This window comes from Urocampus carinirostris, chromosome 4 (assembly GCF_059441175.1).
Source record: "Urocampus carinirostris isolate Australia breed hairy pipefish chromosome 4, RoL_Ucar_1.0, whole genome shotgun sequence".
Lineage (NCBI taxonomy): Eukaryota > Metazoa > Chordata > Actinopteri > Syngnathiformes > Syngnathidae > Urocampus > Urocampus carinirostris.
This window is the reverse complement of record NC_142352.1, coordinates 51154395-51298573: the sequence shown is the minus strand read 5'-3', so window position 1 is coordinate 51298573 and position 144179 is coordinate 51154395. Positions and strand designations below refer to the sequence as shown.

The window sequence follows — 144179 nt, the reverse complement described above, 5'->3', positions numbered from 1 at the left end:
CCAAGATTAGCTCTCTACCTCCCGAGCCACTGCCGCCCCACAGTTCAATGTTGAAAAGGTTTTGTCCCAATCTATGGTATTACGGTTAGTCTCACTCAATTTTCAACAAATTATTATATTTTTTATTTAATATTTAATTAACTTTCCCCTTTACATTTCCCTTTCTTTCTTGTATGCTCTTTGTCTCACTTTTGCTTAATATTTACTTTCCTTTCACCGCTCTTTCTACTTTCTTTTACCTACTCTTCTTTTTCTGTATTTTTTCCAATTCACTCAATTTGATTTTTCCTAGTCTTTCCAGTACTTAATTTTCCAATTTTGAACTGAAAACAGGAATATTTTATCTTTTTCTGTATCATTTTATCTTTTTCGGTATTATTCTAGCATTATCTTGATTTAACGCATCTAAAACCACTCACTCATATTTTCCTAAACTTCTCACTCTTTAATTTATTGATTTTCAATTAAAAAAAAAATAATTGGGGACCGAAAAAAATATATCTCCGGAGCCGTCTGTGGCCCGTGCTCCCTATGTTGCGCAACTTCCGTGTTGAACACCAATTTCTCAAAAAGTTAATTTTTTTGACTCCTTACGATATGTTCTATCAGTTCCTCCTAAAACATCACTTTTTTAAACGGTCTCTGCTATTTTTACAAGTGTTTTTCACCATTTTGGGAGCACACCGTTTTTTCTAAACGCAAGTGACGTAAAACAAGTAAGACAATGGAAAAAAACGTTTATAGGAAAGTAGACATAAAACCATTCACAGGACAACAAACAAGACATACACAGGGCCCAGACAAACAAATTTCTAATTAAATTTTAACCAGATTTAGTGATTGTTTTCCCTCCAAATTTTTTAAATCCGTGTTTAAATTGAAATTTGCACACTAGCTTAACTTTTTCTCTACTGAAGCCACGTGGTTTATTTTAATCGTTTTTTTATTTTTAAACAATTTCAATAGGGGACACCACCGTTTGCGGAGTTTTCAGATTCTTCAACAGAAGACTCACCGTTTGCGTATCTTAACTGCTTCAGATTCTTACACTATTTCAACAGAAGACTTCACCGTTTGCGTATCTTAACTGTTTTAGAAATGTTTATCTTTGGGCTAGTAAGCAGACTCTCTGGTGTACTTAGCTAAGTTTATGTGGGGCCGATTGCTGCCTGGGGCGGATTGCGCCTTGTCTCGCTTACTAGCGCTCCTATCATCATTTTTTTTTTAATTTTAAAATGGCTTCTTCTTAATATTATTAATATCATTCAAATTTTATATTAAAAAATGCACTTTACCTGAATATGTATGTCAGCCTGGTTCGAATAGAGGTTGTCAGAGCTGACGGCCACCATTGTTTCTGGCCACGTGAAAGACCCAAATTTCAGGCCGCATGTTCGTCTGCAATCTGCGACAATCTGCTCAGCAAAAGCAACTATTTCCGGTTTCGGCAGCAAAATGTCGGAGTTTATGAAGATATAAATCCATTGCTGACCATAGTATTCAGATAAAGGCATTTAAATAGAGTTTAAAACTACTGCGCATGTAGTGAGATTGACCCGGCAGCCATCTTGTCTGGCGAGCTGGATCGCTCTCACCACATCCGGTTCCAGTAAGCGTATTTATTTAAAAGTCACGCATGCGCAGTGAATACAATGGAGTCGCGCATGTGTATTACATTATATACGATGGAAAAACATTGAAAACGTATTACAAACAATGGAAATAGACTGAAAACATGGATCTTTGAAACGTGACTATATGTCTGAGTGTGTGATGATTACTTGTATATTTACAAAAAAGAAAAACAGGTTAAACAATTTCATAGCATAGGAATCTGAGAAATACACAACTAAAAGTAGTTTGCTTTACACCAACTCTTAAAGAAAACCTGAGACCTGATTGGCCAGACTTGGAGAAGATCAGGAACAACAACCAACATGCACACGATTTTATGTTTTTGCATATATATATATATATATATATATATATATATATATACATATGTGTGTGTGTATTTTGAACAGACATTTCTAACATATAACCCACAGGCTGGACCTGACCCGTTGGATGATTTAATCTGGTGATCCATTCATTTATGAGTATGTCAAAAAAGAAGCGAGTCTCTCGGTCAATTCTATCAAGTCAGGTCAAGTCAAGTCATGTTTATTTGTGACACCCTTCATCACAAGAAGTCTCAAAGTGCTGCACACCCCACAAAACTAGATTTTTGGGGTTGCCATTCTTTTACTTGTCCAGAACAGAAAGTCTGGATCCGGCCCCAAAGCCAAATCGAGTTTGACATCCCTGCTTTAGAGCTTCCACTCTGCCCGTTGCTTTTTTTCCCCACGACTTATGTTTAAAGTGACAGCGTGTTTGCTTTCAGTCGATATTGTGTAATTGTGTGTGAGTTGAACAGCTCGATGACGGAGCAAGAATATTGAGAATGTTTTCAGCTAGTGGCACAACAGGTTTGACTCCTACAGCAAGGTGAGATGACAAAACAACTATCATATTACAGACGGTACTGCAGCAAACCATGTCACCGTTTTTTCTGAACTCTAGAAGGCATGTTGCCTAAAAAAATAAAACAAATATTGATTAGAGCTAACCATAAAATGCCACATGAGTACATTCATATTGATAGTAGTGCTGTCAGAGGTTATAACTAAGTAAAGAGTAAAAACATTGCTGAAGCTGCTAAAGCTCTCTTCCAAAACGTACAGCTTTAACTAAGAAAAGTTAAAGCTGATATTGATTAAATTAATTGTGTGTGTGTGTGTGTGTGTAAATGTATACCATTTAAATTAATTATGAGTGGTGCTGATTGTTCAACAATTTTGCAAAGGTGACACCCTAGATCAGGGGTCGGGAACTTTTTTAATTCAAAGAGCCATACGAGCAAAATATATTAATTTTATTTTGGGAAAGATCCACACCATATATTATGGGACAAATTTACTAAAATGCTAAACCCGCGCCCCAGGCAAAAGCTTAGTCCTCAGCACATTTATTTTTGATGATTTGATAAAAAATTATGAAAAGAGAATAATGCCAGAGCCCGTGTCCCAAAATCAAAAAATAATACTGCTTTAAACTTGTCTCTTTATGGCAATTACTCAAGATCGGTTAAACTCATTTTGACCCTTTTTTTCATGCATATTTGTTTCAAAACCAGATGCAAGCAGATATTTTGTAAAAACGTCACAACATTCTTCAAACAGGGAGCCTTATTCAGATTCAGCTTTAGATTCAGATATACTTTAATGTAATTCGTGTACATGTGTATACAGAACGAAATGTCGATACATCTGACCCGCACAGTTTCCTTGAGCGTCAGCCGGGATAGATAAGATTAACCATGTCTTCGTCAGGATTTTAGCGCAGCAGTTCGTCATCTAGCGGTTCGATGTTACTTCCAGTTCTAAAGGGTCCAGTTTATTGTCCAGAGAGCGAACGTTGGAGAGAAAAATGGATGGGAGAGGCGTTTCGAAGGGTTTAGCCTTTAGCCTAGCGGTTAGCCCGGCCCGACAACCTCGCTTCCTCCTCCGGTCACACCGCTCTCTTGCCACTCTGCTTCGCTGCTTTGTAGGCTGCTGGGTCTTGGTGACGTAGCAGTCCATGGCTAAATAAACACTCCCGAGTGGTCGTAGCACGGAGCGCTTGATGTCTGGATGATCGCATATCCAGCAAAAAAACTGCGATCGTATATTAATCTGCAGTTTGAGTTGACTTTGTGCGCCGTCAAAACTGAGTCGAAGACTGGGTTTTATGGCCGAAGTGTAAAAAAACTGTAGCAAGCCGATGTAGCCGCAGCCGAACAGGGGCGCCGCCATCAGTTTTGTTATGCAATATGTTGCAGTTTCTGATGTGCTTACCTTTGGCGCAGACGGCGTAGGGCGAGAGATGGGAGGGAGTGTTTGCACTTTTTGCATAGGTCCACCCATCCCTCCCGCTCACCCAATCAAATAACTTTAAATTATCTTCCAGTGTTTTGGCGTATTTACAGTTTGTTCTGTGGATTTCATCATAAAGTATCTGAACACTGAACACAGATTAGATAGTGAGCTTTTATATAAAGGATTCTTTAGCATTGTACAGCCAAAGGTTTTTTTTGTTTGTTTTTTTTTTTTTTTTTTTTTGGTGTGGCACCTTGACTGTAAATTGTAGTGAAAAACGTGCCCTATATATTCTGCCAAGTACTGCTTTATAATTCAGTTTTGGTTTGGCTTTGCGTGTATCTGAACGGAATTAATCGCTTAAGTTTTGAACGAGATGGAGAAAATTTGCATGCAATCAAATTTGTCTCTGAGCCACAGGTACTCATAGAAATAGCCATAGGTTCCCAACCCCTGCCCTAGATGGTGTGGTTTACTATACATGTTTAAAATAGAAACAAGGGAGTTCATTGGGGTTGGACAGAATTTAGCTAAAACTAGCTATTTTTTTCATTAGTTTTGAATGTTAGGTTTTATATTGAAATAAAAGAGTTAAAATATTAATTTGTTTCACCAGATGCCTTTAGTAATAAAACTTTAGACATTATGAACTTTGTTGGTATTGGTTGATTAATTTGTTTGGATTATTCTTTTGGTTAGATTCAAACTGTAATTGACTAAAATTCATTCTACAGCAATAACTCGGAAGTAAAGAAGCTTAAACTTGAGCCCTAGTACTGTTTCAAACATTTTTTTCAAGGATTAAAGATACTTTAAACTTTCACCTTGAGAAGTAAAGCAGTTTTAAACTTTTAACTTGAGAGGTAATGCTACTTTGAATGAAAAGGTTAAGCGGAGTTAAATCTATAACTTCGGAGGTAAAACTGCTTTGGCGCAGGAGGTAATTGGTCTATAGAGCCTAAACTCGAGAAAGCTCTTGAAAGATAGAGCTGCCTTAAAGCTTCAACTCGAGAGGTAAGGCTGCTTTTGCAGCTTTTATTCAAAAGGTGAAGGGGCTTTAACCACTTAATGAAATGTATGAAATGATCTGCATTTATATAGCGCTTTTCAAGTCAAGACTTCCGAAAGCCCTTTACATTGCGCTTCACATTTCTCAATAGCGGCCGTGCAGCCATGTAAGGCGCTAACCTGCTTATTGGGGGTATTAGGGGTTCAGTGTCTTACCCAAGGACACTCCGACATGTAACACGGAGGAGCCGAGATTCAAACTGCGATCTCTTGATCCCAAGACGAGCACTCTCCCTCCTGAGCAAATGCCGCCTTAACGTTCCTGTAAAATTCACCTAGAATCCCAATCCAAGATAAATTGACTGCTATTCTTGAACATTTGGAGAATATGAGCGGTTTTGGTCTCTTTTGAAAGTTAAGTCTGTAAGTTTTTGTCCAAAACTGAAATAAATCACTGCAAGTGCTACTTACAATGAGGAATCTGAAATAGAATGTTACTATTCTTGCCTGAATTTTAATTTTGCAATCACATCCCAGAAGATAAGTGTAGCATGGGGATCTCAGCTGGAAAACAGGTGAGATAATAGGTAGAAGCCTTACCTGGTGCCTTATTAAATTTGATGACAATCTGAAAAACTTAAAATTGTATTTTACACATTTTTAAGGGTAAGTTTAGGCATTTTCAAAAGCAACCATTTGGAGATGATCCGTTTACAACACTAAAACCTTTGCAAATGTGTATTCTACTTTGGCTATTTTTAGACATTGTGAAAGAGTTGTAAACATTTCAATTCTCTTTCTGCAAATCTATCACTATTGTGCACTTTTGCGCGTAAAAAATGGTTTGAAAAATTTATTTCTGGTGGCGTTCCAGACACTTATTTCAGAGTCGAATCTGAATACAATAGGGACATCTTCATATTGATTTATTAAGACTTTTATTGGCTAACCAATGTGTTTAACATAATTTGGTCACTATTGGCTAAAGTTATTCAGGGTAAAGGAGGCATCCTTTTAATCAATACAGGCCAGTTTAGGCTAATACTAGCTGTAGACTGTGAAGAAATGCCTGCAATTAGCCCAAAGAGGTGACAATAAAAAGTTGAGAGGCTAACGGCATATGGAAAATAATTTTACAAGTCTGTTTTTTGGAAACGTGAATTATAGGGCTAAAAGGATAGTTAGCAACAAGGAATGTCCATCGATCCAGAGAGGCTTTTCGGTAGATGTTTTTTCTGTCAGCATAATCGTGTGTTTTTGAGTCAATTATTGACACGGTTGGATCTTGTTTTGGACTTATCGTGATGTTTCTGTGATGAGTAAATTTTCAAATGGTCTGCATATCATGAATCCCACAAAATCGGGCTTCCGAAAGATATGTGATATGACGTATTTCAGTGACTGGTGACATCGTACAGACTTGTATTCGCATTTAAATAGTCCGATGGCATTAAATCCAGCAACCAGCCTTCCTGCGCTGTGTTTGCATGATCTCCCCATTTTTGCATTGTGTTTCCTCCGGGCACTCCTATTTCTTCCCACATTCCAAAGACATGCATGTCAGGTGAATTGGCCAGTCCAAATTATTAGTAGGTGTGAATGAGCGAGTGAGTTATCTGTCCCTTTGTGCCCTGCGACTGGCTGGCAACCCATTCAGGGTGTCCCCTACCCACTGCCCGAGGACAGTTGAGATGGTCTCTGGCACCCTACTGAGGATAAGCGGTGCAGATAATGGATGGATGGATTGTCAGACAGCCCGCTGTTAAGGAGTTAATTTCAAGATGCCGAGTTTAAATTTGAGAAGTGAAACAAAAATCAAGAGGTAGAAGATGAGACTGAAATGGAACAGTGTTCTGTTTTTTACTGACCTAACACACCTCTGTGACTTCAACTTACAGGAAAAGGTCACGCATTATTTAGAAATTCCTGTCCCACTTCTTCCCCTTCACAGCGTCACCCTTCATTCTCACACTCTGCTCGCCTTGTCATATGCTCGGTCGGTGTTCAGATACTTGATGGTGTAGCGCAGGGGTCGGGAACCTATGGCTCGCGAGCCATATATGGCTCTTTCTATGAATATCTATGGCTCAGAGACAAATTTGATTGCATGCAAAATATCTCCATTTTGTTCGAAATTTGAGTTGTTCATCCTATTCAGGTACACGCAAATCCAATCCAAAGCTAAGAATCCGACGTTACTTCGCAGTATATATAGGGCACGTTTTTCACTACAATTTACAGTCAAGGTGTCACACAAAAAAGGGGGAAAAAACTCGTTTTGGCTGTACAACGCTAAAGAATCCTTTATATAAAAGTTCACTATATAATCTGTGTTCAGTGTTCAGATACCTTATGATGAATCCACAGAACACACTGTAAATACGCCAAAACACCGGAAGAGAACTTTTAATTGGGTGAGTGGGAGGGATGGGTGGAGCTATGCAAAATGTGCAAGCACTCCCTCCCCTCGCCCTACGCCGTCTGCGCCAAAAGTGAGCTCATCAGGCTCCCTATTTGCAGAATGTTGTGACGTTTTTACACAATAACTGCTTGCATCTGGTTTTGAAACCAATATGTATGAAAAAAAAGGGTCAAAAGGAGTTTAACCGATCTTGAGTAATTGCAAGAAAGAGACAAGTTTAAAGTCGTATGTTTGTTGATTTTGGGACAGGGGCTCTGGCATTATTCTCTTTTCATATTTTTTATCAAATCATCAAAAATAAATGTGCTGAAGACTAAGCTTTTGTCTGGGGTGCGGGTTTAGCAATTTTGTAAATTTGTCTCATAATATATGGTGTGGCTCTTTCCCAAAATAAAATTAATATTTTTTGCTTTTATGGCTCTTTGAGTCAAAAAGGTTCCCGACCCCTGGTGTAGCGTTTCAACATGAGTCCAAACACACGCAAAAGGGCGCATATGGAAAACGACCGTCTTTGACTTTAACACAGCTCACTGTTCAACAAAAATGTACACCTGAACAAAACTATGGTGGCCAGGGATAGATGGAGAGGGGTAGCCATCTTGTGATTGTACCTTTGAAAGCAAACATTGTGTCTTTTCATATTTTTTGCATCATTTGAAACTAAAATGATCAATTTTCCATACTATAAAGGACACCGGATTAAAATTATATTGCAGGGGTTAGGAACCTTTTTGACCCAAAGGGCCATTAAAGCAAACATATTTTCTTTTTTTGAGAGAAAAAGTCACACCATATATTTAAAGACAGAATTCAACAAATCCACCAAACCTGTTCTCCATTGCAAAAGCTTATTCTATAACGCATTTTATTTCACTGTTTGTTGATTAATAAGTTGATCAATTTTATAAAATAATAGAAATGCCAGAGCCATGTAATTTTAAATATAACACTTAAAATTTGAATCCCTCTCTTCAATAATGGTTTCAAAACAAGTGGCAAGAGAGGTTCTTTTGTAAAAAATGTAACAAAATACTGCAAATGAGGATACCAAGACATTTACCTCCAGTGCAGATGGCGCTGGGAAAAAGATAAAGACATAGATTTGCTTCTCCTGTGTATAGTTTGCCCATTCAAACCGCTCACCCAATCAAATTGCTGTATGTGCTTTGCAGAGCTTCTCGGTAAAACATTTGTTTTAGGTTAAAGTTTGTTCTGTGAGTTTTAATCACAGTGTCTAAACAGTGAACCTGAAATGTTTAATGTTTCATATAAAGGATTATTTAGCGATTTAAAGCCAAAACGGGGTCTGCTGGTGTGACACCCTGAAATTAAATTTGTGTCCAACATATACTGGACCAAACACACCAAAACTCAGTATTGTCACGACTTAGCATTTATGACAAATGGCTAATACCAAACAATCATTTGATACCAGTGTCCTTTAACTTGCCACCAACACATCTCTTTATTCAGGACTTCTTAAAGAAATTTGATTTAGAAACACAAGAATGTCACACTTTACAAAACCACAGGGCCCTTATTGCTATTGTGCAGAAGCGAGCAACAGTGAGTTCTGTGCGGGGGCTTGCGTTTGGCGAGCCTACAACGGTTTGGAGCAACGTGAATCATCCTGCCCTCCCAAACAGACTACGGGACCTGTCATGGATGGTGGCTCATGGGGTTCTCTCAGTCAGAGCCGTAATGCACCACCGAGGAATGTCAGCGATTTCGACATGCCCTCGACCTGGCTGTGGCGCCCAGGAGTCGGTGAGGCACCTTTTTTGTGAGTGCAGCACTGCCGAGGACCTGTGGGCAATGGCCGGCCACCTAGGAAAATTTCCAGACTTGCCAGCAGGGGAGGTCCCTGACGCATAGTACGTGCTTTACGGGGTGAGTCAGTCGAAAAGGTCACAGAACGACTTTTTCAAGGACTGGCTCACTCTCGCCGCCATCAGACGCCATCTGGACCTCCAGAAACCTGCTGGCAAGGAGGTGCAGCCAGATCCCCCCTGTGGCTGTGCTCCGAATGGCTGCAGATACCATACAATCTGCGAGCGGCAAGCCGAGGACGCAGCCATAAAGAAGAATCGTCTGCACCCACCCGGAGGAGGGAACCGGAGCTCCACTGTTGGGGTCCCGGCAGCAACGGCCTGGTTATTCGGGTGGTTGTGGAAGGTAGAAGTAAGAAGGGAGAGGACCCATCTGAGCATGCCGGCCAGAGGACTGGAGGATGCTACTTGGGAGGGTGGAATTGAAAATTTTTACTAAATCATCCAATTTTAATAATTTGGACTGCAGGAATAAAATATTAGTATGATCCCGAAACCCTACCTATCCTATGGTTCTAATTGCACGTTTTGGGAGGATAAAAAGGGGCTGTAGTGAACTTTTTGTAATTATTGCCCTAGACTTCTGCACAATATGTTAAGTATGTCAGAACTAGAGAACAATATAATAATACAAGGCATTATAGTTCTCGTCTCTCTCGTTCTGCCATATTTAACATATTGTGCAGAAGTCTGGGGCAATAATTACAAAAGTTCACTACAGCCCCTTTTTATCCTTCAAAAACGTGCAATAAGAACCATACACAGGGTAGGATATCGGGATCATACCACTATTTTATTCATGCAGTCCAAATTATTGAAATTGGATGATTTAATAAAATTTTTCACTTCACAACTGTTATTTAAGGTCAACAAAAACATGACAGAAAACATTCAAAAATGATTCACTCAGAAAGAGGGAAATTATAACTTGAGGGGCTGTGGTGAATTCAAAATCCCAAAGGTGAGAACCACCAGGAAAAGTATGTGTGTGGAGTCAGACTTTGGAATAATTTGCAAAATGAGATCAAACAATGTCCAACTATCCATGTGTTCAAATTTAAATACAAAAAAGCATTACTGGCGAAATACAGGGATGAAGAAAATGGGATAAGAGGGAGATTTGAAATACTGCATTTCAAACTATGGTTAACTTGTTGTTATTGTTGCAATTATTACATCAGAACTGTTATAAGTATTGTGTTTATTTTTATTGTTATTATCACTGGTGCCGCAGTGACATTATGCACATTATGACGTTGAGGGATGGGTATTGCGAAGATTAGTGTATAAAATATGTGATTATTGTAACTATTATAATTATTGATATCTGACCTATGTAATAAGTATATCCATGAGATTTTGTTGTATTGGACACAAGAGGAGCTATCTATAAAATGTATTTAATAGGGAAGATAAAGGGGTAGGAAAAATAAGCATCTGCTTCTGACTACCCCTTTTTGAACATGTTATGTGACATTATTTTGTTGTTGACTTGTTGTTTTTGTCCTGTTTTTATTTTTATGTTCGAAATAAAAGTTTTCATTCATTCATTCATAGTTAAAAAGGATTTTCGCTTTATTAATTATTGAAATTATTTTAGATACTTTAATTTGTATTTGTCTGTTGTATGTTTTCCGACTTAATTTATTGTCTATTATGACCCCTAAAAGCTTAATCTCTGATACAATGTCTATTGCAACACCATCCATTTTTACTTCTAAATCTTGATTTGCCTTGCGATTACCAAAGAATATTACTTTGGTTTTAATTAAATTTAAAGATAATTTATTTATATCCATTCATACTTTTAGGTTAATTAGTTCACGATTAATACAGGTTATCAAATCAATATAGTCATCATTTGAATAGAAAATGTTAGTGTCGTCTGCAAATATTACTATTTTCAATAGTTTTGAAACATTAAAAATAACGTTAATGTATAAATTAAATAACTTTGGGGCCAGGATAGTACTACAACTCTACGACAGATGTCCAAGTATTCAGATGACAACTCTCCCATTTTTACATATTGCTTCCTCCCCGTCAAATAACTTTGAATCCATTGCAAAGCCACATCCCTGATGCCATATCTTTCCAGTTTTTTTAATTTGTATATTATGATTAATGGTATCAAATACTTTTTTTAAGTCAATAAATACCCCGACTGCGTATCTCTTCTTTTCTATACTATGGGTGATTTCTTCTACTGCATCAATAATAGCATTGTTGCTGATCTGTTTGCTCTAAAACCATATTGATTTTCATTAATCAATTTATGTTTATCTACAAATTGTTCTAGTCTATTATTGTAAAGTCTCTCTAATATTTTAGAGAACTGAGGAAGCAGAGATTCCGGTCTATAGTTTGTAAAAATGTGCTTGTTTCCATTTTTGTATATTGGTATAACTTTTGCTATATTCATTTGATTTTGAAATTTGTCTGTTAGAAATGATAGATTACAGATGTAGGTCAATGGTTTCACAATGCTATTTATAATTTGCTTAACTAGTACCATATCGATGTCAAAAGAATCCATAGACGTTTTGTTTTTACAGTTGTTAATCACGTCTAAGATTTCTGATTCCGTAACCCCAGATAAACCATGGTCTTGGAGTTCATTTTTATCAGTGACTCAAATTGCTTACCACTGCACTCTGGGATATTTGCAGCGAGCTCTGGTCCAACATTTACAAAATATATATATATATATATATATATATATATATATATATCCATCCATTATCTGCACCGCTTATCCTCAGTAAGGTCGCGGGGTGTGCTGGAGCCCATCCGAGCTATCTCCGGGCAGTGGGCAGGGGACACCCTGAACTGGTTGCCAGCCAGTCACAGGGCACACAGGGACAGACAACTCGCTCGGTCATTCACACCTAAGTACAATTTTGACCAGTCAATTAAACTGACATGCATGTCTTTGGAATGAGGGAAGGAAACCGGAGTGCCCACGCAAGCACGGGGAGAACATGCAAACTCCGCACAGGAAGGTCGGTAGCTGGATTTGAACCCATGACCTCAGAACTGTGCCGCACACGCGCTAACCACCGCGCTGCTTTATATATATTATATATATATACTATACATACACTTCTAATCAGTGCAACTTTTGTAGTCACTCAGTGACTGTAGCCTTCAACCAGGAGAAGATGTCGTCAGGTGGTGTCCAACCATCACTGGGCGTTTCGACCCTAAACCACAACGCCCTCGAGGTGGAGGGCCGGCCAACATATACATACATCTAAATATATACACATATACAATCATACATCGGCATTAGCTCAGGAGGTAGAGCGCTCGTCTTGGGATCAAGAGATCGCAGGCTCGATTCCCGGCTCCTCTGTGTTGTATGTCGAAGTGTCCTTGGGCAAGACACTGAATCCGTAATGCCCCCAATAAGCAGGTTGGCGACTTGCATGGCTGCATAGCCGCTATAGGTGTGTGAGTGTGTGTGTGAATAGGTAAGTGTGAAGAACATTGTAAAGCGCTTTGGAAGGTCTTCATTGACTTGAAAACCGTATGTAAATGGAGAACATTTACCATTTATCCTTCGAGAGCATTCTCAATCCGGGCCCCGGTGCTGTGGAATGCTCTTCCCCCTGAGATTCGATCTGCAACCTCAGTGGAAATGTTTAAATCTAAGCTTGAAACACACTTCTACTCTATAGCATATGAATAACCTATACTTTATGTTGATAATATGTGTATCATTTGCCCTCATGTAGGTTAATAGTGTAATAATAGTTTGCAATAGTCTTTAATCTGTGCAGCCCTTTGAGACTCTTTGTGATTAAGGGCTATACAAATAAACATGACTTGACTTGACATATATACATATACATACATACACACAGACATTTTATATATATATATATATATATATATATATATATATATATATATATATATATATATATATTCTGGAAGAGGAGTTCTGGAAGTGTGGCAAGTGCAAAAGAAGGGTGGAAAGTGGTAATACTAGGTGACCTAAATGCTAAAGTGGGTGATGAAACCGTTGAAAAATGTGATTGGTAGATATGAAGTACCAGGAAGAAATGAGAGTGGGAAGAAATTGATTGAGTTATGTATGGAAAATGAGTTGGTGATTGGAAATACATTGTTTAAAAAGAGGGACGTGAATAAGTATACCTTTGTCACAGTGGATAGTGGCAAGATGGTGGACAGAGCACTGATGGATTATGTAGTGGTTAAGAAAGGGATGTTAAGTAGATTGTTGGATGTGCATGTTTACAGAGGTGAAATGAGTGGTATGTCTGATCATTTTTATGTGGAAGGAAAACTGAGAATAGATGGATTGTGGAGGGTTAGTTATAAGAAAAGTGTGAGGGAAGAGGTGAAAATGTCAGAGTTGAATAAGGCAGAAAATGAAAGAGTTTAAAGAGAGGATAAAGGAAGAGTATGAACGGGTTAGTAGAAGAGAAATGGAGAGTGAGGAAATTGAATGGAAGTGGTTTAAAGAGGCAGTGTTGAAGAGTGCAAAAGAAGTGTTTGGAATGAGAAAAGTTGGTCGAGGTATTAGGAAAGGAAGTAATGGTGGAATGATGAGGTATCAGAGGCTGTGACAGAAAAGAGACGTGCCTTTGAGGAGTGGCTGCAAGATAAGAGTGGCGATGCGTATGAAAGATATAAAGTGAAGAAAAGGTTGGTAAAAGCGTAAGTGGAAGCAGCGAAAAGGAAAGCAAATGATGAATGGTGTCGAAAGATAGGAGTGAACTTTGAGGAAAGGAGAAAAGTGTTCTGGAAAGAAGTGAAAAGAGTAAGAAACAGTGAGTCTGGAAAGGAAGAGAAAGTAAAAGATAAGGATGGTAGATTGCTGGTTAGTGGTAGTGCAGTCAGGACGAGATGGGCAGAGTATTTTGAGGAGTTGCTAAATGTGGAGGATGTGAGAGAAGTGAGAGTCAAGGCGATCGATGGTATGGAGAGAATGCCCGTGTTGGGTGATTTAAATATGAAGCCTGTGAAAACAGGGGAGGTGCGAGAGGCAGTGAAAGAAATAAAAGGGGGGAAGGCACCTGGGTTGGATGGTTGTACTGCTGAATGCCTGAAAAAGGGTGGCACAGCTATGATTGACTGGTTAGTACGCTTGTTGAATGTATGCTTTTTAAGTGGTGTGGTTCCTGTTGATTAGTGTAGTGCATGTGTGGTGCCATTGTATAAGGGTAAAGGTGATAAGTATGATTGTAGCAATTCGAGAGGTATCAATTTGTTGTCTGTATGGAAGAGTCTTGATTAAGAGGAGAGTGAGAGAAAGAACGAATGAGGTGGTGATGGAGGAGCAGAGTGGTTTCAGTAAAGGAAGAGGATGTGTGTATCAGGTGTTTGCAGTACGACAGGTGTGTGAGAAATATTTTGCAAAAGGTAAGAATGTTTATTTGGCTTTCATGGACTTGGAAAAGGCGTATGACATAGTTGATAGAGGTGTTGTGGCAAGTGATGGTGATGTATGGAGTGGGTGGAAAGTTGTTGGAAGCATTGAAGAGTTTTTATATGAACAGCAGAGCATGTGTGAACGTAGGGAGTGAGACAAGTGAGTGGTTCCCTGTGTTGACTAGTGTGAGACAGGGGTGTGTGATGTCACCATGGCTGTTTAATGTGTACATGGATGGTGTGGTGAGAGAGGTGAATGCAAGAGTATTTGGCAGAGGTGTAGACATGATGGACAACAGTGGAACAGTGTGGCAGGTAAGTCAGTTGTTGATTGCAGATGACACAGCGCTTGTGGCTGATTCTGAGGAAACATTGAGAAGGTTGGTAACGGAGTTTGGAAGAGTATGTGATAGGCGTAAGTTATGTGTCAATGTTGGGAAGAGTAAGGTGATGAAGTGTTCACGTGATGAAGTGGGCATGATGTTAGAAATCAGGTTGCATGGACAGGTGCTGGAAGAAGTTGAAAGCTTTAGGTACTTGGGTTGTGATGTGGCTGCAGTTGGTGGAATGGAGTGTGAGGTATTGCACAGAGTGAATCAAGGAAGCAAGGTTTTGGGTGCTCTGAGGAGAGTGATGAACAATAAGAGTATGAGTATGGATGTTAAGAGGGGACTGTATGAGAGTGTGATTGTGCCAACTGTGTTGTATGGTGCAGAGACTTGGAGCCTGAACGCAGATTTAAGAAGGAAGTTGAATGTTTTTGAGATGAAGTGTTTGAGGACTATGTTAGGAGTGACAAGATTGGATGGACTGAGAAATGAAATTGTGAGAGACAACTGGAGTAGTCATGGAACTGAGCAAGCGTGTTGATAAGAGAGTACTCGGTTGGTTTGGACACATGGAGAGGATGGATGAGGAGCGAATGTTGAAGAGGATCTACAAAGCAGAAGTCAATGGAAGGAGACCAAGAGGAAGGCCGCGATTGACGTGGATGGATGGTGTTATGAGTGCACTGCAGGAAACAGGTCTAAATATAATGGAAGCTAGAGCTCTTGTTGGTGATAGAAAGGAGAGGAGAGGTGTTGTGAAAGGATAGTGGGATTGTGGACGCGTTCTTAGGGATGGGCTGGGCACCCGTATGATGCGGCAGGGGTTGTTGTTGTTGAGTCACTCAAGGCGCCTAAGGATAATCTTTAGTAGCGCTAGACTCGCTTGTGGGAGGCTCCGTAGTTCTCCGAAGGAGAATCCCAGCTGGCGGTGGTATCGGGCAGACTGGAGTGCAGGGCACCGTAGCCAGAGATGCTCGGCCGCTTCTTCGTCCTCACCGCAGAGACGGCACCGATTGTCTTCGCATTTCCCCGTCAACTGTTGCCATCTTCGGAGGGAGGGGTGATGACCGGACCGGAATCTTATAAGATCGACAAGGTCTTTCTTTGAGAGCTGGGATTCTTCCTCCGGGTTGTGGTGGGAAGAGGTAAGAGAAATGAGACGTGGGTGGATAGATGGGGGGGTTGCAGCTCCTGCAAATAATGGCGAGACGAGTTTGTGAGTCTAGCAGGGCAGTAGGTTGAGGGAGGGCCGAGCCTAATTTAGCCTGCTCGTCTGCAAGGTCGTTACCCGGGAGGTTGCAGTGACCCGGGACCCAGATAAGCCGGATGCTCTTGAATGGGGAGAAGGCCGCAATTGAGGAGTTAAGGGACAGGAGGGAGGGGTCTGTTATATTAGGGTTGGAGCCATCGGTGAAAATATTCAAGTCGGTTGGGCCCAGATCCGCAAGTGTTTCCTCTGCAGTGGCAAGTTGTTGGGCAGGGGATGCAGACTTTGGGACAGGGATGAAATGGATGGGTAGTGGGGGCGCCAGAGGCCACGGAAAATTAGGGTCATGTACAGACTCCAATTCCACTGGCGTGAGGTTGAGAGAGGATAAAATGGGGGTTGTGGAATAACGCCAGTCCTCTCTCTTGAGGCGTTTAGGACCGTGCTTTTTGAGGAGTACTCTCCTGTGATCGTTGGGAGGGAGGTGGAACCATTCATCAGCTTTCCTAACAATCTACTTAACATCCCTTTCGGGAGGAGAGCGGTCGGAGCTGGGCTTCATGGAGGACAGCGTCGATGGGAGTAGATCGAAGTTGGCCCGTAATTGCTCGAACCGCGTCCGATTGACTTTTTCGGCAGGGGTAGACCAGTGAAAGCTGTCGGGCCCTGCTGTTGAACCGAAGAGTGTGCCCTGTCACCCTGACCCGAGTGACAAGGCCGCTTTCTGGCGTCCCATTTCATCTGGAGGGACGAAAGCATGACCAACTTGGGTGCCGAGGTGCCTAACTTGTTTGGGTGTTTGGGCAATTGGGTTGCCCATGGTCCAAAAAATGTTGTGTGTTTTTTTTTGCTATTTATTTCCCTTTTATTTTCTTTGTTAGTGTATGTGTGTGTCTTGCTGTCGGTCACCCCTCTTGAGGGATATGACCAAGGTAGATAGATAGAAAGGTATATACATACACATATATAAATTTATATTTATATATATACATATATACATGAAAAAAAAAACGAATAGAAAAAGGTGAATAGTGAGAACACATGAAAATGAAATAGAAAGCAAAGAAATCTAGGAAAATAGAAGAAGAAAATGCAAGAAAAAAGAAGGCTACAAAAAAGAGAAAAGGAAAAACGAGGAATTTTTTTAAAAGAATTTAAGGCTGGGAAAAATACAAGAAACGATTTTAAAAACAAAAAGTGTATTACCAATGATAAGTTAACAATGTGCACAATATATATATATATATATATATATATATATATATATATATATATATATTATCATACTAAATTATAATTTAATTTCCATCTACAGTTAAATTCAACCGAATTATACTTGTTTATATTGAGCAACTTTAAAGTAAGCAACTGAGAATCCCTGAAAACACACAACAAAATGTAAAATACAAAATATTGATTTTTTTTTCAGTGCCACAACAAGCATAAACTTTACATTAACATAAAAAGCATTTTGAAACACATTATCTCACACGGCAAAAATAGATGAAACCCCTTTACAGATCTACCAAAAACAGATAAAATACAAGACGATTGTAAAATTTTGAAGACTCAAATGATTTAAAATCAACGAGAAATCCATGGGAAAAAAAGGCAAATTGATAAATCATAAGAGGAAAAACAGCCTGTCGAAAGGAACCGGCTCCCGTCGCTCATTTCAAAAAGCCGATTCGTTCGCGAACGACACACCAATATTGAAAAAGTCCCGGCGAGGAAGTAACCAGCACCATGCTGCCGAGTCACGACGTTTCTAGTGTAGTCACACATCAACGCTAAAACTAAAGCGCACAATTACAAAAAAAGAATGAAGTCTTAACAAAAATTGAACACTTACCCTTTTAACTTGATCATCTTTGAGTTCAGTAAAGTAGTAGGCTAATAGCTGAGCTGCAATCATCCTGCTCCTCTTCTTACACGTACAACACAAAGATGGAAATGGGGGGGGGGGGTGGCGACAGAACTTTTACTTTATTCAAAACTATAAACAAGTTGAAAATAAAGTAAGTAAATAATTCTTATTCGGAATTAAAACTAGTCAGCTCGTTCATGTGTGGCACTTCTTCCTCTCCCGGCCGCGAGTCCAAAAATGAGAACCAGCAACAAAATTGTAGGGAGGGGACTGCAGGCAAGACCCTCCCACTTTCTGGCATTTGATTGGCCAGGAGTTTGACAATGACGACAAGACGCCAATGCCGCCTTGAAGAGGTTGGAAAAGGCGTATGACAGAATTGATAGAAGCGTTGTGGAGTGGGTGGAAAGTTGTTGGAAGCATTGCTAATAAGATTTTCGAGAAGGTTTGTTCAAACCTCACTTTGTGTTTGCTGTTAAAAACGTAATATTGGAATATAATATTGTGAATTGCTGTTGAGATTGTCATGATTGTTGCCGTTGTTTCCGAGAGGCTGAAGATCCGTGGCTCCCTGGCCAGGAATGCCCTGCAGGAACTGCTCGCTAAAGGCATGATAAAGTTGGTGTCCAAGCACAGATCTCAGCTCATCTACACGCGTAACACCAAGGGCGGAGATGAGGAGGTGGTAGTGGAGAAAGCATAATTGGGTTCTCGTGTTTCCTCCAATGGGCTTTTTGTGTCGGAATTTGAATTTGAATAAAATTGTTTTCTGTTTTAGTGTCAATAAATTTTCTTCAAACCACAGACCAAAAAAATAAAAAAATAAAAATAAATAAAAATAAAAAAAATTGAAGACTTTTTATGTGAACAGCAGAGCATCTGTAAGAGTAGGGAGTGAGACAAGTGACTGGTTCCCTGTGTTGACAGGTGTGAAACAGGGGTGTGTGATGTCACCATGGCGGTAGAGTATTTAGCGGAGGTGTAGAGATGATCGATAACAGTGGAACAGTGTGGCAGGTAAGTCAGTTGTTGTTTGCAGATGACACAGTGCTTGTGGCTGGTTCTGAGGAAACATTGAGAAGATTGGTAATGGAGTTTGGAAGAGTATGTGATAGGCGTAAGCAGTGTTCCCTCTAATCTGCGCGCCTGTGCAGTCGCGCACTGCCTGCACATTCTCAGCGCACAAGAAAATCTATCCAGCACAATGTTTAGACTCTAAACTTTAGAGTCTAAACTGAGTTTTTCGAGAACTGGCTTTTTCGGCTCGGCTCACTAAAAGGGTCCTAAACGGCTCTTCAGGTTGTTTTTGCTTCTTTCATCCCGATATGACCAAATATTATGTAAAATTATGCACAAAATGACTTAAATGAAGGGGGAATAGAACAAAAAAGAAAAAAATACCAAAATGAAAAATTAGTGAAAAGCTGAGAAAAAAAGAAACAAAAGTAAGAGGAAAAAAAAGAAAAATTCAGAAAAAAGCCAGAAAAAAAGAAAATAAATAAACAAAGGAAAAAAAGGAAATAGAGAAAAAAAAAAAAAAAAAAGTAACAGCTAGGAAAAAATAAACACAATGAGATTTTTTTAAAAGGGATTAAAAAAAAGTAGAAAAAACAGGGAAAAAGAAGAAAAAGTTTGTGTTGCATTCAAATAATTTCCAATTATACCAAGTCAATCTTGTTGCCAACATTGTACTTCAACTAAAAAATGTGATTAAATACAATTGTGTATCGTGCAAGGGACTAAATAAGCCCCCACAAATGTTTGTATTGTGCAACAAAAGATACCAGGAAAAAAAAGATATGGAAATCTTGTGAAAGAATGGTTGTAAAAACAAATGACGTTTGTAGGCCGTACAACCTTTGCAATAATACATTAGTCAATTCATTCAAAAGTGATTTTTTTTTTTTGCATTGCCAGAAACTGTAACGAGATGTCAAGTTTTGGACATGTTTGATAATGACTTAGTTGCCACACTTGGGATTGCTGTTTCTCACTGTTGTTTCAAGCGTTGCTGACCGACTTTGTGTGAACGCTCAGACCCGTGGAAAATTAGAGGGAACATTGAGCGTAAGTTATGTGTGAATGTTGGGAAGAGTAAGGTGATGAAGTGTGAGCATGGCATTAGAAATAACATTGCCTGGACAGGTGCTGGAAAAAGTTGAAGGCTTTAGGTACTTGGTTTGTGATGTGGCTGCAGTTGGTGGATTGGAGTGAGAGGTATTGCATATTGTGAATCAAGGAATTTAAGGTTTTGGGTGCTCTGAGGAGAGTGATGAGCAACAAGAGTATGTGTATGGATGTTAAGAGGGGACTGTATAAGAGTGTGATTGCGCCAACTGTGTTGTACGGTACAGAAACATGGAGCCTGAATGCAGATTTAGGAAGGAAATTAAATGTTTTTGAGATTAAGTGTTTGAGGAGTTTGATAAGAGTGACAAGATTGGATAGATTGAGAAATGAAATTGTGGGAGACAGAACTGGAGTGGTAGTGGAACTGAGCAAGCGTGTGGATAAGAGAGTACTCGGTTGGTTTGGACACATGGAAATGATGGATGAGGAGCAAATGTTGAAGAGGATCTACAAAGCAGAAGTAAATGGAAGGAGACCATTAGGAAGGCCGCAATTGACGTGTATGGATAATGGTGTTATGAGTGCACTGCAGGAAAGAGGTCTAAATCTAGTGGAAGCTAGAGCTCTTGTTGGTGAAAGGAATGAGCGAAGAGATGTTGTAAAAGGATAGTGGGATGTTTGGACGCATTCTAAGGGATGGGCAGGGCACCTCTATGATGCGGCAAGGTCAAACCAGTGAAAGCTTTTGGGCCCTGCTGTTGAACAGAAGAGTGTGTTGTGTCACCCTGACCCGAGTGACATGGCCGCTTTCTTGTGTCCCATTTCATCTGGAGGGACGAAAGCATGACCAACTTAGGTGCCGAGCTGCCTAACTTGTTTGGGTAGATAGATAGATAGATAGATAGATAGATACTTTATTCATCCCCGAATGGTCCAAAAATGTTTGTGTGTGTTTTTTTCTTTTTTTTTTCTTTTTTTTTTGTATGTGTTTGTCTTGCTGCCAGTCACCCCTCTTGAGGGATATCATTGGGGGCAGCACAGCAGTGCAGTTGTTAGCGCGATTTTGTTGGGGCTGTCAATGAACTCAGTCCCAATATATTTGTTTATTTAGTCATCTTTTCATCTAAGTAACTCATTTCCATTTAAGGGAAATACTTAATAATATAACAATATAATACAGATTTTGTCTGTTTTTTTTCAGAACTGGTCTACATTTTTTGGTTTGAACAAATTTATTGACACTAAAAACAGAAAACAATCATGACAATCTCAACAGCAATTAAGCACATTCACAATATTATATTCCAATATTACGTTTTTAACAGCAAACACAAAGTGAGGTTTGAACAAACCTTCTCGAAAATCAAACATATTCACAATTTCATTATATAACATCTTTGTTAGTGTCAATAGATCCGTCCAGGCCAAAGTCGATTGTCCTCGGTCTGAACAAATCCACCGACACCAACAGCAGCAAAACACAGCCATCAAGCATATTCACAATTTTTTTATATTGGACAATATGACGTGACGATATGACGTTTTAACATTTTTTCCTGACATTTTCAACATCAATTAAACAATTTTAGAGTTATTTTCTTTTAACAGTAGTTAACCAGCGTGTAAAAGGCAATACTATTGTGCAAGGGCATAGCTCTGCCATCCCACCCTCCCAAGCAGCATTCTTCCAGTCCTCTGTGTGGGTCCTTTCCCTTCTGCGTGTGTCCTCTCCCTTCTGGGTTCCACAACCCAGGCCGTTGCTGCCGGGACTCCCACAGTGTAGCTCCGGCTCCCCCCTCCGGGTGGGTGCAGACGAGTCTTCTTTATGGCTGCGTCCTAGGCCCGCCGCTCGCAGATTGTATGGTATCTGCAGCCATTTGGAGCACAGCCACGGGGGGGATCTGACTGCACCTCCATACCAGCAGGTTTCTGGAGGTCCAGATGGCGTCCTTGATGGCGGCGAGAGTGAGCCAGTCCCTGGCAAAGTCGTTCCGAGGCCTCCTCGACCGACTCACCCCGTAAAGCACGTACTGTGCATCAGGGACCTCTCCTGCTGGCAAGTCCGGGAACTTTCCTAGTTGTTCGGCCATTGTCCACAAGACCTGGGCAGCGCTGCACTCACAAAAAAGGTGCCTCACCGACTCCTGGGCGCCACAGCCAGGTCGAGGGCACGTCGAAGTCGCTGACATTCCTCAGTGGTGCATTACAGCTCTGACTGGGAGAACTTCATGAGCCACCATCCATGACAAATCTCGTAGTCTGTTTGGGAGGGCAGGATGATTGACGTTGCTCCAAACCGTTGTGGATTCGCCAAACGCAAGCCCCCGCACAGGGCTTACTGTAGCTCGCTCTTGCACAATAGCAATAAGGGCCCTGTGGTTTTGCAAAGTGTGACATTCCTGCGTTTCCAAATCAAACTTCTTCAAAAAATCCCGAATAAAGAGATGTGTTGGTGGCAAGTTAAACGAAACTGGAATCAAACGATTGTCTGGTACAAGCTTTAGCTTCCGCAAATATGAGTCCATCCAAAAACGGGTCATTGCTTGACTTTTCGGGTTGTTGGGTGGGCCCACAGCGTTTTGGAAGTGGAGAGAGACATATTTGCTTCCCAGGAAAAGCTGGAGGTCAGGCACTCCTTTCCCCCCTTTTTCCTTTTTCTTTTTCATTGTATCTCTTTTTATCCTTTCCCACTTTGAGCCCCAGACAAAGCGAAAGATGGCTCGGTCCAGTTGTAACAGCACGTTTCTTTTAGGCATAAAAATTAAACTGATTGACAAAAGCATTGGGAGGATGATCGCTTTGATGATTAGGACCTTCCCCTCTATTGTCAGTTTTCTTAGTGACCAAAAAACAAGTTTTTGCTTAACTTTCCTTGTCACGTCATCCCAGTTGGTCTCGCCTCCTCCATCCGCATTGAATTTTATCCCTAGGATTTTCTGGTCTGTCTTTAACACCGTCAGCGGGAGTCCTGCCTTTTCTGTCTCTTTCCACATTCCATAAAACTTCACTTGTGATTTTTCTCTATTTAGCCTTGACCCAGACGCCCTCCCAAACAGGTCAGTCAAGTCAAGGGCTCTTTCAACAGATGCGCGGTCAGTACACAAAATATTAAAATCATCCATGTACAAAACACACTTGGTAATTTGTCCCCCACTTCCTGGGATATTGATGCCTTCGACAAATCTATCTTTTCTCAACATTTGTGCCAAAGGTTCAATGCAAAGAACATAGAGAAGGGGAGACCTTGACCTTGACCTTGACGTACACCGCAGTTGATCTCGATTGCTTCCGATAAATTCCCGTTAATCATGAATTTGCTGTAGATGTCTCGGTATAGCAGTCCTACCCACTTGATGTATTTTTGGGGAAAACCACATTTTGGCATTACCCATAAGAGGTATTGGTGCGAGACTCGATCAAAGGCTTTTTCAAAGTCTAGGTTTAGGACCGCTAGTCGCATGTTTCTGTCTCTTGCATAACAAATGGTGTCACGGATCACCATGAGACTGTCGCTGATCTTCCTTCCCACAATGGCACAGGTTTGGTCTGGATCAACCAAGTCTCCCAAGACAACAGACATTCGTGTTGCTAGAAGTTTGCTGAAAATTTTACAGTCCACGTTTAAAAGCGTTATGGGTCGCCAGTTTTTTAAGTCAATTTTGTCTCCTTTTTTGTGCAATAGAGTAACTATCCCTATTCTGAAACTGTCTGGCATATGGTCTCGACTGGAAAATTCGTTAAAAACAGTTAACAGATCTGGTGCTAAAATATCCCAAAAAGTCCGGTAAAATTCGAGGTTGAGTCCGTCCTCCCCGGGTGATTTGCCTTTTTTCATAGTCTTTATGCAATCATTCAGTTGGTCTTGGGTAAAGTCCGATGTTAAAAAGGGGTCTTGACGCACTGATCTTGAAATATGATCTAATACATGCCCCATTTCATTCTCATATGTTTCTTTCTTTTCAAATAATTTTTTGTAGTAGTCTTCGACCAATCTGGTTATTTCACTACTTTCCTTTGTTATTTGCCCGTTTTCGTTTTGAAGTTTAAAAATCCCCTCATTTTTGCCCATAATTTTTTTTAAAAAGTAGCGTGTACATTTTTCCCCTTCTTCTATTTCTCTTTCTCTGCTTCTTATTATGATGCCTTTGCTCTTTATTTCCGCCAAAGCGTTTAGTTCTTGTTTGGTCTCTTTGATTTCATCATTAAAGTCCATCCCCTTTTCTGTTAGGATGAAATAGCGTTGGAGTCTTCTTTGTAGTCCCGACATGCGTTTCATCTCTTTAAGTTTCTTGTTTTTCCCTGCATTTTTAAAAAAGGTCTGTGTTCGTTTCATTGTCATTTCCCACCATTGTGCTCGTGAATCATACGAGTCTTGAAGGGTCTGCCAGTCTTTGTACAGCTCCCTGTATTGTGCGGCTAGAGCCTCATCCTCCAGCAGGGAGCAGTTTAACTTCCACAAACCCTTCCCAACAGTCATACCTGAAGGAAATGAGAAAGAGCAGGACAGTAGCAAGTGATCCGAAAAAAAAACTGGAATTAATCTTGCATCACTCTGTGCTAAACCCCTCGTAAATATGTAGTCTATTCGAGAGGCTCTGGCATTGTCACTACTGAACCAGGTGAAGCCCTCCTCTCCTGGATGTATGGATTTGAAACAGTCCACCAGTTTAAATGTCCGGCACATGTCTTGTAATAAAGTTGATGTTTTATCTACTTTAAACTCCTCATCGTTCCTCTTTCTATCCTTCCTACTTAGGATGCAATTAAAATCTCCTCCCACGATTAGTGGTTGATGGCCTAGCATATGCGACTGGATGTCCTCTAAAAGTTCGTACCTGAGTTGTCTGTCGGCATGGCCGTATATGTTAATGAGGTTAAAATCATTCCCTATATAAGAAAGTCTTGCTAAGATTGCGCGTCCGTCTCTCATAACAGTACTCCCCTTTATGATGAGTTGAGGGTTGTTTATTAAAATGGCTACCCCATCGTTACGGTTTTCATTCGAGCCACTCCATAATGACGGATATGGCCAAATCTCTTCCCACTGTTTATAATTTTTTAGAAAGGGGATGCAGCATTCCTGTAGTAAAAACACATCTGTTCTGATAGTTTTTAAGAACGATAAAACACTGTGAGCCTTAACCTTTGATCTCACACTTCTCACATTGATAGTAGAGAATGTAATGTTCATAATTGTTGTTAAAGTATTTAAACTAGTTAGACAAAACCGGGGGATCTGAGTCCATTCTTTGGTGATCATCGAGATCATCGAGAGTGTCACCTGTGTCAGACACATCACTTAAGAGTAGTACCTCATTTTGAGACTCACCGGGGAAAACTCTGGGACCCTCTGACTCTCAGTCTGTGGTTCCAGGTCTTCCCCTTTTTTCTGGGTTAGGGGGTGAGCCAGAGGACCTATCAAGGGGTCTCTTACTTCCTTGCCCACAAAGGGTCAGATTTTTTCCCTCCCCGACTTCCTCCGTCTCAACTTCATACAGTTCCCTTGTGGGCTTATTCACCGGCAATCGTCTTTCTTCTAAATCTCTTATCTTTGTTTCTGTTTTTTTCACCACTCCCAATTTTGTCTTACTTTTACTCCTCTTTCTAGTGCCCGTATGGGTTTTTGGAGAGTCATTCGCCTTTTCGATTTGTTTGTCTTCTCCAAATCCCGGCAATGGCGTAGCAAACAAATTTGCTAATTTGAACTCTCTTCCAGGCCCTTCCTGATTAATATGTGTTTTCGGAGTGGCAGTTGCTTTTTCTATTCGTTTGTCATGTCCAAATTCAGGTATTTTATGAGAAATCGAATTAGAATTTCCAGGTTCTTCCTGTTTCAATTTTGATTCTCTGGTCTCTGCTCCAGGGGTTTTGGTAGGTACATCTGTTTTTTCAATTTGTTTGTCTTGTCCAATTTCTTTGTGCATTTCTTGATCAATTTCATTGGGTATTTCCATAACTTCATTCATTTCCTGTTCATCTTCATTGGGTATTTCTATAACTTCATTAATTTCTTGTTCATTTTCATTTTGTATTTCCATGACTTTATTAATTTCATTGTCTTTGTTATCTTTATTCACTTCATTGTCTTTGTGACATTTATTCATTTCATTATCTATGTTGTCTGACATCATTTCATTGTCTTTGTTGTCTTTGTTAACTGCCTTCCTAGCTTTCAATTTGTTAGCAAACGAATTCGGGCAGTTTCTAAAGAGGTGATTCGTTTCTCCACAGAGATTGCATTTTCTGCTATTGATACATTCCTCAAAGGAATTTCCAATTGTTCTGCACTTTCCACAAAAAATTCGATCACATACCTCAGCCAGATGCCCATGCTCACCACATTTGCAACAGAGTTTCGGTTGCCCTTGATAGTGGATAAAGCCACGGTTTTCCCCCAGGAGTATAGTCGACGGGATTTGTTTCAGTCCCTGAAAGCCCTGAGGATCTTGCCGTAGTTGGACTGGTACCCTCCAGGCACCAGTCCAATAGCCTTTCTCACACCTCACCTTCATAGCCTGGCCTTTTACTGAGCAGTATCTACTCAACCAATAACAGACGTCATCAGCACTGATTATTTCACTAAACATTCTAACAACGACAATCTTGTTAGCATTATCAGTCAGCTTCTCCACTGTAAATCCTGAAAACTGGGACCTCACTCCCTCAAAGCGATTCCAAAACTCTTGATAAAGAGCTGCTGTTTCAAAACTCACATCAAAGCCTTTGCCAGAAGTCATTTTTATGACAGCATGTACCTCCTCCTTTTTAAACTTCAGAATCTTTTCAACAAACTTGTTAATAAAATCCGTCCTTGACATTCCCTCCGAAATTGCCACAACATCTTTGAGCAAGAATCTCACGCAGTTACGTCTCCGCCCGCCGGTATAATGCCCGGCCATGGCAGGACTCGGCTGCTTTACTTCTAACTATGTTAAAATGGTTAGAATTGTAAAATTAATAATTAACAATACTCTTAAAACCGACGCCAATGACAGTATAAACGCATAGAACGAGCAGTGCTAACCTGATGCGTCCACCATCAACCGCAGCTGTGCATCAGCTTGCACGCGTGCAAAATTTGGTTTTAAAATAATTACCGTCCTTGAGGTCTTTCAAGTCTATGATGCTCTTGATTCACGCTCAAGTTCTTTTTTGTAATTGTTTTAAGGCATGGTGTCTGCAACACAACATTTTGAAAGAGCAATAACAGACACCAAAAAAAAAAAAACAAATATGTCTGCAGCCACAAAAGATAAATTAAAACCCTAACAGCAGGGTTGTCCAAACTTTTGAGAAAGTGGGCTAGATTTGGCTCCCTGTTGGCTTAAGATTTGATTTTAAGGTTCTGTTGGTAGTCTACAAAATCGTGCATGGACTTCCTCCCTCATATCCTTCAGATTTAATTTCCCCCTATGTTCCAGTCCAGAGCCCTCGCTCTGAAAATGCTGGTCTACTAGTGATCCCAAGAGCCAAGAAGAGATCCGCAGGTTCGAGAGCGTTCTCCATCCGGGCCCCAATGCTGTGGAATGCTCTTCACCCTGAGATTCGGTCTGCAACCTGAGTGGAAATGTTTAAATCTAAGCTTAAAACACACTTCTATTCCATAGCATATGAATAACCTTTATTTTATGATGACAATATAAGGGGATGGTGTCATAATAGTCTGTAGTTTGCAATAGTCTTTTATCTGTGCAGCCCTTTGAGACTCTTTGTGATAAACGGCTATACAAATAAACATGACTTGACTTCACTGAAAATGTGTGAAGGCCTAATATTCAGCTGGGCATAATCTCTCATAATTTCACCCTCCGTGAAAGGATTATGTGGTGTTTGGCGATCAGTGTTGTAACCTCGTACCCCGCCTTTGCAGCATTTTCATTTGACTCGCAGGTTCTTGTGAAAAAACACTGCTTGGTAGGTAAAAAAGCTTGCAGTTGCTTTATCTTTTCACATTGTTCGTTTACAGTTAGCTTTTTGTAGTCTGCATGTGTTGTCTGACAGTGTTTTTTGATATATTTTTTGAAAACAGCCACAGACTCTCATCAAATTAGGCAGACTCAGTTGTTTCGGATTTCGGTGAAAAAATACTCCAAATGACACCTGTCCTGGAAGCAGCGGCCCTCACAGTCAACTTTTTTATTTACAGTACGTCCCCGAGGGTCTTCTACACGCTCGCCTATGGACCCACCCTCTGCCGCCCCTTCGGATGCTGATGAGGGGGCCTCTGTCCATTCGGAGGAATTCCAGGTACTGTACTGTTCTGACTCGTGGTTTTTTGTTGTTTTTTTTTTTCAGTTGCCTTATCTCTCGTCACTGATCGTTGGATTGTTTATTCCTTTTTTTGGGGTTGTTGGAGACGTGCCTGTGGACTCTGTGACTGCCTAGGACATTGGGTAACTTGCCTTTGATCCTTCCGGGTGACGTATTGGAATACTTTTTGTACTTGTTTGGATTACTTTTGACTTCTGGCTTTTTCCCTTGGAGTACCTGCATTTTTTCTGTTTTTCTGTTCTCTGTGACTTCCTGGTATACCTGTTGCCCTGCCCTTGGATTATTTTTGTTTTGTTTCTTGGGACTTCTGGAGCCGTCCCTTGAGGGGGGGGTTCTGTCATGATTTCAACTCTGATCACCTGGAGCAATCATGTGGGTGCCTTTTGATTGGCTGGCACTTCGCTCTTAAGCACGCTACGCCCAGACCTCCTGGTCAGAGTGTACTGTTGTTCTGTGTGATTTCCCGTTCGTCAATGTACTCAGCTTACCTGTTTCTGCCTGCCTCCGATCCGACCTGTTATCCGTCCCAGCCCCCGTAAACTCGACCTGCCTGACTTCCGCACTCCGATTGGCCACGTGATTCGAAGCTATCTCTCCGGCTCCGCTGCTGACGTCTGACGGCCATCACGTCTCCCGCAAGCCCTGAACGCTTCCTTAAATAAAGCACTGTAACGAATGCTCTGGGGTTTCCTGGTCTGTTCTGGTCTCATGATAAGTTCACCTTTGATAGCAAGCATCTTCCTCTGCTTCTTGCTGCTTTTGTGGGCCAATGGAGAGTGTTTTGTGTACATAATGCCTTTTAGAGAAACTTTAAAATGAAAAGAATTGTGCATACATAATGTTTTAGGTATGTTTATAACTCAGACCGCAAGGTTATTGATGTGCAAGCAGACAAGCAGAAAAGGGGTGAGGCAACTGTATGGCTAAATAAAATGCAGAACACGATGCACAATGTATATCTACAAAGTAGCAAAACCGCGATAAGTGATACAGCAAGGGATTACTGTAAATTAACCTATTTGTAAATTAAAAGAAAAAGGGGACTTATACATAAAAGTTAGTCATTTAATACTTCTTCTAAATTTAACGTCCTAAGAATTGGTGGGAAAGTAATGCACACTGTCCCTTTAACTATCATATCAAGGCGGGGGCCTCAAATTATCATCCTGTGGGCCATGAGTTTGAGACCTCTGAGTCTCAGGTTGCTGACTCTAAGCCAAAATAGACCAGTGTGATGACGTCTGGAATGTTAAAAATGTTAGTTTCACGCAAAAGAGATAGTTGGACTTCACGCAAATTATTAAATAACAATATAGGAGTGAGTGTGTTGTTTTTTCTAATAAATAAGGACATGTTACATGGCTGTTGCCAGACAGGTGGAGTCTCAGGGGGGGTCTCAATTGTACGGGGGAGCACAACTAAATAATACCCCCCAAGTTTTGTTTATTATTGTTTATTATTTATTATTATTTATAATTTTACCTGTTAATTAATTTTGTGCAGAATATTACATTATTAGTAGTAATATACTGAACAAAGGGACCCCCAAAACTATTGTTTTCCTGTTTTTTTCCTTGTTATTTTTTTTTTCCTTTTTTTTCACTTCCCCGGCATTTTTCTTCTTATTTCCAGATTTTTTCTAATATTGTTTCTTCTTTTTTCTTTTAACTTTGTTTTATTCTTCTTTTTTCCTTTTTAATCGTTTTTTTTCTTCCATTTTTTTCCTATTTCTTTCAATTTTTTTTCCTGCTTTTTACAATTTTTTTTCTTTTCCTTTTTCTCTTTTGTTTCTTTTCCCCTCTGCTTTTTACTTCTTTTTTCTTGCTCTATTTAATCTTTCATCTCTCTCTTTTTTCCTCTATATACTTTTTTTTCTTCTTTTGTTTGTCTTTTTTTTTCTTTTCTTTTTTTTTTGCCCTTACCACGACATCCAGTTTTTTGGGGTGGGCAGAGTGTTTCCATGGGTGGGTAACGTTCCCTCCCGGTAACGCCCCTGATATGTCCCCATAATTTCCATGAGAAAATCTTGTGTATTATTTTGTCCAAAAAATATTTGGATATTTTAAATAATTGAATACTATATTGCTTGATGGAATAATATATTTCAAACACAACATGCTCTAGTACAGAGATGTCAAACTCAATTGCACAAGGGGCCAAAATTCAAAAGACACTTAAGGTCGCGGACCAACCAGGATAAACATTTATTGAACACACTTAAACTTAATGTTTTTGGAACATAAATATGAATAAAAACAAACAAGAATATCAGATTCAAACCTTAAATCACTGATAAAGTATTTATTATTTTGCCCTAAATAAAAACTCATCTCATTAGCCATACCGCTTATCCTCATTAGGGTCGCGGGGGGCTGGAGCCCATCCCAGCCATCTCCGGGCAGTGGACACCCTGAACTGGTTACCAGCCAATCGCAGGGCACACGGGGACAGACAACTCACTCGCTCAGTCACACCTAGGGACAATTTGGACCGGCCAATTCACCTGAAATCCATGTTTTTGGAATGTGGGAGGAAACCGGAGTACCCGGAGCAAACCCGCGCAAGCACGGGGAGAACATACAAACTCCGCACAGGAAGTCTGGAGCTGGATTTGAACCCACGCAGGAGGTTCCCATGACATGAACTGAGCCGCACAAGCGCTATCCACTGCGCTGCCGTGCTGCCCTAAATAAAAACTCTAGTTAAAATCTAGTTAAATTATACAACTTAGAACTTAACTTAAACAACTTAACATTAATATAACATTCAAATTCCTTTGCTCCTATGTCAATGTATATATTAAAAAAACATAAATATCCCAAAAGATTTTTCTCTCCTTAATATATCTCCTGTCAAAAGTAGAAATATGAAAATGCTACAAAACCTAGAAATATACAAAAAAGATGTACTTTACAGAAATAACAATTCTAATCATTCCGTTTTCTTTGCTCTTATGACTCTGATTTGATCATTTGCTCTGATCGCAGCCGGACGCCTGGCATCTTTTTTGGTTTATGTTTTGTGTGAAGTCCTGTGTTGTGGAGATTCTCAGGATGGACTTTAGGTGGTCATCAGTGAGACGACTTCTGTGTGCTGTTTTGTTAATCTTCATCACTGAGAAGAGCTTCTTCTGTTGGATGCAGAGAGTGCTTCCAAACATGCACATGGTTCGAGCCGCATGAAGCCGGAGCTGAGGCATTGCTGCAGGGATAGAGTGGATGAACTGTGCGGGCCCTACAGTGGCATACTTTGTCTTCAGTGACCCATGACACTGCAGATCAATCAGTTCCATCTGAATCTGCGCAGGTGCAGTTTCAACATCTCAACTTTTTTTTGTGCTAAAAGGCAATAAACCGCCGAGCGAACTCAGCGCGTAGTGTGCTCAGTTTGTCGGCAAAGTGCGTTTTGGGGAACACTGTTGTACTGACTTGGCGCAACATCACTTGGCAACAGGGAAAGTGAGGCAAGTTGCATTTGTGTCTCTCATAAAAGCAGCTTCACTTGAAACGCCTTAACTGCGTCATACATGTCAGTGATTATGCGGTCACGTCCCTGGAGATGCAGATTTAAGGCGTTAAGATGAGCTGTTACGTCAGCCAGGAAAGCCAACTCGCACTTCCATTTTTCATCTCTCAAAACGGTGGAGTCTTTTCCTTTACTGTCCATGAACAGACAGATTTCGTTGCTGAGCTCAAAAACTCTGTTGAGAACTTTTCCCCGACTTAGCCAACGCACCTCTGTATAATAAGGAATGTCGGCAAGTTCTGAATCTATCTCCTGAATAAAGGACCGAAACTGCCGATGATTTAACCCTTTAACCCAGATAAAGTTTACAGTTTGTGTTACAGTGCTCATTACATGGTCCATTTTCAGGACTTTGCCACATAGTGCTTCCTGGTGTATGATGCAGTGATATGCTGTTAACTCACTAGTGCAGTTCTCTTCCTGCAGCTTCACTCGCATCCTTCCCACTAGTCCACATTTTTCACTGCACATAACTGGTGCTCCATCATTTGTAAGTCCAATCAGTCATGTCAGTGGTTTCATCCACAGCAAGAGAGTAGGCAATGAAGTCTTTACTTCTTTCACTCAACTGTGCTCTTAAATCAGTTACCATCTCACAAATTTGATCAGTAACCGGATTTCTACTCAGGCTTATATTTGCCAGCATGTGGTTTTTGTCCGAACATAAGACGTCGAACACCTGGATCATGCAGCTCTTCAGAAATTATCCCTCCGTAAATGGCCGGGATGATTTGGCGATCTCCTCTGCCACGATAAAACTTGCTTTCACAGCAGCTTCACTTTAATATTTTGCACGGGTAAAAAACGTCTGCTGGAGTGTCAGATTCTTCTTTAACTCTTCTGCTTTCTGTTTCTTCTGTTTTGCATCCAGGTCTTTCAGGTTATCCTTATGTTTTGTCTCGAAGTGCCGTCTTGGATTAAAATCTTTAATTACAGCCACATTAGCGCCACAAATGAGACACACGGGTCTACCGGCAATGTTAGTAAACATATACTCACCCTCCCATCGGTTATTTAAGGCTGTTTTCAGAATTAACTTTTCTCTTCGCCATTGTGAGGGGTATGTTCGGCTACCGGCTATCTGCGCGATATCTTGTAATAGCAAGACTGAATAGACGCGGGAGATGCACCGCAAGGCAGTCGAAGCGTTGTATTGTTGGATGTGTAGTTCTGTGCAGTAATGTGTTAAAGGTAAAAAAGGTATACCCTCAACGTCATATACGTCTCTGAACTTCTTAATCCAACTAACAAGTGTTGATTTTGATGGAAAGTTGCATAAATGGAAACGCTTTCGAAACTGAATCTGCACACTCTGGTATGATTTTGTCGCAAAACAGGTCTCCAGGGAGAATATCTTCTGCTGATTTTTTCCAAGACATTTTCAGGGCAACTATAGCTGCAAATGATCATCCATAGGTTCACCTTTCACGTCATGCAACAGAAAAGACATTCGTTAAAAAATGGATTTTTTTATCGGATAAAATATGGTTGCGCATCTTTTTGGGTCACTGTATGAAGGAAAAGGTACAGTGACTAAAATGTCAGAATATGATGTCCAGGGGCGGCAGCACGGCGGCGCAGTGGTTAGCGCTTGTGCGGCACAGTTCATGTCATGGGAACCTGTCGTGGGTTCAAATCCAGCTCCAGACTTTCTGTGCGGAGTTTGTATGTTCTCCCCGTGCTTGCGTGGGTTTCCTCCGGGCACTCCGGTTTCCTCCCACATTCCAAAGACATGCATTTCAGGTGAATTGGCCGGTCCAAATTGTCCCTAGGTGTGAATGAGCGAATGAGTTGTCTGTCCCTGTGTGCCCTGCGATTGGCTGGCAACCAGTTCAGGGTGTCCCCTGCCCACTGCCCGATGATTGCTGGGATGGGCTCCAGCCCCCCCGCGACCCTACTGAGAATAAGCGGTACGGCTAATGAGATGAGATGAGATGAGATGATGTCCAGGGATGAGACGGTTGTTCATATTGACGGGCCATTAATAACAATAATGTAAAATTGTCTTGTGGGCGGATATGATTACACGACGGGCCAGACGTGGCCTGCGGGCCGTGAGTTTGACACATCTGTCTGCATTAAGACAACAAAACTGAAGAGGAAAGCGTGCGGTCCCCTACAGGGTTTACTGTGCTAGACCAAAGTAATTGATTCTCAACCATAGTTACAGATTTAGCAGTCCATTGTGGAACTTCTACCTGATGCTGTAAGGCAGTATTACACACAGGCTTGGGGAGTAACGGAATACATGGAACAGTGTTACATAATTTGGATACCAAAAAAATGTAATTGTATTCCGCTACAGTTACAGAAAAAAAGACGTAATCAAATTACAGGTACATTTAGTAAAAATAAGGATTATTTTGCAGGATTACAATTTTATTTATAAGTATATTTATATATACATAATGCGCCGATACACGAATTGTGCCTATCATCATTTCATTATGCTGTCACTGACACTGGAGAGATCGAGAGAGATAGGCGTCACACACGACGTGCGCACACCACTACAACACTTCATGAGACTCACGGCACCGAGAGAATCTTTGCAGGGTGGAAATTTCGTCATTATTTTGTTCATCGAGCTGAAAAGGGCAACAACAACACCGTGCAGTGCAAGTTATGCCTTCCAGCTGTGAAACTGCTGTCATCGTCCAAGGACTCCACTTCTAATTTGAAGAAACATTTACAGGGAAGACCGCTATTATTAGCTTAAGTTAACTTTAGTTAGCTAGCGTACCTACTGATACTGCTACAACTACTACCTCTGGAAAATATTCTCCAGCTATATTTTCAGTGCTTTGTCAAACAATAGCTCTGGTTTGCTGGTAATTAAAGTCTGTCTCATATTCCCACAAGTCGATGTGTCCTTGAGCAAGACACTTATTTACCCAAATTGCTGCGTCAATGGTGAATGAATGTGCATGAATGGTGAGCTTGATGAGCAGGTGATAGTGTTAAATTTGTTAACGAAAACTAAACGAAAATATGTTCGAGACAGAGAGAGAGAGAGAGACTGCCAAGCAGCTGCGTGACTCACTCGTTTTCAGCGTTTCAGTGTTCATGAAGCGATTAGCAAACGTTATTCTCCGTATCAAGACAACCGGATCATCATTTGCTGTATAGATAGTGACTTTCGTATTAAGTAGAATAGAATAGAATAGAATAGAATATACCTTTATTGTCATTGTTACAAATGGGCTAACATATTGTGACAACGAAATTGGGCATGACACTCCAGTTTTACACATTCATAGTGAGGTATGAGCAAGAAGATAAAGGAACAGAGAAGATAATGTTATAAGACAAGGGGGATAAGGCTATAGTTATAATTTACATGGTATTTACACAAGAAATGTCGGCATGTGGGATGTTACATACAGGGTTGTCGTGATAACGTTGGTATCGTAACGGTTGTGCAATATTGCATTTGGTGCAAAGTCATCATAGTGCAAAAATAGTCAGCATGAAACAGGAAATGGTCAGACATTGTGCAATTTGAGCATTAAACGTAGTGCAGTCGACATGTGCAAGAACAAGACATGAGTAACATTATATTCGTATGAGGTAGTGTTGGCCCGAGTTTTAAGTTTTTTTTTTTTTTTTTTTGTGCGGTGTCTGTTTGAGCAGTGAACAAACATAGTGCAGACAGCATGTACGTGAGTACCATTTTACATACGTGTGAGGTAGTTTTTTGCAACAGTTTTCAGTTTTTTGTGCGGTGTCTGTTTAGGGTGGTAATGGCTGTGGGGAAGAAACTGTCTCTGAGTCTGTTCGTTTTTGCTTTGTGTGACCTGTAGCGCTTGCCGGAAGGCAGCAGGTCGAAGAGATGGTGGCCGGGGTGAGAAAAGTCCTTGATGATGTTTTCTGCTCTGCTGAGGTAGCGAGAGCAGGCAATGTCCTCCAGACTGGGCAGAGAGCAGCCGACGATTCTCTGGGCTGTTTTATGATCCTCTGTAGCTTTTTCCTGTCTGCTGCTGTGCACCCAGCATACCACACTGTGATGCAGTATGTTAGGATGCTCTCCACTGTGGCTTTGTAGAAGGACACCTGCAGCTGCTGTTTTAAGTTATTTTTCCTGAGCAATCTCAGGAAGTGCAGTCGCTGCTGGGCCTTCCCTACCACCGCTCTGGTGTTTGCAGACCAGGAGAGGTCGTCGGAGATGTGCACGCCCAGGAATTTGAACGAGTGGACTCTCTCTACACAGTCCCCTTTTATGATGAGTGGTGCTGGATTCCTGCCATTCCTTCTGAAATCCAGAATCAGTTCTTTTGTTTTTGTGGTGTTCAATATGAGGTGGTTTTCCGAACACCACGTTGAAAGTGACTCAACCTCATCCCTGTATGCCGCCTCGTCCCCTTCAGAGATGAGGCCGATCAAGGTGGTATCGTCAGCGAACTTAATGATAGTGTTTGTGGGGTGGGTCGGTGAGCAGTCGGAGCTGTAGAGGGTGAAAAGCAGGGGGCTCAGTGCACAACCTTGGGGGGAGCCAGTGTTCAGTGTTAGGGTGGGAGAGACGTGGGTACCGAGTTTCACCGACTGTGGGCGGTTGGAGAGGAAGTCCATTATCCAGTGGCAGATGGAGGGAGAGAGTCCTAGGTGTGCAAGTTTCTCCACCAGGATCTCCGGGATAATGGTGTTGAAGGCTGAGCTGAAGTCCAGGAAGAGCATTCTGACGTAGCTCCCCCGGTGATCCAGGTGTTTCAGCACGGTGTGAAGTGCTGTGTTTATGGCGTCGTCAGTGGAGCGGTTTGCCCTATAGGCAAACTGGTGGGGGTCCAGTGTGAGTGGCAGGGAGTTTTTGATGTGCCGGGACACTAACCTCTCGAAGCACTTCATGACCACAGGCGTAAGAGCTACAGGCCTGTAGTCGTTGAGGCTTTCCACTGCTGACTTTTTGGGGATGGGAATGATGGTGGAGGTTTTGAGGCAAGGTGGGACGGTCGCCTGTGACAGGGACCGGTTGAAGATGGTGGTGAAGACCCCAGCCAGCGGATTGGAACAGTCCCTGAGTACCCTCCCTGGTACTCCATCCGGGCCAGTTGCCTTCCTGGGGTTTATGGTATTCAGCGCACGCCTAACTTCGTGCTCCTGAAATGTGAGAGAGTTGCTGCTGGTTGTTGGTAGGTGTGATGTGGCTGTTTGTGGCCTACCAGCTTCAAAGCGAGCGAAGAACTGATTAAGGTCCTCAGCTAGTGAAGCCTCAGCCTCAACAGCTGCCAGGTTGTGGCCTCTGAAGTTGGTGATGTGTTGGAGGCCCTGCCACATCCTCCTCGGGTCATTTCCAGCGAAGAGGTGCTCGATCCTCCTTGTGTAGGCTGCTTTTGCTTCCTTGATGCCTCTCTTCAGGTCAGCCCTGGCCACCCCGTAAAGAGCCTTGTCTCCAGACCTGAAGGCGGTGTTGCGGTGTTTGAGGAGGGTGCGCACCTCGCTGGACATCCAGGGTTTTTGATTTGGGTAGTTTTTGATTTTTTTATATACTGTGACTTCATCAGTGCAGTAACGGATGTAGGATAAAACCGTGTCAGTGAATTTCTGGAGGTCATGGTGTTCAAATACCTCCCAGCAAGTTTGATCAAAACAGTCCTGCAGCTTGGAGAGGGCTTCCTCAGGCCACGTTTGTATTGTCCTCGTTACAGGTTTTGTTTTCCTTCGGATGGGGGTGTATGAGGGGGTAAGGGATAGGCATAGGTGATCCGAATTTACTAGGTGGGGGAGGGGGGAAGCTTTGTATGCGTTTCTGAGGTTGCTGTAAACGCGGTCCAAAGTTTTTTCACCCCTTGTTGCACAGTTCACATATTGATAGAATTTTGGAAGAACAGTCCTTAAACATGCCTTATTAAAGTCGCCAGCGATAATGAAAGCTCCGTCGGGGTGTGCAAGCTGTTGAATGTTTATAGGAGCGAGTAGAAGGTTTAGCGCTGTGCTAGCGTTAGCATCCGGAGGAATGTAAACAGCTATCACAATGAGCACAGTTAGCTCTCGCGGTATATAGAATGGTCTACACGATACCGCCAGAAACTCTAGATTGGGCGAGCAGTGTGCATCAATAATTCTGCTGTTATTGCACCACGCATTATGTACGTAAATGCATAGTCCCCCACCTCTTTTTTTGCCGGAGTCTTCGTTGCGGTCGTATCGGTGTAGCGTGCGTCCTGCTAGCTGAACTGCAGCGTCGGGGATCCGCGGGTCAAGCCATGACTCCGTAATCACAAAAATGTTGCTATTCCGTACGAAGTTGTTGGTAGCTATCCGCAGCTCAAGCTCACTGATTTTGTGTACGATGGATCTGGCGTTGGTCAGGAAGATACTCGGAAGCGCTTGTCGGTGTGGTCGTCTTTTTAGCTTCTTCGCTAGGCCTCCCCGAGAGCCTCGTTTTTGTTTACGTTCCCTCCGCCGTCTCCGTCGCTTGATGGGCGGGCAGGTAACCCAGGGAGATCCCGGTGGTCTTCGTATGTCCTTTGGGATGTTGTTGTTGGTGTTGTAATCGTGAAATGAGTCGAAATCTAATTTTTGACCCAGGTTAATAAGTTCCTGGCGACTTAAGGTGATAGTTGACGAACAGGTATTTATAAAAGAAAAGATGAGAGAGAAAAGAACACTTAAAGTAAAAAGATTTACTGGAGGGACACAAGCCGCTGCGTGTAGTCGCGCCGCCATGTTTTTAGTAGTAGCTAACGAAATAAGGATGGGAAACCCACAGTGGCGATGAGCTGTCAGACCCAAGGGGAATTTCCAGTCAGTTGACTATTAGTGTGAACGGTGGCATAATGTTAATGTTCGTCCTTTTTGCTTTACCAGTAGTGGTTTACAAGCCTAAGGTAAAGTGCACAAATAAGCCTAAGCCAAATGCATCAGTTCATTCAGGTGGTTGATCAAAGATTAAGTCAACATCATCTGATCTGATTGTATAGTTTAAAGCACTATTTATGCTTTTCTTTATTATAAATAAGTGTGACAAACTTGCATTGTCATTATGACTTCCAAATCTACTAATTGTGGACTGAGCAATTCGGAAAAACGCTGGACTGTGTAATGTAAGATCAAACATTCGGGAACTCTGTTTGACCCTCACAACAACCCCTATTATTATTGTCAGTGTTATGAGTTACTGAATAGATTAAGCATTATATATATGTATATACAATGTGCATATATACGTATACAAAATGTATATTACAATTGTTTAATTTTTTGTTTGTGTGGTTGCAGAGGAGGCATCCAAGACAGTTGCATCAGACTAAGGAGGACACCAGTCAATCTGAGATGAATGGACAGCCTTGTCAATCTGAAGATGGCCAAGAGGTCTGGCATCCTCCCTTCAAACAAGTAAACCTTGAACTTGGACACAACACATCCCAGAGTGCTGTCAGTAGTCTGATATTTGACTTTGTGATTGATGACGTTCAACCTGTCTCCTGTTGAACAGCATTCATTCAAAAAGCTCAGAGGGAATCAGCGGTGGCAAAACAGTCATGTGCAGAAAGACACTAGTGCAGCGTATAGAGAGGGAATTTGCTGCCATGAAAGAAAACTTGACTGCAACACTTAAGAAAGTGTCATATGTGTGCACAAAAGCAGACTTGTGGACTGCACACAACAGAAGCTTTTTTGGTATGACATGCCACTGGATTGAGGATACTCTTGAAAGGAAGTCAGCAGCACTGACCTGTGCACGGGTGAAGGGACGGCATCTTTTGATGTCCTTGCAGCAAAAATCAGTGAAATACATGCAGACTATGAGTTGCAGCACAAAGTAAGGGCCACAGTTACAGACAACGGGAGTAACTTTGTTAAGGCTTTCCGAGAATTTGAAACAAGTGAGGGGGCAGCACCAGATGATTTGAATGATCGAATTAGGTTCTTGGATATGGACACAGCTCTGGAGGTGGAGATAGATGAGGAACTTCACTTCTTCCTCCCTCCTCATCAACGGTGTGCAGCACACACACTTAACTTGATTGCCACCAGTGAGGTGGATAAAGCAGACGGCTCACCACCTTATCGTGGTGGGGGCACTTTGTGCGTCTCCATGACCCCTAGAGCTATGTTGGCGGGAGTCTCGTACTCCTGGTATGGTTACCCAAGCCGAACAGGTCGAAGGGTAGAGTCCAGACTAAGAGTGATCCCAAAAGCTGGTGGCGGCACGCTTTGAGGCGGTTTTCTACAGACCTGGATCCCGGCAGCCGCCTGCAGTTGTAGGAAGATGCCGGTCGTCTAGGGTCTCCCTTGCCACTGGAACCATTTTCTTTACAATCAAGATAGTGGCATTGGGGAAAGCTCACCCCTAACGCCACTTTAAAAACCATCATTGCCCAGGTATCCTCTTTTACCTGAGTCTCCGCACTATTTAGTGGCCGCACTGCTCACCCCAATTGGGGAAAGGCCTAGAAAAGGTGGCCTAAAGATTGCCCACTCAGCACAGTACAGGGACAGGAAACCGCGCCTGTCGGGACATTCCACTATTCGGTGGAAAAACAATAGCATTTAGAATTGCAGCATGGAACAGAAGGACAATCCTGGATACCAGTCTGGACAGACCACAGCGCAGAACAGCACTCATTGCCAACGAGCTGAAGCGCTATAATGTGGATGTGGCAGCGCTCAGCGAGACCAGACTCCTTGAGGAAGGCTCACTCAATTAAGAGGGAGAGGGTTATACATTCTTTTGGAAGGGATACCCCATGGGCGGACACCATCTTCACGGAGATGGTTTTGCAATTAAGAACACCATACTGCTGAAGCTCAAAGAGTCACCAGTGGGTGTCAGTGAAAGACTAATGACTCTTCGCATCCCACTTGCAAAATGCAGACATGTCACGTTAGTTAGTGCCTATGCACCAACACTGCCATCGAATGATGAAGAGAAGGATCGCTTCTACCAGGCACTCGATGACATCCTCAGTCACATCCCGAGGAATGACAAAATCATGCTGCTTGGTGATTTCAATGCAAGAGTCGGAAAGAACTTGCAAAACTGGAATGGTGTGATTGGTGCCCATGGCATTGGAAAAGTTAATTCTAATGGCATGAGACTTCTTAGTCTGTGCGCGGAACATAACCTTACCATCACAAACACCATCTTCCAACAAAAGAATAAATATAAGGCATCCTGGATGCATCCCAGGTCCAAACACTGGCACCTGATCGACTACGCGATCGTGAGGAGGGCTGACCTGAAGGACGTGCTCATTACAAGAGCCATGCGTGGGGCAGACTGCAGGACCGACCACCGCATGATTCTGACAAAGGTCAGAATGCATGTCCGGCCCCTAGCAAGTCAGGGTGGTTCAAAGAGGAAGACCCTCAACTGTGCGAAACTCTCCAGTAGTGACACCCTTGACAACTTCTGTTGCTCCTTAGCTGAGAGGGTGGCAGACATTGAGCAGCTGGTCATCTCAGAGGAAGGGATGGATGTGAAGTGGACCTCTCTATCCACCACCCTCTTTGACACTGCAGCCCAAACCGTTGGTTTTAAAACCAAAAAACACCAGGACTGGTTTGACCAGAATGCCAGAGAGATCTCAACCCTCCTGGACAGAATGCACAAGGCGCACAGAGCCACCCTGAGCAACCCACAATCTCAATTCCATAAAAAGCTATGGCAAGCCCTTCGTTCCAAGGCCCAGACAACTCTCAGAAAACTGCAAGATGAGTGGTGGATCTCAAAAGCCAATGAAATCCAGTCTCATGCTGATAGAAGCGATATGCACAGTTTCTATGATGCAGTAAAAACCATCTATGGCCCCAGAAACTGCTCCCTGGCACCTGTTAGATCTGCTGATGGAACATCTCTAATCAAGGATCAGGCTATGATAGTGGAGCGGTGGGCTGAGCATTTCAACACCCTGCTCAACCAGCCCGCCCCAGTGGACACAACTGTCCTTGCAGAGCTCCCTGAACATCCTACATTGCCAGACCTCGACCTCTTGCCAACTTTCAATGAAATCCTGCATGCAGTCAAAACCCTGAAAAACAATAAAGCCCCTGGACCTGACAACATCCCAGCTGAACTTCTCAAGGTAGGAGGCTACCTCTGTACACGGACACTGTTTCACTACATTTCAGAGGTGTGGAGAGGAGAGTGTGTCCCGCAACTGTGGAAAGATGCCAACATTGTGACCATCTTCAAGAATAAAGGAGATAAATCCATCTGCTCCAACAGTAGGGGTATCTCTTTGTTGGCCACTGCTGGAAAGGTCCTTGCCAAGGTCATGCTCCGCAGACTCATCTCCACAATCTCAGAACGCGTCATCCCAGAGTCACAGTGTGGTTTTGGAAAGGACAGGGGAACAGTCGACATGATCTTTGTGACACGTCAGCTCCAAGAGAAATGCCGGGAGCAGCACAAGGACTTGTTCATCGCCTTTGTCGATCTCTCAAAGGCATTTGACACAGTGAACAGGGACCTACTGTGGCAAGTCCTGAAGAGATTTGGGTGTCCACCCAAGTTTCTCACCATTCTTGCACAGTTCCATTCAGGGATGACGGCCAGAGTGGTAGTTGGAAGACACAGCTCAGAGCCCTTTGGCGTTGAAACTGGAGTGAGGCAAGGCTGTGTGCTGGCTCCAGTTCTCTTCAACATCTTCTTGTCTGTGTTACAACACTGCTATGTAGAAGGATGGAGAAGCAGGCTGGAGTTACCATCAACTTCAGGGTTGATGGTAACTTGTTTAATATCAGGAGGCTACAGGCAACTACCAAGCTGACCTCAGAGACCATCATTGAGCTTCAGTACGCTGATGACTGTGCCCTGGTTGCCCATACACCAGAGGCTCTGCAAAACATTCTCTCGGCAGCTGTAACTGCATACACCAGAATGGGACTGACGATCAACACCCAGAAGACAGAGGTACAGTCCAGTGCTGACCTCCCACCAAAACCCAATAATCCTCACAGCAGCAAGGCAACACCTGCTCATGGTGCTCACCTTCAAATATCTGGGGAGCATAGTGTGACACCTGCTCATTGGATGTCTTGTCTCAAGCAAGCATCAGCATCTTTCGGTCGACTAAGGAGAAGGGTCTTTCAAAACAACAACCTTAGACTCCACACCAAAATGCTGGTGTACAGAGCTGTATGCATCACTACATTACTGTATAAATGTGAGGCATGGACTATCGAAGTGCAATGGGAAAGTGTGCTTCTATATGGAACAAAGCACATCGATCATCAGCAGCTGCAGAATTCGTGCAGGATATTGCCAGTATGAGAGTTACGGTTCCATGTGTCACCAGGTGGAGCTCTGAATATATGGCCATTGCCAAACTGACTGAACTTACAGAAGATCAGCTGGGAGACATGTGCTCAAGAATCGGTGTGACCAGGCTGAACCCTCATGAGATGACTTTTCTCAGGGAATATGTAGCTGTCTTACAGCCACTTGCTCAATCCATTGATCTTCTACAGGGGGAGAAAAAGTGCTATCTGGGGTTCCTCATTCCAACAATATTAAGCCTCAAATCTAAGCTCTCTGAGAAGGAGCCACAATTGATGTACACAGCACACATAATTACTGCAGTCATTGATGCAATTGATCATCGCTTTGGTGCCATGCTAAGCAGCCATGATGCAAAAATGGCTACAACTACCATGCCATAATTCCGCATGTGTTGGCTTCCTGTTGAGAAGAAAGAAGATATGTGCAAAACAATGGTTCAGGAGGGAAGGTCTTTAGAAAAAGGGAAATCTCCTGCAGCTGCAACTAACACCATCTCTGACACTGATGGATCAGATGAAGAATTTTTTATGTTTGGGAAGAAAAACAGGACTGACAAGAGCACGGCAGAGAAAGAGGTTCGGAGGTTCCTTGATGATACCGTTAAGACCATGGACTCCCTGAATGCATTTCCTTTGGTTAAGCAGCTCTTCATGAAGTACAATACTACGCTGCCTTCCAGTGCTCCAGTTGAACGCCTTTTCAGTTATGGTGGAAATGTACTTACCTCATCTCGTAGTAGCAAGTCCTCCTCCTCTGTTATAACAGAAAGTTTTGCCCAAAGCTCAATGTTGTAAGTCTTAGGTATGACTCTGCCGAGGCTTGAACCAGCGACCTCCCAGTCTCGGAGCGGGCGCCATACCATCTAGGCTACCGAGCTGACTAAAGTTTTGAATTTGAACAGGGGTGTAAACTTTTGTGATAATGTCAAGATTTGAGCAAAAAGCTTTTAAAATGTAGGGTGACCATATTCTGATTTCCAAAAAGAGGACACTCGACCTGGCCTAGGGATACTTAAATTTCAAGGAATACTGATAAAAAAATAACGCCTTCTCTGTATTAGCAGATCAACCTTGAACAAAATAATAGCTGTCTTTTGAATCCTTAAAGTTAAATTATCTGAAATAATGTTCTAAATAAAATTTCTTCTGTAGAATATCCAACTTTGACAAAAAGCTCTTTTCTCTTATCAATTAAAAAATGTAAATCGAATCGTGGCCTCAGAACGATACTAATTTAACAAACAAAAACCGTCACTCAGGTCTTTTTTTTTTCTTGCTCATACCAGTTTTATTCTTCTTGCTTTTCTTTTTCATCTTCCTTGTCTGCCCGTCCATATTTTGATGTAGATCTTTCCCAGCAGTTTTCGGTTGCCAAACAAATAAGTATGAAAGTCTTTGCAAGAAGAGTCTTTGAAATTGTATTGCAAAAATAGAATCCCCTTCATTGACTCAACAGAAAGCCTGTTGCTCTCATTGGTCCACTGGCTCTGCATCAATGAGAAAACCCTGTCAACATTGGCATTATGAGAAGGAAGTGCAAGGCAAACTGCATCTTCAGGAGTTCTGAATAACATGCAAAGCTTTGGCCTTCTCAAAATATTTTGTCCACTTCTGGTGCACCTGCAAGCCACTGAACTCCTCATCACTGTTGCACCTTTCTGTGAATTTCCTTAGATTGCTGAACTGGTCAAAAAACTTTACATCATCAATTGTCACCCCCTTTTCTCCAAGGTACTGAATGAATGCCTCCACATCATTCCAATCCGGTGGCTCACTCAGCTCTATCCAACTGAATGTTGAGAACTCTTCCATGGGAGTCATCCACTTCTCCAGAAACTCCAGAATTGCACCGTACAGGCCTTGCACATCGGCACAGAAGTGGTCACAGCCCTTAACAAGTCCATCGTTGAGCTTTTGTGCTAGTAGTCCTAAGAGACAAGAAGTTGCTGCTCTTGCGTTCAAGAAGCGTGTGGATGTTGTTCAGAATTTTCCTCACCTCCATAATAGAGTTGTTCTCCTTTTCCATGAGTGAGTGCATGTGCCAGAGGTAGAACTCACTGAAGCCATTTTCAAAAAACTTCTTGATCACTATGGGTGGCTTTCGCTGAGACAGAAAGAATGCCTTTAAAGCTGGAAACATCTGTACCTCCTCTCAATGCCTGGGAACAATGACAGCCACCTTGTCTTGCTGTGAGAAAGCTTCTGTACTCAAAGTCAACTAAGTAACAGTACTCCTTCAGCTTCTTAGTGTGCACTGTGTAAAGGAAGTGCTGGTAGATTTTGAACATGACATTATCAAGGTCAACATCTATTTTGTCTGCCCCATGATGAACACAATTATTCAGTCTGAGTGCTGGACAACCCAAACTAATCGGTCTTGTTGTGCAGCATCCTCCTCAAGCATGCAAACACATTCTTTCGCCCTTCATCACGCTGGATTCCTCTGGAATTTGTGTTGCAATGTCACCAGTAAATGCAGTTCATTATTCATACTAATTGTTTTGCCAATGTTTCATTGAGATATTGTGCAATGATTTCTGCAGTCTCATTTGGTGTGTCTTTAACGTCAATTAATTTTGCTTGTACATCACCCTTCTTCCAGTCAAAGTACTAGATTACAACAGGGAATATTTTCACTTCTCCATGGTTACTCTCGTCTGGAGAAACACCACAGTAGGGGATATCTGTGAGGGCTTCATGAATGACTTCAACTGAGTGGGGCACTATAATGTCATTCACAATGGCTGCGGTCTTAGTGCAAGCACTGAACTTTTTGGCGGTGTTAGAGTCTGGAAATTGTGTTTTCAACAAGGCATTCGTGCAATCCATGGACCTGTAACTGTTTTGGTGTTTTTCAGTGTGAAACGCAAACACACCCTCCCTGCGTTTCCAGCATCCTCTGTTTTACAAGGAGGTCAGTCAGTTTAGCAGAAGAATTCTCACCACGCACAGCTTTTTGTGTTTCTCTGTGTTTGAATGAGCTGTCAGGTCTATGGCGACTTTGTTAGACACCGAAACATATGTGCCAGCTTTGCAAACGGTACACTCTGCCTCCCATTTGTTTCGACCGGGGAATTTCTTTCGCAGCTCATCTGTGAAGATTCACTTTCACTTAGTCATTTTCTCTGTTACTGAACACAGCAGAAGCAACCACTAGGCAGGGTCCCAGGGAATACGTCACAGGCAACCTAGTGAAGTCATATTCCGTGCAAAGGGCCAGTCAATTTCAACACGCGCAAATTGGTCTTGTGAAAAATAATTAAAAACGGACATATTCATGAATTTGTTAAACCGTGCCGGACACCTCGGACAGGATGTAAAAAGAGGACTTTTGGTCACCCTACTAAAATATCCTAACCTTCATCGTAATAAAGCATGATATCATCCATTTCTTTGAAATTCCAATTTTCCAGTGGCATACCATATGTCTCAGGTTGAATAGCAGTACATGTATTGCAGTTCTACCTTTTTGTGAAAGTTTTATTTCTTGATACCCTTTTGGCTTTTTTTGGGCCACACGTTTCTGATGCATGACACCAACAAAGTCAAGTGTTATCACTTTTTCCAAATATTGCAGTCTGTTGAAAGGTTGCAAAATGGCTGACTTCAAGATATTGGGACAGATTTTTAACTTATGCTTGCATAATCTTATGTTCTCAAAGGACAAAATCCCTAGGATTCACGTTGCAGAGAAGGGTAATGTAGGTCAAAAGTCTCCGACCTTTTTCAAGCTCAGAGCTACTTTTTGTTGCCAATTAGCGCAAAGGGCAGCCAGTTTGATATGAAATTCTAAAATAGAATAAATGTATTGTCATCGCAACCACTGAAATGTACAACAAAATTTAAAAGTGCCATACTGATGGTGTAATATAAAATACAAATAGTCATGTATATTTGTATATCCCTTAACCACAAGATGTCTCAACGCTCTACAGACAATACACAGAAATCATTCACATTAAAATAAGGTAACGAGGTAATAAAGTGTCTGGTTGACAGCTTCCAGAAGTCAACATCATTCATAAGCCTTAGAATATAAGTGTTTTAACCCTGAAACAGTTCCACTAAAGGTTGCAGATCGAATCTCAGAGCGCAGAGCATTCTGCAGCACTATGACCCGAATGGATGAACCTGCAGATATTTTTTTTTGAGGGGGGAGGCTCTTAGGATCACTGGTAGACCAGCAATTTCCGAGCAGGAATACAAAAAGCAGCTTTTTGGAGCTGCCGTCAGCTTACCTGGAGGCGAATTAAGGGCTTCGCAGGTTTTGCGGGTATCAAAGTGGCTCCTTCTTGGCTTGATCCTGCATCTCGTTGAACTTAGCGTAGCAAAGGTTCTCCCTTTTTTTCATGACATTAGGTGACGAAGCGTTCCATGTTTATCCGCATCGCCCAAGTATTTTGGAAATGCAAGCCGCAAAAAATACGTACTTGACAGAAAGCCTGATTCCATTAACCATCTTGCGGAGTTTGATTGTTGCTCGTGTGGACATCCACGTTGGAGTACCCCGATGTAGGTCAACTCTGAACACATCAGGTCATACCTGCCAACTTTTGAAAGTGAAAAAGCCTAGTAGCTAGGGTCTAGGGGCCGCAGGCCCTGGTCAGGTCCAGGACGATGCCCAGTGGGGGCTTCTGTGGGGTGAAACCCCCCTGAAGCCAAAGGATTTATAGCATTTTCAGGGCTTAAAATGCAGCTAAGGAGTAACAAATTTTACATTTTTTCACCATCACAACCTCATGTTTACTGTCAATTTACCTTAACTGTACTGACGGAAATAATCAAAAGAAAGTTCTTTAAAGCTCAACAATGTATTTAATATAACAAAGTCATAGAAAACCCTCAGTTTTTTATTTTCAATATTTGATACAATAACAAAACATTTATTTTTTTATCATTGAAGTAATATTATTCAGTGTTGGTTTTCAGTTTAATTTGGAAACACGTTATTTGAGATATTCAAATATATTTGCGAGTGAATAATTACATAATTGATCAGTTTTGATATGAAATAATAATTTTGAATAAATTGCATAGTCAATTACCTGCGATGTATGCCGATGGAGATTTTTCTGTGATGAAGGACGCGACTCCTTGCTTGGATCCAAGCATATCAGCGGCGTTGTCGGCAGCAAAACACACTAAATTATCCCAGGGAATGTTGTTCGAGTTCATTTCTTTTTCAATAATCATAAAAATGTTCTCGCCCGTCGATGCCGCGTTGCATTCTCTCAACGAAAGAAGCACTGACAGAACTTTTCCCGTTTGATTATCAAAGAATTTTTTTTGGGTTTGAACAAATTTATTGACACTAATAACAGAAAACAATCATGACAATCTCAACAGCAATTAAGCACATTCACAATATTATATTCCAATATGACGTTTTTAACAGCAAACACAAAGTGAGGTTTGAACAACCCTTCTCGAAAATCTTATTAGCAATCAAGCATATTCACAATTTCATTATATAACATCTTTGTTAGTGTCAATAGATGGGGTTTTGGGGTTTTTAAGGGTTATTGATCTATCTTCGTTATTCATTATCCATTATCCGTTATCGGTCAGTTCATTATATGCTACAAAGCCTAGGAGCCGGGACACTTACTCTCAGCCAAAAGGCTAAGCTAAGGTCCTAGCCCTAAAGCCTTGTTGCGATCATTGCGAATGCACCGTTCCCGGAGGTACTGCGATACCGGGCCGATGCGTGGAGTGGACAGAGCAAGCTCTTATTCCATCTCCGGAATGCAAAAATCTTGTACACAAATTGGATAAAGTTTCACATCGTCGTAGTCTGACTTCCATCAGTAGACATGCTAAAAGGCAAAGATTTGATGACATCGAAGATGCTTTGTGATGATTCTTCATCATGGCACTGAACGATGTTTGAAGTTTTCGTTCTCCCACAACTGCATGCGCAGACGACTGGCAGTGCCGATAGCCTTTGTTTGAAATGGTACTTCGCCATCTCGATGGCTGTTGAGATTGTCGTGTTTGTTTTGCTGCTGTTGGTGTCGGTGGATTTGTTCAGACCGAGGACAATCGACTTTGGCCTGGACGGATCTATTGACACTAACAAAGATGTTATATAATGAAATTGTGAATATGCTTGATTGCTATTAAGATTTTCGAGAAGGGTTGTTCAAACCTCACATTGTGCTTGCTGTTAAAAAAGTCATATTGAAAGATAATATTGTGAATGTGCTTAATTGTTGTTGAGATTGTCATGATTGTTTTTTCTGTTATTAGTGTCAATAAATTTGTTCAAACCAAAAAAAATCTCGCGGTGGAATGATTTTCATTCATTATTTACGATTTTATTATATTTAAGGGGAAGACCGTAGTTTTTGTAATGCAACCGTAACACTGTAGTGGGTTCAAGAAAACCGTACTCATTACGGCAGAACCGTTGTAGTTGGTAGGTATGTCAAGTTATAAGGGGGCCTCTAGTGGAAACATCTGTAATTTTAATGATCGCATACATGACTTGACTTAATTTTAGTTTAGGAAGCAAAAATATCTCAACATTGAAGGTGGTAAGTTGTTTTACACAGTACAGCATACAACCATGTTGGATCATGACATGATTTTTCTCATCTCTCAGTTAAAACTCCAACTACTAAAACAGAAGTCTTTAACCTTTTTCAAGCGTTGAGCTACTTTTTCTATCTAATTAGCACAAAGGGCACCCAGTTTGAGATGATTTTCTAAAATAGAAACTAGCTAGATGGCTTGCTAATTGGCTAAAAAGGTAGCTTGATAAATAGCCAGAAAGGTAAACAAGTAAAATACAAAAAGGGAGCTAGATAACTAGCTATTAGAATAAAAAGCCACCTAAATTTCCAGATAAAGCTTAAAAAAAAGCTAGATGGGTAGCTAGAAAGGAGGCCAAAATTTAGCTTGATAACTAGCAAAAAATGTAAACTGTTAAGTGAGATAGCATGCAAAAAATGTAAAAGGCTAGCTAGATGCTCAATAGCTAAAAATGTAGTAAGATAACAAGCTACAAAGCTAACAAGGTAGCCAGATAGCTGTATATTTTTTGCTCATTCGCTTTATAAAACCCATGAATTGGAACATAGTTTGTTGTATTTATGTAAAAGAAATACGAATACAGTTGTTTATTACATTTATAGATTCTCATTTCATTATCTTTACTGCTTAAAAATAATTATCAATACTTGAATATATTATTTTTGTCGATGAAGCCCATGAAGTGGAATTTATATATTTGAATAACTAAGGTATCATGTTTTTACTCTTTTGTTACCAGGTAATTAAATTGGCTTAAATAAACTCAGTCGAGCGCCTTAACTGTCCTAAGGGGGTCATCTGTTGCATAGGGCTCCATGTTGAAACCCCTGTACTAAAATGATTTATACAATTATATGAATAAAACCGTTATTTACCAGACCTATTTGTTTCAATCCTGGTCGCATCATTTAAAACAGTTTACGGTTTACTTCAAACCTCCAAACTTTTGTGCATTAACGACAAAGTCTTGTTTTTTTTAATCAGGAAAAAGAAAGGTTAAAAAAACAACAAATAAAAAACACAAAACTCAGTCCTACATGTGGCTCATTTCCTTTTCTTCTTTCTGTTGTCTTTGTTGCTGTAATTTTTAAGATGTGAGGAACTCTGATGAGTTGACTCCTTCTGTTTGTTAGACCATTCCTTCTGCAACTGCTCGAGCATTTCTGATGTCAGAAGTCCATCTCGCACCAGCCGATGAGTGAGCGAGACGTCCACAGGTTGTCCTGAGTGTCCAGGGGCACTCATTTGGTCACCTTTCTGCTGCATCTGCTGCAGCGGGACGGAGATGGCCGGGTCTGTGGCTCGAATGAGACGCGTAATGTTGCGGACACCTTCATGGATGATTGTGTCCAATTCCCGTTGGATTTCCCGGACAAAAGCGGTATCAGGAAACATGTCCATGAAACGGTAACTAGAGGAGTAGCGTAGTAAATTTAATTAAACAGCTGTAGTTAGTCACATGTTAGTAATATACATAAAAATGTATTAAAATAGTCACTTGCACGTGTGCAGGTTTTTAAATAAGGGGATGTTGAAATTGTGGCCTGTGCAATCCTTTGAGACTTTATGTGATTAAGGGTTCGTACACCTTTTTCATGGCCAAGATCAAACACTTTTTAAGCACTTTCAAAGTCTTTTTTTTTTTTAAAGTCTCCAGTAGCTTCATAGGAAGAAAACCAGCACCGGTCAAAAAAAATATTTTTTTTGTTGACTTACATCACACACAAAAAAACATCCCAGCCACTGCCATCTCCGGGCAGTGGGCAGGGGGACACCCTGAACTGGTTGCCAGCCAATTGCAGCAGCAAATCACATTAGTTCTCGCAGCTAGCTGCGTTCCTCATCGACGCACGAGCCGAGTGATCCACCGCTAAGAGTCGTACAGCTGGGCGATTTAATGTCCGCCCGGGACGATCGGAGACAAATTCACGACAAGGTTTTTATTTGCGCCGCACCGTGGGTCCGGTTCGGTCGCTCCCGCGAGCGAGCCCCTAACCCGCGGCGCGGGTACTTACGAGCGCGATACGCACAACACCGCGACAAGCTGAGCGGGTCGGTCGCTTGGCACGGAGGCCGCTGTTAGCGGCCCACGCGCGTGCAACACGGCCCTCGATGGCTCCGGCCGACGGACGGGCGGCCGCGGGGGAAAGGGGTAGCTGGGGGGACCTGTGGGGTTAGGGGGGGGCGGTGAAGCGGAAGCCGCACCGAAACCGCGCGCCGGGAAATGAGAATGGCGCGCCATGCTAGGGTCGTCGGCCGAGGGGGATTCCCCAGTTACGGGGGTAGCCCGATCACGCCTGCCGCCTTTTGTCGCGCTGTGTGACGCCGCGTCCGCCGAACTCGCTCCGTCGCCCCGGAGTGACCCCCGCCGAAATTGTCCCTAGGTGTGAATTAGCGAGCGAATTGTCTGTCCCTGTGTGGCCTGCAGTTGACTGGCAGTTCAGGGTGTCCCCTGCCCACTGCTCGAAGATAGCTGGGATGGGCTCCAGCACCCCCGCAACCCTACTGAGGATAAGCGGTGCAGACAATGGAAGTATTATTGTTGATAATTCATCATAAAAAAAAACAAAAAAAAAAACAGGAGCCGTTTGGGACCCAAAAGTCAGCTGAGTCGTAAGCCACTTCTAAAAAAGGAGCCGGAATTCCCATGATTACTTTAATAAACCTGTCTTGTATGCGACAGTAGAGGGCAATACCGTTTCACATGACAATTTGATAATTAGGCGTCCTTTATTACCACTTTTTAAATACTTCATTTAAAAGCGTGGTCTATCGAGTCAAATACAAGGAAACAGTAGTGGAAATAATTTCAAGCATTTTCAAACACTTCACCCAAAATTTACGCATTTTCCTGACCTTGAAAAAACAACATTCAAATTCAAGCATTTTCAAGGATTTCAAGCGCCTGTACAAAGCCCCACACAAATAAATATGAGTTGACAATTCAGTAAACTATCCCAATGTTGTCCAAAATGTTGTAGTTTTTGCAGATGCAATACACAAAAGTGGAAGGACGCAAGAGCCTTAGTGGAAATATTCTCACTTTAAGTTATTTCAATAAACACATTGATGTCAATCACTCAGGAAAGAAGTGGTGGGTTTATACCTAGATCCGTTTTTTTTTCAACCGGTGTGCCAAGTTAGGCTCGTTGCCGTGACACCTTGTCTTGTCTGCTGCGAGAAATTGACTAATTTTGTCTTTGCAAAAAAGCATGCCATTGTTCAGTATCTTTGACTTCTTCCAGTCATCAGCCAAGTGACTGAGATTCATCCATATCAGTAGGCGGCAGCAGATTGCGATTTTATTTTCATTGCTTTTGTGTACTAATCATATGCTCAAGAGGTATAGTACATGGGGATTTATTTAATAACTTATTTTATTTCATATAAAAATGATACGTTTCAACTTTAGTAAACACTCAAAATAAGAAGAGAAGACATCAATGGATTTTGAATTTGCAAGAACGGGGAGAGAAGCTTTCAAATAAGGAAGTCTCAACCTGCTCTAAAGGCATTCCACTGAGTGCTTTTTCAAAAGTGTTTGAGTTAGCACAGAAAATAACAAAAATACATCAAATAATAAAAAAACTTGCAGGTTATTTTGCTGAATTATTTTATTTCATTATTTTGTTATGCTATTTGAAAAATAAATAAAATATTGATAGTATTAAAAAAAAGTTATCTTGGTGATAATTTTTTTTTCTCGTTAAAGTACCGTTTTTTTGCGCATTATAAGGCGCACCGAGGAGCCTTCAATTTTTACAAAAGATGACCTTGCGTCTTATAATACAGTGCGCCTTATATATGGGTCAATATTGAGTCGCAACAGGTCATGCAACTACGATAAGCAGCCGCTGACTCGGTTTTCCCCCGTAGAGGTAGTGCGCGGTGCATGCTGGCGTCTTATTTACTAACTAATGTGTCAATCATCATTTGAATTGGATACTATTGGCTGAAGTTATTCCTCTGTAAAGGAGGCGGGTCGTTGTTTTAATATTTACAGGCCCATATAGGCTAAAGCAGGTTAAAACAAAGCCTGCAATCGGCCGAAAAAGATGCGAATCACAAATTAGGTTGGTCTACGAGAAAGAGAAAATAATTTTACAAGTCGGTTTATCTGTAAACATGAGTTATGGGGCTAAAAGGAAGCTAGCAACACGCAACGTCCATCAACGCACAGTTGCTTTTCGGCTGATTTTTTTTTTTCACTCGGCATTATCGTATTAACAGAGATATGCGCCCTCTTCTATGCGGCAGCATGTTGGGGAGGCAGCGTCATGAAGAAGGATGCCTCTCGTCTCAAACTGGCGAGGAAAGCGAGCTCTGTTGTGGGCACAGAGCTCGACAGCCTGACAACAGTAGCTGAGAGACGGGCACTGAAAAAGCTGTGTCAATCATGGACAATTCATCACATCCACTACACAGCATTATATCCAGACAGAAGAGCAGTTTCAGCGACAGACTGCTCTCACTGTCTTGTACCACGGACAGACTGAAGAGATCTTTTCTTCCCCATGCCATGAGGCTCTTTAACTCCACCGGGCGGAGTAAAGGCCCACATTAAACCACACCCCCTACATTGCATATTACCATATTTTTATTGCAGTGTGTATTTTATGTAGCACTATTTAAATACTCTATACAACACGCTACAGTGGGTATTAGCACGCCACATTGGGTATTTGTATATTGTATTCTCATCTCATCTCATCTCATCAGCCGTACCGCTTATCCTCATTAGGGTCGCGGGGGGGCTGGAGCCCATCCCAGCCATCTCCGGGCAGTGGGCAGGGGACACCATGAATTAGTTGCCAGCCAATCGCAGGGCACACAGGGACAGACAACTCATTCGCTCATTCACACCTATGGACAATTTGGACCGGCCAATTCACCTGAAATGCATGTTTTTGGAACGTGGGAAGAAACCGGAGTGCCCGGAGGAAACCCATGCAAGCACGGGGAGAACATACAAACTCCGCACAGGAAGTCTGGAGCTGGATTTGAACCCACAACAGGTTCCCATGACATGAACTGTGCCGCACAAGCGCTAACCACTGCGCCGCCGTGCTGTATATTGTATTCCTTTTGCTTTATTATTGTATTGTTCTCAGCAAAGGGATGCTGCTGGAAATGTGAATTTCCCTGCGGGGATGAATAAAGTATCTATCTATCTTTCTATATTCTACACGAATTGATTCACTACAGTCACATATGTAAGGAGACCACTGTTGCGCATTATCATCGAATGTGTTGCTGCAAGACGACGTCTAGCACCTTTTAGTCTTGTACACCTTATGTATAGAAAATGTATGCCAAAAGACTATTTGTGGGTGCGCCTTATATTTCGGTGCAGAAATTATGGTTTTATTTTTGTTATGTTTGTGATATTTTTTTGCTATGTTCTTAAAAAACAAAAACATCCTAAATGAAAGCAAAATTATACACCAAAACTAATATTGTCCTGTATTAACTCCTGAGCCACGGTAACAGTAAAAGCTTAAAAAAATAAGTTACAGTTAATTTTAGCAATATGATATATTTTAGGCTAAGAAAAAAGAAACAAAGAATATTCAAATAATACTTGCTTTGCATCAACTCGTAGAAAGGTACATACAAACTTAAATAGCTCACTGAAACCTTTTACAGTAAATAAATAGAATTTCGACACAACTAACATGACTAATCTTTCGCTTAAATCAAAGAGTGACAGTTCAGGAAAAAAAATTAGGCTTAGCAGCAACTTGTGTAAAGGTAAATTAAAACTTATAGTTTTCTGATTTTTTTATGAAATAAATAAAAATGTCAAGGCAACCAAGATGACTTTAGTTAATTTACAGCAAAATGTGCAGGGAAATTTCAATGAAGCTGACGAATGTAAAGGTGTGGGCACTCCTGTTTTAGAGTCAGATTGACAAATTAATGTTATGATAACAGGTCATCGCTTCCACTTAGCATGGTTTTCATGCTCTCTCCCGATTGACAAAACTAATGTTATGATAAGAGCTAATGTATCAGTCTCAAACTGAACGTGCTTCCTAAAAATATAGTAAACTACACTTTTTACGCTGTATTCTAATCACATACACGCTTTTCTACCTCTGAATTTAAAAAATCTCAATATTATCACATACCTGTCAACCTGTATGGTTTTGCCGTACAAAGTACGTTTTTTAATGCATTTTAAGACGAGTACGACGTACAAGCAAATCTGTACGGAAAAACACAAATTTTTCAATCGCATGTGTCTGCCGCCAGGGGATTTCCCATCATGCATCATTCCGTAAAAAAAAAACAGATATAGTGTACGATTATTTTGGCTGCATTTGAGCCTAAATAAACCACTTTTAAATATATTTGATAGGACCGTTGAATAAATAAAAATGCGGATACTGATATTTGAAAAACTCCAAAGTATCAGAGACATTTGTATTTCTTTTATATAGTGGAATCCCTACCTAGATTTCGCCGCTGGTTTGTCTGTTATCTTGTTGCTTAGCTCTGCGGCACTGGTTTTCGTTTGCATAGGACAATACAGTGCCCTCTAATGGTAAAATATTACACAAGTATTTGTCTGGCATCTTGCTGCCTCACTGTGCTCTCGGTCACTGGTTTTCGTTCGCATTAGAACAGGGGTCTCAAACCTAATTGAGTTGGGGGCTGCTGTAGCTAGGGTCCAGGTGAACTTTGGCCAAAAGGGTTTTTCCACAAAAACAGCACTGATAAAAACATTCCACTGTTCTTAAAGAGACAGTGTTTTATATTTGTCCACTAAATGTAGCACAACCAAAAACGAGTCCAAGGAAGATTTCAAACTACAGAGACTGAAAGTGAGAAAAAACAGCTTTTTTCTTAAAATTAATACAAAACATGGAAGACAAAATAAGAAAAAGAGGCAGAAAAGGAAAAGGGGAGTAAAAAGAAAAGTAGGGGATGAATGAACCAAAAAAATGAAGAAAAATAAAGAAAAAGGGAAAGGAACTTAAGAGAAAAAGGACAAAAAAAAATAAGTTTTCTTTTTTCCTGTCTCTTTTCCTTTTTTTCTCAAGTTTTACTTTAAGTATTTTTTCCCTTTTGTCTTTTCTTTGTGTATTTTAGTCCTGATTTTGATTTATTTTTTGATTTCTTATTTCTCTTCTTTTCAAAAGTAATGGTTTATTGTCCCAGTAATAGTTCTGGTCTCCTTCTGTTGCATTTTTAGCACTTGTTTTCAGTGGCACAACAGAATACAGCGACATCTAGTGGGAAAACAATACACTCTACCTTTAACTTTCATATTAAGGCGGGGACTTCAAACTATCAGCCTGGGACCTGCAATTGGCCCCCAGGCCGCGAGTTTGAGACCACCTACATTAGACAATACATTGTCATCTATTGGTCGAATATTACACACTGTGGCTTTAAGTAGATTACTTTTTTCAAACAATGGTTGATCAGCCCTTCATTGACTAACTTACCTTAACCAGAGGTATAGATCCAGCACGTCGTGAACGGCTTCCAGGTGAACCAAGTCTTTAATGTTTTTGGGAGGGGACACGGGCCAGCTGACATGGCGGCAGATCCAGTCAAACGTTAAGGGTTCGTCTCGGCTGAACTGGCGGGCAAACTGAAACAATACAAAAAAAAATAGAATCGTAGGCAAGTGCAAAATTCAGACTTTGGATAAGAAGTTTTAAACACAGGGTTTGTATACCTTTTTCATGGCCAAATACAAGCACTCTTGAAACACTTTTAAGGCCAATTTACACAGTACCTTCAAAGTAATAAATCCAGCGCTGATCAAAAGAACGTTTATTGCTGTTGTTTTTAACTTTAATGACTAAAATATAGTTGCTATCTTGCTGCTACAACCTGTTTCTCTTATTTGACTAATATAATAAACTGACATGAATTATGCCGTTCTGCTTATCAATAAAGACGCTGCCCGACCAACGAACAAGTTATAGACGATCGCTCATAAGTTGAATTTGTTCGTATGTTGCTTCAGTGCTATATTTTGTATGTTTAACGGTTTATATAAGTATGTTTAAAGCTTGTAAAAGTGACCTGTATGGTTTTCTACTAAAAAATATTGAGTAAAATAATATGATCTATAAAGGTAAATAAAGTGAGGTTTAACTTGCTTTTGGGAGATACGCTTCAAGTAGGTCCTCCTCCGTGGTAAAAAGTGGCCTAAAAAAAGCGTTCTGACCAGTTTCTAAATCGCATCAAATTTTCTTATTACACTTTAATTTCAATAGAAATTGCTCGCCTCTTCTTTACACTTTACACCAATTAATCAACGAGATATTAAACAATCTAAACGTCAAAGTTCTTAGCAATACAGTACACATTGGGGTGGATGCTTGGTGACCTCTCACAGCGCCACGCAGCAGAAAGAACATTACAGTACTGTCCTCTATTTGGAAAAAGGTGCACACAATACAAAATCTAACTTACAACAATGTCAGGATATTTTTCCACATCCCAAAAATAATGTTCCTATCTACCGTTTTGCGTAAGTCGAGTGGTTGTAAGTAGAGGAGTGTCTGTACACACGCAGCTTCAATACGTCACACTTGCCAACACTACCTCATACGAAAATAATGTTACTCAAGTCTTGTTCTTGCACATGTCGACTGCACTACGTTTAATGCTCAAATTGCACAATGTCTGACCATTCCTTTTTTTGCACTATGATGTCTATGCTTGCACCAATGTATATGCGGACTATTTTTGCACCATGATGACTTTGCACCAAATGCAATATTGCACAACCGTTACGATACAACGTTATCACGACAACCCTGTATGTAACATCCCACATGCTGACATTGTTGTGTAAATACCATGTAAATTATAACTATAGCCTTATTCCCCTTGTTTTATAACATTATCTTCTCTGTTCCTTTATCTTCTTGCTCATACCCTCACTATGTGTAAAACTGGAGTGTCATGCCCAATTTCGTTGTCACAATATGTTAGCCCATTTGTAACAATGACAATAAAGGTATATTCTATTCTATTCTATTGTTTACGAACACGGAAAAAGTTCTGTAAGTGTTGGGTAATAATTTAGTTCAATATAGAGAAAAAAAAAGTACTGTATGTATAAAAACAGAAAACTAAATTGACTAATTTTAATGATATTGATTGCTCCTGAAGCAGAGTGCATTCAATCTTTAAATGTTAGACTGCTGATCTTTTGCTTTAAAAAAAAAAAAAAAAAAAGTATTTTAGGTTATATTTTTAACGTTTAAATTGTTTGAAATAGAATTGTAATTTTTTTTTTTTTGCATTTTGTCAGTTATTTATAGCACCTAAGTGTTAATATTTTTAATTGTTATATTATTGTTTCCCATTTGTAGGGCTTTTGTGTTTTTTTTTTAACTTTATATCTGTTCAGTAGGACCAAAAAAAAAAAGATTCATCAATATATCGTGATTTTATTGACGTTTCTCCCCGAATTGATTTTTGTGACGTCATATCGGGTACGTAAAAACAGCAATGTTTACCTGCACCACAGGGTTTGTCAAAAAAAAAGGAAAATTTGAAGGATATTGATTTCAATTTCACCCCATCTGTACTGTTCAGTCTGTAAAAAGATAAATTTGTTTTGCATTTCACAATGTTTTGGATGGAGATCTGTGAATTTATATTTCATGTGTTTTTCAGGAGTTCCCTGTAAAACATGAAATTACTACTTACTAAATAATTAGGTGCACAATGTTTTATTATTATGGCTAACATTTCAATAAAAAAACAAGAAATCTGAGGAACCGTTTGGGAACCAGTTGGGGGCAGTGACACTTCACATGACAACGGCATAATGATAAGCCACTAGAGCAGGCGTGTCAGCGTCATTTTCACGCACTTCATTTTCCCCATTTATTGTCTGGTCTATAGAGTCAGACAGCCAAGAAAGGTGGCAATGGCAAGAATTTCAGTACCATGTGAAATTTAGTTTATTATTTTTTTTTCTCTCATGCCTTTTTTTCCTTTGACATTGTATTTTTTCATTTTCTTTTTTCTATTTTTGTCTTTTTCACCCGTTCTGAAGTCATTCCGTGCATAATGTTACACAATAATTGGTAATGTAAGGATAGAAGCAACAAAAACATCCTAAAGAGCTGTTTGGGACCTGAAAGTGAACAGAGCCTAATAAAAGATTGTTCCTCAGAAAAAAAAGAGGCGGAATTACCATCTCTCAAAATGAACTCCGGTCAAAGACGTCACCGCAGTGTTTCATATTTACTCAGAAAATTTCAAATTCTTCGACATACAACTTTTTTTTAAAGAAACATAAATGGTTACTTTCCCAGGCAACTATTTACTTTTACAACAGAGTAATTCAGTTACTAGCTTACTTTTTAAAAGTAAAATGCCCAACACTGGTCACTGGCGATCTGCATTTTGCTTCTGAGGTCAGGTGTGCGGAGGCACTTTTTGAGAAAAGCAGTGCGGCGCCAATGGCATCAAGTATCAAACATCATTTCATTTCATAATTTTGGCCAAATTCCTCAAGTGTGCGGGTAGCCCTTTTCCACAACGCATATGCTCTAAATACAAAACACCGCCGTGTTGTTTGAAAACAAGACTCCCTTCTAGAGGAAAAATTAGTCAATTTTTTGGACAATATTATTCATTTTGTTAACCTCATGCAAAAACAGCACTACTTACTTTTTTATGCATAGGAGGTAGGAAGACCCAACTTTTCGATATTGGATATTTTAAATGATCAATAATCTATAATTTAACTGCTTGCATGCAATAATGGCCTTAACTACTTACATATTATGCAATTATGGTCGTACTTACAAACTTAAAGGCCACTATTATTTACAATAAAATTTTGAAATGAGCTGAAAACGGCTTCTGGTATGTGGGGGACAGTGAAATTGTCGTTCTGTAGCCAATGACTCTAAAGTCCCCGATGCTGATACTGTTAAGTGAGTGCAGAGGTCAAAGACCACAGTATACATCACAGTTTTTCCTCTTATAAGGCGATATCTGACCTTTAGGAAAGACGTGCACACAAAAGGCTGCTTTTTGTTGATGGGAGCCGTGCAGAAGACGTAGCGTGACCTCAGGTTGAGAGGGATGTGCTGAATCATATCAGCCAAAAACTTAAAGTCGTCTATGTTGCACACAAAATAAAGGCCATCCACCTGGGAGAGACTGACAAAAATGTCCTGTCACAGAAATACACACAAAAAAAAAAAAGTTACACAAAACATTCTCAAATAGGGAAGATTTTTAAATGAGCTTGTGCTTTATTTCTACTTACAATAAGGTTAGAGAGTGTAGCATCAGGTAGATGATAAGCGAACATCTCAATTTGTTCAGCAGTGGGATGAAGCCCTGCAGTCTGTGGAAGAAAAATACTTTGAATGTGACCTTATTGTGGGTGCAAAAAAAAAATCTAATCAAATCTCTTGTAGGCATGAGACAAGTGATGCATGACCACCTCAATGGGCTCCACTGTGTGACTAAGTAAATCCTTCAGGACTGGAAGATCATCTCTGTGCATGGTGGTAACTTCTCCTTCTTTGAACTTGGAGGAGAACCTACAGGAGAAAGCAACGTACACACCTTTTAGGTGTGATTCGACAGAAGGGAGAAAAATAACATTTGAATGAACAACGCTGACCTTCCGGCTCGCCCAGCGATCTGAAGAGCCTGTGACGTGCTAATGGTCTCCATCCGTTTTTCCCCTTTTGCGTTGGTGCTGGGCTTCATGAGACTGTTGAAGATGATTCGTTTTATGCTCCTATAGGACAGATGGGAAATGAGAACAAGATTGTAATTGCTAAATGCATATTTCAAATAGTTAGTAAAAGCCATTTCACAAGGAAACTAGTTAGCAAGTGTGTGTCTGTATGCATGACAGCACTTACAGATTAAGACCCATCCCAATTGCATCTGTTGCCACTAGGATTTTGCAAGGGTCATCAGGATTGTTGAACTTGTTGGCTTGAGAGAGTTTGGTGCCTGAAAATGGAATTTGATTGGAATAAAACTTTTTCGAACTTTGCATAAAATTCATTTTCTCATCTGTAAACTTTTACATAAAGCAATCTCTCTTACTCACCTGGAGGTAAACTTCCATAAATGACAGCACATTCCAACCCTCTGGCTTCAATTTGCCTGCTTATAGAGTAGATGTCGTTTTTATTGAAGCAAACAATGCAATCACCTGCTCTTAGGTTGTCGAGAGATTCCACAGCGTTATTCAGGATGATGAATGGAGTTAAACGCTTGTAGGTGTTTACCTAGAGAAAATAGATGACATATGAATACATTAAGTGCTTGTTTCTTACAAATCTATACAATGCAAATGACCAGTGTTTTTAACCTTGTTGCAGCTTCCAAAACCAAACATTTTCATATGTGCGTTTACTAAATCCTTGAGTGAAAAATAAAATGATTAATCTTTTTCAAATTCAAGACAGATAGTTTTTCTCATAGATCTGCGAATATGAGACAAGATGTTGTTACTTTGTTTCTTCTATATTCTGTTGCTGATAGTGTCATTTGAAAGAGGAATTTGGGATAATTTACTTTTGGCTGCTATTCCAGGTATAAGACTGACCCTTTTCAAAGCAACTAGCTTTACAAGTGTTTCACCAATGGTGTGTAGCTTGCCCTGCTTTGCCATCATGTCATATGGTGGTGTGAGTTTCGGCTTGTTAATGATTAAAAATTCCAGAGCTGACAACAGGACTTTTATTATGGAATCTGTCTCCTTTCACATTAAATTCAGCAAGTACTGTGTTCTTATATCCCGCATCTCAAATTAGTTTCTCAAAGTGTTATTTTAATTTTGCCAATGCGAGGCTCGAGTTACTCAACTTGCGATTGTAAATCATGCAGATACAGTCAGACTCCCATTCCGTTCCCTGATAAATGAGAATCCATATTGTACATCATTGTAATTACACGACGTATAACAAAGACATTACGTTGGATCACTCCTGAGTGCGCTCAATTCAGTGCAGCATTGATTGGTCAAGCAGTGTCACATAATCATCTAAAGCCAGGGATGGCCAATTGGCGGTAGACGATGAGTCGGTGTGTCTTGACCTCTTTGGCAAAAATATTAACCTCGACGGGCTGTTCTGGACTTTAAGGGTTGAGAACCACTGGATTAGATGGTTGGGTAATACGGGACATTGACGAGTGTCCTATTTTCTGCAAGTTGCGCAGCCCTTGTCTTTCCACCCAGAGCCCTCGGCATCTCTTACAATAATGCCTAGCGTGTCACTGACAGGCACACTCCTACAGCTCTCCCTACCTGGCATGTTGCTGCATCTGGCCTGTCAGGCAGAAGAGTGGGTGAAATATATGTATAGTGAAGAAAATAAGTATTTGAACACCCTGCTATTTCTCCAACTTAGAAATCATGGAGTGGTCTGAAATTTTCATCGTAGGTGCATGTCCACTGTGAGAGAGATAAACCCCCCCCCCAAAAAAAAAATCCAGAAATCACAATGCATTATTTTTTAACGATTTATTTGTGTGATATAGCTGCAAATAGGTATTTGAACACCTGAGAAAATTAATACTTAGATTTGGTACAGCAGCCTTTGTTTGCTATTACAGAGGTCAAACCTTTCCTGTAGTCTTTCACCAGGTTTGTCATTGATCAACTCCTGTCGTGTGGTTCCAGGCTGATTCCTCACCTTTATTAAAACCATTAAGAACCCATATCTTGCATGGGGCTCCACTCAGATTGAACTCGACCGTCATGTTTAGCTTCTTCCATTTTCTAATGATTGCTCGAACAGTGGACCTTTTTTCACCAAGCTGCTTGGCAATTGCACCGTAGCGCTTTCCAGCCTTGTGGAATTGTACAATTTTGTCTCCGGTATCTTGTCACAGCTCTTTGGTCTCGCCATGTTCCAAGTTAAATTCTTACTTGATTGTATGGGGTGGACAGGTGTCTTTATGCAGCTAACGAGCTCAAACAGGTGCATCTGATTCAGGATGATACAAGTTCATGTGGACTTCCAATGGGCGGACTAACAGGTCTTTCAGGGTCCAAATTATAGACGATACACAGGTGTACAAATACTTATTTGCGGCTGTATCACACAAATAAATTGTGAAAAAAAACTTGCATTTTTTCTTTTTAGTTTAGCTCTCTCACAGTGGACATGCACTATGATAAAAAATTCAGACCCCTAGATGATTTGTAAGGAGGAGAAATATCAAAATAGCAGGGTGTTCAAATACTTATTTACTTCACTGTATGTGCCCACCCCTACCAGAAGCAGTTGACATTTGATTTACCTTACTGATTTTATTTTCAAAATATTGTGCAATTAAACGTATTTTATTTCTACGGATGACATTATTATATAGTGTCAGTATTTTCATTATATAGCAGTTTTTTTGACTCTCTTGGCTTTTGTTCTGAAACAGTTGTAATAGGTATTTCTACTAATTCTAATTTGCATTAACTTTCTATAGTCTTATATTTTGCAATGTAGTTATCAAATAAAAAATTGATCATTTTTAGTGCCTATAATATTTGTGCAGTGTTTATCGAAATCATAAACTAACTCATTGGGTTAGGGTTCAATTATTCACTGATCATGACATTTTCGGTATTTACTTGGATTGGATCGATACCAAAAATACCAGTTTTGCCAACCTTTCTTGTAAACCACCAAAGAAGAACTGGCATCCTGTAATAGCAACAATCACAAGCGCAGGGGTACTGATATTTAATAAAGTAATTTACCATATTACTGGTATTAATATTACCGTATTTTCCGCACTATATGGCGCACCATGTTATAAGGCGCACCTTCAATGAATGATATATTTTAAAACTTAAGCAATACATAAGACGCACCCCATTATAAGGCGCTATAAGTGCATGCTGGTTTAAGATCAGGTAATTGTGCAATTTTGTAATTGTAATCCTGTGCAGTCCTTCGAGACATTTTTGGGATTAAGGGCTATTTACGGTAAATAAATGTGACGACTTGACTACAGTAGAGAATGTAGTTACTTTATGCAACCTCTAGATGTTGCCACGCTCAAGGGAATGTCAACAAAACATTCAAAAAGGTCAAACTTTATTAACAAACAAGCTTTCCACAACTCCATTCACTCCCAAAATAAATAAACAGCCGTTTTATTATTTTCTCTGAGGTAAAGCATTTTCGTGACACATCTTTAACATCTTTGAACAACATCGACATATCATTTTATTTTTTGTCCATTTAGTCAACACGCAAAGAAAAAAACGTCTGATACTGTTATTTTAAATGAAACGTTAGTGCAATCGCAATAAAGTGACACTCGTAATGTGCAAAAACAACGAGTGCAAAGCAATAACATAATAACTGTAAAATGTAAAACGTAAACACACAAAAGAAAAACAAAGATCACTCTATAAGCTCCTCATCGACGAATCCCTCGAATTCTTCTTCTGCTGTGTTCGAATTGACCATATCTCAGTGAAAGGGCCATCCAACACGTCCGGTGTTTTTGTGCCAGCGCTGTTGCCTTCATACGTATAGTTATCGTACTGACACTTCTGCTTGCCGCTCTTTGTTGAACAACCCACTGTTCAAGTGTCTCCTCTAACTCTGGCCATCTTGCTTTATTGCCACGGAAACTTTGTTGAGTTTTCCTTACTTGGCGGAGCTTATCTTCATCCTTTCTCCACTTCCGTACCATCGATTCATTTAAGTTTAACTCTCTCGCTGCCGCTCTATTGCCGTGTTGTGCTGCGTGACTGATCGCTTTGAGTTTAAACTCGGCGTTGTACGCGTGTCTCTTAACAGGAGCCATTTTCTTATACAAATGCACGTATGAAAGAGAATCTCGCTCTCTCTCTCTCTCTCGCTCTCTCAAACGTGACATTCTGAATAATTCTGCGTTTGTTTAAGGTAAATTGTGCTTTACATCTTCACCAGTCATAACCCTGGATTCAGACAAATACTGTATTTGTTGAATATGAATTAAGCAGTTTAATGGGGTAGCCATTTTGCCACTTAGTAAACAAATACAACACGAGCCCCGGCAACTACCAATCGTTTAATATTTCCCAGTATGCACAGCGCGAAAAATGGAGTCGGCGGCTGTTTCTCGTAGTTGCGAGACCTTGCGAATTTAATATTGAGCCATATATAAGGCGCACTGTGTTATAAGGCGCATGGTCAGCTTTTGAAAAAAAATAAGACTTTTAGGTGCGCCTTATAGTGCGGAAAATACGGTACATTTAATTAAATGCAAAATTCATATTGGTGATTTGGTCTGTTCACCTTTCAACACAATGCCTTACGGTGTTGGCATTGAAAAAAATAGTTATTTTTAATGTAATTAGATGACGAGCAGATTTTTGTATGCATTATGCCTCATTTCCCATACTTGAGTAGGTGTTACTTGTTTGTTGTGTCATTGCTTTTAATGACAAATCTATTCATGATTAAAAGTTTACAAGGGCACACATTCATCATAGATATAGTTTCTTGATTTAGTTCTAAAAATGCACCAGATTGATGCGCTTGAATTTAAAATGTACAAAATTTTCTTCCCAGGTAGCATGCCACAGGAAACCCCCTAACACTGTCCATCCAAAGGGTCTCATGATTTTCTATAGGAAATACTGAATCTATTGGAAGACATTTAAGATTCCATTTTTATTGTTTACTTCATCCCCATTATAGTCTGTTTTGACAATTTATTAATAAATAAAAAAATTTAGGGCACAAATTTTCGTCACTGTTTTCTGCAGTGTGTTTCGTGATTTTATTAATGGAAAAAAGTGTTTGTTAGCTTACAAAAGACCAGTGGTCTCCAACTGGTGCCAATGGCTATCTAGGTGCCCCCTGAGGACAGCAGGGGTGCCTGCGGACCTGTTCTGAAAATCAGGGCTAGGTCATTGTAACTTTCTAGTACATTATTATTTTTTCTGAGTCAAATTAACCTTATATCCTACTTGTCTCTATTCTCCTCCTTTCACACTCTATTTCCCTCTCTCACTCTGTTTTTATCTTTCTCTCTCATACTATCTCTTTCTCCTTTTCTTTTTCTTTCATCACTTTACTCTCTCCCTTGATCTTCCTCTCTCTTCAACTCTCCTTTAGCCTCTCTTTTGTTCTCCCTTTCTTTCTCTTTTTAGCTTCCTCTATTTCTTGCTCTCGCTTACTTTTATTTCTTCCTCTCTCTTTCACTCTCTGTCATTTTTCTTATTCTCTCTATCCAAGTTTCTTTTTTCTGTCTTTTTTCCCTCTTCTACTTCCAATAATTAATTCGGTAATACTATGTTGTTACTATGTTAATGTAAGTAGTAAAAGGTAATTATCATTTTAGCACCGCAAATCAAAGTGAGTGCCCTTTGCACTAATGCAGGGGTGGCTAACCCGGTCTTGGAGAGCCACATGTCCTGCATGTGTTGGAGGTTTCTCTGCTCCAACACAGGTGACGCCAATTTTCAGCTTGTTAGCAGGCTTTGTGAGAGCTTGATAACGATCCAGGTGATTGGAATCTCGTGTATTGGAGCAGAGAAAACTCCAAAACATGCAGGACGTGCGGCTCTCCAGGACCAGGTTAGCCACCCCTGCACTAATGGGTAACAAAAAAAAAGCACAACGGTTCAAAAAGGATGGAGACCCCCTGCCTTAGCAATTGCATTTGAGTCGCTTCTATTGTTTCTAGCATAAGCTCTCATACTCGCCATGGTCGCTGCATTAACATTAGCTGCACATGGGCTGCTTTTAAATACTGGCAACGTGCGTGTCTGTTAAACTAGGCCCAGGAAATACTTTAAAAATGGTAAAGAAAAAATAATGGTGGGTAAAGAAAATATACGGTAAATTTAGGATTTTTTAAAAATATAAAAAACAACTCTCCCTGCAACCCACTAATCAAAAGGAAACTGTACCTTTGGTCAGGACAATGCTCACTAAGCTCTACGAAAGCCAGTTAGAAAACTACTTAAAGGCCCCAGTGTGTAATAATTGACCACTAGATGGCACTGTCTATTGCTAACCAGTGCAACAACAAGCAACAAAACGGCAGACAAACATGGCGGCGACTTCTAGAAAAAAGCACAAATTTCTTGACTGAGACGTAAAAAGATGAATTAGTGGCACATTAGCTGAGTGGTTAGCGTGTCCATGGCACATTTCTGAGGTCATGGTTTCAACTCCAACTACCAGCCTTCCTGGGCAGAGTTTGCATGTCCTTCCCATGCTTGCATGAGTTTACTCAGGGCACATTCCAAAACACATGCATGTCAGGTTAATTGGCCAGTCCAAATTGTCCTTAGGTGTGACTGAGCGAGCGGTTGCATCTCTCTGCGTGCCCTGTGACTGGCTGGCAACTAGTTCAAGGTGTCCCCTGCCCACTGCCCGAAGACAGCTGTGATGGGCTCCAAGGCCCCTGCGACCGTACCGAGGATAAGCGGTGCAGATAATGTATGGAAAAAGATAAGTATTATAAATGTTATTGTAATAAACTCAATCAAAAATAAAAACATGCAAATAAATATTCATAATAAACAACGTAATTCTAAAAATACAAAAGCAGAAAAACAAAAGTGGGCATAAAAATACATCTGCTCACAAATACAAACATAAATAAATGATAAAAGAAATCCAATGAGATTTAAAGCTTGAACTAAATTAAATTTCTATGTAGTCCAATTTAGGTTTACATCCTTGAATTTGTGATCAAGTTCGTATCATATAAATTTATATTTTTATAATTGATCATTTATAAAGTTTATATTTATTTTCATAATTTCAGAATGTTTTACTTTTTAGGCATTCATATTCCAATTTACATGTATTTTTTTCCACAAAATAATTGTTTATTTTTACCTTCAAATTTACTCATCTATTTAAAGGGACAGAGAGTATTATTTGGCCATAAGATGGCACTGTAATCTGTAAAGCGGGGGTCTCAAACCATTTTCAAGCCGAGAGCTACTTTTTGTTACTAAATAGCGCAAAGTGCCCGTACTTTGAAATGCATTTGTAAAAGGACCAATATTATGTTATTACTATGTTGTTACTGATTTTACCATGTTATAAGGTTAATTATTAGAAGTAGGGTAAAATACTCAGTAAACCACAAAAAAACAATTGACTGGAAAATCACAATGACCCAGCACTGGTTAGCTATTTTAAGAACAGTTCCGCAGGAACCGCAGCAATTCCTTAGGGGGTACTTTGGCACCAAGTTGGAGAACCCTGCTGTGGTGTAACTGAAGAACGAGTAGCACAAGAAAAAGTAAAAACTACAGAAAATCAACATCACCAGAGAACATCACCACGCAAGCCTTTCGCAAGGTTTTTGTTTTTTAGGAGTAGCCGTCGCAGCAAGCTGGAGAGCAATCATGTCAAATTCTCTAGGTGAGCCTCATGTGATGTAAAAATAAATGCAAATTTCTAATAATGCAACTTTTGTTTCCCAATATGAAAATTGTGTACATTATCATGCAACTCACTTCAACCTCTTCGCCAGTAGTGTACATCAGCTCTCTGACAAAGCCAATTGCTGCAGGTTCCCCACAAATATGAATCTCCTCCGCACAGAGACCTGGAAGAACCCAAACACGTAATCTGAATAAAAAATTGTAAGAAAAAATAAATTTGATGTCACCGATTATCAGGTGGGCACCGCTATCTGGGAATTTAACAGATATTGGTATCTGCTTTTTATTCCCAGATTACTAAATCATAAATGCAGCCGCTCCTACAAACCCTATTTCCTCCACTCCGCTCCCAACACCTTCTGATAGGATAATTAACCGGGGACGGAGGCACTAAGGCAGTAAGATTAGAGCAATAGCTCTGCTAACTCGCCCTGACATGCCTGTGTCAGTGATATAAAAACTGTTTGCGATTTACAGAGTGTAAAAAGTACAGTTAAGAGGAACGTTCAGGCGGAGACTCGATTTATTAGCTCTTATTATAAAATTAATAAGCTTAGTCCGACAATCAGGCATGTGTGTTTGTGATTGTGCGAGAAAAGAAAACTTACTGGAAGTGTAGTGATTAGCTGTTACCATAACATGAGTTTGTCAATCTGGTTCTTAAACAGGAGTTCCCACACTTTTCCATTCACAAGCTTTGTTGAAATTTCCTTGAACATTTTTTTTCAAGTTTATACACGTCATGTTGGTTTTTGACATTTTTATTAATGTACTGTAAAAAAAAACAAACAAAAAAAAAACCATTAAGGAGCTATTTAAGTTTGTAGGTACCTTTATACATATTGCTGCAAAGCCTATTTTTTCCTGAACTGTTACATTTTGATTTAAGTGAATGATCAGTTGTGTTAGTTGTGTTGAAATTGTAATTTATCTACTTGAAAAAGATTCAGCGAGCTATTTAAGTTTTTAAGTACCTTTCTATGAGTTGTTGCAAAGCCTTCTTTTATTTCCTGCACTGTTGCTTTTTGGTCTGAGAGATTAGTCATGCTAGTTTTGAAATTCTAATTTTACTAATTTACTGTAAAAGGTTTCAGATAGCTACAAAAGTATTTTTTAATATTCATTGTTTTTGTTTAGCCTACATTTTATCTCATCTCATTAGCTGCACCGCTTATCCTCAGTAGGGTTGCAGGGGTGCTGAAGCCCATCCCAGCAATCATCAGGCAGTGGGCAGGGGACACCCTGAACTGGTGCCAGCCAATCACAGGGCACACAGGGACAGACAACTCACTCGCACATTCACACCTAGGGACAATTTGGAACGGCCAATCCACCTGAAATGAATGTCTTTGGAAAGTGGGAGGAAACCAGAGTGCCCGGAAGAAACCCACGCAAGCACGGGGAGAACATACAAACTCCGCACAGGAAGTCCGGTAGCTGGATTTGAACTGTGCCGCATTTTATCATATTGCTTAAATTGATGGTATCGTGTATTATTTTTAAATCTCTGAAATATGCCATGCCACATATCACAGGAAATCTTAAACATTTGGGATTCAAGATATGAATACCATTTCAAAATATACTCATCAGAGAAACATTACGATCAATCTGAAACAAGATACCTAAAAACTGTAAAGCCGAGGTAACTCGCCATTACAACCCCTGGCCATCTTTAACTTCTTTGAATGTCAGCAAAAACGGCTTTATTACATCAAGGACATTCCATAGGAATGAAATGTGTAAAACATATACTCCAAAACACACGATAATGCCAACAGATAAATAGCAATCTGCATTAAACATCCTACTTTGTTGGATGTTGCTTCTTGTAATCCGATTGTTTCGCCAAATAATTTCCGTTTACAAATAAACAGACTCGTAAAAGTATTCCCAACATAGAGACAGATTGATGGATATTTTATTAATCCCCGTAGGAATATTCATATTTCTAGCAGCATCCTTGTGTTAGAAAATAAAATAAAATAAGATATATAGAATACAAAAACACCCAATATAACGTGTAGGATAAAGAGCATTTAAATAATGTTCCACAAAATAGACACTGAAATAAAAATAGAGAAAAAATATGCAAATGTGGGGTTGGGGTTAAATGTGGGCTTTTACTCCCCCGGGTGGAGTTAAGAGCCTCATGGCATGAGGGAGAAATTATATCCTCAGTCTGTCCGTGGAACAAGACTGTGACAGCTGTCTGTCGCTGAAGCTGCTCTTCTGTCTGGACATGATGCTGTGTAGTGGATGTACTGAATTGTCCATGATTTACAGCAGCTTGTTCAGTGCCAGTCTCTCAGCCATAGTTGTCAGGCTGTCAGCTCTGTGCTCACAACAGAGCCCACCTTCCTCACCAGTTTATTCAGACGAGAGGTATCCTTCTTCTTAGTGCTGCCTTTCCAACACACTGCTGCATAGAAGAGTTTGATAGAACATCTGCGGGGGCTTTTTGCAGATGTTGAAGGACGCCAGCCTTCTGAGGAAGTACAGTTGGCTTTGTCCCTTTCTGCACAGAGCTTCTGTGTTGGCAGTCCAGTTTATTGCCCAGTTGCACACCCAGGTATTTGTAGGTCTGGACAAACTACACATTCTCCTTTGATGGGTACAGGTTCTGGGTGAGGTGTAGGCCTCCTGAAGTCCACCACCGTCTCCCTGGTCTTGGTGGTGTTCAGGTGCAGGTGGTTAGCGTCGCTCTGTTGGACATAGTCCTGGATCAATTTACTGTACTCCTCTTCCTGCCCACTTCTGAAACATCCCAGGATAGCAGTGTCCTGAAAGTCCGACCTATACAGGGTGAACAGGACCATAGCGAGAACGGTCCGCTGCGGCGCTCCCGTGCTGCTGACCACAGTGTCAGATGTACAACTCCCCTGTGTCATATTGGGGTCTGCCTGTCAAGTAGTCCGTAATCCATGCCACAAGGTGTGAACCTACTCCCATCTCTGTCAGTTTACCACCAAGTAGCAGAGGCTGTATGGCGTTGAAGGCACTGGAGAAGTCCAAAAAAGTAATCACAGCACCCCTAATGATCGAATCGGCCCAGAAAACCCCATATAGGTGGATCCCTAGAGTTTTACATTTTCAATGGCTGAAGCATAAGGATGTGTTTCTACGTGGCTTCTTGCGAAATTGTCTGCATGCCTTTTATTGTGCTTTTCTGCATAATTTAGGTGTGTGCGTGTGTGTGTGTGTGCATAAGACAAACCAAGCAGAGCTCTTGTCCAGGCCCAGCCCCGTGAAGGATCTCTGATCATTTGAATTTCATCAATCACAGCCACTTCATCTGTAGAACAAAATAGGCATGTCAAACTCAGTTTAGCTCAGACAGATCCAGACTTTATGTTCTCAAGTGGGCCGGATCAATAAATAAATAAATGTCAACGCCAAATATTTAGCTTTGGAACTGAACCGACTCGCCTCACATAACTAAAGTAGGGGTTATGTATAAATATATGCTTGCCTCAATTCTCATACAGTTTTGAAATAAATTCAGACTCCGAATATGTATTAACATTGTCAAAGAGCAATGAAATTTAGTTTGGAGCATCAAATCATTCATTCACAGCTAAAAAAAACTACAAATATCCAGAATAAACGTTGATAAAACGTTATACCCATAAATAACCCAATATAAACATTATAAATACAGATATTATTTAATTATATATATATATATATAAAAAAATTAAAATACATTTTTTTATCAGGGAACGGGAAATCAAATACAACTACTAGGCAGGGCATACTAAAGCTGAGAACATACTGGATACAAAAGTAACATGGATAGAACCTTTGCTGGACGTCAATTCATTTACACCCTTTACTGCTTCCTGGTAGCGAGGACGAGCACTTGGTTTCTGATTATCAAAAAAAAAATCACAACTTTCAGTAGAAATGAGCTAAAAACTCAGATATTCTCAAAAATTTACGGTCGGCCTAATGAAACCATCCCGCGCAACGGATACAACCTATGGGCTGTATGTTTGACATGCTGGAATAAATGATTACTGAATTTTCACAATCATAAGGCGCACATAAAAGTCTCGATTTTCTTAGGGTTAGGCGCGGTGCGCCCTGTAAGTCATGTGAGGGAGTGGACGTAGCTGAAGACAACATGAAGCTGCTAAAGAGTGAAGTGGGCGTCACCTCTAAAGGGTGAAGTGTGGGTGTGTATAGAAAAAAACGGGCAAGTGAATTATGCAGAACTTGTTGTAATCATGGCAAAGAGAAACGCCTATGAAGCACAATTTGAACTGGCGGCAAACACCTATACGGAAAAGCATTGGAACCGAGCACCCGCGAGAGAGTTGAAGACTAATGAACTGATGGTTCGCAAAAGGAGAAAGCTGAACACCAACTTTAACAAATGAAAAAGACGCCTCTGAGCTGCCGCAAAAATAATGAGACGTGGCCTGAATTGGAGGAAAGACTTAAGCAGAGGATTGTCGAACAAAGAAGGAGCGGGAGAAGCATTTCGATGGTCGCCATTCAGCTTAAAGCAGCAACGCTAGCAGAAGAAATGAAAATTAAACATTTCCAAGGAGGTATGTCTTGGTGCTTCTGTTCACGATTGGCTTGGGAACAATGGATGACCAATGGTTGCGCCACAATTCTTGAATAAATCGTTGACACTTGGCCTAATTTCTCTGGGACTGTTGTTTGATCTTTTTCAAAAGCCGGCATCATTTCCGAAGAGCTAAGTGGCAAGGGAAATTATTTTGAAAGTGATTCTGAAAGCAAAGAACGTGAACATTTTAATAAAGATTTAGCACTGCTGTTCTGGTCAGAAACAGAGGACGAGGATTTTGACGGTTTTGTTTGATATGGGCTACTGGTAAAAAATGTGAGTACCAAACTCTTGCAGCTCTTTTTTAAAATGTTATTTTATCCGTGTAATCAATACTGAATAAAACCACAACAAAACTTAGTTTTGCATCCGTTGTTGCTTTTAAATAAGCCCCTTTGTATGCTTATCTGTGTGGTTGTAAAGCAGCTGCGCCAAAGTAGAGGGCACTAGAGCCCTATCGAGCAGTGCGCCCACTGTTGTGTTAAATAAAGAAAAAAAACAGCTACAAAGACCGCACCCTTTGGTCGTGAAAATACAGTAAACATTAATTTTATCAATTTCAATTATGGTAAGAAACAATTCCAGGATTTGTATTAGTTTTTTAATAAACCGAAAGTAGTCTCATGGAATACAATTAGAATTGATTATCCATGTGCAAAAAAAGGTTACACACTCACATGGCGTAGAAACGCTGCACATCTCGATGGTGCAGGCCACATGACCAGATGTGCGGCCTTCAGTGTCCACAAAAGTTCTCTCCTCACCGGTGACCAGGTCGCATGGCACACCCTGACAGTAAAGCTTATATAGAGCAAATGCTTACGACTGAATTAAAGGGGCAGATTCATTTACGTACGGCCTGGTTGCTTTTTTCAAAGATTTCATGCGCAAGAAGTTTGAGGGGTCCGCAGTACACTCCCGAATTTGCGGCCAGGTAGCGTTGGATAGCGTGGTAGGTTTTGCCACTGTTGGTTGGACCAGCATGAAAAATTACCTTCCTCTGGATGGCACGGGCCTCTGGGTACCTAAAGGGCATATTCAGTGCAGTACAGAAAATGTGAATACAGTAATCCCTTGCCTTATGACAGTTTACCTATCACGGTTTTGCTTCAATGCGGACTTTCAGCGCACATTTGTTCTGCAGCAGACAACATTCTGCAAATGCTATCATAAGAGAGGAGGGATGTGCGCATGTGTGTGAAGGGTGTGTGTGTTACTGTGTGCCCACCTGTGATAGGCTGGTGTATGCTGTAGTCCAATAGGAAGGGTGGGCAGGCGCAGAAGTCTTTGTGTCCACCCCCCAAAAAACACGAAACTGCGTAAAACAACTACAGCTATTATTTTTCCAGCCCATGTTCTGTGTTTTTATTTGTAAAGCACACTAGTGTGTCGCGAGACTATGGCTGAGTCCCATTCTTCGCACTTTCACTCGCTATCTGCCTTAGTCACTCGGTTTTGCGCGTTCACGTGAAAATGGGGTGTGTCCCGATACTCTCAAGACCGAGGGAGAAGTGCCCTCAAACCATGTCATAACCACTTCAGACCGAGGGAGGTCGGTACCTCACTTGGTAGCCAAATGACTACCCAGAAGGCTATGCGAATTCTCAATATCAACAAACATGGCTGAAAAGGAACCGCACAAATGTAAGTCGTTTTCGACAACTACGCATGTATTTGCAACGAAATATATTGAGATATCTTAGACGTAAATGCACTAGAAAATTTTATTTCCGCGTTTAAACATGAGCAGTGCAAAATCGCTACTTTATACAGTGCATAAATCTATCGAGTGAGCCGCAAAAAAAATCCTCACACTACAAACCATAGAGTTGGATAACTGGAGAAAATCATGGCTCAGCCTATCCCTGTTTTTATTTTTAACAGTCGTGCTTTTACATCTACATGGCCAGACTCTAAAGCAGCATAGTCACAATAATGTTCTGGATATATGCGCTTGTTTACTGCAAACAATTTTGGATGTTGTGTTTTATTTACAATCTGATTCTTTCATGTGAGATCAGAATGCATTATTTTCATCATGCATCGTGAGTAATGTCTCCGAATTTCACGTGGAAATACAGTTGAAACAAATTACTATCACACAGTCCACTGCCTTCTCTGTAAACACATATTAAATAAAATAATTACCTTCTTAAAATGTTGTCCAAATGTGGAGACAATTCTAAAGCATATGTGATGCTCGCCAATAGAAGGCTCTCACAGCCATAAGAATAACATGTCAGTTTTGTGTATCTATTCACGATCAAATAATTTTTCAGAACACATCCAACAATTTCCTGTCTCACATCAACTTGTTGAGCATCCTATACACAGTTGTTTTTTGTACAATACACCAGCATTAAGTAATTCTTGTTTTTTCCACCCAACCTAAAGGCCACTGTAGAACGTCCCGTGGAAAAGCTTGTCACCATCACAGCTACACCATCCACAACACCGGGCACGTTGTCGGCATCTGCCAATCCTGCGCCAAACCCCAAATCACCCAGAAAAAAAAGGAAGCAAGATACTCTCCTTGACTTTTTGAAAGAGGAGTCTGCCAGAGTGAAGAAAGGGCACGAGGAAACTGAGGCTAAAACTGAGCGGTTCCCGATCCTTTGTGGGAAGCTCGTGGACAAATTTCCAGAACAGTGACATCCCTGCAATGTTTCCCTTTGTTTTATAAAATGAAAATATTTTATTTTATTAAGAACTCAATGAAGTTCCAGTTTGTGTTTTGCAGCTTTATGGAAGTATTGGTATATTTTTGTTACCATTTGTGACACATTATTTATTTACCATTTCCTGAAAGTAAACTATTATTTAACCTGGAGTGATTTGTAGTTGTTTTCTGTCCAACAGTCACATAGTTCACACAGAGTATCTCACATCATTTTGAAATAAACCACCAAGGTGTTACTCAAAATAAAGATATTTATTGAATAGTAATGCAGAAAAGCACAGGATGCAAATGTGGGTCTGACTTCCAGAGCCTGAAACATGGCTTTTGGGCAATTTATTCCATATTAACTGTGGACAATTCTGTATACAGTGGGCCTGGGAACCCTGAAGACCCGTGACACCACACGGTAGGACAGACCGTGGGCCAGCCAGTACACGTAGATCAGGACCTCCAGCCATGGTCCTGTTCCCTCTTTAGCAGCTCCTGCAGGGCCCACATGACCTTCTTCCGCAACCTTAAGTCCTGAATGAGTTCTGACTCCACACCGAACCATCAGCACAGGATGGGAACATTCCTGTCCAACCTGTCCACGCTTATGGGACGGCCACTCTGGAACACAATAGATAACAAATAATTTAGACATAAATGTGGGCATAGAAAAGAAAAAGACAGCTTTTACTGTGATGTAAGCATCATGAAAAAATGTTGAAATGACCTTTTTTTATATCCAATGACAATTCTTTTGAATTAAATTCCTTATGAACTAAGGTGTTTGGGTCATACAGGGAAGTTTGGTGATGATATTATGTCAGCTTAAGGGTCAGGTGGACTGTTCTTGTGTTTGTTTACTTTTCATCATGTCACACATTAAAGACACCTACTATATGTCATAAAATGGCATTAAGATACTAATAGGTAGGTTGTCATTTATGTCTACACATAGGGTATTATGTGAACGTGCGTTGTATGTTAACCCTTACTGTATTTGACCGAACGGGTCTTTTTTTTTAATGAGTGTACGTACCTTGTAAAGATGAATCAGCGCTACATAGCGCCGAATCTGTCTTCAGTATAGCACATTTCTCCTCCGTTGATTGAAGACACGGAAAAGGTGATGAGCTTCCAGGCGATCTGTAATAACACAGCTGTAGCGGGCATTTTTAACGTTGCACGAACTCTCCAACTGCCACACAACAGGTTGAGACTCGAGTTGTTTACATGTGACGTAGGCCTATACGTCACTAAGGTCTACAGCCAATTAATATTACCGCCATCTCCTGGACAGGGGTGGAACCTTGCAAGTCTCGTCCAATTTCTTAGGAAACCATCTTCACTTTGCACTCCACTCACCGAGGGCACTTCCCTATGGAGGGACCTCACTGGAGGGTTATCAGGGCCAAGTGAGAGGAATGGGATTGGGCCTATGTCTAGTGTGCCGCAGGTAATTGCCCAATTTTATCTTTGCAAAAACATACCATTGCTTTCTTTCACTGATCAGCTGAATAATTGTAGCATCCACCCATAGCAGTTGGTACAAGCAGACTATTAGTTTTTATTTTTATGTACTAATTATCAGTTCATAAGGTAATACAGAGGTAGAAAAGAAATAACTTATTTTGTCTGATGATTATGTTGTTTTCTACTGAATTATTCAGCCCCTGTGAAAGACAAAAGATTATTGTAATATCAAACACATATAGAAGCCACTTATAATTTTTTTTAAAAAACAACAGTTTTGTTAATGAGGGGCTGATTTTTCTTAAGATTCTGATCTGTATGATTACGGAGCAAACGCTTAATTTCACAAAAATACAAACCATTTTGCCCTTTTTGTGTGGTGTGTGTTTACCAGTTAGCAGGAACTCTGAGGTCAGAGATCTTCCGTAAGTCATCCATACAGTCAAGCATAGGAAAGATCAGCTTAGCATGTCGCAAGAAGTACGGGTAGATGTCATCTACGTGACCTCAACAGCAAAATAATTAAAAAAAATTCAGTACTACTTTTTCAATTGATTAGATTTACATTTATTTAGCACACACCTGCTTCACAACAAATGTCGCTGAGAACAATGTGGAGATCGGCGGGTAAAGATGTGGCCTCGAGGATATATTTCCTGAAGTTAATAAAGGCCTGGTGGAAGAGTCGTGCTGCATGAATAATAAAACAGGTCTGAGAGCAAAGCGTGCGCACAATGACACAACATGCTGCTTGCTATCATTCTCTGCAAATCATATCTTTAAGAATGACACTTATGAACACGCCCAACACTAACAAAAAAATAAAATAAATACAGAGACCCATTGCTACTTTGTGCTTCGGTTATCGCTAGTTCACTACTTTGTGGATTTTAAATTGATTTTGTCTTAGTTGGCATTGATATAATTGGTTTGTGCATTGTGTTCTGTTAGACAGCATGCCGCGAGGACAGATTACGGAGGTTGTTCTGTGTTGGGTGGATGTGACAGTCTGTTTTCACAACTGTGATAGGCTGGTGTGACTGTGTGCCTCACTGTGATGGGCTTCGGTATGCTGTCAGTCAAACAGCTGAGGTGGGTAGTCAACGACTCTGAATCACGAAAAACTTGGAAGCACCACGACTGCTAGCTTTTAGCGGCTCATTACATGGAAAATAAATTCTTCAATTAAATTGAATCACTAAGGAAAGTCAGAAGAGCGCCACAAAATTGTGATCATCAGTGGGTGCTTCTTAGATTATTATCGGGTTCCAGAAGCGACTCATGCGACGTCTGAGAGAAAACAAGAGCGGAGCTGATTGTCTGGCCTACAGGTAACTGCCATGCTAACAACTCTTTGACTGTACCTCTGCAGATCCTGTATCACACCAACGCCAGATCCATTAGCCATGAAAGAGATGACCAGGATAGACAACTCATGAAAAACAGCTTTATTCAGGACGGTTTTATTTAAGGGGGCCGGCCGGGCACAGCCCAAAGGGACGACGTGGGACCCTCTTCCCGTGGGATCACCACCTGTAGGAGGGGCCAAAGGGGTCGGGTGCGCAGAGAGCTGGGTAGCAGCCAAGGGAGGGGTCCTTGGCGCGACGATCCCCGGCTACAGAAACTGGCTTTTGGGACATGGAACGTTACCTCTCTGGCAGGGAAGGAGCCCGAGTTGGTGCGTGAGGTTGAGAAATTCCGACTAGATATAGTCGGACTCACCTCTACGCGCGGCTTGGGCTCTGGTACCAGTCCTCTCGAGAGGGGTTGGACTCTCTTCCACTCTGGAGTTGCCCGTGGTGAGAGGCGCAGAGCCGGTGTGGGCATATTAATTGCTCCACGGCTCGGCGCCTGTACGTTGGGGTTCACCCCGGTAGACGAGAGGGTAGCCTCCCTCCGCCTTCGGGTGGGAGGACGGGTCCTGACTGTTGTTTGTGCTTATGCACCAAATAGCAGTTCGGAGTACCCACCCTTCTTGGGGTCCTTAGAGGCTGTGCTTGAGAGCGCGCCCCCTGGGGACTCCCTCGTACTGCTGGGAGACTTCAACGCTCACGTGGGCAATGACAGTGAGACCTGGAAGGGCGTGATTGGGAAGAACGGCCCCCCTGACCTGAACCCGAGTGGTGTTTCGTTATTGGACTTCTGTGCTCGTCATGGTCTGTCCATAATGAACACCATTTTCAGACATAAGGGTGTCCATATACCAGCTCAGTAGCCTATATGGTAAGGCGCCCGCTTTGAGACTGGGAGGTCGGTGGTTCGCGCCCCGGCCGAGTCATTCCTAAGACTTAAAAAGTGGTCGGCGGCGCCCTCTGTTGGCTGCGGCTGCATCGGCTCGCTACAACGGGTCAGGTGCAATCGACATTTCGTTCTGTGTACATTGTTACACAGAATGACAATACAAGGAAATTATTATTATTATATGTGCACTTGGCACCAGGACACCCTAGGCCGTAGTTCGATGATCGACTTTGTCATCGTTTCGTCGGACCTGCGGCCGCATAAGACCGAAATGTTAGTCATTGGTCCATCTAAATGCCGTGACTTATTCTCAAAAACTGCTGTGAACATTGACAAATGTCACATCACACAGAGTGACTCAGTTAAAAATTTAGGTGTCATATTTGACCCTGATCTAACCTTTGAGATGCATGTAAAGAAAATTACTAGAACCGCTTTCTTCCATCTTCGTAACATTGCCAAAATCCGTTCAATACTGTCTCAGTCTGATGCGGAAACTATAATTCATGCATTTGTTACCTCCCGTCTCGATTACTGTAATGCACTACTCTCCGGTCTCCCGAAGTCCAGAATCAAGTCTCTTCAGCTAGTACAAAACGCCGCAGCGAGGCTTTTAACTAGGACAAAAAAGTACGATCACATAACACCAATTTTGGCTAACTTGCACTGGCTCCCAGTTAGCCAAAGATGTGACTTCAAAGTTCTCTTAGTATTGTACAAAATCATACATGGACTTGCTCCCTCTTATCTTTCAGATCTGATCTGCCCCTATGTCCCGGTCCGAAGCCTACGATCTGAGAGTGCCGGTCTTCTGGTGATCCCGAGAGCAAAGAAGTGTTCTGCTGGTTCAAGAGCGTTCTCCATTCGGGCACCGGTGCTGTGGAATGCTCTTCCCCCTGAGAGCCGATCCGCAACCTCAGTGGAAATGTTTAAATCTAAACTTAAAACTCACTTCTACTCCATTGCTTATGAATAATAACCTACTCTTCTTATCGACTGAAAAATAGTCTGTGTAACATAGTATACTAATCTGTGAAGCCCTTAGAGACTTATTGTGATTAAGGGCTATACAAATAAAAATGACCTGACCTGACCTGACACTCGGGTGAAGAGAGGGGCGGAGCTGTCAACTGATCACCACCTGGTGGTGAGTTGGCTTCGATGGTGGGGGAAGATGCCGGCCCGACCCGGCAGACCCAAGCGTGTTGTGAGGGTCTGTTGGGAACGGCTGGCAGAATCTCCTGTCAGAAGAAGTTTCAATTCACACCTCCGGCAGAACTTCGCCCATGTCCCGAGGGAGGCGGGGGACATTGAGTCCGAGTGGACCATGTTCCGCGCCTCCATTGTCGAGGCGGCTGATCGGAGCTGTGGCCGCAAGGTAGTCGGTGCCTGCCGCGGTGGCAACCCTCACACCCGTTGGTGGTCACCGGCGGTGAGGGATGCCGTCAAGCTGAAGAAGGAGTCTTATCGGGCCTTCCTGGCCTGTGGGACTCTGGAAGCAGCTGGCAGGTATCGGCTGGCCAAGCGGAATGCGGCTTTGGCGGTTGCCGAGGCAAAAACTCGGGCATGGGAGGAGTTTGGCGAGGCCATGGAAGCCGACTTCCGAACGGCTTCGAGGAAATTCTGGTCCACCATCCGACGTCTTAGGGGGAGGAAGCGGTGTGCCATCGACACTGTGTATAGTGCCGATGGGGCGCTGCTGACCTCGACCCGGGACGTTGTGAATCGGTGGGCGGAGTACTTCGAAGACCTCCTCAATTCCACCGGCACGTCTTCCTCTGGGGAAGCAGAGCCTGAGGACTCTGGGTTGGGCTCTCGTATCACTGGGGTTGAAGTCACCGAGGTTGTCAAAAAACTCCTCGGTGGCAGGGCCCCGGGGGTCGATGAGATCCGCCCAGACTTCATTAAGGCTCTGGATGTTGTGGGCGTGTCATGGTTGACGCGCCTCTGCAACATCGCGTGGACATCGGGGACAGTGCCTCTGGACTGGCAGACTGGGGTGGTGGTTCCCGTCTTTAAGAAGGGGGAGAGTGTGTTCCAACTACAGGGGAATCACACTTCTCAGCCTCCCTGGTAAGGTCTATTCAGGGGTACTGGAGAGGAGGGTCCGCCAAGAAGTCGAATCTCGGATTCAGGAGGAACAGTGTGGTTTTCGTCCTGGCCGTGGAACACTGGACCAGCTCTATACACTCTTCAGGGTCTTTGAGGGTGCATGGGAGTTTGCCTGTCCGGTCTACATGTGTTTTGTGGACTTGGAGAAGGCATTCGACCGTGTTCCTCGGGAGGCCCTGTAGGGGGTGCTTCGGGAGTATGGGGTACCGCACAGTCTTATCCGGGCTGTGCGGTCCCTGTATGCCCGGTGCCAGAGTCTGGTCCGCATTGCCGGCAATAAGTCGGATTCGTTCCCGGTGAGGGTTGGGCTCCGCCAGGGCTGCCCTTTGTCACCAATTCTGTTCATAACTTTTATGGACAGAATTTCTAGGCGCAGCCTTGGCGGGGATGGAGTCCGGTTTGGAGGCCTCAGCATTGCGTCACTGCTTTTTGCAGATGACGTGGTGCTGTTGGCTTCCTCAGCCCGTGATCTTCAGCTCTCGCTGGAGCGATTCGCAACCGAGTGTGAAGCGGCCGGGATGGGGATCAGCACCTCCAAGTCCGAGGCCATGGTTCTCAGTCGGAAAGGGTGGTATGCTCCCTCCGTGTCGGCCTCGCCAAACTCCTCCCAGGAGGTCTTGCCCCAAGTGGAGGAGTTCAAGTATCGGGTCGGTGCAGCGTCTACCGTCATTCGGACCTTGTACCGGTCTGTCGTGGTGAAGAGGGAGCTGAGCCGAAAGGCAAAGCTCTCGATCTACCGGTCGATCTACGTTCCTACCCTCACCTATGGTCATGAACTTTGGGTCATGACCGAAAGAACTCGATCCCGGATACAAGCGGCCGAAATGAGTTTCCTCCGCAGGGTGGCTGGGTTCTCCCTTAGAGATAGGGTGAGAAGCTCAGTCATCCGGGAGGGACTCGGAGTAGAGCCACTGCTCCTCCGCGTTGAGAGGAGCCAGTTGAGGTGGCTCGGGCATCTAATAAGGATGCCTCCTGGACGCCTCCCTCGGGAGGTGTTCCGGGCATGTCCCACCGGCAGTAGGCCCCGGGGGCGGCCCAGGACACGTTGGAGAGACTATGTCTCTCGGCTGGCTTGGGAACGCCTCGGGGTCCCGTCGGATGAGCTGGAGGAAGTGGCTAGGGATAGGGACGTCTGGGCTTCCCTTTTAACGCTGCTGCCCCAGCGACCGACCTCGGATAAGCGGAAGACAATGGATGGATGGATGGATGGATGGTTTTATTTTAATCATTGCAAAAATCAGTCTCCATTCGAGGACACCCGACGCTAGCGCGCAGTTGAAAATAGCCCTCAAAAATAATTTTATCTTTGTATAATGACAATAAAACCATGCCATGTGACGGGGTGGCAACCCGTTCAGGGTGTCCCCTGCCCACTGCCCTAATATAGTTGGGATGGGCTCCAGCACCTCCACGACCCTACTGAAAAAAAGCAGTGCAGATGATGGATGGATGGACAATAAAACAATTAATTCAACTGCAACTACAGTATGTTTTGTGTGTTATTATTTGTAGATCTATAATAGTTTTTTGTTAGTCGTATACTTTCATCTCGAGGTAGGTTTAACCCTTTGGGGACTTTTATGAAGGTGTGACACTACTTCGCTGATTTTTATTTTTAGCAGGTGGTTCTGGTCCCTATTGACTGCGAAAACTGAGCGATTTCTGTACAAATGTACCTAATGATTGAAAAATAATAAAATAGCATTCAAGGTTCTATAAAATTGAGCATGTCGTTATAGCTGGAAAAAAAAAGACAAAAATATGATGTGCCTGTTTTTTTTAATTCTCACCATCCAGTCCATTATCTGCAGCCAGCTTCTGCATCTCTTTCCTCTTGTAAAACCGGTTCACAATTTTTAACATTTCATCTAAAAACAAAAAGCACAAAACATTAGAACATTTCATAACCAATCCAGTCAATTTTAAAAGGTCAGTAAAGTACACATGATTCATTACTAAATACATACAGTTTGTTATAAAATTATCATTTGAAAATCAACCACTAGTCAAAAAGTTGATTTTAAACTTATTTTATTCATGAAATATGTTTGCCTGTTGTAAATGGATAATTGAACAAAAGATCAAGTGTAACAACGATATTTTATATCATTATTATAAAACTACAAAAACCGTAAAATAATGACTTTTAATAAAAAAAATTTAGAACAACCAAAACTTCACACAAATGTAATATTTACATTTTAAAATTAGTTAACGCATTAACATTTTTAAATGCTTACAAAATAAACAATTTTAGATACAAAAGGGGTTTTTAAGGGTTATTGTTCTATCTTCGTTATTCATTATCCATTATCCGTTATCGGTCAGTTCATTATACGCTACAAAGCCTAGGAGCCGGTGTTGTGCCCAAATCCGACTCCTGTGCAGATTCCTCCCCCCCTCGCGTGAACGCGCATTCTGCTGCGCTTCCAACAAAAGCGATCGTATTCTATATAAAACGCTTATTAAAACAATAAAGCGAGCTAATTATAACAATTGGGAGATCCTAGTCTATATAACGCGTTTATTTAAACAAAGCGCGATCGTATTCTACAAATTGCGTTTGTTAACGCGGATGCAAAAGTCACCAATGTCAATGTACGCTTCCGACAAAAGCGATCGTATTCTATATAATACGCTTTTTAAAAAAATAAAGTGAGCTAATTATAACAATTGGGAGATCCTAGTCTATATAACGCGTTTATTTAAACAAAGCGCGATCGTATTCTACAAATTGCGTTTGTTAACGCGGATGCAAAAGTCACCAATGTCAATGTACGCTTCCGACAAAAGCGATCGTATTCTATATAATACGCTTTTTAAAAAAATAAAGTGAGCTAATTATAACAATTGGGAGATCCTAGTCTATATAACGCGTTTATTTAAACAATAAAGTGCGATCGTATTCTACAAAATGCGTTTGTTAACGCGGATAAAAAATTCACCAACGTCAATGTACGCTATGATTTCCGCAATCACAACTAATTGTACACAAATAATATTTATTTGATTTACTATAATATCCGTATGTAATGTCTTTTTTATTGTGAATGAAACCCTGGTTGCATTGGATCCCGCGGTGTAAACAAATTGTTGTTGGTTTTTTTTTTCATTTAAAATCGGACTTCCCTGCCTATACTGTTTGCAAAATAAGACACGCTTTAAACCTTATTATGCTCTTTGGTTTTGGGATCCAACTACAGAGGAATACCTCCACTTTGCGATGTGTTACTGAATAGGTGTTCGACCAATCTAGTTCGTTTTTATTACTACTATTAATAATAATAATAGTAGTATTATGAGAAACGTCTAAAGTTTTCAAATTCACCGTGCTGACATATTTATGCCACAGACGTTTACTCTACAAGTTACAAGTCTGTATCTCCAACAGAGTCTGTTTTAGCAGGGGGGGGGGAGGATTTGGGCAGGCAAAATGAAATGCCTGCCCAAATCCTCCCCCCCTGCTAACTCCTGAATAAGAACTCCAAATGACCCCAAATTCACTGTGCTGAATTATTAATGCCACAGAAGGTTACTCTGGAAGTTACAAGTCTGTATCTCCAACAGAGTCTGTTTTAGCAGGGGGGGGGGGAGGATTTGGGCAGGCAAAATCCTCCCCCCCCCTGCTAACTCCTGAATAAAAACTCCAAGTGACCCCAAATTCACTGTGCTGACTTATTAATGCCACAGAAGGTTACTCTAGAAGTTACAAGTCTGTATCTCCAACAGAGTCTGTTTTAGCAGGGGGGGGAGGATTTGGGCAGGCAAAATCCCCCCCCCCCCCTGCTAACTCCTGAATAAAAACTCCAAGTGACCCCAAATTCACTGTGCTGACTTATTAATGCCACAGAAGGTTACTTTAGAAGTTACAAGTCTGTATCTCTAACAGAGTCTGTTTTAGCAGGGGGGGGGGGGGATTTGGGCAGGCAAAATGAAATGCCTGCCCAAATCCTCCCCCCCTGCTGACTCCTGAATAAAAACTCCAAATGACCCCAAATTCACTGTGCTGACTTATTAATGCCACAGAAGGTTACTCTAGAAGTAACAAGTCCGTATCTCTAACAGAGTCTGTTTTAGCAGGGGGGGAGGATTTGGGCAGACATTTTGCCTGTCGTGTTTTTGTTCTCATCAATTCCAGCTGCTGATAATGGCCCAATTGCCTCCATTTGCAACAAGGCCATGATTGGAGCTGGGCCCTTTTAAAAAGAAGATTTATAGAGGAATGTGGAAGAGGGCTGTGAAAATTACGGTTAGAGACACTTCTGTTTTGCTACAATGTTTATCAACATTCTGTGCTCTTCCAAGCAACCGTTTTGGCCAAGCCCTATTGTTCGTTTGCCCTTTTTTTGTGCATCAAATTTAAAGTCAAGTCAAGTCAAGTCATTTTTATTTGTATAGCCCTAAATCACGAAGAGTCTCAAAGGGCTTCACAGATTGTTACACTATATTACACAAACTATTTTCAACCGACAAGAGGAGTAGGTTATTCGTATGCAATGGAGTAGAAGTGAGTTTTAAGTTTAGATTTAAACATTTCCACTGAGGTTGCAGATCGAATCTCAGGGGGAAGAGCATTCCACAGCACCGGTGCCCGGATGGAGAACGCTCTCGAACCAGCAGAAGACTTCTTTGCTCTCGGGATCATCAGAAGACCAGCACTCTCAGATCGTAGGCTTCGGACCGGGAGTCTGAGCCATCCCCAATAAATGACGGCGGTTCCTTAACCTTTCTCTGTGTAACCACCTGACTCAATCTGTTTGCTACATCTTGTGTGGCAGCAGCGTTAGGAGCTACTCTATTACGTGACTGTATATTTGTGAATATGCTATCAGCCAATTTATGTCCTATCTCCTGAATAATATTTGTCATCTGATCAGCTACACCCTCAGAAACGTCACTTGTGCTCTGAGTAAACATGTTTCAAAGATGTAAATAAGTCAAAATCGCCTGCGTAACACGTCACTGTATAGCAGTTTTAAATACTGTGAGCTGATGGCTTCATGAAATGATGTGGCAGGTAGGACAGTCCTCGGTTCGGAGAGCTTGATAGAAGTCACGGGTAACCAAGTGCCATAGTTTTGATGTGCGTGGTTTTATTATGAGGACATAACAAGCAATATAGAAAGTACAAAAAAATAAGCATTTAAAAATGGGTAAATTTAGTTTTAATGCTTTTTGTATTAAATAGACAATTTCTTGACTATAAAGTTGTTATATTGTACTTAGAATCTTTGAACCAATCCTTGTAATTTATTAGAAAACTTCAAAAAAAAATTGTGTTAGCAGGTCAGATTTGACCTGTTATTCAAATCAGCCTGAAATTACTTTCAAATTAGTTACCTTTCAACATTTTTTCACCTCAGAGTTAACTTAAGATGTATTCATATCTATTGAAATATTTCACAAATTAAAATATGTTTGGCGCAATAGGTAGGGCGTGGGTCGTGATGAGAATAATATCACAGGTATAACACTTAACTGGTCCAGGACTACTTTCTGCGGATGAATATATGTCACGCATCACCCCCTTACCATTTAAAGTAATGTGCGTAAACTATTTTGTTTTTCTATGTACCACTCGTTTTATAATAAGATGTCTTAAAATCCACTGAGGCATTTCCAAAAGTGAAGTGATAAAAATAGTCTCATCTCATCTCATTAGCTGTACCGCTTATCCTTATTAGGGTCGCGGGTGGGCTGGAGCCCATCCCAGCCATCTCCGGGCAGTGGGCAGGGGACACCCTGAACTGGTTGCCAGCCAATCGCAGGGCACACGCGGACAGACAACTCACTCGCTCAGTCACACCTAGGGACAATTTGGACCGGCCAATTTACCTGAAATGCATGTTTTTGGAATGTGGGAGGAAACCGGAGTGCCCGGAGGAAACCCACGCAAGCACGGGGAGAACATACAAACTCCGCACAGGAAGTCCGGAGCTGGATTTGAACCCACGACAGGTTCCCATGACATGAACTGTGCCGCACAAGCGCTAACCACTGCGCCGCCGTGCTGCCTAAAAATAGTGATTTTGTATAATATGCCATACAAAAGATTATAATACAGTACACCTTTTACGCACAGGGGTGATGCGTGACATATATTCATCCGCGAAACGTAGTCCTGGCCCAGTTAAGTGTTGTACCTGTGATATTATTCTCATCACGACCCACGCCCTACCTATTGCGCCAAACATATTTTAATTTGTGAAATTTTTCATTAGATATGAATACATCTTAAGTTAACTCTGAGGTGAAAACATGTTGAAAGGTAACTAATTTGAAAGTAATTTCAGGCTGATTTGAACAACAGGTCAAATCTGACCTGCTAACACAATTTTGTTTTGAAGTTTTCTAAAAAATTACAAGGATTGGTTCAAAGATTCCAAGTACAATATAACAACTTTATAGTCAATAAATTGTCTATTTAATGCAAACAGCATTAAAACTAGATTTACCCATTTTTAAATGCTTATGTTTTTGTACTTTCTATATTGCTTGTTATGTCCTCATAATAAAACCACGCACATCAAAACTATGGCACTTGGTTACTTTTAAATTTGATGCACAAAAATAAGGCAAACGAACAATAGGGCTTGGCCAAAACGGTTGCTTGGAAGAGCACAGAATGTTGATAAAAATTGTAGCAAAACAGAAGTGTCTCAAACCATAATTTTCACAGCCCTTTACCACATTCCTCTATAAATCTTCTTTTTAAAAGGGCCCAGCTCCAATCATGGCCTTGTTGCAAATGGAGGCAATTGGGCCATTATCAGCAGCTGGAATTGATGAGAATAAAAACACGACAGGCAAAATGCCCAAATCCTCCCCCCCTGCTAAAACAGACTCTGTTAGAGATACAGACTTGTAACTTCTAGAGTAACCTTCTGTGGCATTAATAAGTCAGCACAGTGAATTTGGGGTCACTTGGAGTTTTTATTCAGGAGTTAGCAGGGAGGGAGGATTTGGGCAGGCATTTCATTTTGCCTGCCCAAATCCTCCCACCCTGCTAAAACAGACTCTGTTAGAGATACAGACTTGTAACTTCTAAAGTAACCTTCTGTGGCATTAATAAGTCAGCACAGTGAATTTGGGGTCACTTGGAGTTTTTATTCAGGAGTTAGCAGGGGGGGGGGAGGATTTTGCCTGCCCAAATCCCCCCCCCTGCTAAAACAGACTCTGTTAGAGATACAGACTTGTAACTTCTAAAGTAACCTTCTGTGGCATTAATAAGTCAGCACAGTGAATTTGGGGTCACTTGGAGTTTTTATTCAGGAGTTAGCAGGGGGGGAGGATTTTGCCTGCCCAAATTCCCCCCCTGCTAAAACAGACTCTGTTAGAGATACAGACTTGTAACTTCTGGAGTAACCTTCTGTGGCATTAATAAGTCAGCACAGTGAATTTGGGGTCATTTGGAGTTTTTATTCAGGAGTTAGCAGGGGGGCAGGATTTGGGCAGGCATTTCATTTTGCCTGCCCAAATCCTCCCCCCCTGCTAAAACAGACCCTGTTAGAGATACAGACTTGTAACTTCTAAAGTAACCTTCCGTGGCATTAATAAGTCAGCACAGTGAATTTGGGGTCACTTGGAGTTTTTATTCAGGAGTTAGCAGGGGGGGGGAGTATTTTGCCTGCCCAAATTAACCCCCCCCCGCTTAAACAGACTCTGTTAGAGATATAGACTTGTAACTTCTGGAGTAACCTTCTGTGGCATTAATAAGTCAGCACAGTGAATTTGGGGTCATTTGGAGTTTTTATTCAGGAGTTAGCAGGGGGGCAGGATTTGGGCAGGCATTTCATTTTGCCTGCCCAAATCCTCCCTCCCCTGCTAAAACAGACTCTGTTAGAGATACAGACTTGTAACTTCTAGAGTAACCTTCTGTCGCATTAATAAGTCAGCACAGTGAATTTGGGGTCATTTGGAGTTTTTATTCAGGAGTTAGCAGGGGGGGGGGATTTTGCCTGCCCAAATCCTCCCCCCACTGCTAAAACAGACTCTGTTGGAGATACAGACTTGTAACTTCTAGAGTAACCTTCTGTCGCATTAATAAGTCAGTACAGTGAATTTGGGGTCACTTGGAGTTTTTATTCAGGAGTTAGCAGGGGGGGGGGGGGGGGGATTTGGGTAGGCATCTTGCCTACCCAAATCCCCCCCCCCCTGCTAAAACAGACTCTGTTGGAGATACAGACTTGTAACTTGTAGAGTAAACTTCTGTGGCATCAATATGTCAGCACAGTGAATTTGAAAACTTTCAGACGTTTCTCATAATACTACTATTATTATTCTTAATAGTAGTAATAAAAACGAACTAGATTGGTCGAACACCTATTCAGTAACACATCGCAAAGTGGAGGTATTCCTCTGTAGTTGGATCCCAAAACCAAAGAGCATAATAAGGTTTAAAGCGTGTCTTATTTTGCAAACAGTATAGGCAGGGAAGTCCGATTTTAAATGAGAAAAAAAAACAACAACAACAATTTGTTTACACCGCGGGATCCAATGCAACCAGGGTTTCATTCACAATAAAAAAGACATTACATACGGATATTATAGTAAATCAAATAAATATTATTTGTGTACAATTAGTTGTGATTGCGGAAATCATAGCGTACATTGACGTTGGTGAATTTTTTATCCGCGTTAACAAACGCATTTTGTAGAATACGATCGCACTTTATTGTTTAAATAAACGCGTTATATAGACTAGGATCTCCCAATTGTTATAATTAGCTCACTTTATTTTTTTAAAAAGCGTATTATATAGAATACGATCGCTTTTGTCGGAAACGTACATTGACATTGGTGACTTTTGCATCCGCGTTAACAAACGCAATTTGTAGAATACGATCGCGCTTTATTGTTTAAATAAACGCGTTATATAGACTAGGATCTCCCAATTGTTATAATTAGCTCGCTTTATTGTTTTGATAAGCGTTTTATATAGAATACGATCGCTTTTGTTGGAAGCGCAGCAGAATGCGCGTTCACGCGAGGGGGGGAGGAATCTGCACAGGAGTCGGATTTGGGCACAACACCTGGACACTTACTCTCAGCCAAAAGGCTAAGCTAAGGTCCTAGCCCTAAAGCCTTGTTGCGATCATTGCGAATGCACCGTTCCCGGAGGTACTGCAATACCGGGCCGATGCGTGGAGTGGACAGAGCAAGCTCTTATAGATACAAAAGGGGGAAATGCATATTTTGCTGTTAAATGCAATGTAATAAGACACAAATAAGAAATGGCAACCTAGCTATATAAAACCGTGGTTTTTAAAGTAATGGTGATTTTTTTTAATACATACACATTTGGATTAAATATATTACTTATTGTAAATATTCATAGCGGTAAAAGAGGTTTACTTATAACCTTCTTACAAGTACAGTAGGGCTGCAACTAACGATTTTTTTTAATAATCGATGAATCAATTGAAAGAGATGACCTGGATCAACAACTCGTGAAAAACAGCTTTATTCAGGACGGTTTTATTTCAATCATTGCAAAAATCCGTTTCCATTCGAGGACACCCGACGCTAGTGCACAGCTGAAAGAAGCCCTCCAAAATAATTTTATCTTTGTATAATGACAATAAAACCATGCCCTGTGACGGGCTGGCAACCCGTTCAGGGTGTCCCCTGCTCACTGCCCTAATATAGTTGGGATAGGCTCCAGCACCTCCACGACCCTACTGAAAAAAAAGCAGTGCAGATGATGCACAACGTAAGGCGGTGAATACGCTGTCCCTATGATTTTTTTTTTTTAAATCTACTGTTTCGTAAAATAGCTCAGCCGTATACTATAAATACGATTTTAAATACTGTATTTTTTGTTTAACTCGTATTTTGTAAATTTGTTGGACATTAAATTAGATAATAAACGACATTAACAAACTACGTTTGTTACCTAATCGCAAACCATGCATGCGTTGACAATGTTTATAAGTAACAGGAAGACACAAATGTGGCCCCTAAACACGAAAATGTGGGTAGTTTTTTAGTAATGACTTACTTTTATCCAGAGGATGTGTTAACTCCGCTCCTACAGTCCCTTCGGTGGACAGATCGTTCTTCAGGGTGAGAGGGACGAAAAGAGATGTGTCCGGAGGTTTCGACGATGAAGAATTCCTGCTGCTAACTACAGAGCACTTTGGACGCGACAAGTCAGACCCAGATGAAGCAAGGCAGCTACTTCTGGTAAGGCGAATTGATCGCGCGTTTACATGACGATGAAGTCTAAAAAACAAATACAAACAGCGGTTCCCCGACATGGTTTATACTCCTCTTTTGTATATCGACACCGCAAATTACGATGTTAACGAGTTGCCATGGGTCTGGGAAAAATATTAACACGCCGCTTATTTGGCTAGAGGACAATCAACACACTTCCGGTTGTTAGCCAACGTGAGCTAGGACCCGTCTGTGTGTAGCTGTTCACAAATATGCCGTTGTTAAAAGTATTAAGTACGTTCAATCCAAATATAATAGAAAAATGTCCTTAATTTTTAGACCTTATACACAGAAAACAACCACGATAAATATGAATGCTCATCACAGAATTTACTTTACAAAAGTTACAATCATAATAAATTGGCATTTGTGTATATATTTTCATTTAGGGCGTTGTTTTAACTTAGCAAATGATGGCTTCCCGATAGAAGGCTAGACGTTTCTCAAAAGGTGGTGTCCATAAATTCAAAATATTCTACTTGATAACGCTATCTTCTGGCTGAAATAACCATTGCAGCTTCTGTCAAGTTGCTTGTGCAAGTATTGTGAAACTATTAAACGGGAGCGAATCCATTGTTCCTTTCTCATCTTTTTGGGAGTTTGGGTCAGCATATGGACTGCATTTAAACCAGTAATTTTCTTACTTTCACCATTTACATCCTAGAACAAAAGAACATCGCGAGCAAGTACGTGAAATTGCCTTGGGTTAAATGTAGCTTGCATTTTCAGTTGGAGGAAGTTCTTCCCGTTACATATTACCAATGGGAAACCCAACCGTAATGTTTTGCATGGCTCTTAATCAAGTTCACTAATTGATATGTAATCCTTACACTAATACACATTTCATCGTGCCCTGTGGTGTCGCATGACACTTTCCTTAGGCGCAACTCATCGGGGTCAATAAGACAATGCCATAAATACTATTGCAAACACAAGGGAGGAAATGCAATTATAAAGTGAAGCCACCATAGAGCAATGTCTGTGTCATTTTTACGCAGACTTGGTTTGAAACATGACAACAAATAAAAATAATTTAACTCAAAATTATAGCAATTTAAAACCTTTAAATTTAAGCATTTTATGATTTCAATCACCTGTGCAGATCCTACAAGAATAAACTACTTGTCATGCTGTTGTTTCCTTATCCTCGCTGTAAATGTGGAATTGGAGTCGTCCAATTTTGTTGTCACAGCATATCCCATGTTGTAACAATGACAATAAAGGCATATTCTATTCTATTCTAATACAAATTTGATTAGTTTTAGTACTAAGGATATAATGTATATACAGTAATGTACAAACACATAGTTCCTGTTTTGATGTGTTGTGGAAAGATACGATGTAAATAAGTGAGGAAAGTTTTACTTTTGCATGTATTCTATAAGGCTAGCAGCCAACATGGTTGTAAATACCTTTAGGTTAGTTTCTGAAATTTAGCTATACATGTTATATCAAACTTGTGTGAAAGAGACATACTAAACTGCCAACATAGGTTTTTAGAGGTTATGGAACATGTGGAATCATGACTTTACACAAGCCAGACAACACAACATTCCATTTAAAATGTATTTGGGGATATATATATATTTTTTTTTTAATAACAGATAAAGTTTGATACACAGGTGATATTTCAAGATCAATGTGATCGAAAAGTCACATAATCTAAGAAAGCACAGTTTGTTTAAGTCTATCAGGAAGGAAAACCTTAACCGCATATTGTAGTAGTAGAGACGAAGACGAACGACCCTCTGTTAGCAAAAAACATTTGCAGTCTTTTTTTGTTTTATCGTTTGGGCATGTCATCAGGCATTTAACAGAAGGTGCATCTCATTTCCAAAGGTGATTGTAGTGGGATGCCAGCAGAAGGAGAGCTCACATTCGGGGTGGAGTCATGGAGATGTTGTCGTTTGTGTACATAAAGCCAAGCTGGCGATGAGACAGTTGTCACACCTTCCACTGCCCGGCAGTGCTTCCGGCTGTTTGTGTGATTGTTTTTCGGTTTCAGTTCATGGTGTCAGCAGTCTTCACATCTCGGGCTGCTCCACACTAACCGGTGGTGTTTGGGAATCTGGAGACTCGTAGCGCTGGTGAAAGTTTCGTTTTTTCATCTTCTCTGGTGCTTTCCTCCACAAAACTATTTCCTGGGAACATAGATAAATATAAAATTTGAGGGAAGATGATATGGCTGACTTGTTAAAATAACATCAACAGATTCTTTGATTCATTTTAAAATAATAACGGATAGACAAGAAGACAACTAGTGATTGGGTGCAAAATACCTTGTATGTCTAAACAATTTACCTGCTGCTTAAAGTATCTTCTATCTTCTTCGTCCACTAAAACTAAATTCAGAAAGTAGCGTACAGAGAACTTTTTGTTGACGTCCCTCATGGTTGCCGTCAAGTCATAACCTGGTCAAAAACAAAACATTAACATCTAAGATCAGCACAACAATAAAAAATTCAAGTAAAACACATGTAAAAGAAATCAGAATATATCACTCGAGATCCACACAAAAATGAACCACTTCACTACTAAGTCGGTGTTAACAGTTAATTGGGGACAAACCCGTTTTAAGCCAAAGGGTGGCGCAGTTCTTTTAGGCTGAGGCGTATTAATAAAACTTGTTTCCCAAACTTGCCATTTCAGAAGGCCAGCTCAGAGCAAGGCATTAACCCCCCAAAAAAATTGACCCTGCATAACAGGGGTCAGGAACCTTTTTGATCCAAAGAGCAATATATGCAAACATATTTCAAGACAAAATTTAACCACAAAACCCGCTCAAGACAAAATCTATTTTTATGCACATTTTATTTCACTGTGCCATTTGATGATTTTATCAAATTTATGAAATAATAATGCCTGTGTCTCTTATCAATTTACCACTTACTTAGGTGTGTTGAGGCTCATTTTGACTTACATGCCATGATATCCGTCAACCTCTACTGCTCACCCAATCAAATTGCTCGAAAGTGGTTTTCTGACGTTTTTATTTATTCACAGTGGGTTTTCATCATACAGTATCTCAACAGTGAACATAAATTTATGAGCTTCCGTTTTAAGGGTTTTTTAGCAACCTACTACTAAAATGGGGTATGTTGGGGTGCCACCTGACTATAAACTGTAGTAGAGAATGTGCCCAATATGTACTGAACTATTAATCCAGTCAATTTTTGCTTCCGGTTTGCATGTACCAAAATCGTGGTTGAAGTCACTCGACTTTGGAACACCACAGAGAAATGTGCAATATGTACATTTTTATCTCTGAGCCATATGTACTTATGAAAAGAGCCACATATGGCTCAGCGCCATAGGTTCTGAACCTTGCTTCATATATGTATTGAGTTTGTTTACCAGACCCTATAACTGTGCATGACGTGCTAATTTTGCCAAATTATTACAGAACAGTTGGCTTATTTAGCTGGAGGTACTGTCACAAATTATAGAAAAAGCCGAATGTGGAATATAAACTATTCTGTGTTTTTGCTTCTTGGTGTATAAGTAACATTAGTTTTGTTCAAAGAAGCTAGATGGAATTTGGAACTTTTTTTAATTGCGGCCGCCCACACCTGACTTGTAATCATAATTGCAGCATCTGTCAGCTTGTTCATAATGTGCGAATGTTCATTCCTTAAACATGCGCCAATACGCTCTTGAAGTTTGGACTGTATTTAAAAGCAGGCCTCTTACTATCGTAATTTTCACACCACACTGACAAACCCCCACAAGGACGACCATGATGTCACTCTCCGGCACTCCCCCAACCCCCTATATGTTCCACCCCAAACAGCTTTGATAAAAGTAAGATAAAAGCTGAGCAGCGCAGTAGGAAAAAAAACACAAGGCCTCTTTGAACTCATTTAGGCATTGCTATTAAATTTTTAACTTGACTGAAACCTCAAACGATGTACCCCACCTTTACAGAACGCAATTAAAATTGACCTGATTGTGATTATAGCCATGCAATCCTAATTTGTGAGGGAAAGAATATTCTAATCTGTATAGATAGGGCAACTAATTATTAGAAGTTTCATTACTAATTGGTTCCAAAGATTTGTACAATTCAAAAAATGTAAGCGTTCATTGTGTTTACCATTCTGTATTTCAAATGTTTATTTCAAGTTCAACGGCATATTATGCTCTTCGGCCCATGTTTCCCGCTTTATCTTTTGTGAAATAATAGCTGAAAAGTAAAGTTACCTGCCAGAAAAAGTCTGATAGGAATTGATTCTCCTTTGACTGGTGCTCCGTCCATGATCTCGTACTTTGCAACTGTATCCGTCTCCGTGGTTGTACTCGGACCTGCAAGGGTGAACAAAAACATGATCTATTGTGGACAGGAGCCAATGAAAGTCAGTTTATTGTAATCTTTTACCAACCACACACAACCAAAATGCTTTGATGTAGTAAAATGCACTTTGGATGCTCACCGACTCCCGTTATTTCCTTCTTGATGAGCTGCAGTTCCATGTGTTGGATCTTGATCCTGACCAGCAAGAAGTAAATCTTCCCAACAATTACATCCTTTAAGTGGTACCTGGCAATGAGACATGTGGAAAGAAGTTGTTCGAGCTTTTCAAACTACATTAAGATTATAATAGTCTCCCTTGTCTTACTTTGATTTATTGTATTCAAACTCAATGTGAAGGCAGTCTTCAATGCCAACCTCCATCTTGATAGAGTTGTTCACATCCGGGTAGGTGGCTAGCTGGTGGACAATAAGCTCATACTCCTTGACAAGATCTGAGAGTCGACGAACTATTGTTACCCTAAGAAAATACCTAATGGAAACAAAAAACATTATTAGACTGGTTATTTGAGCATTTCATTAATTTTAATGGCTGAATGACACAACCTCAGCCTGACGTTTGCTCCGACGTAAGATTCGTAGGGTTTCTCCACCTGCATGAATTCAAAGTCATAGCTTCTGTTTTGAGTGAGCTCCCCCGGCAATGCCAGTTCTTTCACCAAATCCACAAACTCGTGAGTGTTACTTTTATCTGAGAACAGCTCTGAAATCAAGAGGAAGATATTGCAGACTTGAGCTACAAAGCATAAAAAGCAATTTAAAGTTTATAATTGTTATCCATTGACTGAGTTTAAATGTGTTAGGGTTATTTAAAAAGTAGTAAACAAAGAAGTTACGTTTTAGGGCATACAATGTTTATTTGTGGTTCTGTAATACAGGCCACATTCTGTACTCCGTTCAAATGACATTTTGTGACAAGACCATCCGTTATTCTGAAGTAAAAATGTTAGGTAATTTTACTAATTACTCACCGATCTGTCCAACAAACTCAATGCGGATACCCTGGTGCTCCAGTCGTTTTCCTCCCTGCTTTATATTTAAATTTACCTGCGGGGCAGAAAGATTTATTTTTTTGATTAAAATCCAATAGGTAGAAACTAATTTTACACGTTTATATCAATATTTACTGCCATCAACACTGTAACAGCATTTAATCAGTGATCACATTTTACATTAGTTTGCATTTGCTACAATGCAATGCAAAGAATATTTGAAAGAACTAAAAGGCAACAGTATGACAAAGATCGAAAAAAAATTAACAAATCATAAGACAGATCACATTACCTTTCCGGAAACCGATTCGCCGTCATAGAACATATAATGTTTCTCCAGCTTTCCATCTTCTGTCTTGAGTTCAGCAGTTTTCCGGTTCTCTGCATCGTTGAGCAGGACATCAATCTCACACACTGGCCCGAACAGACCTCCCAAAAAACTCTGGAACGCAACACAATAAATCAAAAATAAATGTATTGATTAAGGACATACTCTACTGTTTAGACAAGGCAATAGAAGTTAGTGCTCTAAGCTTATAAGTAATTATAGAATAGAAGAACAGAATATACCTTTATTATCATTTTTACAAAACGGGTTGAACATATTGCGACAACGAAATTGGACGTGGCACTCCAGTTACACATTTTGACTGTAAAGATTAAAAAAGATACAAATAATTTGGATATATATGAACACAAAATATTTACACAAGAAAGTGTGGGCATGTAAAAGCAGAAGATATTTACATTGGGTGTTTACAGGGGATCGTAGTAGTGAACTAGACAATTCCCGCGGCAATTGTAAGAGTTGTGATTGATCTGGAAGATTATCCCGGTATGTATATATAACCCCGGTTGTTAGCATTATGAGTTAGCATAAAGTTTTTAGCTCAGAGAGATGTTTTTGTCATTTTTTACTTGGTTCTGTGAGCATGAAAAAGTTAGCATTAAGCAATTAGCATCCCTTTTTAGCATGTATCCATTAGCATAACTCATAAACATGAGGCCATAAGCATAATTTGTACATATGAAGTCGTTAAAATATTGCCATTACCAAAATTTTTTAGCATGAAGAAGTTAGCATTTAGCCGTTAGCATCACTTTTTAGCATGTAACCGTTAGCATAACTCATCAACATGTACCCATTAGCATAATTTGTAAATATGAAGTCCTTAAAATATTGCCATTTCGAAATTTTTTATTACAAAGAAGTTAGCATTTAGCTGTTAGCATCACTTTTTAGCATGTATCTGTTAGTATAACTCATTAACACGATGCCATTAGCAGAATTTGTAAATGTGAAGTCGTTAAAATATAGCCATTACCAACAATTTTTACTATGAAGAAGTTAGCATTGCCGACAGTGTTTACAGCTAGCGCTAATACTTGGGCTGGCTGTGTGAGAGTCCTGATCGGGCTGGAATTTTTGGTATATGGATACTACTCCAAAAGCTCTGGGAGGAGTTCCCCACGGAATTTTGGCGGAAGAAGATAGATATAATAATAATATGTCAGGGGATTATAATAGTTGTGCTTGCGAAGCACAACTACATTGCCCTGTGCTTACAGCACTTGGCAATGTAGTTGTGCCTTGCTGAAGCAATCACAACTAATTATGCAGTAGTGCAAAAAAAAAAAAGAAGTGCAAAGAGCATTTGTGGAGAATTTCAGCTTTTTTGTGCAGTGTGTATTTAGGGTGCTGATGGCTATGGGGAAGAAACTCTCAGAGCCTGTTTTTGTTTTGTGTGACCTGTAGCGTCTGCCGGAGGGCAGCAGGTCAAAAGAGGTGGCGAGAAGAGTCCTCGATGACGTTTTCCTTGATCTGCTGGACACCAACCTCTCAAAGCACTTCATGACCACAGGTGTAAGTGCACAGGCCTATAATCAATGAGGCTTTCCACTGCTGACTTCTTGGGAATGGGAATGATGGTGCAGGTTTTGAAGCAGGGTGGGACGGTAGCCTGTGACAGGGACTGGTTAAAGATGGTGGTGAAGACCCCAGCCAGCTGTTCAGCACAGTCCCTGAGAACCCTTCCTGGGACTCCATCTAGGCCAGCTGCCTTCCCGGGGTTTCCAGCACACGTCTTACTTCATGCTCCTGAAGTGTCAGTGTGTTGCTGCTCGTTGTTGGTGGGTGTAGTGTGACTGCTGGTGGCCTTCCAGCTTCAAAGCGGGCAAAGAACTGGTTAAGATCTGCAGCTAGTGAAGTATCAGCCACAACAGTCGCCAGGTTGTTGCCTTGTGATGTGATATAGACCCTGCCACATCCTCAGTCATTTCCAGCCAAGAGGTCCTCGATCCTCCTTATGTAGGCTGCCTTTGCATCCTTAATTTCTCTCTTCAGGTCAGCCCTGGCCGTGCTGTAAAGAACCTTGTCTCCAGACCTGAAGGCGGTGTTGCAGTGTTTCAAGAGGGTGCACACCCTGCTGGATGTCCAGGGTTTTTGGTTTGGGTAGACCCTGATTTTTTAAGAAATTTTATTTACTGTGACGTTGTCCATACAGTGTCTAATAATAATAATACGGTATCAGTGTACTCCTGGTGGTCATGATGTTCAAATACCTCCCAGCAAGTCCGTTGAAAACAGTTCTGTAGCTGAGAGAGAGCTCCCTCAGGCCATGTTTGTATTATCCTTGTTGCAGGCTTTGTTTTTCTCCAGAGGGGGTATATGAAGGGGGGATGAACAGACAAAGATGGTCAGATCCAGCTAGGTGGGGGAGGGGGGGAGCTCTGTACGCATGTTTGATGTTACTATACACACGGTGTTTTTTACCCCCTGGTTGCACAGTCCACGTATTGAATGAATTTGGGAAGTATAGTCCTTTAGCATGCCTGATTAATGTTACCAGCGCCGATAAAAGGTCTGTTGGGGTGTGCAAGCTGCTGTTTGTTGATAGCAGCGAGAAGGAGATTTAGCGCTATGCTAACGTTAGCATCCGGTGGAACGTAAAAAGCAATCACAATATCCACAGTTTGCTCTCTTGGTAGATAGAAGAGTCTACAAGATACTGCTAGAACCTCTATATCGAGTGAGCAGTGTGTGTCAATGATTCTCCTGTTATGGCACCACACGTTATGCGCTTAAGCGCATAGTCTGCCACCTCTGTTTTTTTACCGGAGTCTCCGTCTCTCCCGTGCCAGTCTAGCGTGCGTCCTGCTAGTTGGACTGCAGCGTCGGGGATCCGCGAGTGAAGCCAAGACTTCGAAATAACAAAAAAGGCAATTCCGGACAAGGCTGTTGGTAGCGATCCGCAGCTCCAATTCACCAATTTTGTGAACAATGGATCTGGCATGGCTCAGAAACATGCTCGGAAGCGCTGGTAGCCTTCTCAGCCTAGCAGCTAGGCCCGACCTGCAGCCCCGCTTCTGCTTTGCTTCCTCCGCCGTCTCGATCGCTAGTTAGGCAGGCTGGTCACCCAGGGAGATCCAGGTGGTCTCTGTATATACCTCGAGATGTTTTGGGTGTTTTTGTAGTCGTTGTAAAATCCTTCATTGTGAAAGGAGTTGAAATCTAGTCTTAGTCCCAGGTTAATGAGTTCTTGGCAACTCAGGGCATTTTTTGCCAAGCATGTATTTTTTTAGGGAAAATAGGAGGGATTAAAAAAAACATTAAGAACAAAAAGATTAACTGGAGAGCCTGAAGCCGCTGCACTAGGCTTAATTGCCAAGATGTGTTTTAGTTAATCATTTTATTTTTGTTTCTGCCATAGAGCAGTTGTCCAACCCCCAAGCCATGGGTCATTTGGGGCCAGGCCACACAGAAATAAACAAATTCCCTTTATTTTTTGCTGATGATTTTTTTATTGAAACAACTACAGGAGCACCAAATGATAACCTGGGGTTTGAATTACATTCAAAGTGACTTGCACGGGTGGATGCAGTTCCCTTTCCGGGGTGCAATTGTCACCTTGGAAAATAGGATCCGCACCTGTGAAAGATACAGTGACTATGCATACAAACCTTTGTCAATCAAGCAAAAATTGATTGTTGTAGTTTGATTATGCAAGGAATCCCTATGTCGAGAACACGAAAAGCAGCTCACAGAGACTACGGAAGGAGGTTTATCCAGAGAGTTTGTATTTTCCATTACTTGCCAATAGGCTCGATGTGACATGTCGCGTTAAACATCACGATAACGACTAGAGTGGGTTGCATATGATCTAACAAATATATTTATTATCATTATTGGGCACGGCAGTGAAAATATTGCCAGACATTAATCCGGTCTGTGGTCCGGAAAAGAATAAGGACCACTGCCATAAGGCAGGCATGTCCAATGTCTGGCCTGCGATCAAATTTTTCCTGCCTTGCGGCGTCTGTCATAAAATTAATAATATGTGGCCCGCCAATAATGTTGACAACAGTATAAAATAAATGTATATAATTTTTTTCTTTCATCACCATTTCATCAGACGGTGGCAGTAGCCCTTTGGTCACCTTGCCCTTGGCTTTATGTAAGAATTTTATCCCAACCCATATATTATTAAAACTCTTTCTGTGTACCGTCTTTCTTTGTAAATATCTCACGTTTCAATGTGGCTTACATACAAAATGTTCTTTCCTTTAAAAATGTAGTGGGTGCAGCCTATAATCAGGTGCTCCTTAAAGTCAAAATTGTAGGTGTTAAAATCAAGCGGATGTCAACACTCAGTGACACTGAAATGACAACGGTGTATATATTATATATATGGATTTACAATGGATGGGCAGCGGCGCGGCGGTTAGCGCGTGTGCGACACAGTTCTGAGGTCATGGGTTCAAATCCAGCTACCAACCTTCCTGTGCGGAGTTTCCGTGCTTGCGTGGGTTTCCTCCGGGTACTCCGGTTTCCTCCCACATTCACATTCCACAGACATGCATGTCAGGTTAATTGGCCGGTCCAAATTGTCCCTAGGTGTGAATGAGCGAGTTGTCTGTCCCTGTGTGCCCTGCGACTGGCTGGCAACCAGTTCAGGGTATCCCCTGCCCAATGCCCGAAGATAGCTGGGATGGGCTCCAGCACCCCCGCGACCCTACTGAGGATAAGCGGTTCAGATAATGGATGGATGGATTTACAATGATACCTTTTTATACAAGAACCACTAAACACGATTTCTTTCTTTTGACAAAAATCTACCTTGTATATGAAGGAAAATCCAGTTCACAGGCATTTCCAGAGGGTACCACTGGGAACCACTCACTGTTTTTTGAGTGTATAATTTTGAGTGTACAGTGAGTGCTTATGTATCAATAGTCTCTCAATATCATACCTGTCATCATCCACCAATTGCTTCCCTTTCAATGAGTGCAAATCCTCCTTATTTAGCGGTAATAATCCATACAAACACAAAACACCACCAACTCACAGCCTAACAGACTTTGCAGAAGACCTTGATGATATTAGTAATCTACGATGACGTCATCTGCTACCAGTCACAGAGACAATCCAGATTTGAGCCGAAATGGGCAAAATGAGTCTTTAAAAAAAAAAAAAAAATCCCATACAAAAAGTATTATACGCAATACACAATTAGAAATGATTGAAAAAAAATGTATGAAAACCAGGCAAAAATAAATTGACAAGTATAATCTCCGAGACTCCTTGTACCCACAACCCCTTCTCCGCAGCACGCACACATTCGTTAAGGCCCTCATAAAGAACTTGCATTTTATTTATTCATCTCATACACATGTTATTTTTTTTATGTTTGACTACTATTTGAATGAGTTCCGTGATCAGAAGGGTGTGTTTTACAGAACTATTAAAGACATTTGAGAAACGTGAAATCTTTTTAGTCCAATACAAAAATAAATCTTATAAATAGGTTCAAATACAAGATAAATAAAATGTGCAAATGCAGCAAATACAGCTGTGATGTTTACATTACATTGGCTAAAAGGACTGAACACATCATTTAGCAGTTAATTTACTTTATTAAAATGTTTTTTTAATGTAAGCGACCGGAAACACAATTCAGTGAAATTGTTTGTATTACAAGTTTCAAAACAGAATGGTAAAAGTTTGATTTGGGGCATTTGATCTGTAAAAATTGGGATTGACATGGTCATTGGTGCATGTCAAAAATTCTAGGTGGCTCATTGGTCTGGACAAACATGAATGACTTTAATCATCGCCAAACTAGTACAATTAATTAGATATAAACGTCTAAATGTCCTTGGGAAAGACACAGACTGAACCCTTAATGCCCCCGATAGGCAGGTAAATGTAAAATTTAAATGTCCTATAAAACAATCCTTTGAGTGTACCAAAGTGCTTTACAGTAATAACAATAAATACAACAGTATAAAATAAGATAAAATAAAAGTATCCTGTCACTACTGAGTATTAAAAGCCATCCCGAAGAAGTGTGTTTTTAAGGCCCAGTCACACAGCCTTTCACTGGCGTATTGCGGCTGAATCACGGCCAGAAATTTATGCCCGTGAAGCAGACGCTGTTGGACGCTTTGAGATCGCAGTACAGACGCGATACAACCGTGCTTTACACGCGGTAAGAAATTCACACGCAGTTGGCCGCGCAAAAAGTTTTGCGCTGCTCAAAAATTTAGACCACGGGTAACCGCGGGCGGCACAGCGATGCAGCCGCAGTTACCCGCGATAAGGACGCGGAACAGTCGCCGGCCAATTTTGCACATTTTCCACCGCGGGCCAAAACAAAAAAAAAACAAACACAAAATTTTACCCGCGACCGGACCTTTAGCCTGGATTTAAAGTGGCCCAGGTCAGATAGGCGCATTGCATGGCTGCCTCAGATTTTTGCAATGTGTGTGTGTGAATGGGTGAACAAAGCACATTGTAAAGTGCTTTGAAAGGTCTTCAGTGACTTGGAAATGCTATACAAATGCAGGTATTTACCGTTTGCACAAGCGAGCACAATCTTGAAACAGATTAAGCCCGTATTAAGAGCTACCATTTTACACTGTATTTTTACATTTTGGAACGTCTCTGATACATCACTACAAACCAAAATACCAGGGTGTTGCTAGCATCTCTTGTAGCCACCAGAATGTCAGGGGTCAACAATTCCGGTCTTGTTAAGAGTGGGAGGTGGGTGTTGTTATTTCCAGTTAGTATGCATGTCAAAAGATTTGTATTGAGTTGCAAGAAAATTTTAAACTCATAATTGCGTAGACTCAATTGACTCAGGGTCCGACGGAGCTGGGGTCTGGATGACACAGAGAACAATTTGTTAGTAATGATTTAATGTGTAATGGTGTCTTAGTACAGCGTCTTGTGGCTGAAGGACCAGCGCTTGCGGCTCGACGTTGACAAAAATGAAGATGTAAGGCTATGGAAGCCGTAAAATGACCGGTGATGGACATTGACAAAAGTGAAAGGTTGAGAGAAAAAAATAAGGTTTGAAAAGGAACAGTGGACTTTCGAACAAGGTGTTCTGTTCCAGGGAGAAGTTTTCCAGCAATGGTTTGGATTGTGTGCAGCTTGCCTGTGAATGACAATCTCATCTGTGAAAAACCGTCCTCGAAAGGATTTGTCTCAAAAGGATCCATCTGGACAGCTGTTTTGTTGAAGCGTGTGGGAGACAAGGCAAACAGTGTACCATCTGCTGTAGAAACCTGATAAGTTTGCCATTGTTCTTACACAAAAAATATAAAATAATAACAATTTATGTGGGCTGCACTAACACTAAAGGGACAATGTGTTTTATTTGACCACTAAATGTTATTATATTGTGTAGCGCTACCGAAAAGAAGTGCTAAAAAGCACAACGAAGAATACAAACTACGGAGACTCAAAGAAACTAAAACACATTTATCTTCTTAATTTCGTTGCTAAGCCCTTCACAAATAAAGAAAAAAACAAATGGAAAAATCGAACTGTCTCCCAAGGGGCAGCTGACGGACCCGGGCCGCGAGTTTAAGAAGTACACGTCAGACGTTCAGACACATTACGCAAATAAAATAATTAGGAATTACATTGGCAAACGCATGGGAAAACTACAAACCTGCTCAACCAGCTAGTTATTTTAGTATGAGAAACATCCACAGACGGCCGCTTACTTTGCTAACTCGACAAGCCCTGCTAGCTTGTCTTCGCCTCGTGAAAACAACCGGTCGCTTTCTTGTTACATCAGAAACACTTATTCGTGTAGCATTTCTATCAACGAGAGAGAATTTGGTTGCGATATGTTGCTGAATGCAAAAGCTCAGAGGTCATTTTGCTACTCACCATCTCAGCCGCCTTGTTGACACTTGAAGCTAGTAGCCAGCCTCGCTAAGTTTAAGCGCGTGCGCATGAAACAGGCGTGTCGTTCCACAAACCTGCTGGTCACGTGAGGCAGGTCAGGTGACTGTGGGCGCGGCGGTAAACCTCGCATGATCGCATATGCCTCAACTGAGAGATTTCTGTCTATTTGGTCTGGCATTCCTATCTGTAATAAATTCACCCTCCAGGAAAGGTTTGCATTGCTTGGCGATCAGGGTTGTGACTTCTTTGTACATTTTCTTTTGACTTGCAGTGTCTCAAGAAAAAGTGGTGCCGTGTCATTAAAACAACTTCTGTTGCTTAAACTTTTCACAGTGTCCGTTTTCAGTTACCTTTGTTTGGTAAGCATGTTTTTTCGATATTTTTTTGTGTGTTGATATTACATCATATTCCATCATATTCATTGAAAACAGCCACAGACTCTTGGAAAACTAGGCGGACGCAGTTTTTTTCGGGAAAAAAAAATATTTAAAAAAGGAACTTGTAGTCACCATGTCAGAAATGGGGTCGACTAAAATTCTTACAGAAAGCCAGGGGCAAAGTGGCCAAAAGGCAACTGCCATCCTCTGGTGAAATGGTAGAATGTTTTCTTTTTTTGTACACATTTTTTTATGATGCAATCAACAATAGTGGCGGGCTACATATTGTTAACTTTATGGCAGAGGCTGCAGGCCAGTAAAAATTAAATCATGGGCCATAACAGACGTTGGACATGCCTGATTGAGAAAAAAGTAAGTATGAAATGTAGACATGGACATAACCTGCCTGTTTTTTTGGGTGCTCAAGCAGCCCCAAATTGCATGTTAAAAGTTTTTTTTCCCCTAATTTAGAACAAGATAGGCTTATATGTGATGATAAACGCTAGATTAAAAAAAGTAAAAAAGGAAAACAAAATAAAACTGAACAACGCAGTGTCGGAAGTACCCCACAGCCTTGAAATGGTTCAGTCCATATTATTCCTAGAACGGTGCCACCCACGCCCCTTCCCCCCTCCTGCTCCTCTTACGCTCGGCTAATAACATGCCATACAGAATAATGTAAATATGTAATCAAATTCAAGATGTATTCTAAAAATTATTTATTTTCTCGTCATCAATTGACCACAGATTTGTATGGATTATCCGTAAACTACATAAAAAAATTATGAATTTATGCTGATTTATATGATACTGAATTTTTATATTCTTGGTGATAAAACAGCCTGTGTTCGAGAACACGACGATACATTATTTATTTATTATTTTATTATCTATTTTTTGTTTAATTGTAAAGGACCTTAATAGTATTCTGTAATATAAATGTTTTGTTGTTTTCCTCAATGTCAGATTATTTTCTTTAGTTAGAGCGGACATGAAATAAACTTTAATTTTAAAGGTATCTCGCCAAAAGCGAGCGTTTCCGAGTCTTTATCTCCAATTAGAAAAAGCCCGTACGCCAGACAAAAGAAGATTTACAACCCCTTGCGAAAAGTATGGAATCACCAGTCTTGGGCAAGCTCTCACTTAGACATTTTATTCTGCAGAAAAAACTCAGATCACAAATAATGAAATGATCGTATAGTCATTCCAGGGTGCAACACACTGGCATTCAGAACCTTTAAAATAAATTAAAAAGCATTGCAATGGTCCGTAAATGTTACTTTTATAGAGCATGTGCAAGGAAATAAATACGGAATCACTCAATTCTGAGGAAAAAAATAAGGAATCCGTGCATCTTGAGTAGAAAATAAGGACACGCCTAGTCAATTTCCTTTCCTTAATTGGGCACCTGGCTTGGATTAAGTCTGCTCGTCAACAGTTAACTGTGCAGTTATCACACCTTGGATGGCTCCTGGACTAAGTGTATAGGCAGGCAACATGGCTCTAACAAGAAATATGTCTCTTGAAACCAAATGCAGGGTCGTCAAACTTTTTGAAGAAGGTAATTCTACTCGTACGGTTGCCAAAGATGTGGGTTCTTCACAGTTAGCTGTATCGAAGATTTGGACCAAGGACAAACAGCCTAGGTAGGTTGTTAAAGTAAGGCAAGGAAGACCTGTAGGCGTTAAGACAAACAACTATGTAAAGGCCATATGTCTTGAAAATTTACAAGACAAATTAAGTGGAAATAGGTGGAAGTTGATGTCAATGTATGTGACAGAACTTTGCAAAAAAGCCTCAAGGAAATTGAATTTTTATATAGGAAACCTAAAAGGAAACCATTGTTGACTGCAAGATTGCTAAAGAATACTGTTTGGCACTCATCAAGTCCATGCCTAGGAGACTGCAAGCTACCATAAAAGCCAAAGGTGGTGCACCTAAATACTAGTGACATGTTTTGATTGGTATTTCTTTTGTTTTTCATGATTCCAGATTTTTTTCCTCATAATTGAGTGATTCCATATTTATTTCCCTGCACCTGCTGTATATGACTGCAATGTTTTTCTTAATTTATGTTAGTGTTTCTAAATACCAAAATGTTGCACTTTGGAATTACTTTAGGCTTGTATGTTTGTTGAGTTTTTTTTTCTAAAGGTTAAAATGTCTGCGTGAGGGCTTGCCCAAGAAAATACGAGTCTGCTAAGAAAGGACAAAAGAGTGTCATGAGATAAGAGCGCAATGTATTATTAGTGTTTGCCATTTGTTTGCTCAAAGATTCATTCATTCAATGGACATTGTGGTGTTTTGTCACCAGCATGTTTATCTGTTAAAAATGGTCACAATGCACTTCAGGGGAGATTTTTGTACAGTTAGAATGCTCTTTTTTATTAATGTTTTTAGATCAGTCTTGTGGCAAACAATATTTCATAAAAAACGATGTATTGTAATTTTCTTTTAGTTTTTATGTTGCTGTATAGTGACTGTGATTGAAACGGTTGTTTAAGTAAACACTGTGAAGCATCAGTCAAAAAGCTTGACCATCATTTATCCAGTTCAAGAGAATTTCCTCTTCTGAGGGGGGTGTGATAGGAAATTGAGAAGTCAAGTCACATTTATTCGAATAGCCTTTTAATCACAAAATGTCTCAAGGGACTGCATAGTGAAGGATTTTATACATTTGACTATAAAGGATTTTATACGATTGAATACAAATTGCATTTAATGCAAAAGATATTCACTGACTGGGCTGTGGTGCAAGGTCAGGGCAACCTGGTGGAAAATGTTGTTTACAGGAACAGCAGGAACGGGACGTACGGCTGATAAGATAATCAGTACATCCAGATGCAGAAAGGCCCTGATGACGTAGAAACGCTCGGTGTTGTTTTGAGTATCCCAGACATCGGGGACGCTCTTCGACGAGATGGTGAAGCCCAGGGGGCTTCTTTGGCACGCCAATGGGAGGAGTCGGCACGCCTTTAAGAGGAGAGAAGATGGCCAATAGGAGAAAGCTAAAGGACTTGAGAAAAGGCTTGACACAAACTCCAACGTCACTAATTCGGCCGTTTTCGATGGAGTACACAGTTAAATTGTTAATGAAATTAAATCTGCCCCCGTGTGGAAATATCTGCTTCCTGTTCATCTTTTCCCTCAGGAAACGAGCGCGCATAAATTGTTGGGTGAATGTAGGTTGTGTTTGGTTAATGGAGTCAGATAACTAATTTGAACAATTTGGTAAATGGCACATTTTGATATTTAATTCCAGGGTTGGGTAGGGTTACTTTAAATGCATTACTTTCAATTACTTTTGGATTACTCCAATACCAAATATGCTAATATAAGACAAAAGCAAAATATGAATAAAATAACAAAATTTTGTGCAGGCTTGGGGAGTAACGGAATACATAGAGCGGCAAAAATGATGTTGGCAAGCTGTTTGGATTTATTTTCATTTTGTTTCTGTCGCATTTTATGTTAGTTTTGTCGGAGATAAGAGATCAAAGCCAGGAGAGAAAGCTTACCACGTGTTGTGAGTCATAATTTTTGTAAATATATGTTTAGTTTCTTTTGTCTTTTATTAGCATATTTGATATTGGAGTAATCCAAAAGCAATTGAAAGTAATCAAGTTAAAGTTATCCTACCCAACCCTGTTTAATTCCCAACCATTCTGGCGACCCCGAAGCGAATTAAGGGGGAAATACTTTGAGAGACCACAGGATTAGACATTGCAAATTGCCCCTGTTTCCTCTGGTGGCCACATTCTTTAAGGTAAGCACAATATTTGTTATTTAAAGTATACATTCTGCACAATTGGAGACTACTGAATTGAACGGAGGAAAACGGTGGTAATTTGTTTGGATATTGTACAAGAAATATGTTGAAGGTGTAAAATCTGCGAAATGGGAAGGTTTTGGTACTATTTCGTGGTTCGGTCGGAAAGTGTAAAATTTGGTACACTTCCTATGTGAATAGTTTTGTGCTATTCGTGGTTCTGATACGGTGTAAAATTTGGTATTTGTGTATCACAAAGTTGGTTATAGCAACAAAAAGTTGGAGTTTGTAATTTAGAGTGTGAAAGTGGATGTGGTGTGACTGGTGTGATACAATTTGGACCTTCTTGTTGAAAATTTGGCCAGGACATACGGGGGCAGATAAGCGCATTGATAGATTTTTTAGGAGAAGAAGCCTGGACTAGGATCGAGTCTCAAACTGAGAAAAAAAGTGAAATAAAAATAAAAGAGATCAAAATAAACCAAGTTGCAGAAGGGAAATTGAGCCAGGGTACATGTTTCAATCTAAACACAAATTTAAAATTCAAAAGAAACCTAAATCACCAAATTTTGTTAAATTAATTCACTTAAGTAAACAAAACAAGGAACAGTAAAATAAAAATAAGAATTAGACGTTTGTTTGTCTGGGTATGTCTTATTTGTTGGTGTGTGTACCTATCCTGTAAGCTTTTATTTCATGTGTTTGTGTTTGTCTTGTCAAAAAGAAAAAGCTTTCAAAGAAGCTGAGATTGATTAAAAAGCGATATTTAACAAGAATTGATAGAACATTTGGTAATGGATTTTTTTTGAGAAATTGGCGTTCAACAAGTGGTCCCAAATATTTTTTTATTTTTTACGGTCCAATTTTTTTTTTTTTTTTTTTTTTTTTTTTGTTGAAAATCGATAAATTAAGGAGTGAGAAGGTTAGGGAAAAACATGAGTAAGTGATTTTGGATACGTTAATTCAAGATAATGCCAGATTAATGCAAAAAAGGATAAAATATTCCTGTTTTTACTTCAGAATTGGTAAATCAAGGACTGAGAAGAGTAGGAAAAATCTAATTGAGTGAATTGGAATATATTAATTTGAAAACGGCATTTTTATACAAAAATATAGAAAAATCGTTAATAAATTATTTTCAATGAATATGGAAGAAAAATGTATTGATGGGAATACAAATGAGTAAGAACTCGCAGGTCAATATACATCATTTTCACATTAAATCAGTGAAGCTATAGTCGTAGATTTAATTGTTTTGAAGGAAAAAATTGATTAAATACAAGAAAGGTTAAATGGAAAAAGAATTGGCAATGGAGGGTGAATTTGATAGAGAATATAATGATTGGGATTTATGTAGTAAATTGGCAGATACATTTGTGACATTGAAATTGGAAAGACTAGTGGAAGACCAAATGGAGAAAATTTATTAATGCGTGGATCAAACCATGGACAAAACAGTATGCGTTTAATGGGAATCTCAGAAGGCTAGTGGTTAATAGAAGAAAAAAGAGCCAGTGTGAGAGGGCGAGTGAGGAAGGAATGTTATGTTAAGAATGGATTGTTGGCAGAGCAGGTAGGGAAGTTACAAATACAGGAATATAAGAGTAAGTGAGAGAAGGTGAGTAGAGAGAGGCAAGGAGCATAAAAGAAGGAAAGAAAGTAAGAAAAATGACAAAAGGTAAAAGAAAGAGGGAAAAAGAATAAGATAACAGGAATTGTGAAGAGAAAAAGGCATTAGTTTAGATGAAAGCGGACATGCTGGTTTAAGATCAGGTAATTGTGCAATTTTGTAATTGTAATCCTGTGCAGTCCTTCGAGACATTTTTGTGATTAAGGGCTATATAAATAAATGTGACTTGACTTGTCTTTCGTTGGTCGTGGTGGACCACACTGGTCACCTGACGAGGGATCAGAGTGTCTGGGACACAAGCTGGGTTTGAGGCCCAGGGAGGTCTGATTCCTCCAAAATTAGAATACTCTACGGAGTGGAGGGTTTGCGTCCCTGGGGTTATATAGTCCCCTAAAGTAAAATACCCCACGGATTAAGAGGGTTCAAGGCCCGCAAAAGGATTAGCCTCCGCAAAAAAGTCATCAGAGGAACCGGGTTCCACGGAACTGGGTTCCAATCTGTAGGGAAAAGAGAAAGGAACTGGGTTCCAAAGTGAAGTCTAAAAAAGAAAGTAAACATTAAAGGAAGGATGTGTGTGAGAAATAGTTATAAATTAAAAGAAAAAACAACTGTGGGAGAGAGTAGCCTAACCTGCAGTTTTGCAATCTCATTGTGACAATGCATTAACCCACTCTTATCTCATAGGACAGCTGTCGAAGTGATCGGCCTGGAGGGAAGAATCACAGAACAGGCAGCAAAAACATGGGAAAACTTAAAAATGAAATACATGGTAATGCAAAATTCAATTTGATCGCCATCATCCTAACCCGTTAAATGTTATGTATATCTTGTTTCAAATACATACACAATATATTAGTGTCATGTTACTGAGTGTTGTGATTGCAGAACCTAAAAATGCCCAAAATTGGATCAGTCACATGTAATGGAGAACAAACTGCATCAAACTGGTATTATTATGAGGCCATGCATGCAGTTTTCGGTGGTAGGCTATACGTTGACCCACCAGTATTGGTGGTCATTCACCCCACCTGAATCCACAGAACCACCAATAGTAATTTGAGAGGAGCAGGAACTGAACCTACCAGTAACATTTTCTTCTTGTACAGCACCATATAAACAGTTGTTTTTGTACAATACACAGGCATAATTATTCTTGTTTTTTCCACCCAACCCAAAGGCCAATATAGAACATCCCATGGAAGAGCTGGCCATCATTACAGCTACCACACTATCCACACCACCGGGCACGTTGTCGGCATCTTCCACTCCGGCACCAAACCAAATCACCCAGAAATAAAAGGCAGCACGATACACTTCTTGACTTTTTGAAAGAGGAGTCTGACAGAGTGCAGAAAAGGCACGAGGAAACTGAAGCCAAAACTGAGCGGTTCCTGATCCTTTTAGGGAAGCCTGTGGACAAATTGCCTGAGCAATGATATCTCTGCAATGTTCCCCTTTGTTTTATAAACGGAAAATATTTTATTTTATTAAGGACTCAATGAAGCTCCAGTTTGTGTTTTCTACTTTTATGGAAGTATTGGTCAATTTTCTTACATTTTGTGACGCATTATTTTGGACTGTTCTTGTGTTTGTTTACTTCTCTTTGTGTCACACGTTTAAGACCCCTACTATATGTCATAAAATGGCATTGAGGTACTAGTAAGAAGGTTGTCATTTATGTCTACACAAACATTGGGTATTATGTGAACGTGGGTTGTACGTTAACCCTTACTGTATATTACCAACTGCGTCATTTTTAAAATTAATGGATGTACCTTGTAAAGATGAATTATTGCTACATAGCGCTCAAGCCGTCTTCAGTTTAGCACATTTCTCCTCTGATGATTGGAGAGACGGAAAAGGTGATGAGCTTTTAGGGGATTGGTAATAACACAGCTGTAGCGGGCATTTTCAACGTTGCACAGAGACTCGAGTTTTTTACAAGTGACGTAGGCCAATACGTCACTGAGGTCTACAGCCAATTGATATTACCGCCATCTCCTGGACTGGGGTGGAACCTTGCAAGTGCCGTCCAATTTCTTCTCTCATTGAGGGGACTTCCCTGTGGGTGGACCTCACTGGAGGGCTTTCAGGGCCAAGTAAGAGGAATGGAATTGGGCCTTAGCATTGGGTAACAACACAAGAAACATAGTGAACATTAATAAAATAAATAGATAAAAAAACCTACGCAATATGTAAAAAATGTGTCCAGAAAGTCCTTGACAGCAACTACACCTCAATCCTGTAATATTGTCCAAAGAGTCCATGACAACAATGATGCAGCTTCGCATCTTTGTTGGCTGGTCGCTGCAAATGTTGACATGCTCCAGGTCCAGACGCTGGTCCGCTTACTCATTTTGATTTGTTCTTCTCCCACATTTCACCACCAGTCAGGCAGTCGGGAAGGACAGGAAAAGAAAATGAGGTGGGCACCATTCATAAACTATTAAATAGAAGCACTGATAAAAGGGTAGATTTTTTTTTTCCATTTGTCTATTTGAATGTGTAAAATTCTCAACTTTTTGGGATGTAGATTTTCTTTCTAATTGAAACATTTACTTTTGAATGAATTTAATACAATTTTACAAGACCAGATGATTACTACTCACCTGATCTTCATATGGGCAGTGACCATGTTGGATGGGTATGTGCGAGTTTACATTAGGGATGGGCGATGCGGGGAATTTGGGTATTTTTTAAATTGATACGATCCAAGTAAATCTATGGAGATTCAAAGTGACTAAATGCACAATGTTTCTCGTGATTTTTTTTTTTTTTTACCATAGTTTCACAAGGTTTTTGGGGAACCCTTAGAAGCACGATGGCAAACGAATATGCCAGCTCCATCTATATGAGCCTTATGTTATGTATAGTACTGAAAATACAAATTTCTTGACCCATGAGTATTCAAAAAATGCATGGGCCACATGGCAGGACGGTGATGTAAAGAAAGCATGTTATACAACATACTGTCCACATGCGTATTCAAAGAATTGTTTTATCTTAAAGCCCCTATGTGTGCGTAACATTTTCTTGTGGAGCTTCACTACTTTTATGGGGTTCATTTTGCCATCACTAGCTGACAGGTAAGGTCTTATTGGTGGATTCATATTGGAGTCTGTTTAGTGTTCCTTTTTATGATTGTCCTATTTAAAATGATTGTTAATTCTCCCCCAATTATGTCACTGAACTGTGATAAAGAGGGGAAACTGTTGCGGTTCTAGACAAATAAGGATCAGAACTTGAGCTGATTGCCTTGCCTCATTGGCTTAAATTTATTTATTTTGGCTTTCATTGTGTGTTCGAGAAAAAAAAAACCTTGCAGACTACAGTGGAACCTCGGTTCTCGACCATAATCCGTTCCAGAACCCTGTTCGAAAACCGATTTGGTTGATCACGGAAAATCGTTTTTCCCATTAAAAGTAATGTAAAATCATTTTAATCCGTTCCAACACCCTGAATTTTTAGCAAGAACGTAAACATGAAGCTAACCCAGGTTAATCGTACGTTCGCGTACAAAAGATTACGCTAACATGAACGTGTAAAAATAAAAAAATCAGGTCGTTTACACGTCATTTAGCACCCGGGTCTCCACAACAAGTGGTGAGCGGTTAAAGGATAAAGAAAAGAATTATGAATAGGATTTCTTACCTTTGTGGTGCTCAGCAGAAGCCATGCTGTATGTATAGCAACATCGGAAACTCCCACACCTTCTTCATATTTTGCTATTATTTCTTTCTTAAATGCAATAGTTGTACGCACTACTCTTCTTTTTCACCTGTAGCAACTTTGCTGCTTGCACCGAACTTCTTTCGAGGCATAATTAGGGGTTAAAACACTCCGTTCACCGATATTCAAAACGAAAGCAAAAAGAAGTGCGTGCTCACGTGACAACAGTTCTTCACGATGGGTGGGGGCAATCTACACCCGTACGTCGCTCCGCATCGCCCCCAGTGTACCGGCGTTCGAACTCCGATTTTTTTTTAACGAAAAGCAAAGCAAGAATTTCTCTAAATTTTTAGTCGAGAACCGATTTGTTCGAACTGAGAGGCGTTCGAAAACCGAGGTTCCACTGTAGTCCCTTTTGAGTTGCCGTAGTTTACTCTGTTTACTTGAGGGCCACCAGAGCCAAGGTCACGGTGAGGTTTTTTTCACAAGAAAAGTTTTGCTAAAATCATTCAACTCATCTCAAATTACTTTTTCAAAATAAGATCATTTAAAATAAACCAATCAGCAATAAAGGAATTTAATTTAGGGACAGTGTGTACTATTTGACCACTAGATGTTGCTGTATTGTGTTGAGCAACCAAAAACGAGTGCTAAAAAGCATTGGAATACAAACTACTACCAAACCGTACCAATGTTCCAATTTTTTGCCTAGCCTTTCGCAAGGTTACATTTTTTAGGGGTACTCATGGCAGCAAAATGGCTGGCATTTGTCAGCTACCTCTAGGTAAAGGTAATATTTTGTAAAATAAATTCAAATTTCTTGAGCTGTATTTTAAAAAAATGTATCATTATGTGTCATATTTCCCTGCGACCCTAGCAAGGAAAAGTGGTGCAAAAAATGGATAGATATTATTTTTTAATGAATATTTGTCCTCTTTCTGGAAGGGGCTATATGATACACACTTTCCCTTTAAACTTTCATTTAAGGTCCAGAAACTATCATCCCCCAGATTAGCTCTTGGGTTGTAAGTTTGAGACAACTGCTCTACGCAATACAACAAGATCTAGTGGTCAAATATTACACAGCTTCCCTTTAAGCTAGGGGTAAGCAAACCTTTTGAGGCCCAGGGTTTGGCCCCACCAAGCTGTGCTTGCCCAAGACACACCACAGGAAATGGTGTCCCTACGACCCTGGTGGTTAAGGGACCCAAAGAACCAATCATATGTCTTTGGTATATTCCAATTATTTTCCGAGATAACACATTTTGAAGACAATGTCTTGTCTTTGCTTCCTGAGCTCTGGCGTCATGTGAAAAACACTAGCACCCTAAGCAACCCAGTCACCATGTAGGTTAACATGTTAACAAGTGAAAAAGGTTTTTGAAGGTTTTAAACAAAGTTTTGGTAGTTTTAGTGAAGAATGCCTACAAGGCATTGTGTTGCAGGTGGGTGCAGAGATGCAAATGTTGACCAGCCAAAATAGGCGAACTGGCAAAAACAACACAGAGTTACCAGGGGCTAAACCGGCCGGTACACCGCAGGCTAGCCAGCTTGCTACAATTGGCCTACCAATGGGCGGAAAAATGTGAGGCTGGCCGACCAAAATCATCTATTAAGAAGCCAGGATAACAACAAAAAATTATGAGAGCAACACACACAAACCCAGCACGGCAGACTAGCCAACTGGTATCGTGGCCAATTTGGAAACCTTTGGGAGCCCGCACACTAATAGCGGAGCTATCTGGACAATATTATACAAATTGCGAGACAAATGGTAAAAAACACAAAACATACCTCAAAGAAACGCATTCTGTATAAGTTTCAGGTAAACTTTCCCCATGCGGCTTTTACTCATCAAAGCACGCAACTCGTACAAAACGGTCAGAATTCCCCAAGCAACACGGTAAGCAAAGTTCTATTGACTGAAAGAAAAAATGAGCACAAAGAATTTGCTGATTGCAACAATCGTTGTCTGTTTTTCAATGGGACTCGCCATTGTTTTGATTACTTGTTGTCTTCCAGTGACATCACAGCTCTAGGGAATGTGAAGTCGAACGTTCTTCTTGGAGAATTAAATCTTCAGTGCACCATGGCAACAGATTGACTAATTAGGCACACCTGAGCATTAACAGGTGCTGCTTTAGTAAGAACTTTGTATTCATTTCAGCTGTGCCTTTTTGGACTATGTTTTTGTTACAAGTTTTTCTATTCCTTTCCTCCTCTGAGCGCTACGTTACTTCCCCTGGTCCTTATTCAAGATCGTCAACTAGACGCATGTGTCCGTACTTGAATCCTTTCAAACCTAGTATAACACCATCTCATCGTATTTTTGAAACATGCCAAATTTACTAATTATTGTCTTCATTTCCAAATAAAAACTTAATTATGAGTAAAAGCGAAGTCAGAGATTCTTTTTAAATCACTAAATTTGGTCATCCGCATTTAAAACCTCAATACAGTAGGCGTACTTCAGAAATGTTTCATTGCATGCTTTGGCGACATCCAGTGAACATATTAAAAACTGCATGTCATTATTTGACCAGAAGGCGCTTATTTTTCTTATGCCTATCTGAGCATCGGGTCGTGGGCTGTAGTTTGGTGACACCTGCTTCAAGGATTACACAGCTGGCATTCTCATTAAAGTATTACACAATCCTATCTGGTTGTGTAATCTTAAATGAGTTAGCCTTCAAGGCGATTGTAGTGTGGTGCTGCATTTGATAAGACAACAGCCATACTCAATGTTCATTTAAACATTTTCTATTTTAATATTTGAATTGCTTTTCTCACATAACACACAGATGCAACCAGGTGGTAAGTGATAATGCAGTCAATTATTAAAATTGCACAAGAGCGCGGAAATTTGCCGACTCTACAACAGCAGGAAATGACTTTCGAGCATCTCCTTTTCAGACGCTCTGTCTTGGTGCTGCCAAGAATTACTGAGGAATCAGCGGTAGGACACAGAATTCACCTGCCGAGCTAGAATCAGACATATAAAAAATAAGCTGTATTCTACTTACAAAGACTAATAAGTTTCATATACTTGAACTCACCAGGTGGGTCCATGTCTGTCATGGACTCACCAGAACCCTCCCGTTCGGAATTGGTACCAAGTGAATAGTCCACCCAGAATGGACCAGCTGAGCCTTCGTAACCAGAACCATCCTGAGGCTCTTCAAACTCCTCGGGTCCACTCAGGCTTGTTGAGCCTTCTTCCTCCACTGGCTGAGCATCACTGGAATGAACAAAGTCAAATATTAGTGATGAGTCAAAAGATGAATGCATGTAATACCGTATTTTCCAGACTATAAGGTGCACCCAACAAATCCCAAATTGGCCAGAAATTCAATCGTGTGCCCTGTAAACCGGTGCGCGTAATATGCAAACAAAATTGGAAATGCGTTACCATATTTGTGCAACCGTTGATCAATCGATAGAATTTATCACTAACCAAAATTAATAGATCTGACAGCGCTGATTTCATCCAGTCAGAACGCGAGGCAGACGACAGCGCTGCCCTTTTTGTATCGCACAATCCATGGCTGTCATGACCGGAACAAGCAGTGGACCAAAATGTGTAATGTTTTATACAATTCTTTATTAAGGGATCGGGGAAGTCAGGGTGAGAGGAAAAGACAGCGATCTCGTGCTCGCTGGACAGGTGGAACAGGAAGTCCCCGTGGCCGATGACAGGTGGCGGGGTGGACAGTCAGGGCCAGAGAGCAGAGAGTGAGCGTGGACAGGACAAGTCGGGTAGCCGGGACAGGAGAACGAAGCGTGATCCTGTGTCGGAAAAAGTCGGGGAGCCGGGACGGGAGAACAAAGCGTGATTGTGGATCGGAACAAATTGGGTAGCTGGGACAGGAGTATGAAGCGTGATCGTGCATCTGAACAAGTCGGATAGCCGGGACGGGAGAACGAAGCATAGTCGGGGATCGATACAGGAAACGGTACGGAATTAGGCAGGATACGGGAACATGTTGGGATCAAAAGGGTAGCCAGAGTCAAAAGTGCTTGCCTTGCATGCATTGGGGTTCGCTGACGGACTGACCAGGAGTGGATGAGAATGACGTGCTTAATAATAATAATATTATAATAATAATTTCCTTGTATTGTCATTCTGTGTAACAATGTACACAGAACGAAATGTCGATTGCACCTATATGACGAGGGATAATTTGGGGCTGAAAGAGTGAGCGCAGGTGACGGCAATTGACAAATTGTGACAATGGCATGCGAGAGGCTTCACTATCACAACATGCATAGGATCGATGAGAACCAAAACAGTTATTTGTCATACATTAACTGTTCTATTTTTTTTCAAGATGCTGTCCAGTCTGTGAGGGAAGATTAAGTTACTGCAGCCGGTTCACTTACACTTTCTTTGAAAATATCACTGAGCACTTGTCAGCTGTTAGGTTAACCCCAACACTTGTAATAAAACCTGCACTCAAAGAAGACACAGAGACGTGAGTATATTTTACTTGCAAGGAGAATGACCAGAGACTGCCCTTACAGTCTACCAAAGTCACTCTAAAGCAGACTCTTTTGTCCTTGCCTTTTTATTGTATTAGGAACGCCCTAGTTTACGTAAGGTCTCTTCTGCTAAAGGGAGGGGGAGTGAGAAAAAATCAGTTGAGACCTGTTTTCACAACATGTTATCGTATCAACACCTGTTTTCACTCACAACAACATGTTATCGTATCAACAATATTACTACTATTGAACTAGGCAAGAATGGCACACAGTATTCAACAGTAGAACAACATATTGACATTTTAAATCCATCATCAGCTTTCATAAGTTTGCAGGCTTCTGTTAGGGCCACTAGTTCTGCAGCTTGAGTTGAAAAATGTTGAGGTAATGCTTCTGCCTTTAATACGTTATCATGTGTTACTACAGCATTGCCTGTCCTTGTTTTTCCTGTTTCATCTTTCTTTGAGGAACCATCTACAAACAGGGTTTGTCCATTTTCTGGTGGAGTGTCTTTTAGATCTGCTCTACTTTTTGCTGTTTGCTCTGCTAATGCTTCACAATCATGAGTTTCACCTTCATCCTCTGTTATTTTAGCCTATTTTTCTTTTTGTTCACGTTCTGTTTCCTTTTTTCTTTTAATTAAATGACCATGTAGATATTATTTTTTATCCTTCTTCCCATGCAGTTATATTTTCAAATTCTTATGATCTGTCTCAAGATGATTAATCTGCTATTTTTTAAATTCCTATGATCCTACTCAAGATCAATTAATCTGTTTCTCGTTGTCTTCTGAAAACGTTCCTTCCATAGAAATTGTTTCTTTTTAATTCAACAAAACTATAAGTCAGCATTTGTATTTATTAATCATTTGTCAATTGTAACACGCTCATACTTAAAAAAATTAAGTGTGGCTTATTTCACCTTCTCTTGAAGGACTTTTTATTAGTTGTCCTTCAATGGGATCTTGTCCTTGGGGCTGAACTCATCAAAATTCCAAACCATCACACTGCCCAAACATCAAAAATCTCAAAAATGCCAAATGGAACTCAACGTCAAAACTTTTTTAATTGTCATTTCCTCTATTTATCATCATAATCAACTATCTTTTCTCATTGATTCAATATAAAACAACGCATACTTGTCACTTATGAATTATTTTGTTGACTCGCATTTCATTATTACATTATATTCTTATCATAGTCTTTGGTTTGCAATAGTCTTTGATCCGTGCAGCCACTCGAGATCCTTTGTGATTAACGGCTATACAAATAAACACTACTTGGCTTGACTATTAATACTTGTGTGCCTTTTTTTCTCTCTCAAAAAGAAAGCACATTTCATTTAGTGATTAAAACAGAAAATTTAATTTCCAATCTTACTATTTCTTTTTCTGTGTTAATACGTTGTTATTTTCAAACTAATTTCAAAATGTTGATTATTTGAAATGATTCAGTTCACCTGCTCTTTTGTGTGCAATATTCTTTTGAGAGTAATCTGTTATTGAACATAGGTAAAAACCAAGGTAATAATAGATTTCCGTACTAAGCCTCTCCTGCATGTGCCACTGTCAATTAATGTATTGAGGTTAAACTGGTCCATTCATCGAACGAACGAGAAAATGGAGACTAAAAATTATGGACGTTCCCAGTCACCCTGCTCACAGGTACTTTGATTACCTGCCGTCAGGTCTCAGTCTTTGCTTTATTAGGAGCAAGACTACACGTCTTGAAGAGTTTTTACCCTTCCGTTATTCGCATGTTCAACGAGAAATGATTAGGTTACTATGTATTAATATTATTTGTCAACGACGTTCCTCCTTATACATAAGTGACTGCAGCCGTGCTGTGAGCTCTGCATAATTTTATACTCAACTCCTGCAATAATTTGTGAGTACCAAAAAGGACATCATCGGTTTTTCTAGTTACTCTTGTTTTTTTTTTTTTTTTTAACTTCCCTACCTGCTCTGCAACAATCCGTTCTCAAAATAACATTCCTTCCTCATGCGCGCTCTCTCACACTAGCTCTTTATTTTCTTCCTCTTAATCGCTAGCCTTCTGAAATTCTCATCAAACTCACCCTTCATTTTCATCTAGATTTAACACAATTCAATGTCAAAAAATGCAATTAGTTTTTTTCTTTCAAACCAATTAAATCTACTATTTTAGCTTCACCTATTCAATGTGAAAATGCCGTATATTCATCCGCAACAAGTTATCTTACGCATTTGTATTCCAATCAATGCATTTTCTTCCATTTTCATTGAAAATAAAGTATTAACATTTTTTTCAATATTTTTATACAAAAAAGCCTTTATCTCAAATTAATATATTCCAATTCTCTCAATTAGATTTTTCCTACTTCTTTTTTAGTCCTTAATTTACCAATTCTGAAGTAAAAACAGGAATATTTCCAAATTATGTGAAAAGGATGTGCAGTTAGTGATTCTGTGTATTGGGTTTGTGAAGCTCGTGATGTAGTTTCCATATATTCCTCTCCAGGAACACGGAACGGTAGAGATGGCACCACTTGTTTCGTGAATTTGATGTGGTGGGTCACTTATTTGTATATCCTCTATATACCATTATTTCTCACAAATCTGAATCTATTTCTATATGTAGTTGGTACGTGGATTCTGACATCCTCATAGAACGCCAACATTTTGCAACCACTCTTACAAGGTTATTAGCTTCTTGGACCCTTTGGTCCCATAAATATAACTCCATATAATAATTGAGACCCTTTTTCTTCTGTCTTTTGAGATAAGTTTGCATAATAAAGAATAAATGATACGGCAATGCTATCAACCCCTCAACCCTGAAAAGACCAAAATGTTAATTATCGGTCCATTAAACGCCATGACTTGTTCTCAAAAACGACTCTGAATATTGACAAATGTAATATCACCCAGAGAGTCAAAAATGTAGGTCAAGTCAAGTCAAGTCAAATTTATTTATATAGCCCTTAATCACAATAATGTCTCAAAGGACTGCACAGGATTACAATTGCAAAATTTCACAATTACCTGATCTTAAACCAGCATGCGGGCAAGGAACAACTCAAAAACCTCAGTGTGAGGAGAAAAGAGAAACCTTGAGAAAGGACCTCACATGTGGTAATCCCCCTTCCAGGATTGACCAGGGTGAATTACAATTAGCATTACTGTACACATAATAGTAAACATTAGGTAAGATGTTGAAAATGTCCGGAAAGTGCATGACATCAACGACGCCCTCAGCCTGCAAACCAGTCCAGAAGGTCTATGACGGCCACAACGCTGCCTCCCATCTCTGCCAGCTGGTAAATGCAGGGGTTGACATGCTGCAGGTCAGACGCTGGTCCACTGACCCATCCCAAATCATCCTTCTCCTTCGTATCAGCTAGGCAGGTGTCTGAAAAAGACAGGACAAAACAGAATATGAGGTGGGCATCAATCATACGCTTTGGAATAGAAGTGTGTCTTAAGCCTTGATTTTAAAACTTCCGTTGAGGTTGCAGATCTTATCTCCAGACGCAGGGCATTCCATAACACCGGCGCCCGGATGGAGAGCACTCTCGAGCCTGCAGACTTCTTGGCTTTCGGAGTCACAAGTAGACTCCGTGCAGGAACATGAGGGAAATCAAATCGGAGAGATAAGAGGGTGCAAGCCCATGCAAACATTTATATGTTAATAAGAGAACCTTAAAGTCACATCTTAAGTGGACTGGGAGCCAGTGCAAGTTGGCCAATACAGGAGTAATATGCTCAAACTTTTTGGTCTTAGTCAAAAGTCTAGCTGCCGCATTCTGAACCAGCTGCAAACTTTTAATGCTAGACATGGGGAGACCAGAAAGCAATACATTACAGTAATCAAGCCGAGAAGTAATAAACACATGAATTAAAACCTCTGCATCTGATTGGGACAGCATCGAACGAATCTTCGCAATATTACGGAGGTGGTAGAAAGCTATTCTAGTAATATTTTTCACGTGTAACTGAAACGACAGATTAGGATCAAATATAACACCTAGATTTTTGACCGAGTCACTATGGGTGATATTACATTTGTCTAGGTTCAGGGTATTGTTTGAAAACAACTGACAACAGTGAGCTGGACCAATAATCAACATTTCAGTTTTTTCTGGGTTAAGGCGTAAAAAATTAAGTGACATCCATCTTTGAATCTCAGTAAGGCAAGCCTCCAGATTTCTACAACTTAAATGTCCAGTTTTTTCCAGTGGCACATACAGTTGAGTGTCATCTGCATAGCAATGGAAACTAATATTATACTTGCGGATAATGTCACCAAGCGGGATCATATCTCATCTCATCAGCCGTACCGCTTATCCTCATTAGGGTCGCGGGGGGGCTGGAGCCCATCCCAGCAATCATCGGGCAGTGGGCAGGGGACACCCTGAACTGGTTGCCAGCCAATCGCAGGGCACACAGGGACAGACAACTCATTCGCTCATTCACACCTAGGGACAATTTGGACCGGCCAATTCACCTGAAATGGCGGGATCATATAAATACTAAAAAGAAAGGGGCCAAGTACAGAACCTTGAGGAACACCACAGGGAACATTATATTGTTTAGAGGTCAGATTGCCATAGTTAACACATTGCATCCTGTCTGACAGGTAGGACCTAAACCACGAGAGTACAGTTCCTGAGATACCATTGCGTTCTAGACGAACCAATAATATGTTGTGGTCGACAGTATCAAAAGCAGCACTGAGATCCAGCAGCAGTAACATTGATGAGGCACCCGAATCTATTGTTAAAAGGAGATCATTGGTTACTTTAGCCAGGGCTGTCTCAGCAGAGTGATTTGCCCTAAATGCTGACTGGACAGTTTCAAAGAGGTTATTTTCTGACATGAAGTCATTTAGCTGCTGTGCAACGACCTTTTCAAGTAATTTAGCAAAAAATGGCAGATTTGACACTGGCCTATAATTACCTAGGCTTTCTGGGTCAAGGTTAGGTCGCTTAAGCGTGGGTTTAGTGACGGCAGACTTGAAGGCTACAGGAACAATACCCGAGGATAGCGATATATTAATAATATTTAAAACTGATGGTCCTAAGATCCCAAACAGATCCTTCACCAGTGAAGCTGGAAACGGATCGAGCAGGCACGTAGTTTGTTTGGCCCTACTGACCATCTGTGTTAGATTATCAAGGGACAAATCATTGAAACTGGAGAATGTTTCTGAACAACCGCCGACACGGTCCATACCTATCACCTCCACATCTTTGATATAGGAGGAGGATACAGAGCGTTCTTTTAAAATTTCATTCCTGATTAGTTGAATCTTTTTATTTAAAAATTCCATAATGTCGTTAGCAGAATAAGTGCAACCATTTGGGTTAAGTTGTTGTCTGGTAAGTTTCGCCACTGTGTCAAACAAAAATTTTGGATTATTCTTATGTTTAACAATAATCTTGGAGAAAAACGATGCTTTACTTGAGGCAAGAGCAACTTTATATTTCAGCAAACTGTCACACCAGGCCAGTCGAAAACCTCCAGCTTAGTAGTGCGCCATTTTCGTTCAATTTTTCTGCAACTTTGTTTGAGTAACCTAGTTTCTTCAGTAAACCAAGGTGTATTCTTCTTGGGTCGGAATTTATGCCTTAGGGGCGCCACAGAATCAAGAACATTAACCAAAGCAGTATTGAAGTTGTTTGTAAGTGAGTCAACAGACCCAGTGTACGAAGGGAAGGCTGCAGTTACCGTAGGTAATAATTCTTTTAAGGCTAATACCGTTTTAGGGCGGATATTGCGACTGCTCAAGTCTAAATTTTCCTTATCACAGTAAACATTAAACAGCACCTCACATTTAACAAGGTAGTGACCAGAGATGGCATTAGGATACGGTAACACTGTAACATTTGAGGCTACTACGCTAGGGTCAGGACGAGATCTAGAGTGTTCCCATCTTTATGAGTGGGCACATCGACTATTTGATTGAAACCAAATGGATCAATCAGTGACCTAAATGCAATTGCAAGTGAATTTGATGGGGAGTTTATGTGAACATTCAAATCACCAATAATTACAACATTGTCCGCATAAGTTACTAAGTCTGTTAACAGTTCCGAAAATTCTTCCCAAAACTTTGAGTATGGTCCAGGTGGGCGATACACAACAACTAAATAAATTGGTGTTGACATTAAGGACCTCATAACAAGTGCTTAAAACGTATTAAAACTAGTAGGGGTATTAGGAGTAAATTTCAACTTATCTTCCGATATAAGAGCAACACCTCCGCCTTTTTTGCATGGTCGTGCCAAGAGCAAACTCACAAAGTTGGGGGGGAAGCCTCATTTAACACTACAAACTCATTTGGTTTTAACCAGGTCTCACAAAGGCCAATAAGGTTAAGATTGTGTTCATTAATAAGGTCATTGACAAGTAAAACCTTGGAGGCTAGTGATCTAATATTCAGAAGGCCAAGCTTAAGCACTGTGGACTGAGCTGAAACCTTTCGTGAGTTTTGAACCTTAATGGCAACCTTAGTGGTAACCTCCACAGGATTATACTGCCGGTCCCGGGTCTTGTGCCTTGCATGACGGCAGATGCGGCCCGAATTCCGTACCACAGGAATATTGTTGACAGGTGGAGTAGCAGGATGACTATTGGTAGAAAATAATGTTATTTCTTCTCCCTCCTCAATTAACAAGGGAGAAACAGAGGTAAGAAGCACAGAAGAAGATGCTATAGAAGAGTACAGATCAGGGTGTATGGTGCAGTCAGTAGAACGCTCTAAACTACGAAAACTATGTGAATTGCATGAATCTAGCAAAGCGCTAGTTAGCTCTAGCGTTACAGACTCCACACCCGTGGTTACTGGTTCACTAATCACCTGTGACCTGGCCTGCACTAGTGTACCCTTTCATGGAAGGCTTAAATAGTAATCTATATTTTTAGAAAGAGTGAGAGCACCTTCCCAGTTAGGGTGAGGGCCATCTCTCCTCAGCAGGTCAGGTCGGCCCCAGAAAGCAGGCCAGTTATCCACAAACCTAAATCCCTTCTGATTGCAAAAACTTGCCAGCCACCGGTTTAGACAGACTAGTCTGGTAAACCTCTCATCATTGCCTCTCGCAGGCAAGGGGCCAGAGACAATTATTCGATGCCGACTCATCTTTCTGGCGAGATTACAGGTCCTAGCAATATTTTTCTTTGTAATCTCAGATTGTCTCCTTCTAGTTTCATTAGAGCCGACGTGAATGACTATATCGGTGTACCTAGCCCTGTCCTGGTGTCTAGATTTGCTCGTCAGCTCCCTCAAATTAGCCTCAATGTCGGGTGCTCTGGCCCCGGAAATACACATAACCGTGGCTGGGGTGCTAAGCTTTATGTTACGGGTGATGGAGTCACCTATAACTAGGGTGCGGGAGCCAGTAGACCGGGGTGGAGTGGGACTAGCTAGGGGGCTAAACTTGTTATGCGTCTGAATTGGCTCACCCCGATTAGCATGCCGTTTAGGGCTTGTGCTAACCGGACTAGCAGGTTCGCTACAACCCACGCTAGCAGTGGTGTCCGAGGCACCTAACATTTTCCGTTTAAACTGGACACGGGAGCAACCTTTACAGCAACCCATACTCACTTGTAAGCGTCGGATGCCAAAGAGCGTCTTAGCAGCCGTGGGAAGGGATGCCCTTCAACAACGATCGGCAGCAGCTTCCGACTGTAAAACAATTGTGCGCAGCGCTTACCTTGCGCCAATCGTCCGAGATACTTACCCGGAACTTTTCAACTGTTCAAGATAAAAAGTCCCAATCCAGAATTCTGCTATAGTAGGAATCTGAAACAATCTCGTAGTCGCAACGACGTGAGCAACACAAAATTCCCGCCACTTGATAACCCGGAACCGGATCGATAGATAGGTGTCACATTTGATCCCAAACTGTCCTTCCAATCACACGTTAAGAATATTTCTAGAACAGCTTTTTTTTCCATCTGATAAAATTCGTCCTATGCTGTCCCAGTTTGATGCGGAGATTATAATTCATGCGTTTGTTCTCAATTACTGTAATGTACAACTCTACGGTCTCACAAAGTCCAAAAGCTTATGAATGACCTATATTTCACATTGACAATTTTTGTGTATTATTTATTATTGCCATATCCATTTCAGCCTGGTCATCCTGGAAGGAGGATTACTTTATGTGCTGTCCCTTCGCAATGTTTCTTTATTTAGGTTTATTGAGGTTTTGAGTTTCATGAAGGTTTTAGATAAAGGGATGGTGTAGTTTGCAGTTTGCAATAATTTGTGGTGTGTGAAGCCCTTTTGAGACTCGTTGTGTTAAAGACCTATACAAAAAACATGACTTTCTGTTTTTTTTTTTTTAAAACGATCAATTTTCTATCCAATGTGCCATATTGGATTTTTTTTTTCATTTTTACAATTAATTTTGTTTCTAAAATAAGAAAAGAATATGTATATTATTGATTTTTTTTCTGACATATTGTTTTTTACCTTAGTTAAAAACACCATTTTAGATATTTTTTTAATTTTAATAACTTTTTATTGAAATAAGCAAAATAAATTGATTATGCACAGTATTGTTATATGCCAAATCAGATTTCTTCATTTTGGGAATTTTTTAAAAATAATTTCAATAGAAAAATAAGTTAAAAATGTAGTAAAACACACCCAACAATGTTACCAGTGGTATAAGCAGTTAACACATACGACAATTGATTGTATTCTGCTTGTTCATATTTGTTTATAAAACCACTTAGACAAGTGGATATACAGTAATTGTGTCCAGTTTTCTGGTTCATATTTCCTTGCACACAAGACATACTGCACTCTCTCTGTTGGTCGGTTCTTTGGTTCATTCAGAAATGTTGTGACGTTAAATCCAGCAAGATTTGCACAAGTGTTCAGCATTGGATTGTGTTTAACCATGAACGTAACAGCCCGTTTTCAAATTCAACCTGAGCATCCCCAAAAATAACAGCATTTTTTAAAAGTCTTTTTTTCTTCTTCCTTTAATAAAGGACAGCATATGTTTAAATCTTATGAAAAAGGCTAGCTAAAATATTTTTTAAAAAGTATAACAAAATTGTGAGCAGCATCGGATACACTACAATGCCTGGAAAAGGTTGTCCATTTGATTCCTGGGATCGCTCTCGCCTCGGTCCCCTTTCCCTCAGCTAGCGGCGGAGTCCGTGGAGGCACCAGTGTATCACGGTGAGAATGTTATTTGAAAGCACAACAATGCCATTTTTCAATTTTTAATAAGGATCATTCAATTAATAAATACGGCCTTAAAACAATCAATTGATGAAAACTGCCTTAAAACGAACATTCAATTAAAAAAAAGGGTTTAAAAATAAAAATCTTTCAGCAAAATATTTGAATTAAAATGTTATCATACTTTGAATTTGGCATGTTATATCACTTTCAGTGAAGAAAAAAAAAGCCAGACACTCTAGGTGCTCTAAACTGGCCCCGGTATTAAACAATAGACCAGAAACGACAGCCCGCCGTTGCGTCACAGTCAACTTCCTGTCAACGCTTTCTTTTAGCTTCCTTCTCAAGGCGAGCAAGCAAACGTGACAAATGTAGGATCTGTGTAATGAAAAAGCGCTTAAGGGCCCTATCATACACACTGGATACGTAACCGTTTTCCACTCTCCTACGAGTTTTAATCACTTCTTTTCAGATGATGTCACCATTCAAAATAGCGGGTATCATATAGTTAGATAGCGATAATTAATATACTAAGTGTCGAAAGAAAAAGCGATGAGGGCTGGTTTACAAAAATTTTGAGCACCCCGACTCGAGTTGTTCGCAAACGAAACGTCTCTAGAGCCGGTTTTGACTTTTTTCTTGTGACTGATCAATATGCATCTTTTCTTCTTTTGTTGTTGAGCATGGAAAAGGTTAAAATTGGTTTGTATTTTATCTTTTTTGTGAAAATTTATAAATAATTTAATAAGATTTCCTGTTTTTCTCAATGAAAACGTGTTTATATGAAAATGTAAAGCAATATTATTTTTTCTCTCTTTTTCCTTTTGTCATTATATTTTTTTCTTTTATTTATCTTTTTTTCATGTTAGTCCTTTATCTTTATTTTTCACCCTCTTTAATTCACAATGTTACATAATAATTGGTAATGTAGGGATAAAAGCAACAAAAACAAACTGAAAAGCCGTTTTGGAACCGATAGAGTTGGCTTTTTAGTGAGCCGAGCCAAGAAAAAAACCCTCCCCAAAAATTCCCAATCTCTTCAAGTAAACTCCAGTGAAAGGCGTCACCGTGGTGTTTCGTATTCAATAAAAGAATTATAAATTCTTTGACATACAACTTATTTTAAGTTATTTGAAATAGTTACTTTCCCTGGTAACTAGTTACTTTTACTCCCGAGTAATTCCGTTACTAACTCAGTTACTTTTTGGTAACTATAACTAATTATTTTTTAAAGTAACGTGCCTTGTAATATCTGGATGAGGTGTATGGCTTTGTCTTGTGTTTATTGTTTGGCAGGGCAGCGTTTACAGACCGTTTTCGTGCCCCCTATAGTCCTTACGGCACTTCCTTTTATACCGACAGGTACAGCTGCCTGTAAGGTACATTCACGTGACCGTGCTCTATACACAAAACATTTGATACATAAATTATATACAAATATGTGACATGCCCAACAGTGTTCATATGACCTAACTGGCCTGGAGAGGTATGGGCACCACCAGGCCGTACTCGCCCAAGACACACCACAGTGGTGCTCTGGCGGATCTGGCAGTTAAGGAATCTGTGATATATGTTGTCTTTCTTTGACAGATGTTTTTCTTTGGTTTTAACTGACAAGCAAAGAAATAAATGGTGACTTCAAGTACTTTTTTTAACTCATTTAGTTTCATTTGAGTTGATAAACTGATTCGACGAGTCATTTCGAAGAACCCAAAAGAGGAAATGAGAGGCGCAAAAACGCACACCCAATAAAGTCACACAGAAACCTAAAGTATTGCACAAATACGACACAAATCGCACAGAGTCGCTTTTGTGTCATTAAGGTGTTTGCTTTTTTAACTACATTAAATGTTGTTGCCTTCATTTGAAAAAAAATATTTTAAACTACCCTCGAAGCAGTACTTGTAATCATCTTTTCTAATTAAAATGAATGTAAATGACTTTAATGAGTTCTTGCTTTTGCTTAAAATAATTTATTTTTGTGATGCATTTTATTAATAAAACTAACACTATAAAAATATTATCTGTGCAAATAGAGAGGAGACAGGTTTGTGCATTCTTAAAGCCATGATCGTTGCCTCAGTCAGCTCATTCATGATGTGCATACAAGTACGCGCATATCTTAGACCAGCTCAAACACTTTTTTTCCCCATCTTTTTTGGGGTTTAGGTTGTATTTATAACAATATTTTTCTTATTTTCATCATTAAACCACATCTTTACTACGTGTTTATCCTGAAGTGTCATGTCTAATTTAATTGTAAACAATGTTCACTACATCGTTATCAATGACAAAGACAATTCCAATATCATGATACTCCGATTGTCGATGCATCCCTAGCACTCACCAAATAATTAATTAGAATTGGGTACATGAATACAACTTGTCAAGATCACGTTTTTTAATTATCTCCCTACTATAGTTAGGCATGCTGATACAATTGGGGGTTTTATAATGTGTAAGAAAAGTATCACAATAGTGTTATTCAGTTCTTGATATGTAAAGGACATTTTGTAAAGGAACTTTAAGAGTATTCTATAGTAAAAACACGTTTTTGTTTATTTTTTATTATAGCCCTTAAAGCCAAGCTGCTTTTTTCTTAATACAGAGCGGACATAAAATATACATTATTCTATTGTTAAGGCTACGCTTTAATTTTGAAAGTGTCTCGCCAAAAGTGTGTGTTTCCAAGTCTTTTTTGACAATTAGAAAAAGTCCGGGTGTCAGACAAACAAGGTTTTAGTAAACTTTACAAAGGAAAAAGTGAGTCTCAGATAGGACAAAAGAGTGTCATGGTAAGGGCACAAGGTATGTTTACTATTTGTCATTGGTTTTGATCAAAGATTCATTCATTCAGTGGATGTTGTAGAGGGTGTTTAAATTGCCACCAGCATGAGTGCTAATTAGCACTAATTAAGAAGTTTTTAGTGTTCTCCTACAAAAGGAAAAGTTAAAATGTTTATTCATGATAAATATAGTCAATAGTACACTCAAAGGGAGGTTTTATGTTCACTTAGAATACGGTACTCTTATTATTATTATTATTATTTATACATTTATTATTCTTAAATAATGTTTATTAGTTCAGTCGTGTTTGTAGTAGCGGTTAAAAATAAACTGATTCAACATTTCATTGTATAAACTGTAACATTGTTCACTATGTATTTTTTTGTCTTCTCGACAACTTTTAGGTTTCTACTTGAATGTGACGAAAAATATTGTTCAGTTAAAACACTGTGACGCATCAGTTAAAAAGCTCTACCATCATTCAGTCGGGATGGTACATGACAACCATAGATAACTCGTACAATAATAACTCCCGACTGCGCAATACTCACAGGTAACGTGCACTTGAAGCAGGCAGTATAGTGGGCAAGTCTGGACTCCACTCCATCTGTACACTTTGTTTAATCACGCAGTTGGCATGGTTGTCCTCAGGCCGACACTTGACAAACTTGTACAAGGCAGTTCTTGGCGCTCCTAAGAGAAAACAAAACAAAAATTATGCAGCTATCACCAGCTGTAACGCAGTGCACCTTTCACGGACTTGCCTGTTTCACAGATGTTCGTGTCAAGCAATTTATTTTATGTGGGGCCCCCCAAATCACAAGAAGTCTCAAAGGGCTGTCCAGACTACCATAACAACATCCCCTGATCTGAAAACTACATGACGGAAAGTAAAAACTCACAAACCTAAGCATGGTGAAAATGAGAAACCTTAAAAACAACATTAGGCTTTTAAAAATAAACCAACAGAGTAAAAATTTGAGATGATTCTAGTTAAAATAGTTCAATCTATTGACATAATGCGAATTATAACCTGCTTGACATCCGTACTTACGACCACAACCCATTTACACTCATTTTTACAGCTAATAATGCTGTTTTGTTTTTACAGAAAATGCACAATTTGTACAACAAGATGCTCATATTTATTTCCAGCAGGTACAAAATGTTCCATTACATTCTAATTTTCTTTAGCAAATGCTCATTCATGCCAGTTTCTCAGCAGATGCTCATTTTACTTTGGTTTGTAGAATGAGGCAGGTGAGGCTATGCATCACTTTTTTTATCATGGAAATATACATTTTAAATATGTATAACTTATTTTTTCCGTGTTAAAGTTGTTTCTTTAATTTGCATATTAATTTTCAAAATTGTGATGTTATTTACATTACATTATAAATATTATTAATACAAGGACTATATAACGTATTATCACTGTGCTGGGAGTTTGCAGATGAAAAGTGAGGCACACAATTTTCTTGCCTCATGACAGAGGGCGATATTTCATCATGCATTTTGTTTTGCTTTATGATTGGCTAAACCAAGGATGTCAAACTCTGGTTGGCCATGTGTTTGCAGTGATTTCATGCTCGTGCTTGTGGTTTTCTGTTACTGTAAAATGGAAATGGTGAAAGTAAGAAAAGGACTGTTTCAAATATTGTCCAAACGCCAACCCTAACCAAAAAGAAGAGTTTATTCAAGAAATGCCCATAATTGCACGCGCCACACAAGCATCTTAACAGGGGCTTCCATGATGACTGAAGCCAGAAGATGGAATTAGCTAGTAGAAAATGTTTAAACTCTGGACAGCACCTTTTAAATATAATAACTTTTGATATAAATGGCTCTCTCCTATTTTTTTTACATACTCAGAAATTAATGGCGGGCAGGATTAAATTATCGAACAGGCCGGATCCAGCCTGCGGGCCGTATGTTTGACATCAGCTAATCACTCTTTGTAGACTAAGTATAGATGTTACAGTATACAGTAATTTTATAAGTTAAACATATGTTTGGGGCTGTAAAAAAAGAGTGTTCTTTTGGTTTTAATGTATAAAAAACAGTGTTTTTCAACCAGTGTTCAATTTAGTGTGACAGGAAACCTTGTCCAGGAAGCAGGACATTTCAGAAATTTATTTTTGCAAAAAAAAAAAAAAAAAGCATGTCATTGTTTAATATCTTGGCTTTCTTTTAATGGTCAGCTGAGTATCTGTAACATTCACCCAAATCAGTGGGTGCAGCAGATTACAATTTATTTTCTTTTCAAGTTTTTTGATGAAGCTGTTGAAGATTGCACTGCAAAAATAGTAAAGTAAATTAAATGCGCATAATTTCGATAATTTTGATTTTAATAACTATTTTATTATTTAAGAATTTTAAAAAAAGTCTAATATTTTTGCTTCCACTTGCAGATAATTAAAGCTCATTTTAAGTTTATTTATTCTACAAAAACAATATTAAAAGAACTGGTTAAGGAAATAATAAAATCTAAATTTTCTCAAAGGTACTAATCAAAAGGAATAATCTGTATTTTTCTCCACAGACACAATGACTAAAATTGACCAGAAACACGTAATACTGTCAATTAGGCAACTTTATTATTCCAAACAAATGTTGCTAGTGTCGGTCACTGATTTTTAAACCTTTTTTGACTGACGATGAGACTCGTGATTCTTTTAATGAATAAACCGTCCCGGTGCTCTAAAGATGTTGAAAAATACTGTCATAGAGTACACTATTTAATATACAGAAATGGTAAAAAAAAAGAAAGGTTTTGGTATCACAGATTTCGCCTATAATCGGGTCTTTTTGAAACGTAACCCTTGTGAGAAAAAGAGGGTTTACTGTACATTGAATTCATTTATTTACTTATTTTTTTTCTTGGAGACTTGAACAAGTGTTACAGGAAATTACAACACGACTTGCAACAAGATGACGTTCGGCATACTGAGAGGAAGTATGAGGACAAAGCATTTTCACAATATTTCAGAGCTCATCAATGATGTTCTTAGGGCAGTTGTTCTCAAATAGTGGGCTCCCCCTTCAGGGGCTCGAGGCTCCGTTAAGCAGGGTGCGGGCGCGTCTGACCTCAGAGAGCTTTTTATTTTATTTTTTTCAACTTTCCTTGAATACAGTGCAATTGAACCTCCACTACACATAGGTTACTGGTATTCTCAGATTTTTCTCATTTAGCCTTCACGCAGTGCATTATGCACAAAGTATAAGCATTGAGTATGAATTGTAAACACGAGTGTAGCAGACCCTCAAGGGACAGCATGATTGTGACAGAATATAATTGTGAAGCACTAACGTATGCAGCTAAAAACAAGGAAATAAGCTATGTTATTAGTAAGTGGTTATATCTGACTTTGTATTACATAAAATGTGGGCGTTATTTCAAGGAACATATTTTGTTCCCTCTAAATGGGAGTCAAACACAACATGTCATCCAGCAACATTTAATTTGGAACACCCATGACGCAACAATACTGTTTTGAATTTGCTGTATTGAACAGCAATAAAAATACAGCACTCATTTTCATTGAACTATTGTTACAATGCTCTATCCTTCTTTGTTGAAATATTATGGTTATAATAACTTAGGCCAATTTTTCTAAACACTATGTTGTTATATATATTTTTTTCTTTTCAAAGACTATATATTACATTTCTCTGGAGTGGCATGGCTAGCTTGTTTGCATACAATGTTTTACAACGTTGATATCAACGCCAATATAGACAAAAATAAATATTCTCATAATGATATGAATACGCAAGTGGTATTAGAAATAAGAGACGAGCAACTAAATGGCTTTGGTGTGGCGTATACCTTTAGAAATGGAACAATATTAAATTATTTAATTGTATTTTAGGATATCTCAGACAGGAAAATAAAATGTTAGCAAGCATAAAAAAAGCAATGTCGTGTGTATCCAAACTTCTGACCCACTCTCTATCAAGGGACTATCAATTTCAGAGACTGTGAAGATTGTTAGGGATATTGTTTTTAAGATCCCCCACGCCTTAGTTATATGTTAGATTTATTTCTTTTACTGTGCCGTGTGGGCTATAAAGTCTGTCTACAGTAACACTTTTTATGTATACAAAATTCAAATAAGTTAATTTGTCCTGTGCCGAAAAATGATCTCCCTTACCTGTCATGTCAACAGAATGTGGTGTAATTCCAAATTACCTTCTGCATGGAGGGCCACAAAGAAGCAGGCCGTGATGACAACAATCAAAGCCATCCGCAGTGTCAGGACAAAACAGTAGAAGGAAACAAAAAAACCCACTTCTTCCCAGGCTTGAAGCTTGACTTCTAATGTCTGATATATGAACACACACAACTCCAGACGGAGCTTAGCCCACTGACTGCGTCACGGTTTCCTGAAATCTTGAAAAAAAAGAAAGAAAAAAAAACTGTGAGCATCCTCAGTGGAAACTTTTACTTTCTCAATACAAGTCAAGTCATGTTTATTTGTGACGTTCTTAATCCACATAAGTGTCTCAAAGGACTTTACAGACTACTATCACACCATCCCCTGATCTAAAACCTACATGAGGGCAAGGAAAAACTCAAAATCTCAGCATGAGGAAAATGAAAAAACCTTGAGAAGGGACTGCTCATTAGGCAATCCTCCTTCCAGAATGACCAGGCGGCAATGGATGTTGCAAGGGCATCAACAAGCTATAGACATTATCAACATGAAATGTAGTTCATTCGTAATCTTTATAATACAACTGTGTTTTAAGCCTATTTTTAAACAATCCTCTGAGGCTGCAGATTGAATCTCAGAGGGCAGAGAATTCCACAGCATCGCAGTCCAAATGCGCTCGAAACTGCGGATTTCTTGTTGGCTCTTGGGTAACTGTAGACAGCAGCGATACTGGTCACTAGCCGGGACGGGTGATCAAGGGCGGTGTCGAGGTCAGAAAAGAGGTCGGCAACAGGTATCAGGCAGGAATGGGGCAAAACAGGTCGGATGTCAGGATGGTAGATCAGGGCAGAAACGGGTCCAGAAACAGGTCGGCAACAGGCATTACGTAGGAGAAAACAGGGCAGGAAAATGTCGGAAGGTGTGAGCTTGCCTAGCTGGGCGCATAGGTTCGCAACGATCTGGTGGCTTCCTCTTGAAAGCCAGGGATTTAAAAGGAGTCTCTGAACCAATCAGCTCTCAGGGCTGTTGGCGCCAATTGGGCAGTCACAGGTGCCCTGAATCAACAATCATGACAAAACGAGGATATCGACGTACTTAAATTTAATGAAGCCGGTGCTCGCCAGAAAGCGGAAGAGAATGTAGGATTCCGCTTACCGCTATGTCCCTACTGCTCATCCGATTAAATTGCCATTGGTGCTTGGCTGGTGGTTTTGGGTGTTTACAGTTGGCTCTATGGGTTTTCATCAAAGAGTCTCAACGGTAAACGTATATTGTTTAATGAGCTTCCATTTAAAGGATTCTTTAGTGATGTACAGCCAAAACGGGTCTGTTGGTGTGACACCCTGACTGTAAACTCTAGTTAAAACCGTGTACTATATGTACAATACCTAACTATATCTCTTGTCAGAATAGCATCTGCTTTGCACGCACTACATTACACTTAGCACATGACTAATTTGAAACACAGATTGAATTGTTAGGAATTTATTTACTTGGATTTGTCGCCCACCTCTGTCTTTTTATGTAATGGTATGAAAAAAAAATATCCCAAGACTGAATTTGGCCAACAGGTTTCAATTGAGACAGGGGTGTCCAAACTTTTGACAAATAGGGCCAGAGTTGGTAGGCTAAAATTGTGTGAGGGCTGGTTATTATTATTATTATTATTATTATATACCCTGGCATTTTTTGAGCAGTCCTTACTAAATTCGCCCTCCGTGAAAGGTTTGCAGTGTTTGGCGATAAGCGTTGCTACCGTGTAACTCGCTTTTGTAGCATTTTCATTTAACTCGCAGGGTCACATGAAAAAGCGCTGCTGTGCTGTAAAACATATTCCAGTAGCTGCCAATGCTGTCATCTACTAAAACAGTGTTGTTGTTGTTGTTGTTTTTTTTTTTAAATTTAGTACACATATATTTTATATTGCAGTCAACATTACTGGCAGGTGATATATTATAACTCTTATGACAGATGCCGCAGGCCTACAAGAAATAATAAAATATTCATTTACCTATTTTGCCTTGCGTTTCTCGAAAAACTGATCCAATGACGTCTGCTTTTCCCCGCTTTTGACAATCGGAAATGCATGAGGCAGATGTAGGGAAAGCCTGACTTGTAAACATTTTTTCGGGGTGATTGGTTTCTGCAAATTCAGATTTTTTTTTTTACCTGTGATTGAATGGTGGCTGCGTCCTCTTCACCCCTATTCAGCCGGAATCCCTCCTCCTCCTTGTCTCTGAACTTTGAACTGTGACTGTAACACGAAGAGCATGCTGGGAAAAAAAAAAAAAAAAAAAAAAATATATATATATATATATATATCCATCAATCCATTATCTGCACCGCTTATCCTCAGTAGGGTCGCGGGGGAGCTGGAGCCCATCCCAGCTTTCATCAGGCAGTGGGCAGGGGACACCCTGAACCGGTTGCCAGCCAGTGGCAGGGCACACAGGGACAGACAATTCGCTCGCTCATTCACCGGCCAATTAACCTGACATGCATGTTTTTGGAATGTGGGAGGAAACCGTAGTGCCCGGAGGAAACCCTCTCAAGCACGGGGAGAATATGTAAACTCCACACAGGAGGTTTGATCTTATGACCGCAGAACTATGCCGCACACGCGCTAACCACTGCGCCGCCGTGCTGCATATTTATATATATATATATATATATATATATATGACTGGCTGAGCGGGCAGGCAGGTGTCGCAGGCCGGCAGACGGGCGTCCTGCCCGGTTAGGGTTAGGGTAAGGGTTAGGGTTAGGAAGGCGGACCCACTTCAGCCTCTGAAGGTGTGGCAAAAGGAGGACCAGGAAGAGGCTGAGCGGGCAGGCAGGTATCGCAGGCCGGCAGACTGACGTCCCGGGTAGGCGGAGGTGCAGGCAGATGGATGACCCAGGCAGGCAGACAGACGGGCCGGACAGGCAAGCGGACAGGAAGACGTACAACTCAGGCAGACAGACGGACGACTCAGGCAGACAGACGGATGAGCCAGGCAGGCAGACGGGCAGGCAGACAGGCATGCAGATGGACGATTTAGGCAGGCAGACAGACGGGTCAGGCAGGTGGACGATTCAGACAGGCAGAGGGACGAGTCAGGCAGGCGGACAGACGAGTCGGGCAGGCAGACTGACAACCCGGGCAGGCGGACGTGCAGGCAGGCGGACGGACAAGCCAGTCAAGCGGACAGGCAGACGGACGACTCAGGCAGACAGACAGATGAGCCAGGCAGGCAGACGGACGAGCCAGACAGGCAGGCAGACAGGCAGACAGACGACTCAGGCAGACAGACAGATGAGCCAGGCAGACAGACGGGAATGCAGACGTACGAGTCAGGCAGGCAGACAGAAGGGTCAGGCAGGCAAGCGGACAATTCAGACAGGCAGACGGACAAGTCAGACAGGCGGACAGAAGAGTCAGGCAGGCAGATGGACGAGTCAGACAGGCAGACAGCCATAGCAGGCTGGCCGATGGGCATGGCAGACACACCGACTGGCACGGCGGAGAGGCCGACGTTCGCGGCGGAGAGGCCGACGTGCGCGGCGGAGAGGCGGACGTGCGCGACAGAGAGGCCAACGTACGCGGCAGAGAGGCCGACGGGCACCTCGGACAGATCTGCGCCAAACTTTCCCCCAAAAAACCATTCAAGGCACAGCAATTCCCATGGCGGGCGAGTCCGTGGGATAAATGGGCAGGAGACGCGACAGCACGGCAGGAGGAGAGCCCCCGAGAGGTGGGGTCGTTGCCGGCGCGACAGAAGCTCAGTAAGCTTAGCCAAGTTCTCCTGCTGAAGCCGCACGACCAGTTTAATTTGCTGGAACAGCAGTTGAAGGGCGGTGATGTCACTTGACAGCTCTCCCCAATCCGCGCTTGTGTGAGCGTTCGCTGGGTACATTTTGTGGTCAGCCCGTCTGTCAAAAACCAGAACAGGATCAAGACCCAATCGCGTGACATTCTCACACAAGCCTTTATTTTACGGGAAATGGGGAGTAAGGCACATTAGGCAGCCGGTCTGCCGTGGAAAGACAGGAAGCCAGTGACACACACAGGTGCGGCCAATTGGGCGCCATGGCAACCATGACAATTTCCTGTAAAATAAATAAATAAAAAGATGAATAAATGTATGTGTTCAATACATGAATAGATTCACAATGTTATTAATTGCTTAAAAAACACTATAAATACTTGAATAGATTTCTTTATTTGTTTTTATCCATGAAGCGCATGAACCATGATTTATTTATTTGAATTTCTAAAATAATTTAGCATTTTATTACAATGTTGTTACTACGTTATTGCCAGGTTAATTTTTGGAAGAGGGGTTAAATATACTCAGTCAAACACAAAAAAATACCTAGAAAATCACAATGACCCAGCACTAGTGAGCCATCTTCAGAACAGGCTGTGGGCACCTCAAATGCCCGTTGGGCGCACCACGTTGGAGACCAGCGATGTAAATTGAAGATGTCAAACTTCGGCCCATGAGCCAGTTCAGGTTCGCCAACAGATTAAATCTGGCCTGCGAGACAACACTGAGAGAAGTGCATAAGAAAAATGAGCTGCAGTTTTAGATATGGCCATTGTCCAAAGACCTGCCAAGCCACTCACAAAACAACTTCTTCCCTTCTTTCTGCCTCTCTCCTCCTTCGCTTTCTTTTTCTTCATCTCCCACTTGATCTCCCTTTTCTCTTTTTCTCTCTCTCTCGGCCTTTCTGTTTTGGTTTTTCGTATTTCTATCTCTTAGTATTTTTCTCTTTCTGTTTCTCTTCCTTTATCTATATTCTCTCCTTGACTCTAATTCTCTTTCTGATGCAATTTTTCTCTCAAGCTTTTTTTCTGTGTTTTTCTTTGTGTCTTTCTTAAAATATTCTGCCCCTCTTTTAATCAAATTTTCTTTTTATCTTCTCTTTCTTCCTTTTTGTGCTCTCTATAGATTTCTTTCTCTCTACTTCTCCATCTTTATCTCTCTTTCTCCCTTTTAATATTCAACTCCTGCAAGATGTTTCATGTGGGAAATATATCGTTCAAAGTCAAATGTGTTTCATTACACCTGTATGGCTGCAAAGTATACAGGTACATGATTTTATCCTATCAAAATCCCAATTTACTAGGAAACACTGCAAATTTGGTCAAAGGCCTTGCGGTCGGATGTCTGTGACAGACGTATGTCAGTTTTGCAATCCATGCAGCTGACACCCGATCAAAATATACTGAGATGCCTTTGGAGAAAATTTATTTGAATATTATGTTTTCAAGTTGTAATAAATTAACTTTCGTATGGACATTTTTTTTGCTTTGACTTGTGAGAAAAAAATTGAGGGGTGAGCTACACCTATTTAGCCCGATGCTAATAAATTGATCAATTTGCAATTGAGAAGGTAACAAATACCTTTAATGCCGTAATGATATCATAACCCCCTTTTTTAAAAAAATGTTTTCAATTATTTGTCATTAATAAGAATGCAGTGAAAATTGTTTTCGAATAGATTTGACTTAGAATTCCATGATAAATATGTATAAAATAGCTAAAAGACAAAAAACATGTCAGTATAAAAAGGCAAAGGTAGTGCACGTTTATGCAGGGGCTTTAAACGTGGTGCTGTGGTAGCCACCGAAATGCACCAGAGTAGCCAGCGGACTGGTTCAAAAAATATATCATGTGTTTTTTTCTAATTGCCACGATGTTTACTGGTTGACCTAACTTATTCGAACCTCTAATAATTACAACCTGGTGATAACGCAGTAATAACAAAATAAGTTATTTCAGAAATGCTCATAAAACAGGTAGCTCTTGTAGAAATTAGTGACAAAAAGTACAGTTGTATGCAAAAGTTTGGGAACCCCTTATCATTATTAAGATTTTCCTTTACAAATATTTGGTTGTTCGGATCAGCAATTTCAGTGAAATGAAATGTTTATTGAAGGTATTGTTGGATACATTAATCAAAACATGACACAAAAAGAAAAACTAATGCTGAGAGTGAGCATGGCCAAATATGGTCACCTTACGCCCCCTCCCCTAAGGAAATTTGACAGATCTGTTTCTGCCAACCTTTGCTTAAAGGTTTGCACCGTATTTGCACTAATAACCCGGTCAGGCAAAAAATTCCAAATTTTTGGTATCCTGAAAGAAATAAAATTTCTGTGCAAGTTGCTGGTAGGTCTAGGCACCCGTAACTTATATCTGTGACCACGTAAAGCATCAACACGACAGAACTCAAAAAATTGATCAAAAGGCACATCGATCATTCCATGCAGTAGTTTGAACACAAAAATTAAATCAAATCGAATTCTACGGAGCTCCAAAAAGTCCAAGTTTAGTCTTTGTAGTCTTTCCGCATATGACAAGCTGTGCATCCCAGGTATCCGCTTCGTATACCGTCGTTGAACTCCTTCCAGTAAGTTAATGTCCTTGAGTAAGTAAGGGTTCCACACAACGCTGTTATATTCTAACCCGGGTCTAACATAAACGCAAAACATTCGATATATCATATAGCAGGCAAACACAGTGATATCTGAGAAGTGAAATGAAGTATAAAGGATTTACAGAAAGTGTGCAATAATTACTTAAACAAAAGTAGGCAGGTGCATAAATTTGGGCACCCTTGTTGTTTTATTGATTTGAATACCTTTAGCACTAATTATTGGAACACAATTTTCGTTTGATAAGCTCATTGAACCTTGACCTAAATAGACATGTGAATCCAATCATGAGAAAGGGTATTTAAGGCGGCCAGTTGCAAGTTGTTCTCCTCTTTGCATCTTCTGAGGAGTGGCAACAAACTTTTGCATATCATCTTAAAAAGGTTGGAGACCCCTAGTGTCAGCTTGTGTGTGCATCAGAACAATAGTGCAACTAAAAATGTTGCTTTGAGATTAGCATCAATATATTTCCAAAATGAGAGTAGAGAAATGAAATATGAATATAAATTTTCTTAGCTTTACGCATATTTTAAAACATTTTGCACTCTCGTGTGCTGGTTTAGGGTGGTGATGGCCCCGGGGAAAAAAACTGTCTCTGAGTCTGTGAGTCCTTGTTTTAATGGATATGTAGACTATGTCAGAGGGCAGCAAGTCAAAGAGGTGGTGTTCAGGGTGAAGTGAGTCCTTTCTGCTGCTGTATCTTGGGCTGGCAATGTGCTCCAGAGTGGGCAGAAAGCAGCTGGCGATTTTCTGGGCTGTGTTGGTGACTCTCAGCCGTGCTTCTAACAGACCACACCATGATACTGTTTGCCAGGGGTGTCCAAACTTAAGCGAAAGCAGGCCAGATTCTCTTAACAGTGTTTAATAAATTCACCCTCGTCGAAAGGTTTGCAATACTTGGCGATCAACGCCACGCCAATGTAGCTCGCCTTTGTGGCATTTTCATTTGACTCGTCTCGTGAAAAAGCACTGTTGAGCCATTAAAACGGCCTCTAGTTGCTTTATGTTAGTTATTGGTCCATTTAAATGCCTTGACTTGTTCTCAAAAACTGCTCTGAACATTGACAAATGTAATATCACCCAGAGTGACTCACTCAAAAATTTAGGTGTCATATTTGACCCCAATCTGACCTTTCAAACACATGTCATGTCATAATTGCCCTATTTGGAACACCTGTGGCAGCTTGATTGGCCCCAACAGCCCGGACAAGCTGATTGGTGGCCACACCCTTCTTAAGCCCCCGACTTCAGTTCAAACTTTGTCATATCGTTGCGAGCTGTTGTGTTTCACTCAGTGAGCGTTCCCGTCCGACTTTGTCCCTGCTAAAACCAGTTTTCTGCCTGATTCCCGTTTTTCGACCCGTTTCCGAACCTGACTACGCCTGTTTTGCCTTCTGCCTGCCTACGACTACTATTACGAACTCGACATCGCCTCCGATCTCCAGCCCTGGTAAAACGACGTGCCATTCCCGCCTGCCTTCTTCCGACACGGAAGTGTCACCCCCGCCTTGCTCGATCCCGCTCTCCGCCAGTCTTCGGATCAAGCAATCAAGCAAGCCTTACTCTCACTCTCTTTCAACAAATTAGAGAAATGCATGCAATTGAGTCCTGTATCCGTTCTGGTCTGTGACACGTTAATATATTACTAGAACAACTTTTTTCCATCTTCGCAACATTGCTAAAATTCGCCCTATGCTGTCTCAATCAGATGCGGTGATTATAATTCATGCGTTTGTTACCTGCCGTCTCGATTACTGTAATGCACTACTCTCCTGAAGTCCAAAATCAAGAGCCTTCAGCTTTTACAAAATGCATTACCCCGATTTTAACTTACCTGCAATGGCTCCCTGTTAGCTTAAGATGTGATTTTAAGGTTCTGTTGGTATTATACATAATCATGCATGGACTTGCTCCCGCATATCTTTCAGATTTAATTTCCCCCTATGTTCCGGTCCGGAGC

The 144179-nt window shown here is 40.6% G+C and overlaps 4 protein-coding genes, 1 long non-coding RNA gene and 2 pseudogenes across 8 annotated transcripts in view; 1 reads left to right on the top strand and 6 right to left on the bottom strand.

Annotated features, from left to right (window-relative positions):
- The window catches only part of LOC148368133 (hexokinase-1-like), a 141066-nt gene extending 122886 nt beyond the window's left edge, over positions 1-18180 (bottom strand). For all 3 annotated transcript variants that reach the window (XR_015850371.1, XM_088334848.1, XM_088334849.1), the window contains exon 1: positions 17944-18180. Coding sequence is in view for 2 of the 3 variants with exons in the window: in XM_088334848.1 (XP_088190974.1) it covers positions 17944-18006 (63 nt within the window). In the remaining variant the exon portion in view is untranslated. The remainder of the gene's footprint in view (positions 1-17943) is intronic.
- Positions 18181-48709: 30529 nt separating this feature from the next.
- LOC148368132 (U2 spliceosomal RNA) lies at positions 48710-48880 on the bottom strand (annotated as a pseudogene).
- A 614-nt stretch (positions 48881-49494) lies between these two features.
- supv3l1 (SUV3-like helicase) lies at positions 49495-92441 on the bottom strand. 2 transcript variants are annotated; one of them, XM_088334841.1, is made up of 16 exons: positions 92027-92441; positions 83817-83894; positions 78256-78363; positions 78065-78179; positions 74392-74560; positions 74213-74324; positions 72174-72251; positions 69029-69120; positions 61649-61829; positions 61455-61548; positions 61208-61327; positions 61025-61124; positions 60845-60925; positions 60573-60749; positions 57036-57184; positions 49495-50992 (listed from the first exon to the last, which is right to left on the bottom strand). In XM_088334841.1, exons 1-16 carry the CDS (start codon positions 92283-92285, stop codon positions 50626-50628), a joined length of 2280 nt encoding a protein of 759 aa, XP_088190967.1. In that variant the 5' UTR covers positions 92286-92441; the 3' UTR covers positions 49495-50625. The 2 variants fall into 2 exon arrangements, with proteins under 2 accessions (XP_088190967.1, XP_088190968.1); XM_088334842.1 differs by having other exon boundaries at positions 78065-78170.
- On the bottom strand, positions 51299-51460 carry LOC148368131 (5.8S ribosomal RNA; annotated as a pseudogene).
- Positions 92442-93796: 1355 nt separating the features above from the next.
- Positions 93797-105886, bottom strand: vps26a (VPS26, retromer complex component A). The gene is made up of 9 exons (XM_088334844.1): positions 105731-105886; positions 97838-97987; positions 97525-97600; positions 97100-97256; positions 96861-97025; positions 96675-96781; positions 96445-96546; positions 94546-94655; positions 93797-94385 (listed from the first exon to the last, which is right to left on the bottom strand). The coding sequence occupies exons 1-9, from the start codon at positions 105731-105733 to the stop codon at positions 94269-94271; spliced, it is 987 nt and encodes a 328-aa protein (XP_088190970.1). The 5' UTR covers positions 105734-105886; the 3' UTR covers positions 93797-94268.
- A 1657-nt stretch (positions 105887-107543) lies between these two features.
- LOC148368128 (uncharacterized) lies at positions 107544-113079 on the top strand. The gene is made up of 3 exons (XR_015850221.1): positions 107544-107771; positions 112209-112608; positions 112702-113079. It is a non-coding gene; the product is annotated as an uncharacterized LOC148368128 (long non-coding RNA).
- A 4858-nt stretch (positions 113080-117937) lies between these two features.
- Positions 117938-135991, bottom strand: LOC148368127 (uncharacterized). Its single transcript, XM_088333301.1, has 4 exons — positions 135831-135991; positions 132190-132331; positions 118250-118431; positions 117938-118175 (listed from the first exon to the last, which is right to left on the bottom strand). Exons 1-4 carry the CDS (start codon positions 135883-135885, stop codon positions 118144-118146), a joined length of 411 nt encoding a protein of 136 aa, XP_088189427.1. The 5' UTR covers positions 135886-135991; the 3' UTR covers positions 117938-118143.
- Between the last annotated feature and the right edge of the window lie 8188 nt (positions 135992-144179).

Excerpts from the sequence above, each read along its gene's own strand:
- vps26a (XM_088334844.1), bottom strand. Across the intron at positions 97,026-97,099 it reads GGAGCAAACGTCAGGCTGAG|GTATTTTCTTAGGGTAACAA; the intron begins GTTGTGTCATTC and ends TGTTTCCATTAG. Across the intron at positions 96,547-96,674 it reads GAAGGAAATAACGGGAGTCG|GTCCGAGTACAACCACGGAG; the intron begins GTGAGCATCCAA and ends TCACCCTTGCAG.
- supv3l1 (XM_088334841.1), bottom strand. The coding sequence starts at position 92,285 with ATGTCGGGGAACCGCTGTTTGTATTTGTTTTTTAGACTTCATCGTCAT. Across the intron at positions 78,180-78,255 it reads CGACATTTGTTGTGAAGCAG|GTCACGTAGATGACATCTAC; the intron begins GTGTGTGCTAAA and ends TTTGCTGTTGAG. Across the intron at positions 57,185-60,572 it reads TGTGCACGTCTTTCCTAAAG|TTTGCCCGCCAGTTCAGCCG; the intron begins GTCAGATATCGC and ends GTATTGTTTCAG.
- LOC148368127 (XM_088333301.1), bottom strand. The coding sequence starts at position 135,885 with ATGGCTTTGATTGTTGTCATCACGGCCTGCTTCTTTGTGGCCCTCCAT. Across the intron at positions 118,432-132,189 it reads GCTTCAAGTGCACGTTACCT|TGATGCTCAGCCAGTGGAGG; the intron begins GTGAGTATTGCG and ends TGTTCATTCCAG. Across the intron at positions 118,176-118,249 it reads GACAGACATGGACCCACCTG|CTCGGCAGGTGAATTCTGTG; the intron begins GTGAGTTCAAGT and ends GTCTGATTCTAG.